Source organism: Dryobates pubescens, chromosome 12 (genome assembly GCF_014839835.1).
Source record: "Dryobates pubescens isolate bDryPub1 chromosome 12, bDryPub1.pri, whole genome shotgun sequence".
NCBI classification, from domain to species: Eukaryota; Metazoa; Chordata; class Aves; order Piciformes; family Picidae; genus Dryobates; species Dryobates pubescens.
In genome coordinates this window covers 31,879,929-32,024,107 of record NC_071623.1, presented here as the reverse complement: position 1 = coordinate 32,024,107, position 144,179 = coordinate 31,879,929, and positions in this window count along the sequence as shown.

Below are 144,179 nucleotides of genomic sequence, written 5' to 3'. Positions count from 1 at the left end.
CAGACTTTATGTCTGATTTAGACTTGAAAAAAAAAATATATATATATGTGTACCCATGGCATGTCATTATTTTGTAAAACCTTTTTTTCTGGTAGTGCTGTTGAGGAGTTTTCTTCACACAAAGGAAAAACAAGATAAGCTTTAAGTTTGATCCATCTTTTCAACAGCACATCGTAAGAGGCCATTTGCAGAGCATGTGAAAAGGTGAATCAGTCTTGTGAAGCTCAGGAATAAAGTAGTGTGCTCACAAGCACCATCTATTGACACTTTATCTATTAGATAGCTCTACCTTTACAGATATGGAGTACTTTCTGTACCAATTGTTATTGGAACTAATTTTGGTGTCAGTGGACATGTTTGGAATTCAAACTGGTTTGTGTATACACTGATATGGACTAGGGGAAATAGTATCTGGGTAGTGAGCTGTGGTATCCATGCATTTATCAGTGAGTGCTAAATGCACACAGTCACTCGGTAAGGAATACCTCTCAAGGAAACATCCAGTCAAGAAAGTCTCTGGACTTGATGATCTTCTGAGGTCTCTTCCAAGCCCTAACATTCTGTCATTCTGTGATTCTGTGGACTGTGGTCTTGATAACAAGAGGTCAGGTTAAGTGATATCACCCAATGGTTCTGGCTTCCTTCTTGGGGGCTGGGTGATTCTTAAGTAATTTGTTCCAGATGATGGCACTGCAGGGTTGATACATGTCTGGCCTAGAGCTGATTTCAAGTGAGTATTCCTGTTTCAGGACTCTGAACTTGTTCAGGGGTTAAATTACAAGGAATTGGAGGAGTGTGCCATCCTAGGCACTTACCCATACTCTTCCACACACACTACCACTCATTATTATCCAGCCTTGGGGCATATCTCCAGGTGGTATTCTTGGGAAAGATTTGTATCCCTGTGGCTGAAACCAGGCCTATCAACTGGATATTACATCCAAATTGAATGGCTAGTGGAGTGACTATATCATAACACACTGGTAATCAGCATAGCAACATCATAGCTTTGAGCCACAGAAGACAAATGGGGCACAAGTGCATTAGGTCTTATGTAATGTAACTAGAAAAGCAAACAGCTTAAATGCATTAAATTGTGGTGAATATGATAAAGCAAATATAAGGTAAACAAAATTTGCTAATACTAATCCATTCCCCTATGGTGACAAGCAGCACCAGAAAAAACTCATCAAGTTCAAGCACATAAGATTTGATGTAATGTACCCAGGGCCAGTCCCCAGCTGCCCCCAGAAATCAACAATGGGAAGAAAAAAAATGAAAATCAAAACTATTTTAACAAACATTAATTGAATCTTCTTGTTATCCCAACCCTTTTGTCTCCTGGTTGGCTTGCAAAAAGCAACTGTCTTGGTTAAGACAGGCTGCTCTTCAAGCCCCAGGGACAGCCAGTACCAGCAGCAGCACCAATCGGGAAGGAAAGACAGAGAGGATGGTAGACATGGTTGTGCTCCTTTTCAGAAACCCAAGACAGGGACACCCTTCTCAGTAAGAATTTCACCTTCAAATTGCAGCTTAACTTTTGCTGCATTTCTGTTATAGATTGAAGCTATTGCAAAGGTTTGTGTCTCTGACTGTGTCTCATGTTACCTAGGGTTAATTAATTCTGAGATCGTCTTGCAATTAGTGCATTTATCACCAGCAAGCCTGAATCTGTTGGATCTGTTGCTTTAATAAATTAAACCCTTTTGAGTGTTTTAACTTTCTGAACATGTGTCACCACAAGTACTTATTGGGGCACTGGAAAAGAGAGGCAAACATTATTTTTGTCAAACAGTTCCAGTAAGAGTCTGAGACAAGCAGATGTTGGGAATTTACCTGTAATACAACAGCTTTACTAATTATGGGCTCTCACCTTCCTGCCTTGTATTAGTGAAGGATAAGCATAATATAATGGAGCAGTGCCACACCTCACACACAACCCTTCCTCCTCAGGAGTCCTCTATACTAGACTGGCAGACAGAGTAGGCTCTATCTCTCTTGGCTTTATGCTAACAGGCAGCATCGTTTCCCCTGCTGGGTAATCAAATTGTGCCCAGGGCTGGAGAACAACACAGTATCTGGCTTTCTTCCTTACTCTCAATTCTTCACATCAACTGTCTGTGAAATAATGGAAACTATTATGGAGCAATTTGATTTCATGATTTGTTCATACTAATGGCAAAGTGTTCCCTAATTATATAATAAACATCTGTTCTGCTTGAATAAGTACCCTCAGAACAGAACCATTTCAGAGTCTTCTTTCATTTGCTTAACCAATACAAACATCTTAATTTATTTTTTTTTTAGTGGTCCCTGTAATGTGTGCTGACCTTCATTTCACAAAACTAAAATGACAGCAAGGAAAAATAAATCATTGAAATGAAAAGGTGGTTTGTAAAGCCTTTCCACTGTCCACTGAGTTGAAGCACAATAGCTCAGTAAGAAGATTTAGAGGCTACCACATAATCTTATGGAAAATTCATATGCTCTTGAAAAACTGAGATTTGATTTGTAAACTCAACTGTGATCAGTAACCATAGCTAAAATGGCAACTTTTTTTTTCTAGCTCTAAATGCAGCAGGAGGAGAAGTGGTCAATTCTGTCAGTTTTGAGCTTTCTTCTTCAAAGACTAAAATCATATAAGGAAGGAAAAAAGGCAAAAAACCCACAACAAGCAGGAGCTGTTTACAACACTGAAATTCATCACACACTCTTAGATCAATGGACTGCAGTGGTAGAAAACTTTTATAGGGGAGCCTGCAACAGCACTGCTAGGACAAGTTACTCATGCATCAGGGTTGGAGTATTTATTCTTTTATGTGCTCAACAAGGAAAATCCTAAGTGTCCTGAGAGAAAAGGGCAATCAATAACTCATCAGACATAATGTAAAATGGAACTAATTTTCAATCAATTAGGTACCTTAACCATTCCATGGAAGTACCAATTAGAAATAAAAATAGTTTAAGTAATTAAGCAATCTTTTAAAAGCACTTGAGGTTGGAAATTTTTCTGTTCTCACAAGGGGCGTATTCTAACAAGAAACTCTTGTCAATAGCTGCCAGAGATGCATAGCTTTGGATGCTAAGCTGTTAAACCTCAGTATAACAGTATACTATATGCTACAGTATAACAGCTCCAGTATAGTACATTCATTTACATAGCACAGTGAAAAGTGTGTCATCTTCCATTAAATATGCATTTCTGAGTTTCCTGAAGCTGTTTTTCACATACATACATGCTAGAGAAACAGAATGAAGACAGAACATATAGTAAGATCCCTTTCATAAAAACAAAAATTCCTGAGTTTTATCTTGGATGCTATATAGGCAATCTTAGGCTCATAGATTAGGTTCAATTTGCTCCCCAATTCACCTGTTCAAAATCTATGAGAAACAAAGCTTTTTGAACACAGCTGAGGGATGTAGTAGTTCTTCTGTTTGTTTGCTTGCTTGCTTTCTTACGTTCCTCTTTTTTGTTTTAGGGAGTAGAGTAGAATAGAAATAGAATAGAATAGAATAGAATAGAATAGAATAGAATAGAATAGAATAGAATAGAATAGAATAGAATTAACCAGGTTGGAAAAGACTTCAAAGATCATTGAGTCCAAAAAGGAAGGATCTCCCAGAATCTTTCAGGAAGGCAGAATTTAATCACTTTGTTGATTTTGTCTCTGGGACAATTTTCATAGAATCATAGAATCAATAAGGTTGGAAAAGACCTCAAAGATCATCAAGTCCAACCTGTCACCCAAGACCTCCTGACTGCTAGACCATGGCACCAAGTGCCATGTCCAATCCCCTCTTGAACACCTCCAGGCCAAATGCAATTTTCATATACCACACAAGACTTCAGTGTGGGTTTGCATTAAGTTTTGATTGCTTCTATGTAATAAGAAAAAATACTACTTTTTATCAAAAGAGTAGGATCTGGAGATGGAATGTATCATTTACTGCAAGATTATCAGAGGTGACTGAAGACATTCTGTCCAAATGTGTAGCAGATGAATTAGTGTATTTAAAATCTGAGGGCTCTGGATTCTTGTTTTGTTTGTCTAACATTAAGTGTTTGTGGATAGCTTTGATGTTTCTTTATTAAAAAAAAAACAAAAAGAGAGAAAGAGAGAGCACAACTACAAACCTGAATATTTTGCTTTTGCATTAAAATGTTTTAATTTGATTAAACTGCCACAAAGGCCCAGGTCAGCTGTGACAGGGTTGCCTTATCTCCCTCATTTCTTATGACATAAATTACTTAATGAACTTCAAGTGTTAGGAAAAATTAGCCTCCCTGTCTCAGAAATATTATGTGCTGTCCTCTGGTGTGAGTAAAAATATTGATCTAGTCAGCCTAGTATGCTGGGCAGATCATGTGAATTCCAGATGCAATGATTTGAAGACTGGGGGATTTGCTGTTTGAGATGGGAAATCACGTGGTAAAACAGATCCTTGAGTAGTGCTGTAAATATCAACTGCTAACATTACCCAAGTCCAATGTCAATAGAAAGTTTCTATTCATTAAAAAGGAAATTGCAAGACAGTGTTTAAGTTCATGATTTACTACAGCTGCATGACATGAGTTATGTTTCCATGTATAAGAACTAGTGTAAATATCCTATCTACCAGCTCATAGAAAAGTCTTGGAAAGGATTGAGGGGACACATCCCTGTTAGAGAGACACATTTGAATTCTGTAATGTTGTTAAACCATTGTGGGTATCATCCCTCTCTGAGAAAGGAAGACTGAGAATTAAACTTCAATTTAGTAATTCAGGAGCAACTGGAAGAGTTGTGTTGGACAGAGAGAGAACTGTGTCCCATCCTGTAGTTACCAGAGAAGAAATGGAAGGGCAGTAAGAATCACTTCTGGATTTTCTCTTTCTATCTGAACTGTGATCTTATCCACATAGAAGCAAGTTCAGAGCAAGCTGGGGGTGTCCTCTACCTTGGAATAACTGGTGTTGCTGGGAGATGAGTGATAGGTGTCAGTATGCCTAGAGCAATTGATGCATCAGAAGATGATCTTCAGCTTGTTTGGGGAATGTTCTAGCAGATAGAATGGAATGGAATGGAATGGAATGGAATGGAATGGAATGGAATGGAATAGAATAGAATAGAACAGGTTGGAAGAGACCCTCAAGATCATCATGTCCAACCTATCATCCAACACCATCCAATCAACTAAACCATACAACCAAGCACCCTATCAAGTCTCCTTCTGAACACCTCCAGTGATGGTGACTCTATCACCTCCCCAGGCAGCCCATTCCAATGGGCAATCACTCTCTTTGTGTAGAACTTCCTCCTAACCTCCAGCCTAAACCTCCCCTGGTGCAGCTTGAGACTGTATCCTCTTGTTTTCTAAAAGGCCTGGTGTTTCTTAGCCAGAAAATACCTTTTTATGTGTTATGCAGTAAGGAATATCAAATAATAGCAACGATCTCCAAAGGTCCTTAGAAACTTCTGTTGATGAGGGTGAAAACTTTTTCGGAGGGAACTATAAAAATAGAAGCAACCTTAGGTGTATTTATTACTGCAGAGAAAAAGGTGTCAAATATCCAGGGAATTTTGATACCTGTGTTTTATTTTTGGAATGTAGCAGAACTATTATTTCTGCTTCTATTTTTTTTTTTTCCCCCCTAATCTTAAAGATAAATTTGTTGCCCAAGGAACTTCCCTTTCCCAAGCTTTCTTTTCTTAGATATTGCATATCCAGGAATGTAGATTTGGATTATAATTATGTAAAAGGGGCAAGGTATGATGTGTGGGCATATGGCTACTGTTCCTTATAATATAGAGTATTGTCCTCAGCAGTGTTAACATTCCAGCTGCAGAGATCACTCATGCATATGCATAGTCTTTCAGGAACAGAAAAGGTAGGATTATTGTGCGTGTCTGAAAGTCTTATTTAGCAGATTTCAGCAGGGTGAATGGTAGGTAAGATTTATTACAAGCATCACTTTGTCGGTGAAGAGCTGGGTTACGCAGGAGGTGGACTGTATAATTGCAATGGCCTAATCACTTAGGAAAAGTGTTATCCAGTATTTATTGGGGAGAGATATATGACATATTATTTTTTTTGAGCAAGATGAATACAGAGTCTCACTGGACTTCAGCCTGCCTGGAAAAAGAATTTGGACTTCCTATTATTCTTCCGATCCACTTGAATGAATGGAGTCAGCAGCATGAAATGTGAGGGTTTTTTAGCAGGTGAAGGGCCAGAAGGGGTTTAATCAAATTAAAGCTCAGAAAATGTTAAAACCTATGAAAGGAAAGACTTTTATTAGGCCCCATGTAATTTATTTTCATTACCTGTTGAGTACATTCCTGGTGCAGGTGTATGACCAAGCTACTGTACCAAACTAACATACAGACATATTTTTCTTCTGTTTTGCAGTAAGGGTTCCCTCCAGTAACTGCTCAGGTGCTTGTAAAGTGCTCACTGCAAGATAACCTTGCCAAACTTGTCAGATTTCTGCAGAGTGGTATCACAGAAATTGAACATTGGCAAATCGATTCCAGCCATTATTGCAGTGGTCTCTGACACTATTCTGCTCCATTCCTTCTGATGGCAAGTTGTATTGGCCAATCCTCCTTTCCAACCATAAGAGCAGGATTAGCAGAGGCCCATGTAACTGTGATTTAATGGCAGGCAGAAAAAACTTGAGTGCTGAGTGAGCCATTGGAAGGACTAATAGAATTCAGTGCTCAGCTACCGAGGGCTGTCAGCCAAAAATGGCTAGCTGTGTCCTGGAGGCTGGTTTCTCACCATTGACAACATCAGTGATGCAGTCTTATCTGTTCAACACCCTTTTGTGCACATGGTGTGTGCATGATAGGAAGCCTGCAGCTCCGGGGACATGTTGCTTATTTCATTACATTTTTCTCCCTACAAAAATCTTGAATTCAGAGGCCTGCATTTTGGTAGTTACACATTTTCCTTTCTCTTGCTTCTCTCCTTTTCCCAACAATCAAAAGTGTGATTTTGCAAGAAAACCTTTCCAAACTTCTAAGTCTGGAGGCAGAAGCAGTTCCCCAGTATATTTCTTACACATTGGTAACATTCATCATTAAACTCCTAACTCAGAGTTATGTGCAGATAACCCAGGGCACAGGAATTTGACACAAGAGAAAGACACTGTATGTGGGATGGCCCACAGATCAATATGGGATATATATTTATAGCTTCAGGGTGTTCCAAGGTGCATATGAGTGTTCTGTTACATGCTGGAAGGTTTTCCTAACACTTTAAAGGTTTCCATTTTAAGGTAGCTCTTGAAGTTTTCCCTGCTGAAGTTCCAGCTATTACCTCCGAACGACAGTGCAAGCTCCCATGGAACTGTCTTGAAGAGCATTGGCAGGGACACTGCAATAAAATAACTTCTGAGCAAACAGCTTATGAGTCTTTTACCAGGTACTTTGGCATCTGACTGTATCATGGAATTCAGCTCCTTAGTGAAGGGGTGTACAATGTTGTCCACCTTTTAAACATTTGTCCTGTTCTTTCTCTGGTATGTTGTTAGAAATCTCTACTTAGCAATGTGCTCTCACTGTTCTGGAATGTTACTAGAAATTTCTGCTTAGTGATGTACCCTTTGCTGTTTTGTCTTATTTTAATAAGATGGTGTTTCACATATGGTACTACACAGTTGCAGGCTACGTGCTGCAGCCACTGTTCCGAGGGCAGCTGCTGGATGTGTGCAGAGTGCAGGATTCCTTAACTGAACAACTCCTTAGCACTCTGCACAGAGCAAAACAATAACATTCCATGTGTGTCAAGAACAACATCCTCATGTTGGCACTCTTGGACTGGAACATGCTGCAGAAGTCACCTTCTTGACATGTTTGCATCTCTTATTGGGGAAAAGTTTTAGCTTCTATGTATATGGTTGGATTTTACTGGTTAAGTGATTGACAATAAAGAATATAAAAACCAGCCACTCTGAGCAATAGTGATCAGGGGTTAGGAATGGCTTGGGTTAGAGCTGCTAGGGACTTCTGCTTCTGTTAGTTGGCTGCTTCTTATGGCAAGGGCTTCAGTGCAGGGATGCTGTGAGGGACACACTCAGGGCTTTTGTTAGCTAGGTCGTCTGTTAAAGGCACCCAGGACTTCCTGTATTAAGTAGCACTCTGTGACTCTGTAATGCTGGGGATTCTACAATGCAGCAATAAAGGACTTCTGAGATTCTCTACTCTCTTCATTTCTGGAATCTTGATGTTATACAGCAATAGGATTCACGCCTTCATTCGTCACCAAAGGACTGCCAGAATCAGGTAGAACAACAGCAGCTGCATTTTATCCAGGCTTCAGTTGTGGGTGCAGCTTGTAGACGCATTCAGGAGCACCAAGTATCATGTATTTATGAAAGCATTAGGTCAAGATAAATTGTTTGGAAATGCTACACAAATAATGATCCAGAAAAGTGTATTTCACTGGGTTTATCTGCGCATGTGACAACTGTGCTAAAATAATCCGAGAGTGCTCCTCCGAGTGAAGTTACTGCTCTCAACACTCCTGAGAAATAAAACAACTTCTTTCTTTAGTAGCACATACTCCTATTTTATTGTGTCTTATTCTTGGCAGCAGGAGTGGATTTTGAGGGCATGACACCTCAATGAGATCCTGTAGTGCATATGACATCGTGACAAATGGTTACATTGCAGCATAGAATATGATAGAGACTGTGGTGTTGTTCCATGGCCAGCACTGCTTTCAAACAAAAAGGCAAAAGAAGACCAAACAAATGAACAAGACCAAACAAAAAAAACAACCCACCCAAACAAACAAACAAACAAAAAAGCAGGAAAATAAAACAAACACAAAAAACCCCAAACAAACCAACCAAACAGAAAAAAAACAGCAACAAAACCAACCAACCAAACAACCAACTCAAAACAAAACCCCAAAAACTTGGAAACTGACAGTAGGTCTTTAAAGACCTAGAAATCTTCAGGGGATTCTCAATTCCTGAGCGTTATATGAAACCCTTTACACACCAGCTTGATTTTTCCCATCCCAAGAGAAAATCTTCTGTTTTCTGTAAAAAAAATTATATATTTATGTGGGTACAGTTGATTTTCAGGTTATGTATTATAATGAAGAGGAGCATCACTGATGAAGTTAGAAAACAAGAGTCTGTGCTGACAGTTGTAGAACATCATTGCCAGTAGGCATATGTAAGGATTTACTGTTTATAGCGGTGGTAAGTTATGATGCTGTGCCTCCGACTCATGGGAGCTATATATTTTGTTCTTTAATGCTCATTATTGTTGTAGGAGGCTCAGTTTTTGCAAGGGTTTGCCTAGGCAGGCTGTCAGTTGGTGATGAAGGTAATTGGTGCAGTGAATCTTTCTGACAGCTCCCAATCATAATCATTTTCAGAATATCAACAGCAGAGCTGTACTGCATGGTTTATAGCATTTAGCTGCTGCGCTTTCTTGTGCAGCTATATCTACCACACCAAAGAAGTTTTCTATTCTCTCACCTTCTGTGGCATTCTCCATCTGAAATCTGTTCATATGACATGCTCCAAAAGCTGTTAAGATTCACTAGGATTGCATGGAGGTAGCTAAAATCTACAATTTGTTGACAATGTTTTAATTATGAACTTCATCTCTACAGCATCTCTCTGTAGAAACCAGAAACTTAATTACACAAGTAATCAGGGAGTGAAATACTAGGGCATTGGATTGAATAATTCTAACAAGGAAAAGTTATTCATTGTGTTGCCTTATGTACCTCTTACTTTCATAGTCCCTGCTCCGCGTTGACTCAGGCCCAAGACTCTTGCTGGGACAGCAGCCACAGCCTCATAGCCTCACAGCCTCGTAGTGTTTATCCCTTGCACTTTTTATCTGGTATATGAGGTCATTGTTTGCTGTATTTTGTGAGCCCTGCAAACACAGCTCTGTGTGTGAAGACCTCTTTCAATATCTGGAGATCAGTGGACTTGTGGGCCAGTCTTGCATGTCCTTGAACTCAGGCAGTGCTTGGGAATAGACATCAAGCATCTGAGTCAGGCTCTGGGAGAGGCTCAGGAGGCTGGCCATGCAGGAAGCCAGAGACAAAACTGAGGAGAAGGTGGAGATACACAGCTGCCTCTGGCTATGAGTCAAGGGGAACAGAAAATTTCTCCTGAGCCAGCTTGATGCAAAACTTGCATCATAGCTATTTCAAAGGCACGGATAGAAAGGTCTGTGCCCACCGGTATTCAGGTGCAAAGATTCGGATATTTGAGGTGGAAGCTGTTGTGCCAGGCACACCTGGCCATGTGCCTGCAGAACTGGATGCCACTCTCTGGCAAACTTGTGCTGCTGGTAATGCTGGCCTCTACCTAATCAATGATCAAGAAGGCATGTGAGTCATCCAACCACAATCCAAAACTCGCCTTTATGGAAAGAGTTCTCTTGGAGGCATTTGTTAGATGGATATTTCAAGTGTAGCTGGAGGGCAGTGTTATTAGCAAGCAGTGCCATGACTGAGGCATAACCTTCCCAACTGATTTCACCAATATCTAGAACCAGCAGATGGACATGTGGGAGTCTGGGCTCCTGATTTCTCCTCAGCTCATCCTTGTGGTGGTGGAATATTCCCAGAACACTGGGAAATGCTGCTTCTTTTTGAATGACTCAGTACTGGTTGGTGCAGCTCAGGGAAGTTCTGGAGGCTCCATCCTTGAGGATATTCAAAAGCCATCTGAACATGGTCCTAGGAAGTCAGCTCTAGGTGACCCTTCCTGAGTAAAGGGTTTGGACTAGATGACTTCCAGAGATCTTTCAGTCTCAGCCACATTGTGATTCTGTGAAGTTGCCTGTGGGAGCCTTTACAGGGAAGTAATTGAAAGAAGAAAAGTAAGAAACACCCTTTAGGTTTACCACTTGTGGGTTACATGCAAAAGGTTCTCAATGCATTGCTTTTCCTCTTGTACCTCACTGAACATTTAGTCTCAGAGGTACTTGTGCTATGTATGCAGACACAGATGGCTCATGAAGCATTAAAAAAAAAAGGCAGCTATAAAGAAGAACTTTGTTGCTTTGTCTTCAGAAGTGATTTTATTCCCTGCAATTTGTTTGCTGAAACATCTAAATATTTCTAGACTGTGTGTGTTATCCCCAAAATCTACTAGAAAATGGCATTTGTTTTGTTTGGAGCTTGACACAGTTTCCTGAATACTAAAGAATCTGTTCATTCATTGCACCAGCCCTTCCTGATACAGCAGTGACACCCACAGAAATAGAAGTGCTTGTTGCCTTGAGCTTATTTTGTATTCCTAGTCTTGAAGTTGGAGACCACAGGAATGCATCCATTGGGTTTCATTCTATTTCATGTATTAATTACACATTACTAGATATTATATATTAAACCCAGTCTTTAGTTAATAGAGCACAGATCTTTAACAAAGCTTAAATCCTTCAAATGTACTCTGGTATAAGAACATCATAACACTTCTCAAGGAATTTCTAGGTAGGCTACTTTCTCAAGTTTTCTGTGAGGAAATATCAAAGTATTATTCAGAATAAAAAGAGGTCATTTCTACCCTTCTGTAAAATACAGTGTGGAGTGCATGCTGTTGCTCTCAGTTGAGTTTTGCCCTTCACCTTCAAACCACCACATTCATTTGTCTCTTGCTTTCAATTTCTCAATGCTTTTTACTGTTGTTGCTTGTATTGGATTGATGCTATTTCCCATCTAGAAATAATATGTAACATTGTCATTTATTTACATGTACTAGGAGAGAAAAATTAGAATTTATTGCTTTCATTCATCAGTGATAAAGTCAAAATCTATTTTTGGACAAATGAAGACTCCTTGGTAGCGAAACTCCCTCAAGAACAGAGGTCACAGTTTTAGGTTAACTGAACTCTTGGGGAACCACAGAATCCTCTACCTCTATCAGCCTCAGCAGGCCTGAGAGCTGGCCAAAACTGCACTCCCCACCTCCTCAGGCTTCCCAGGCTTCACCAGGCCTTATGATGCATCTCAAAATTCCCCTGCCAGCTAACAGCCATCTCCCCGACACAAGCCATGAGTTGAGAGGTGCCAACTGCTCTCAGAGAGGAGAGGAAGAGTGTGATATCAGTTAGACACTGCCTTGAAGAGCGTGATACCAGAAGTAGGAATAGAGTAACAGGTTACAATATCCTGGGATGACCGGTCCATCCCTTAGGACCCTCTATTTTGTTTAGAGGACTTTTTCTTTGTGGTCATCTTAAAGGGACCTGAGCTCCAAAGCTACCACAGACTTTTAGGACTCATCACAGCGCGATAAGAGTACACACTGCTGACTTGAAAGTCAGTTTCAGTAGGGAAGCAGGCATATGATAGCAGAGACTTAGCTGATATAATTGTGGCTCTAATGCATTTTAGCTTCACTGATTTACATCTACTGAGAATCTAGACTATGAGAATTCCTTGATGCTCAGTGATATCGCTCTGAAACCCGTCAAAATGTCAATGGGAGAATGTACCATAAAAATATCACTCCTTGAGAGAAACTAATGTAACCTGAAGATCAATCATTTGTGTTAGGCAGATTCTGTTCTCATCTTAATAGAACTTTTAAGTATCTATTTCCCCACCAGGATAAATGGCTGAGCATTAACTAGTGCAAATGAAGGTAGAATTATAAAATTTCAGTAAAGCCAGGTAATTTATTTCTTCATTTACCATTAGTATAGAACCAAACTTTTAGGGGAGAAGACTGTCTTGGCAATTGGGTACTATATATTTGACATCTAGAAGCAAAATTTCTGTTCCTGAGGATGCAGTCTTATGATGATTTTTACAGTAATTTTAAATACACAACACAGAGGAAAGTAGTTCACTGTTATCGTTATTTTATAGCTCAATTATAAGATGTTTGGAAAGGTGAAATGACTTTTCAAGAAAGTAAGTAATGGGAAATAAAACATTGTTAAAATGACAATGATATTTCATAATAAACACCATTTTATAAAACAGCATAATTCCTTTGCTTTTAGGGAAGCCAACATTTCATTTGGCTGTTAGACACAACACACAAGTCTAGTTTGGCACTTTATTCCCAAGAAGAGGCATTCTTGATCAAGCACGGAGCACTCCTTTTAATAATAATTCCCTGGGATTGGAAACAATGAATTCATTGAAAAACAGTCAGAAACTGAGTTCATCTTCCTAGCTGCAAGAATAGAAGAATTACAGACCACACAACCTCAGGGCTTCATAGTCAATCTCTGGTTCATGTTTGAGGGAGACCATGCTGAAATTAACTACTTTGCAATAGCTTAATAACCTCTGGTTTAGGTATCCTTATGGTTTTCTAAGCACTTCTTCACCTTCATTTTCAAATATATTTATTTTATTTTATTTTTCCTGGTCAAGCAGTTGTTGGCTGTGCCACATATATCATTTCAGTGTACAACTAAGAATTCAGAGTCACGTAAGGATGTAAAAATGTGCAGCAGTTGACAGTCCTATGATGTCCTCCAGCGACAAGATGAGATCTAGAAATAGCAAGACAGTGTAGTCAGTACTACTGACAATGAAAGCAATATACTATGACTGACCCCTGCAAAATATTCACAGAATGATAAAGGATCTCATGAAAAATAATGGGGAAACTTTGAAAGCATGTATTTGAAGGACTTGCCTTAAGCATTGTAGACAGCACAGGAGGGAATGCAAATGTAGCTAGTGAAACATGAGCAATCACTTCCTTAGGAAGTATTAATGTTAGCTGCCTGTTGTGGCAATAGTTCTGAATAGTTCTTTTACCTGCTACAGTGTTAGTTTACTATACAGATTAGTGCTCTCTTACTTCATGCTTTGGTTTATATCAGTAGCATCTGAATCTGTGATCTCTGCCAATGCCTTCCATAATACTGTCTGCTCAGTAAGAATTTATTCTGAGAATCTGAGTCTGGAGTTTCACAGCTTTTGGTTTTTTTCCCTCAGTAGAATTGTCAATGAGAAGGCCTCAAATGCAGTGATAAAAATGTTCACTTCTGAAACTGACTTTCTGACAAAAGTAATGATAAAATGGATATAATAAGAAATGTGCAATAGCCAGCCTCTTTGTTAAGAAACACAACAGCGTTGGGTTTACACTCTTGTTTGGGTTTGGGGTGGTTTGTTTTTTTTTGGGGGGGGGAGGGTTTGCTTGGGTGTTTTGTTGTGGTTTTTGTTGGTTTGTTTTATTGGGTTTGGGGTTTTTTTGCAAGTGATATGCCTTTTTTGAGGAGCATGGGATTGTACTCTTTGGACTCTCTTTGAACCTACCTAGAACTGATAATACTCAATGTTTATAGCTAGTACCAAGGATTAGCATGCAGGACAGTGGCACTCCTGAATCTTGGGTACCACACTGAGGCCACAGAAAGTAAAAGGACATACCTACAGGGAGGAGGAGAAGACAGGGCAGGTGACTCAGAACACACCAACAAGGTATTCCATTGCATGTATGTTATATTCAGTCTAAAGCTGAGGGGACACAAAGGTCAAACTCTCTTCTTCAAAGGGGGATGTCTGAAGAGAACTCTGTCCATTCTGTCTTCGATCCTGATCTGTGTTCCTGAATCCAGCCTCTGAATCCAGGCCTGCTCACAAAATCATTAGTGATGGCAATGGAACTGCCATCAGCGTGGTTGGGTTCAATATTGGTTTTGCATAGATTCATATATAATATATTTTATTGTGACTATTTGCATTAAAGCTGGTTTTCAGTTTTCTTTTGCAATCCATAATTCTCTCTCTCTTACTCCCTTTGTCCTCACCTTTGGCAACAGGGGTGAATAGAAAGCATCTGTCCCTCATTAGTGGCTGCCCCAGCCCTAACCCTTAACAATTATATTCCATGTGGTAGGGTAAAAGAAGAAAACCACCACACACAAAAAAACTGAAACAAAACAAGAACTGAAGTAAATATTTCTGCAAGTTACTGATGAAGGTCTACAGGAGGTGTGGTAATCACATCCACAGACGTATAAACCCATACACCTCTTTCACCGATCCATACAGAATCGTACTCTGTATTGATTACTAACTCGTTTATTGTCTCTGCTTCCTAGACTCATTTAAGAGCTTTAGATAATATAAAAGTTCCTTAATTTTTCCTGTGCCTGCACACTTTCAGTCTTTATAAGTAAGGTGTTTCTCAGCAGGAATAAGGGAGGTACACAAGAATTTCATTACATGTAAATGTTGTGTGTCTGTGTTTATACTCTTTTGGGGTTTTTAAATATATGATTATCTTCCTGTTGTTAACTGAGGAAAACTGGTACCAGATCAGCCAGACATGTATCTCACATGAGTTGCTTTTTATACTGCTATAGGTCACATTCTACTTGCATTTAGCATAGGTTATTTCTGGGTTTTGTTGGGGTGTTTTTTTCATTTAAAAAACTCACTCCTGAGTTGCAGACTTAGATATGAGAAAAGTAACGCAAAAAAATCCTCTTCCTATTGGCAGGGAATTTAGTTATACTGCAGCCAACTTACTGATTGCTTACTCTATTAAATATATTTTCTAGCAAGTTAATTCTCTATAAAATGTATTACATAGATATGGGATATTTTCACTAGAGATTGGACTCATTTTCAGCTTGTAGTGACCTGATAGTGTGTTCATTGTAGTCTAATAACATGGAGCAGGGGGGGCGAGGGGGGTGTTGTATTTAATTTGCTTGTGATCAAATTTGATTTTGTTTTAAATTATTATTTTCAAGATATTTTAATTCCTAAAGGTTGGAAATTTCTGTATTAATACATTTTCTTCCAGTGCTTTTGGAGGACTGTTTGTGGGTGCTAAATTTTCTTGATTTTCCACGGGTGGATAAAAATCTCTCCTATTTTTCCATGATTTAGAGCATTGCGTTATGTAAATCAGGATTAAAAATGAAAACCATCAATGTTTGAAACATTTTCACAAACAATCTGATTACAGTGTGGTTCCAGCTTTTTCTCACAGGACTCCTCATCAGCAATATTCATAGAATATGTAAACACTTCACCTTAAGTAGGAAGGAAGCAACAGTCCCTGGTCAATTGGTCCACAATCATTATTGTACTATAAACAGCTGGTGGTGAATAACTATCATCCTTACTGAGAATTGCAGCGTGCACAGCACACAATGCTTGCCAACTGTTGTGCATATCCCTTTGTTCAAATAGAGCCAGTTACAGCGGTGTATCTGCCTGTTTATAAACAGTTTCCTAACTTTAAAAGGAAAGAAAAACATGAAAAATGAAATGGAGGAAAGGTCACTAAATATTCTGGCAGATCAGTTTTAAAGGGAGGCATAAAATCATTATTTCATTTGAACATTTCCGTTATCAGCACGTTAAGTTCATTATTCTGTGTTTATGTCCTTTCACAGGTGTAACAGTTCCTATTTGAAAGTTTGCTCTCTTGCAGTTGGAAATCTGTGGGGTTTGTGAGTGATTCATAGCTAACAGCCAATACTGTGACTTTATTTCACCGGGATGGTGGAAGACATTTAAATGCAGTTACATTTAAATGCAGTCCATAAAATGCAGTTAAGGACAAAATTTGCTCCTGATATCAATTATCCACTCTGGATGTGCGTCACTGCCTTTATTTTACTTTTCTTTTCTTTTCTTTTTTTGCTATTGTTTTTCCTTCTAGCTTTCAGTGGTTAAGCTTTCAGTTTTGCTTGAGTTTTTTGTTTCTTTTGGTTTTCTATTTTTATTCAGAACACCTTCAAGAGTGAAATGTTAGTGCATTGGCTTAAGTCTGTCTGATTTTTTGACAGATCCAGAAAAGTGTCAGGAAGGTGTGTTTATTTTTCACCTCCATTTTATATGCTTCATGAACAATGAATTTGATAGGTAGGTCTTGGACTTTTGAGTGATTCTGTGATTCCTTTGTTTTGTTTGTTGATACAATTTCTGTAAAGTGCTGGGAAGTAATTAAGATGATCAGCTTCTCCCCATTGTTACGGTTCTTAGCCTTCTACATTCACTTAGCCTTTTTTAGCTAGGGTATTTATATCCTTCCTTTTGTAACAAATCAGAATTTTTCAAGCAAGGGCACGTGCAGTTATACAAACATTTTTATTCCTTTCCATGAACCATTAAAATACTTGGAAAGAAATCAGTATTTCCCTCTTTCTATAATTACAGTACCTTTAATGCATTGCTTTTCTTCATTGTGTGTGATGATGAAGAGACTGAAGCGCAGAAGTTTCTGTTTATTACTTACCAACATTATAATCAGCATCAGTATGTCTTCCTAGTTAAAATTCATACTCCCAAGAGGGTAAAAAAACCCCAAATAATCAAAACACAACAACTTTCAACCCACTCTGCACCCATTCTGTATTTGTGCCTGAGACTGACCCAACACAGATACAGGACTTTGCATTTTGAGTTGTTGAAGCTCATGAAGTTGTCATTGGTCCACTTCCCAAGCCTGTCAAGATCCTTCTGGATGGCATCCCGTCCTTCAAGTGAGTATTGCATGACACAGCTTGATGTTGACAGCAAACTTGCTGAGGGTGCACTTGACAGCATTGTCCATGTTTCTGACAAAGATGTTAAACATCACTGGACCCAGTACAGATCCCTGAAGAAATCCACTTGTCACTGGTCTCCACCTAGATGTTGAACCATTCATCATAACCCTGTGAGTTTGTCCATCAAGCCAGCTCCTTATCCACCGGGTGGTCCATCCATGAACTCCATGTCTCCCCATCTTAGAGACTAGGATGTTGTGTGGGACAGTGACAAATGCCCTGCAAGATCAAACATGATGGAACCCTGAGCAACCTGATCGAGCTGAAGATGTCCCTGCACACTGCAGGGGGTTGGATGAGATCACCTTCAAAGGTCTCTTCCAATCTAATGCATTCTATGAGTTTATGACTCTATGACTGAACAAACTCTTAAGAAGTCACAGAATGAGATTTGTTCACTTGTTTCAAAATTTCATGCCACACAAATGCCATGATCTGTACATCTGAAATCACAGAATCATAGAATCAGTCAGGGCTGGAAGGGACCACAAGGATCATCTAGTTCCAACCCCCCTGCCATGGGCAGGAACATCTCATGCTGGATCAGGCTGGCCAGAGCCTCATCCAGCCTGGTCTTTGTTCTCTGCTTAGAGACATCTTACAATAAACTATCAAGGACTGAACTCAGAGGAGCTATATGTAAGAACCTTGTTTGATGTCAAACTGAGAGTTACTGAAAGATTTTCTATGCATGATGTGGCTGTGCACACAACATTTCATTTCATTTTTCACCATGGTTCCACAATTTCTTTGAGAATGTCGTGTAGAGCAGTTTATCCCTTAGCCCCCTTATCCACTTAGCCTGTCAAAGAGGGAAATTCAATTGGCTTTACACAGTTTGTTTGTTGTCACTTTGTTATTCTTTCAGGGCTTCATGAAACAATTGCTTAATTTGTCCCAGCATCTTTCTGGACATTGAAATGAGGCTGACAGGACTATAATTTTCTCATACTCTTTTTTTCTTTTCTCCTTTAAAAATTAAAGACTAAGTTGTCTACTGGCCTGTGATATATTACCTGCACTCCAAGACATGGGAAAGAACCACTAATGACACAAAGATTGCTTTTACTGCTAGTTCAAACTCTTCAGGATGCCCTCATTACACAGATACTTCCATCTTATTTAAATATTGCTTAATCTCTCCATAAATAGATGAATACTGACTATAATTAGCCATTTAAATTCTATTTTCAATGCCATGTATGGCAGTGGTATATTGTGGAGGAAGCAGAGACTGAGTATTAAAAAGGTGTGGGCAGGAAATATTTAAAACTTAAGGATTTACTAGCTCAGTTAAATCCTAAATTGTTAGTGTCATAAACTAAGTTAGAGTTAAATTTTAAAGTAAAAGGAAGCAAATGCAGGTTGCAAATGCAGAAGAAAATCTTATATAAAGAAAATCTTATATAAAGCCAAGAAAAAGAACAAATAAATTTGAGGTCCCACTCAATCTGATAGATATTTTAAGCATGTGCTCATGATGATGTTCTTAAAGGTCACAGATTGGCTGAAACTGCAATTGCCTTTTAGATGGAAATGTTGATTATAATGGAAGTGATTGTATATGTGGCTTAAAATGTTCTTTCCTTTGAGAAATGCCTCTTCTTTCTTCTCTTTCTTGGTAATTATGTTGTGCTAGCATACAGTAGAAGCAGCTTCTGCTGCAGCTGGGTAATAGGTGAGATACAGTAATGCACTGTATAGACAACAGTAGTGAAACTGCCCTTATCATGGATTACATAAAATTTGGTTGGTTAAATGCTGTTGGATGATATGTTGGACACAATGATCTCAAAGGTCTCTTCCAACCTGCTTTATTCTATTCTATTCTACTCTATTCTACTCTATTCTACTCTATTCTATTCTATTCTATTCTATTCTATTCTATTCTATTCTATTCTATTCTATTCTATTCTATTCTATTCTATTCCATTCCATTCCATTCCATTCCATTCCATTCCATTCTAATTGAAGTCTTGACTCCTCATTCTTACAATGGAACTCTTACAGGCCAGACACAAGTCAGCTGTAAGCTGAACCATTCAAGGACATTTCTGAGAGAATGCTAATGTAAGGGTCTGAAAATACATTAATTGAAAAAGCAGTCACATATTTTTTAATTTACACTAGAGCTGGAATGGCTGTGTCTTAGAAAATACATCAAAGCTTCAGGGAAGCAGACTAAGCTTAGAACATGACTTGTATAACACAGATTTATTATTAAGTAATTTTAAGGTTTCTGTACTTTTCATACAAGTTATTAATCACGAGCCCCACTTCTCAGCCCAAAAGGCAAGGCACCAATTTTCATAAATGAAACATCCCAAAGTTACTTGAGATAGAGCTGAGGCTAGAATGAAAGGTTTATAATTTAACATGGACTAGTTTTAATTCTTTCTGCACAGAAAAACTGATGGACATTGGTAAGAGACTAAATCTTGTCCCTTCTGGTGTGAATCAACAACGATTAAATCACCTTTGCTCCCAGCCCACAGAAATGTGTAATGGGCAGACACCACTGGATAACGACTCTGGAATGTGCAGAGGAAAGATCATCAGCTACCCTGGAATGGGAGGATGGTGAAAAGGCTGGACTATACAATGGACCTGGCATGATAAGCCCTTGATGTGTATTGTGTGTATGGGCAGGTAAATGGTGAAGGAGGAGGTGAAGACCCCCGCACTCCACCAGTCCCCTGTAAGCACACAAGGAAGAAGAAAATAAGGGAAGAAAACCAGAGAAGAAGCCACCATGCAGCCTGGAAGCAGTCCAGGAACCTTCTCTTCACCAGCAAAGCCGTGCCCTAAGTTCTGCCTGCTGCAATGCATAGAGAAAAGACATCTTTACACCACTTGTTGGAGGCTGCTCAGAGAAGGACTTAGACTTGGACTCTCTCACTCCCCTCCTCCAGGATGGACAGTGCAAGCCAACAAAGATGCAGCAGTACCCTTCCTCCACAGACCCAAATTCCTTTCCTTCTTTCTCTCATTTTTTCCCCCTCTCTTTCTCCCTTCTTCTCTTCCATCCACTTTATTCAGTTAATAAATAGCCTCACTGTTAATATTTTGGCCTCGTTTGTGCCTCTAATGTCATAACACAGGAATGTTCAAAAAGAACTGAGTCTCTTCCCCACTCTGGATCAAGACAACATTCTGATATGGAGACTGACTTTTATTTATCTTTTTAAGCAATTGAAAAAAAAACCACCAAACAACAGCAACAAAACACCCAACCCTTCCTCAAAACCAACTAACCAAAAAAAACCCACAAACAAAACCCCACCCAAACCAAACAAAAACCCCCCATGAAACAACAAAGCTGCTGTCTGAGATAACTGGCCTGTCTGCTGCTGAAATTTGTAGCCTAGTTCCTGAACCAAAATTGTATCACTTGTTCCTCAAGTGGGTGTGTGCACTTGTCAGTGACAACTAACTGCATCACACTATTTTGTGGTCATACATTGCACACAGGTAAGAAGTATTTAGCTACTCTAACTTGCACAGAGTGGTGCAGAACTGAATTAAGTTCAAGATGTAACATTTAGGTGTATATACAGCTTCCAAATGACTTTAAACTACCATAACCTAATTAAGCAGATCCTGCTACTACTGAAATTAATAGCAAGACAGTTGTAAATACATTCAGATTTCTTTTTTTGTTGTTTATATCCTTAAAAGAATTGCATGGGAGAATGTGACATCTTCAGCAAATTTAAGATGCCAAGTGTTTGTTTCTGTTTCACATTATTTTACATTGTATTTTTGTTTAATTAAGCAATCAATGGAGGATGCAGTCAATATGGTGTTTCTATAAAAACAAAAATCTCATCTGTACAATAATTAGAATATAGATAGATGTTCCAGATGGTGCACATGCAGAAAGAAGGCTAACTGCATGCCAGATGGTATTGTGACCATACAAAAATCCAACAACTGGATAATCATTGTAATATTGAGATATGCCATATTATATGAATAAAAACTATGTTTTCCTGAGAAAGTGTAAAGTCATCACTAAATAAAAACACAGAAGTCAGATATGGCTCTTAGCCAGAAATTACAGTCCTAGACAAACAGTAGTATTACAGCAGGAACTTAGAGGCTTTATCAGTTTAATTCATTGCTCTTATGAAAAAGAGGCGATTTGTTTAAAGTGTCTTTTGCATAATTAACCTCAGCATAAGCAACTTTAAAGAATTTAGACTGCTCTGCATTGTTAAACTGGAAACAATATTTTGGGTCTCCCCAGGAGTACACTTTTATTGCTAAAGTATTTTTAGCAGTTCAATAAACTTCAAAAACTGTGCACTGAAACATCACAATTTCTGGTGAAGCATGACAATTCCTTCAGTGTGATACAAGATCAACTGGACCAGAACTTTCTGGATAATTTTTATATTAATAGCACTTTGTCATGTTATGGGTAAGATCACTACATCTGCCTGCCTCAGAACCCCAGGACTCTTACTGAAATTGTTTTAATCTTTTCCAATGCTACAATAAGAATAGAATAGAATAGAATAGAATAGAATAGAATAGAATTAACCAGGTTGGAAAAGACCTTTGAGATCATCAAGTCCAACCTATCATCCAACACCATCTAATCAACTAAACCATGGCACCAAGCACCCCATCCAGTCTCTTCCTAAACACCTCCAGTGATGGTGACACCACCACCTCCTTGGGCAGCACATTCCAATGGCTACTCTTTCTTTCTGGGAAGAATCTCTTCCTAACATCCAGCCTAAACCTCCCGTGGCACAGCTTGAGACTGTGTCCTCTTGTTCTGGTGCTGGTTGCCTGGGAGAAGAGACCAACCCCCACCTGGCTGTGACTTGTTCAGAAAGATAAAATAATACATAGCTTTAATTTATTGAAACAACAGATAAAACAATTTGAGGATTGACAGTGATAAATGCACTAACAGCAAATGATCAGTTGTAAGTTAATAAATCTAAGGTTATATCTGAGGAAGTCAGAGACAAAAACCCTTGCAGTAGCACTAGTATATAATATAAATGTCAGCAAAAGGTTAAGCCATATGTTGAATGTGCAGTCCTTACCAAGAAGGTGTCCCTGCCATGGCTAGAGAAAAGGAGCATAGCTTGTCAACCATCCCCATCTGTGCTAAACCTTCAGTCTTTTCCACCTCACTGAGGTGTTCCCTTCTTACTTTTTTTATACCCTAACACCACCTGTCTCTACCTCCTAGGTGATCCGCATAATTTAAGCACAGAATTCAGTGACACAGTCATAGGCGTTTAGCAAGTACTCTGTTTGGCCCATTATCATACTTAGCGGTAGAAACTTACCTATTGATTTTGCAGTTAATCAAGTAAAGGTCTTCTCTTGGTCATTATAGCTTTCACAATATGTTTTGAAGCTGTGTGGTTTTGCTGTTTTAATCTTGCCTCATCAATTTTCACAGAATCACAGAATGTTAGGGGCTTGAAGGGACCTTGAAAGATCATCTTATCCAAGCCCCAAAATAAAAGGCATAGGGATTAACTATATAATTACTTTAGAGGAATCACAGTACCTTAAGCAATTATCTTGAGGTCATCATTATGGCAGATGTTCAGTAGCCATCAGAATGACTGTAAGTATAGTATTTACTAAAGCAAATATAGCTGTTATTGAAGGTATTTTCTGTGTAATCCTTAGTATATTCTGTAAAGATATGTGGTTCAGAGGTCTTTCCATAGAGAACAGTGCTACAATGACAACATCTTATAAGATTTGGTAACCCTTCAGCCTGTGCCTACTAGAATTGAGGGCAAGCACCTTCTTCTTTCCTTGTGAAGCTTGTTCATATTTTTCTTTGTGAAGGAATATAGGAAACCTGTCATATTTGTTTATGATATTTTTCTCTGAATAAGTGATATTGGTGACTTTTGAGAGTTATTGTTGTAATACAAGTAGCTTAAACTCATCAATAACTGCATATGAATGGAGGGTTTGGAGATAGGTTAATTATTACAGATTGCTTAGTGACTGTCATAATTACAAACATTTGTATGTATCCTCAGGAAATGTTAATTTTCCTCCTTTTGCTCAAGTTTGTTCTGTGATTTTGTGAATGAAAAGCTTCCAGAGCAATGGTGGCAGGCACTGGTTGCTTGATAACTGCAAGCAACCAATGTGTGCTCATGCACAAAAATGCACCCACAAGCATTTAACTTTCAACATGCATTTACTGGTTGTTGCTCTACAAAAGAAAATCTGGTGAATTGTATCTAAAAGATCAAGTAATGAGTAATTTTCATGTTCTTTAACAAAATATTGCTTGCTACTTATCTGCAGCTTTAGTTCAGTGAGAGTTCAACTTCAAGCTTCTGGAGAGGTTTTTAGATGGTGTGTTAAGCCAGGAAAGTCTCTACTCTGCATCCAGCATGCAGCCTGGGAAGTGGGCTCTCTTCACTAAGGCTGTGGATGTTGGCAGGAGACAAAAAAGTAGAGATAATGAGAGGATTCAATTAAGCCTTGCTTTCTAATAGAGTTCTGTATACCTCCCACCCCCCTTTGTGTGTTTGCTGTGTTGATGTATTTGCTTTCTGGGGGTGGATGAGGCTGATATGCTGGGGTCCTGTATGTGCTCTCTCTGGTGCTGAGTGTTACCTTAGGGGAACGGCTTAGAGCAGTGCTGTTGCTGTGCTGTTTACTGGTGGGCCAGTTTGCTCTGATTTCGTCCAGAGCAATACAAGACTGTCCCAAGAATACCACTGAGACATCTACCCCAATGCTGGATAATTTGGAGTGGCAGGGTGTGGGGGAGAGTATGAGCAAGCCCTTAGACCAGTGGTCACCTCCAGTGTTTTGAAACTTCACCCCCAAACAAGTGCAAAATCCTGACAAGCTGGTGAAATGTTCAGAAAAAGTCTGTTGTCAGGCTGGGAGTTCCCAAGAGGCAGAAATCACTGTGATGTCTTGGGACATGCTTAATACCTAGCAAGCCCTTGTCATCACTATCCAGTGTTCAGGGGCAAGAGGAGGTCTGTGGACCTACAGATAGACCAACAAGTATGGCAGCTGCTCCAGAGAACAAGCCTGTGCCAGTATCAGCTGCCCCTGTATGGAAAAAGAAGCATACAAGGAAAGCTACAACTCTGGCAAAGGATGAGGATGCATAGAGATCATCATGGGAATGAGAGCAAGACCCAGGGGTACTCATTTGGTCTTTGTTTTTGGCTTTTGAAGATGGCCAAGGACAAACAGTGCATGAAATGACTAGCAGGCTCCAGCAAGGCAGGGGAAGTCTCTCTTGCTCTGTACAGGCCTCTAATTTCAGCTGTGGAAGATCTATCCCAGGAGGTCCATAAACTGAAAAAGAATATGTTCTATTCCCAACCTGTGAGTTTCCATGTTTCAGCCATGAGGAAGTAGGATGGAAAACCCACTTCACTTCTAGATACAAGAGTGTGTGATTTGCAAGGAAATTCTCCCCTGAAGGACATTGTCAGAGTTTCCAGTAGAAAGTCACCCAAATAGAGCAGAGAAGCTGATAAAGATTCTGATAGAATAGAGCAGAGTAGAGTAGAGTAGAGTAGAGTAGAGTAGAATAGAATAGAATAGAATAGAATAGAATAGAATAGAATAGAATAGAATAGAATAGAATAGAATAGAATAGAATAGAATAGAATTAACCAGGTTGGAAGAGACCTTCGAGATCATCATGTCCAACCTATCATCCAACACCACCTAATCAACTAAACCATACAACCAAGCATCCTGTCAAGCCTCACCCTGAAAACCCCCAGCGACGGCGACCCCACCACCTCCTCAGGCAGCCCATTCCAGTGGGCAATCACTCTCTGTGTAAAACTTCCTCCTAACCTCCAGCCTAAACCTCCCCTGATACAGCCTGAGACTGTGTCCTCTTGTTCTGGTACTGGTTGCCTGGGAGAAGAGACCAACCTCTGCCTGACTACAAACCCCCTTCAGGTAGTTGTAGAGAGCAATAAGGTCATCCCTGAGTCTCCTCTTCTCCAGACTAAGCAACCCCAGCTTGGACCAGGTTGGAAAAGAATTGACTGCCCCAGGGGTGGGAGCACAGCCTCACCTTTTGGACTGATCACGGAGTCACCCAGATCATACTGGAACACAGTGCAGCTCCAGAGCATCTGCAGTAAGAAGCCTGTGGTGTATCACAAGGCAATCTCATTTTGAGTGAGAATGGTCAGTGAATGATTTATGACATGTGTTGTTTGATGTTAATTGCTGCTGGGCATGATGGAAATGGTATAGAGTAATGGATGAAGAATGTCATGGCTTGAGTTGAATCTGTTGGTGATATTCAATCCCATGCTGCTGTCATGCCAGTTTCAAAATGAAAGTGCTGTCTGGGGTAAAGCATTATGGGGCTTGAAGTTAAATTGTAACATGGGAGGCTTCCTGTTCCAGTTGCTGCTTCGATTTCCAGGCTTGGGTTTTTTCCACTGGATGTGGTTAGGGAAGTGGCAGGGGAGTAGGTCACTGGATTCTGCTGAGGCTTCTGCATTTTTCTGTGCTTTTCAGCAAAGTGGGCTAAGGTAATTGTGCATTATACTATCTCATTTATAGTAAAACTCTTTTTATCTCAACTCCTTATTACAACTCTAAGAGTTTGTTGGGGACTTTTTTTTGTGTGTTACTTTCCCTCACTTCTGTGTTGAGGGAGAGAGGGCTGTGCTAACCCAGCACAGCAAGTCAGATGGATTTCATCTCTGTAAAGCCTTTAGGAAAACTGCAAAGAAATAATCAAGCAGCATGATTCTACTAAAGGTCTGTATATACATAACAGTCATAGGTCATAGTGTTCCACATCAGATGTTAATGTATGTTATAAATCACACAAAGGAGCAGAGAAAAGAGAGCAAGGAGAAGTAAGGAGAGAAAATGTATATTTGGGCGTGGATTGGGGGCTTTTTGGTGTCTTTTGATTTTGTTATATTTTTGGTGGTGGTGGTTGGGTTTGGTTGGTTGGTTGGGTTTGGTTTGGTTTGGTTTCTTAATTGCATGGAAATATTTCCCTGAAATTTTGAAAAATATCATCCTGCTTTACTGTGGTTTTCTGTGCCCCAGACATTGTGGGTTGCAATCTCTTTTGAGCTATCCTCACTATGTGTGAAGGAACAGAAAAGGAAAGGAATTTGAGAAATGCTGACATAAAGAAGAAAAAGTAAAACCTTTTCTTGTCCTTTTCAGTTTGGAAGGGAGGGGAAAAAAGTTTGTGTTTTCTTTAGACATTTCTCCTTTGTTTTGATCATATTGCATGGTGCAGCTGAAAGGCAATTCTATTTTCTTTTTCTCTATTGGATGTCTTTAGCATATGACCCCCCCAGGAAAAAAATCACTAAATTCCACCTCACTGGAACTAGTATTTGTTTAAAAAACCCAGTTTGTTACTTAATTGTATTGCACCAAAGAAATATAATGAAGTGATTTCACTGAGAATTTATTCTGAGAACACAGAATCCCTTAACAACTGCAGTCTTGGGAGCAGCAGAACAGTCACCAACATCTTTGCCTGATACTTTTGACAAAGAAAAAAATATTAAGGGTTTTGAAGGGCAACAAAAAAAGAATTCTGTAGAAGGATTTTCTTCTTTGACAAGAATCCAGCTAGTCAGAGCAAGAAAGGAGACTCTGTTTAACTGGAACGGGTCTCCAAGGCAGAGTGCAGGCAGCAATTCTATTCTCTGCCACGCACAGTGCCCTTCAGGCTAACAAACTACAGATTTTTTGGACAGTGAAGTGGAAGGCAAGTTATCAGAAAAGGTGAAGGAAGTAAATGTGCCAGTTGTATACTGAATGAAAGAGTGCTTTACAATAAGTACGTTACGACTGGATTTTTTCAAACCATGTTGCTCTACAGTTATTTTAATACTGTCATATATAGTGGCAGGGCTCAAATGGAAATCGTTCATTCCAGTCAGAGCCAAGAGTTGCAGACTGCTTCTCTCCAGCTCCATCCTTTCTGCTGAAAGCTGCACTGCAACTGCTTGCTGTGAGGGAACTTCTGTCACTCTTTGTTCATGTCCTGAAAAGAGGATCCCATTTCCTTGGAGAACAGAAGTAATACCCCTTATAGTAACTCAATGTGTACCTCTTAAGCCAGTTGTTTTAATACTGTTTTAACTGCTCACCCATGCAAAAATAGTAACTATGCTTTATGGTTAGATATGTATAAAGTCTGAAAAACAGACTGCTTATGTGTGATCACATTTTATTGAGCACTGTTTTGGTGGCTATTTCATAGTGTGGTGGTTTGGCCCTGGCTGGGGGCCAAATGCTCACCAAAGCTGCTCTGTGAATCTTCTGCTTAGATGGACAGGGGAGAGGGGAAAATATAACAAAAGTCAGTAATAAGGCAGAAGCAATTTAATAATAACAATAATAATAAGCACAAGCAAAAGGCCATGAGCAAAAGCAAAGAGAGATGTTATTTTCTACTTCCCAGCAGCAGATGGTGTTTGGTCTGGAGAAGCAGGGCTTTAACCATAGCAGTTTCTCTGAAGGACAGATGCCATCGAAGAATATCCCCAGACTTCCTTCTTTCACTTACTTCTTACATCTGAGCTGATGTCATATGGCATGAAATACCCATTTGGCCAGTTTGGGTCAGCTGGCCCAGCTGTGTCCCTTCCCAATACCTTGCTCACTCCTCAGTGTATTCTTGGGGTGGGGAAAAGTTGGAAAACCACAGCCTGGGTGCTCACTCAGCAGTAGCCAAAACACTGCTGCGTTATCAACACCCAGCTACATCACTGCTCCGAGGAGAATTCGCTCCAGCTCATCCAAACCAAATACACTTAGCATTCAAAATCCTTTTATTTGCACAGGCATGAATTCAGAGTGAATTGTCTGAGGTCCATCAAGCATATATTGCTGAGGTCAATGGCATGATCTATCTGAAAGTTTAGAATAGCAGCAGAAAGCTGCAGATATTTGATTATTTGGCCTATTGCATGCCTTGTTATTAGCTGATTGTTTCTCTTCCTTGGAGTGCAGGTAGTGCATAATGAGGTGCAGAGGGAAGACGTGGCAACTATTCTCAAGGGGTTTATGTAAGTAAGAAGTATTGACACTTCCTAGCAATATTAAGTATCTGAGCAAAATATTAAATAATTAAAACAAAAAAAAAAAGTCAAGGAAATGGTGCATGAAATGTTCATGAATCAGGTCCTAACTCGGTAATCTAACTCTTGGGGAACAATTAAGGCATTACAAAGTCTCAAGGCATTTATCTGTCATTTTTACTGGGACAAGGGGAATTATAAAAGCCCAAACCAACCTTAATGAAAATCTTAATTATACATATCTAATTATGAAAATTTCACAGAATAAAAGTGCAGAAAATTAAAGACTTCTAACAGTAATAACACTGCTTGTAAAATACAATAAACAGGGATAAGAGCTTGGGAGGAGCCCTGATGGAATCCTTCACTAAACTGCTGTAGGAAAAAGAAGGACAATACCAAGGAAAATGAAAACAAACCATAACAATTCTGTAAGCAGCATTTCAGTCAAAAGTATGTTTCTTTACCTAGAATGGAATCAAACACAGTATCTTTCATTGCAGACATGTAAGCATGTCTGTATATGAAGTATTCACATGTGCAGCCACACTACCATAACATACACACAAATATCTGTTGCTTTGCTGGAATAAACTGAGTCTTTGTCTTTGTACTCTGCTTGCCATGAGGGCAACTTTTTGTCTCTTTGGCCATCACCCATTACACAAAACACACTGTGTATGAGCTGTAAACTTTTATTTGTACAGACTGAAGAAGGTATCACAAGGTATCACAAGTAGAAAGTGGGATACAGCCTTCAGTGATATGTATGGAAAATTGTTGGGATCTGTGGTTTTTTGTGGGTATTTTTGGGCACACACATGGATGTATACATGCACATCTGCGGTTTTAAAATAGAACCGAGTAGTTATGTTTCAGGTGATAAAATAAGACAGTAAGACCAGAAAACTCAAAAAAGTTATGGAAAAACTGTCTATCTTTCTGAAAATTAAATAAATTGATTAATTAATTAAAAAAAAAATCCCAAAGGATGGAGAAGAGGAGGCTCAGAGGAGACCTTATTGCTCTCTACAGCTACCTGAAGGGAGGCTGTAGCCAGCTGGGGTTTGGTCTCTTCTCCCAGGCAACCAGCACCAGAACAAGAGGACACAGTCTCAAGCTGCACCAGGGGAGGTTTAGGCTGGATGTTAGGAAGAAGTTCTTCACAGAAAGAGAGATTGGCCTTTGGAATGGGCTGCCCAGGGAGGTGGTGGAGTCACCATCACTGGAGGTGTTCAAGTGGGGATTGGACGTGGCACTTGGTGCCATGGTTTAGTCATGAGGTGTTGGGTGATAGGTTGGACTCGATGATCTGTGAGGTATTTTCCAACCTTATTGATTCTATTCTATTCTATTCTATTCTATTCTATTCTATTCTATCCTATCCTATTCTATTCTATTCTATTCTATTCTATTCTATTCTATTCTATTCTATTCTATTCTATTCTATTCTATTCTTTCTATTCCATTCCATTCCATTCTATTCTATTCTATCCCATTCCATTCCATTCTATTCCATTCCATTCCATTCCATTCCATTTACTTAGAACAGCAAAAAGACCAGCAGGCAGACCTGTGTAGCACGTGTACATATGCAAATATTATGGGAAAGTAGAGGATAGACTAGATTGTATTTCCAAGAGGCTTTTCTTGTTTCTTCCAAGTTGCATACAGTGTTTAGTAAATTTTGACTGGATGGCTTCCCTCTGACTCTGTTTCCCATTTGCAGAATATAAAGGGTGCCATAAACAGAATAAAAGAAAGTTGCATAATCCATTTTTGTACCTTGATGGTTTTTGTTACAATATCTTATCAAATACTTCAGAATTTTGAAGTTTGTCAGATGTGTGAGAAAAAGACTAACCAGAGATATTCTTTTGAGCTTACAGAAAGCACCTGCATCATTTTAGAACAAAGTATTTTGTAGAAAACTGTTTATTTTCATCTTCACTTGTAATTAACCTTTCTTTGGTCTCCTTTGGATGCATTTGTGTATTCCTGTGTACTGTAATCAAATCATAACCCAGAAAATGATACTGTTTTCATGCCTGTGGATCCTGTTGAACAGTTCCCAGATGATTTGAGGGTAAGAGAAACTACATATAGAAGCCTGGAAAAGTTTCTAACTATTAGCTGGGCAATTTGTCTTCTAAATTTTGTTTGCCACCATTTCTGACTCTTGGGTTGCAGAGACTTTTGCAAAAAGCTAACATAAAATCTGAGATAAACAAAGAGCTTGTCATTAGCTTCAGGATTTGACCCAGATGATCTTTTGCCATATCATTTATTTTAACAAAATGATAACTAACTTCATATTCATCCCTTTGCTGAAGAAGCCCTAAAAGAATAGTTGCTGCCTTTTTTGCTCTCAATGTGGTGTTTGTGTGTTATCCATTAAAAAAGCAAAGCTTGCTTTGTGAGAGTGCACAGGAGTTTTAAAGAAATGCATTGCAGTGTGCTGGCCCTGCCTGGCTGTCAGACTTGCCCACTTGTGGCTCCCTCACTCACTCCCTCCTCAACAGGATATGGGAAAAGAGTAAGATGAGTGATCTCATGAGTTGAGATGAATGCATTTTAATGAAAAAGGGTCAGGTCACATGTGGAAGAAAAGCAAACCAAGATTTATTCTCTACTTCCAGCAACGTCCAGCCGCTGTGAATTAGGGCCTCTGCACATGTAGTGCCTGCTTGGGGAGACAAATATTCTGATAATGAGAGTCTTCACATTCACAGTCACATCCCTCTCCCCCCATCCCTGCCCTGCATCTTTCCCCTGGATTTCATTACTGTGAATAGTGTCATCTGGTATGGAATATCTCTGCAATCAATTAAAGTTAACTGTCCCCTTCCCAATTCACCTTGGCCTTCCAGTGAGGGAGCAGGGAAATGGTGGAATTGGGGGAAGTTGGGTGGAATGGAATGGAATGGAATGGAATGGAATGGAATGGAATGGAATGGAATGGAATGGAATAGAATAGAATAGAATAGAATAGAATAGAATAGAATAGAATAGAATAGAATAGAATAGAATAGAATAGAATAGAATTAACCAGGTTGGAAAAGACCTTTGAGATCATCAAGTCCAACCTATCACCCAACACCATCTAATCAACTAAAACATGGCACCGAGTGCCTCATCCAGTCTCTTCTAACACACTTCCAGTGATGGTGACTCCACCACCTGCCTGGGCAGCACATTCCAATGGCCAATCTTTCTTTCTATGAAGAACTTCTTCCTAACCTCCAGCCTAAACCTCCCCTGGCACAGCTTGAGACTGTGTCCTCTTGTTCTGGTGCTGGTTGCCTGGGAAAGCCTGAATGCTGTGTTAGTGCTGTTCAGCAATAACAAAAACATTGGCACATTATCAACATCATTCTAGCCACAAATGCAAAGCACACCACTCTGTGGGCTGCAGCAAGGAAAGTTAGCTCCAGCCCAGCCAGACTCAGCTGAGCTGTCATCCAAAATAATTGTTGTAATACAGAGCCCTTCTCCTACAAGAATTTCTTTGTGAAGTACACCATACACCATTTGTTAAGTACAGCATAACAAAGATGTTTCATTGATTGCAGTTATCATTAGTATTTTTAGGAGGCTATTAAAACAACAATCCAAAAACTTCTGGGGCTTGTAGGATCTATGTATGTCAGTGTTGAAGTGAGTCATGCCATCAGTCAGTATAGTTACTGGCATTTTACTCTAAACCAAATGAAAAGTTTGGTTTCTTTGAACTCTTTCCTTTTCTACACTTTGGTAGCATCTCATCTCCATCATAGGAGGTATTGTGAGTGTTAGTGCATGCAAACTTCCACAAAACAGAACTCCTGCCTTTATCAAGCAGTATATTTCATTGCAAAATTGGTTCTGCCTTGAACTCTGGAACTGTAGAACTCTTGCACTGCAGAAACAAGGTTTTGGTAATCACATATCACATTGTATTTGGTAAATTAAATAGCAAACCATTTCCTGAAGATGTATTTTGGACCACATGTATCAGAAACCATTTAGTCAGTTCCACTATGTAATAATGCCTGTGGCTTTACTGTATAGGTGAAATTAAAAAACCCCAATAATATGTTGTTCTCATAGAATGCCAGCTGTTTTGGCATGTGGTTGCACCCACTCCTTTTGAGAAAGCAAGGCTTATGCCTCCTTTAAAGCTCCTTATACTGCCAGGATGAGTTATGTGCTGCCATTGCCTGGTTTAGCAGCTATCCAGCTTGTCACCATTCATATTTTCTTTACTTACATCGCTTACTAGCATTTTGAATGTTGTCAATACTCCCTTGCCCATGGCAGGGAGGTTGGAATAGATGATATATAAAGTCTCTTCCAACCTAAGCCATTCTATTTTTTATGATCCTATGGTTCTACTGATATTGATGGTACAGCACATTTACTAACCCAGGCCTCTGGACTGAACCTTGTTAGGCTTTGCCTGCACTTGTAATTATCTACCTATAGTTCTCTTCATTTTTGTGAAGATGGTAGTAACAAATGAGGTTTTTTCTGAGTAGAAGAACATTTGTGGTCTTCACGTAATGAAATAGTAGTGAAGAGTATTGGCTTGTATGTTAACAGAGGCTTGAAAGCAGGGACCTTGTGAGTGCAGAGCAATATGGGCATGATATGGTAAGGAAAGTGGCACATGATGACAGTGGAAATACCAGTGATCATTTACTGAGAGTTAACAGCCACAGGAGATGCACAACACAGGTTTTAGTGTATCTAAACCCAAGTATTGTTATATGTAAGACACTCCCTATACAGTACATTTAGATGAAAAGGAGAATATCAGAGCTATGAAGAAAGAAGCAGCTTGTAAAAAGTGCTAAGATACAAAGCTATAAAAATAGCTCCAAATGGACTGTAAAAAAAAAAAGAAGAAACCATCCTTCTATCACCAAGAGAAGAAAGAACCCCCTGCATCATATATTTCTCTTTGAAGGGTTTGGGATATTGACAACTTGCTGTCAGATTCCTCCTGCCACCAAAGTTTAGCCAATAACCTGAAGTCCCAGAAGGGTGGTGGAAGGGTAAAGCCATAACAGTGAGGAATCACTAGATACAAGGAATTGTCTATACAGCAGTTTGTTCTTCTGGTTTTGTTTTGGTGTTTTGTTTTGTTCTTGTTTGGGTTTTTTTATCTGTAGTGATTAGGTTTCAGATTCTTTGATTAGATGGCTAGGATTTCAATTGCAATACCAACACATTTTTTACTTTGCTCATTAGGAGTGTTTTGTTTGGCTGAAAGAATTTTCTGAGCATATAAACACCTCCCCAGCTCCTACATTGTTATAGCTCATCACTATGAAAGATGATGTTCAATACATCATACCAAACAAAAATAGCTTTGAATTATTTTTAACATGTAATGACACAGTCAAGAAGGAAGTGAATTTCTCTGTCTTTCCAATAGCATCTGCAGCACTGACATCTTCAAAACAAAAGTTCAAATAGATGAATTCCAGGTGATGTTGGTTGTTTGCAAATGTGTCTCCATGTGAGCAAAATTTAAAGCCCAGTGCTTGTAACTGAAATCTCTGAATCTTCTTCAGTAGAATTTTAGGCTGGATGTTAGGAAGCAGTTCTTCATAGAAAGAGAAACTGGCCATTGGAATGTGCTGCGCAGGGAGGTGGTGGAGTCACCATCACTGGAAGTGTTTAGGCAGAGACTGGATGAGGCACTTAGTGCCATGGTTTAGGTGATTAGACAGTGTTGGGTGATAGGTTGGACTTGATGATCTCAAAGGTCTTTTCCAACCTGGTTAATTCCATTTCATTCCATTCCATCCTATCCTATCCTATCCTATCCTATCCTATCCTATCCTATCCTATCCTATCCTATCCTATCCTATCCTATCCTATCCTATCCTATCCTATCCTATCTTATCTTCTCCTATTCTACATATGCATGTGTCTTTCTTTTATGTATTCAAATGTTTCTCTGGGAACTTACTGTACCAAAGCTACATCTTAAGGGATGCAGGAACAGAACCAGCAGTGGCATTTAATGGATTCATGGGTACAGGAAGCAGAATATAGCTGTATTACACAGGACTAACACAGCTTAACATATCCTTTTCATTAATGTACTGTGAGCATTAGCTATGGTAGACAATAATAAATTGAGCTCCATATCTAGCTTCCTTTTACTGTAGGGGGTAAAGATATTCTCAAACTTTGAATCACAGTTTAGGAGGGGTCACAGCAAAGGAAGGGAAGTAATGCACCAACTGAAAATATTGCTATTTAATCCTACACATACAAAGTGTTTTCAGCCTAAAGCTTTAGCAAGTAGGCTTTAGTGAGCAGCCTGATTAGGAAGGTAACCCTGCCCTCAGGAAAACACACCAAATTCTTCAGGCTTATTTGGTCAAGAACTAGAGCAACATGGATCAATCCTTACAATTCCAGACATCAAACCCTGAACCTGATCCTTCTAATACATCCAGACCAAAATATATTTTGTTTTTAAGGGGTCCATCTATTGTATGATGCAATAAAGGCAAGCATAATTAAAGCCACTTCGTTTAACTTACCAGTGGGCCAGTCTGGTTTCATCCCTAGCAATGCACATGTCATAACATATATATTATATTCTTTATTTGGCTGTGCTGGTTTTCTCCAGAATTATCAGTGAACCAATTAGGTATTTTTTATGGAACTGCTGCAACAGAAGGTACATTATTAAACTCTAATACAAAGCTGGCTCTTTACAAGTTCAGCATGTTTGTGGAATGAAAGCTAGTTGCAAAAGTAGGGGTAAAGAAAACTACTGAGTTATGGTCCATACACCAGTTAAGAAACTGTAGGTGATTTGTATCGATATACCAACAAGAAAACAGGCTCTAGCTGTGGAATTTCATACTGATTGTTATTTCACACATAAAGTAGTTTTTCAAAGAATAACTTTTACTTTACAAAATGTTGTAAATGAAACGTGGAAGTCACAGGCTTGTATTTGTGGTCCAATTATATCTCTTTGCTCATTTTACTTCAGTTGCTGAGAAGCTGCTGTTGATCTTACAGAGCTAGGAAGTTATGCAGTGTCTGTATAATGGTCTAGTGGAGGCTATCATTTTCCTCCTGACTGTTTAAGCAGTCTAGCTTCTGACTGTTTGAGGAGTCTTGTTCACTAACAGGCAACATGCCTAGCTGTTGAACACAAACTGTTGCCTTTCTGCTGTGCAGTTGGCAGACTCTCGGGAGGCACTGCAGAACCCACAGCAGTACATCCTAGACAACTATTACAGGGCATGCTGCTACAGGCTCTTCTGATACACTGCAAGGTAATTTGTGTTAATGAATGTCAGAACTGTAGATGTTCTGCTGCTGAGCATTTTAGACCACATGTAGAGAATTTCAACAATTGGCATGCATTTCTCTCCCTTGTCAACCAACAGTGGTGCATTCTAACCCATACTTAATCCTTTTTCCAAACTGCTTCATAGGTGCTAACCACATGGGGCATTTAATCAGAAATACAGCTCACAGAGACAGTACCAAATTCTAGTCTATGTACCTGTCCATAACACATCTGATAGAATTAATTAGCTAAGGATTTTAAGGTTTAGACTGGATGTTAGGAAGAAGTTCTTCACCGAAAGAGAGATTGGCCATTGGAATGTGCTGCCCAGGGAGGTGATGGAGTCACCATCACTGGAGGTGTTTAAGAAGAGACTGGATGAGGCACTTGGTGCCATGGTTTAGTTGATTAGATGGTGTTGGGTGATAGGTTGGACTTGGTGATCTTGAAGGACTTTTCCAACCTGGTTAATTCTAGTCTAGTCTAGTCTAGTCTAGTCTATACTAGAAAATATTTTCTGCTCTGAAGAACTAATGTCCTCCTTACTCATGCAGTATAGGTTCATGTTGCTCTTTCCAATTGGTTCTACACAGTCTACCAATATCTGTATATTTCAAGAGTAAAGACTAATTTCAGACTGAATTAAAGTTGTAATTTATTATTTCAGTTTTACAGAGAGGGACCAGACAGTGGATGATCAAGTGAATTACCAAAATTTCACATTATAGAGCAGAAAAGAAAAGTGAAATTAAATTGTATGTTCTTTAAATGGTAACTTCATCAAACATGCTGTGATTGTCCATCAACAAGTGCACCTGGAAAGCCTGAGCATTCGATTTTTTTTACCTCATATTTTCAGGGATATGCCATAAATTCAAAGTCTATGAAATGGAACATTCTCTGATTTATGAACTTATTTAATTCTTGGAAAATATAATCCTAAGTCAATCAAAATAATCCTCTTCCATGTAACAATGTTTAAGATTAATTTTAGTGCACATTTTCTGTCAAAAGAAATATTAATGAATTAAATTTTTATTAAAAGAACTCTTAAAGAGTCACAATGATACCAAAAAGGCAAGTATGGTTTTGTCACCATCCCTGGAGGTGTTCAAGAGGGGATTGGACGTGGCACTTGGTGCCATGGTTTAGTGGTCATTAGGTAACAGGTTGGACTTGCTGATCTTTGAGGTCTTTTCCAACCTTATTGATTCTATGATCCTATGAAATCTGTCAGAATCAGTACATTCTTGCAGAATGGTTTTATTTTGGTGAAATAATCTCTTCTGACAAGAGAGTATTCTGCTGGACAGCTTTTAACCATATCAGGCTGCTTGTGAGTGTGCCTACTGTAAAGCCAAGAGTCCGAGGGGTACTTCTCTTAGCATTTGACATAGCCAGTACAAGAGAAGTTACTAAATGTTAAGGCAACCTAGAGCTTGTGCTGCAGAGGCATTGCCCGATTAATATAATGATTGTGTTTCCACTGCTGCTAGTTGTGATAGCTTTGCAGACTGCAAATCAGCCTCTCTTCTTGCTGTCATGCATATCACTAGCAGATGCAGTGTTAGTGCCATAGGCACAGGCCAGATAATCCCGAATTTGGAAAGCAAAGAATGTCATGTAATTATTTTGCAGCCTAACATAATGTGACCTGTTGGGGAGCCAGAAATATGCAACTACATCTTTTCTCTTGATGTTTTACAATGAAGTTGTCAGCCAGATAGCAGTAGGGTGAGGGAGGCAGATTGCCGTGCAGAATGTATGTGTGTTATAGTGACAACCCACAACACAACCTACAGATACAACACAAAGGAGAATAAAATAGCTTTCCAAAGTAGATGTGTTAGGTCAATGGCTTTGATGCATAATAGAAAAATGAACAATACCTTCATCCACCCTGTCAATCTTCCAGCAGTATAAAGAAGGCAAAGAACTGCCTGAAGACAGAATGAAGGAATCTTGTTCCTCTTAGAGGAATTCCATGCTGGTATCAGTGAATCTGCATATAAAATTTGAAGGGTGGCCCCAGATACCAGGTTATAGATTTTCAGGCTAAGATTATTCTGCCATCGAGCCTTGCCACCTTCTTCTTAGTCTTTATCAGGACCCTTTTGTCCTTTGTCTTCCATATACAACATATTGTTACCTTCATGTTTCTCAGCCTTCTCTTCTAGCCACTTCTTGCATTTCATTTGTGAGTTTTCTCTCACAGCCCAATGTCAGTTCATGTTGGCACAAAGTGTAGAATAGAATAGAATTAACCAGGTTGGAAAAGACCTTCAAAATCATCAAGTCCAACCTATCACTCAACACCATCTAAGCAACCAAACCATGGCATCAAGCACACCCATCCAGTCTCTTCCTAAACACCTCCAGTGATGGTGACTCCACCACCTCCCTGGGCAGCACATTCCAATGGCCAATCTCTCTTTCTGGGAAGAACTTCTTCCTATCATCCAGCCTAAACCTGCCCTGGAGCAGCTTGAGACTGTGTCCTCTTGTTCTGGTGCTGGTTGCCTGGGAGAAGAGACCAACCCCCAGCTGGCTACAACCTCCCTTCAGGTAGTTGTAGAGAGCAACAAGGTCTGCCCTCAGCCTTCTCTTCTCCAGGCTAAGCAACCCCAGCTCCCTCAGCCTCTCCTCATAGGGCTTGTGCTCCAAACCCCTCCCCAGCTTTGTTGCCCTTCTCTCCACTGCTATCAAATTTTACTTTCTATCTCTGGTTCAGGAAAGAATAGGTTTTAAAACTTGTACTTTTTTTTAAACTCTAAACTTTTCTAAAAAATTTCATTTGTTCTTGCTTGTATGAATCCCAGTGAGGGAAGTGGTAGCTTGCACATGACAAATTGGTACTGGGGTCCAGGTGTAATTACAGAACCTGTGAAGCTAGGCTCCTTTGGTTAATGATACCATCTGAACTCCGCAATGATTAAGAACATACTAATACATTCTTCCTCATTCATTACCTTACAGATAATAACTACACATTTGATTACATTTGATTACATTATAAGCAGTATGCCAACTTATCCACATGCAAAAAAGAAAAGATTTTGAATGTAATTAAGGGTTAAAAGGAAGTTCTGTTTAAGAAAAAACATGTTTTATTCATAAGTTCTGGCATTTCCTGTAAAGAGGAAAGAAAACCAACCTCCCTCCAAGAAAATGAAGGGGGGGAAAAAAGGGGGACAATATCTGATACAGAAAAATGATGCAGAAACCGATATTCAAGGAGATTGATGGGGTGCTTGGTGCCATGGGTTAGTTGTTTAGGTGGGTTGGATTGGTTGATAGGTTGGACGCAATGATCTTGAAGGTCTCTTCCAACCTGATTTAGTCTCCATTCCATTCTATTCTATTCTCTTCTATTCTATGCTATTCCATTCCATTCTCTTCTCTTCTCTTCTCTTCTCTTCTCTTCTCTTCTCTTCTCTTCTCTTCTCTTCTCTTCTCTTCTCTTCTCTTCTCTTCTCTTCTCTTCTCTTCTCTTCTCTTCTCTTCTCTTCTCTTCTCTTCTCTTCTTCACTACTTATAATACTTTCTTCTTCATTGTTAGGCATCACAGAAATTTACCGCACTCTAGAAAATTTTATCTTAGCTAGCCATATATAGCAGACCTGACCCACCAGCACTACTCTGGTTTTATATCCCAGGGTTTGTCTCCACCACAGAGGAGAGACGAAGTCCTGAAAGCTACACCTTGCCGTAGCTTCTTGATAAACACATCTGAGACACTTGTCTTGCTTTGTCTGCAGTCTTCAGGGTGGCAACATCACCGTGTGGTGTTGAGAGAGAAAACCAAAATGTGGGACTGTAAACAACAACCAAGAAAATCCCAACATAAAAATTGTTGGTGAACAGTTGAAACTCCTTAGGTGGTGTTAGCATTTAAAAGTGTGTTCAGTTGCCTTCTAGACTCTCCTGCTGTTTTGTGCCTACATGTAACAGCAACAGTGGTTTTATTACCTGCTCTCTGCATCTGTCACTTTCCAAGGCATTGTTTAAGGTACAAACTGCTAGATTTCCTTAGAATCGAGAAAGATTGTCTCAGAAAGGTTCTCTGAAAGGGAGTAGTGCTGCATTAGCTGGGATTTCTGTCTGCTGAGTGGGTGGTGGGAAGGTAGTCATTGATAGGACTGAAGATAGACTGAAGTTTTCTGTGGGGTGTATGAGAAGCAATGCTAAGATCTATTAATTCAAGACTTTTCTGATTCTGCTCTTAAAAAATTGATTTGACAAGGGCTTAATGGCTATAGTGGTATTTTAACTGGAAAGGAACACCATAACATGCCTTTCACAGAAACTAATGCTGCAGAATTTACAAATCCCATACATTAATATGGCAATATGAATATGAATATAAATATGAATAATGGGATAGTTCAAAAAACTTATCAAATAGGTTCAGTGTATGGCTGAAATATTTATACAATGGGAATCTACAATACTCAGGCAATATAACAATGTTAACAATTTTAAGTAAACCAGGAGGAATAATGGAAATGGCCTAAGGAACTACGCTGCAAACAAAGTGTCTTACTTGCAAAACTTTACACATGTATATTGAAGTAAAAGTTGTGATAGCATTGAACCCTGAAAGATCTTGTTTGTCATTGGGATGACATGCTTAGGGAGCAAAAGTGGCCTATCATTAATTTTTGGGACTATTTCAAAAGGAATGATTGATGGCAAGCTCAGTGTTATCCAGAACACATTATGTATGCCACATTCAGCAATATCCTACATGGATGTCTGGGTTTTTTGCTTCAAGGTCACACTGGTAGCCAGTATGCTTCAGCTGATGGACAGAGTTAAGCTAACAAACCATAACAGTGTTATACAAAAACTCTGAAGTCAGTCTGGGAAGGATAAAGAACTTCTCTAGAAACCACATATTGTTGGTAAGAAGCCCATATCATCCAATGAATCCATGCAATGAAAAGTTTATCGTTAGGTGAATTGAGAGCAGGATAATGTTTAGGTGAATTGAGAGCAGGATAATGTTTTTCATTTCTTAAGAATGTCAGTATGTCTCCATGGGCATTTGAGTTTGAGGTTTTTGAAACAAATCTCCTGTGTACTGAAAAGAGTTCACATCGTGGCGCAGTCTCCAAGAGCATGAAGGCATGAATCAGGTTTCCTTCAGATTAAGTCATGGCAGCAGATGCACTCTAGGAGTGTGCTGCAGCTGCTAATAGGCACAGAGTTCACAAAACTGGAATAGAGCTGAAATAAAGCCTCTTGAAGCACAAATAGTTTTTATGTGTCATTGTCAGTACAGTCAGTTGCTTCCTTAGATCTATTTCATTTGGGCAGCGCTCCTCACCAATACAAACACATCCAGTGGCTGTTTCTACATGTATAAGAGTAGGCAATTTATTTCTGTATATGTTCACTACAGGTATGTTTAATAGCTGGCAGAGCCAATTGCTACAGGTAATCAAAAATCTGCCAGTATTACCTGCAGAGACACCTGTTCTTTCCTAAGGGCTTTCAGAATTTTCTAGTATTGGGACTGCTAGATAGTTTTCTTGTAAGCACTCAGTGCTTCAGTGATCTGGCAGTAACAGGTTCCAAGACTGCCCATAGATTTACCTGCATCTTTTCTCAGACAGGACTCTCTCCAATTTCACTTCTAGGTGACACTTCACTAGATTCTGAGAAAGTAACTTCAGAGTCCTGAGAAAACCTTTCCTTTTTCAAGATAAAAAAACTTGGCTTTCAGAAAGCCCCTTATCTGCTAATGTATGCACAATACCCATGTGCTAAGTACTAGTTTTCACTGGGCCTGCCTTGAGTGCAGCTAAGAGAATGATCTAGCAGTTGTCACAGCAGTTTCCAGGCTTTGTCTTCAGGGAATTTCTTCCATATGCTGCTTCTGCAGGGATCGTCTTTGAGGGAACTTCTGGCAGCTGGTTTCTTCAGATGAGAGTTGGCTTCTGGAGGCTCTTGTGTCTATCAGCTCTGACAGACAGCTTTTGTTGGCAGTTCTTTGATTTGAGGGTGCCTACATTTCTTGTTTCCAACTCTCTGTCTGTCTTCTACAGCTGTTACTGCAAAAGAGTCTAGAAATCGTGCTAAAAACTCCTCGAGCCTGCTCCTCTATGACATCGGCTTGCCACAGAACACGATCTCCAGCATCAGCTGTTTTGAGTACATCTGAAGCCTTGACACGGAGCTCTCAGAGCAGCAGGAGGCTTTCAGATGAAGCTAGTGCCTGATGCCTCTCCCCAGGGTTGGGCTGAGTGTGTTCATAACTTTGGAAATGGGCAGTCATCGAGATAGCAAATCACTAAGTGAAGGAGCTGTGAGGGGTGACGAGCAGAATGCATAGTACCAGGGCAAATGAACAGAATATTGATGGAGTCTTCAGGAAAGCATCACAGAAATGGGAGCTCAAGCATCATGATCCATGGAAGGAAGGACAGGCAGTGCCTGTGCTCAGAGGAGGAGTAGATGGACTACCATAATCAGGATAGCTGGAAATATACAGCTTCTGTCGACAGGAGCAAAGCTCCTTCTCTGCCCACAGAGCTGCAGTTATAGAACAGTAACAGTGCTCTGGCAACAGGCAAGGAAAGACAAGAACAGTTTTTGGGCCAGGCATCATAGCATGCAGAGGCTGAAACAGGAGGTCTACATGAAGAGAAAAAAAGTGAGTGACAGCAATCCAGCAAGCTTCAAGAGTGTATTGATGACAGTTTATTTGAGTAGGTGATCAAAGAGCCAAGAAGAACCAGATAGTCTTCTGGCTGTGTTAATCACAAACAAGGCAAAACTAGTCAAAGATACAAGGATCAAAGGTAGCCTTGGCAGCAGTGACTGTGAAACAAACAGTAGAATTACAGCCCTAGACATCAGTGGAACAGAATTCAACATTTTGAGGGCTCTGTTGCTGGGGTTCTGAAGGGTAGAGGGGAAGAGAAAATGCAGGCAATCTTCCAGAACAAGCTCCACAAACCAAGGGTGATTCCAGTGTGCATGTATTGCACAGGACTTGCACAGATGAACAGGCAACTCCTGACTGAGCTCCTCCACGGAAAGGAAGTCCGTAGGAAGTGTAAGAGGGGACAGACTACCCAGGAGAATTGTGGGCACTTTGAGTGTGTATAGAGAAGGTTAAGAATGTCATGGCTCAGGTGGAGTTTAAACATGAAAGGCACAAGAGCACTTCTGTAAGCAGCAAACAAAGGTGAGCAAGAGCAACAAAAATAACAAGCAGTGCTTAATATAGCAGTTGATCACTTCTGGGGGCCCTGAGTGCACCAATAAGCCTTCTTTGCTCTGACCACCTCACCTGTGACACCCTACCCATACTCACAGGCCCAGGAACCCAGCCTTTCTCTGAGCTATGCCACTAGTAGGTTGCATAGTAGTAGTTGTCTGTCTCTCTTCAGTGACAGGAGGAATGGGCACTTACTACCTGTCCCCAGAAATCTCGCACCTTGGAAGGCAATTTCGTGCCTTTGTCTTTCCCCATTCAAACCTTTGCTGATGGAGATGGGGGAAGGGGGTTTAGAATTGAATACATAGAATAAACCAGGTTGGAAGAGACCTTCAAGATCATCGTGTCCAACCCATCAACCAATCCAACACCACCTAAACAAGTAACCCACGGCACCAAGTTTGGAGCACACTGTAACAACAATCCCTTGACATAACTCCTTAGCTTGATTCTCCTGTCTGTTGGCAGAACTTGTCACTGCCACCAACTTGGTCATACTCAGGTACAAAGAGATTTGATGGGTGCAGGCTGGGAAATTGTGAGTGCCAGATTTATTGAGCTTTTGGGATGAGCTGATGGGCTGTAGAGGCAGGGGGAGAGAAAGAGAGGATGTTTACCTTGGTTTCAGTTCATTAAAGAGTTATTTTACTACTGATGTTTTCTGTGGCAAAATTCCTGTTTCACTTGCTCTTCTTTTTCTGTGGCTGTGAACAATGTGTTAAAAGCAGATAGTGATGAAAAATGATTGGTTAATGTCAGTACTTGAAGGAATCTCTGTTAATTAAACATTAATATAATTGGATTACGGTAATGAGCCTGAGTGGTGACTGCGGTAGATATATCAAGAGTATGCCTTCCCTTTCTAAAGGAAAGTCTTCTAGTAGCAATTTAGTGGACAGATTTATTCTGTTCTTTTTGGTGGTGGTGGTGGTGTTTGTCAGGAAAAGGGATTTTTGTACTAAGGACATTAGAGTGTAAGGAAGGCTGCAGTAAAAAAAAAAGGCTGAAATTATTAGCAATACCCTTAACACCCTACTTGCACACTGCACTATGGAGAAGGACCTTGAGGTGTTGCCAGGGACAGCAATGCAACAAATAATATGATGGCCAGACTTATCTGCACTGTAATTTCTGACATAGTTTTAGACAGCTGTACTGAGGCACACTGAAAATGTGAACAGTGCATTTTGCATTTGTCAGCACTGAAATGTAAGCCAACATGTTCTCTGGAGACAATAAACAACCTTAACCATTTCTGTTTGTTTAGGACCTTATAAGGAAAAGGCAGGTATCACAAAATTACTCCTCTGTGCCTTAAGGTTTGTTTCCTTTGGTGTTCTTTATTTTTAGAATAGAATAGAATAGAATAGAATAGAATAGAATAGAATAGAATAACCAGACCAGGTTGGAAGAGACCTTCAAGATCATCATGTCCAACCCATCAACTAATCCAACCCACCTAAACAACTAACCCATGGCACCAAGCACCCCATCAAGTCTCCTCCTGAACACTTTCAATGATGGTGACTCCACCACCTCACTGGGCAGCCCATTCCAATGAGTACTCACTCTCTCTGTATAGAACTTTTTCCTGACATCCAGCCTAAACCTCCCCTGGCACAGCCTGAGACTGTGTCCTCTTGTTCTGGTACTGGCTGCTTGGTTTTTAAACCTTTCATGAAACTCTTGATCTTCCAGATATTGCTATGGATATGGATTATCATCTTGAACCATTTGATATGTTCCCTAAACAAAATGTAAACGTAAGTGTAACCCAGTACATTAAAAATACGTACATTTAACTCTTGGCTATCTGTGTTGTGGCCATGAATAATAAGTGCCAACATCCTGCTGTTTAGGTGTTACTACCACATTCTGGTGGTATTTCTTGTCAAGTTGTGTGCTTACCTAATTTTAACTTATATCTCAAGCTATTATATAGGGAAGACAAACTCTGCAGTGGATGCATCAAATACTTCATTGCAGAGGAACAACTCTGCATTACTAGCCTGCCTTTTTCTCATGAGTCTCATGATTGTGCCATGAAGCTTAAAGGAAATTTTATAAAGAAATGCTGAAAGGAAGTCTCACATAATTCTAGAGATGATGGCTTCTACCTGGACTTCAGCAAGGCCTTTGATACCATCCCCCGCAGCAAACTCCTGGACAAGCTGTCACCCCGTGGCTTGGACAGCAGCACTCTGTGCTGGGTTAGGAACTGGCTGGAGGCTGAGCCCAGAGAGTGGTGGTGAATGGTGCCACATCCAGCTGGCAGCCGGGCACTAGAGGTGTTCCTCAGGGATCAGTTCTGGGCCCCATGCTCTTTATTATCTTTATTGATGATCTGGATGGGGGATTGAGTCCATCATCAATAAGTTTGCAGATGACACCAAGCTGAGGGCAGATGTTGATCTGTTAGATGGTAGGAGAACTACTTGATGATCTCAAAGGTCTTTTCCAACCTGGTTAATTCTATTATATTCTACATTTTACATTCTACATTCTACATTTTACATTCTATATTCTATATTCTATTCTACTCTATTCTATGCTATGCTATTCTATGCTATGCTATGCTATGCTATGCTATTCTATATGTAAGCAGATTTTTTTGACGTGATCCCTTCTTCCTTTATTTCCTGTGAGGAGATATTTATCCATGGTTTTGAGATTGCTGGTTTTTCATTTGTTTGATTTGTTTCTTATTCACTGTCCAGATATGGGCAGATACAGAAAAACAAACAAAAAATCTCAGTGGGTTCAGCTTTTCTAGTGTAGTTTGCATGATTTCCATCTTAGATGTAGAAGTGCTTATTTGCATTTTTTAACTTCTGAAACCATCACCTGCTGAATGATTACCAAGATATATACCATAGGCAACAAAAAGGGAAGGGAAAACAGGAAACTTGTTATTAATAAGACTTTTTTATAAATCATTAAAAAATCTGGTGTTTGTTCTATGCCTTTACTACTCTCCCAGAGGTCTCACTTTAATTTTAAAACAACTACCTTCTAAACAGATTTATTTCAAAACCAAACATACAGTAGGGAGAAAAAACCCAATTATTTACTTCTTAAGTCTTATACAATAGAGAGACAAACTTCTCTTTTTTTCATTCCTTAGTCTATGATGCCTTGAAACAATCATTCTGGGACCTATTCTATGGAAATAGAAAGTGTGCATTGGTATCTCAGGACTGGAATTCTCTGACTGCCACATAGACAGGAGAAAGGTCTGGAATTTGTCACTAACACTGTTTGAAGTACCTGGTTTCTCTAATGTCTACTGTAAAGTTCTGAGATACTGGACTCTTCAACAGCTTTCATAGTCAGTGGTGGAGACTCCCATCGTGACTCATAAGAGCTCTTTTTCCTCATCTAAAAAACTAAGTCTGCTGTAAGAAAATGAAGGTGGTTGTAAGAATTTCTAACATACACCTTGGCATCCTTCCTCCTAAGGCTGTCCCTGGTACTTGCATGAGTCAGCAGTTGTATGGGAATCTGTTGAACTTCTAGTTAACAAAAATCAAATTCCACAGACATAGACTTTAAATGTGTCCTTTTGGATACAAATCACCCTGTTGAAATACCCTGAATACAAGGAAAAGAGGGGAGGGTTGCTGCTAGAGAAAACTACTCACACTGGCTGATCTCAGGCAAATCAATCTTTTGCACTGTTTTTCTCATCTCCTATTCCTATGGAGCCTTCTTTTTACCCCAAAGAATGGAGACAGAGTGTGTTGTGTTGGGGTTTTTTTGGCTTGGTTTGGTTTTAAATTCTCCAGTATTGATGTTATTTTTTCACACTGTTGTGTAGTTTGGGGGTTTTGTGTGTTGTGGGTTGGTTGGGGGTTGGTTGGGGTTTTTTTGGATGGGGTGGGTGTTTGGTTTTTGTTTATTTGGGGGTTTTATTTAATGTTTTTGTTCATTGACACAGGCTGAGAACTGTTACTTTGCTTTTAGTGCTAAATCTAACGAAGGACACGTGTTTGAAAGAGCATGGAATCAACTGTGTCTCAGTCTATCTATATTCATTCCAGTACTACAGGTTACATCTAGCATATCCTAATATTGCTTGAGAAAGCCTCACATTTCTATTAACTCACTCTGGTTCAGTCACTACTCACTGCACTGTGAAGAAGTACAAATTGAGGATGATAAAACTGTGGAGATAGCACCATACCCAAACCTGAATTATAGTGGGAAAATCCTCTTGCAAGGTCCATGGTAGTTTTTGTTATCGTTCCTGAAGATGTGTCTTTTATGCATTTCCCTGTTATTACACTTTTGCAAGTGACAGCTTTCCTTTCCTCATTGCAGAGTACTTTTACCTTGTGGCTCATAGAGAACAGTGAAAAATACTGTGTTAAATTAACTAGCATATTTATTGACTCAGTTTGATATCAGGTTTGGGGTTGTCCATGTGATTCATCAAAACTCTGTCTGAATAGTAATAGCAGAAGATTTAGTCTCTCTAGGTACTGGTGGTCCATGCTTTCCCGTCCACTTGCTTTGTGTTTTTTCTCCTCTCTTTACTCATAGCAATCTAATAGCTGATACATTATTATGCATAAAAAAGGAATTATTAGTTGCATTAAAACTTGCAGTATAAATAGCAGGATATAAAAGGAAGATAACCCCCCATGAGATTCATATCCCCAAGCTTCCTAATTATTCTAACTATGAAGATATCTCCTTCAGCAGCTTCTACTGACTCAAAGAGGTCATGGGGGAATTAGCCAGTGCTATTTTTAAAAGTCAGCAATTACAACCTCCATCTGCATAATCATGAATTACATCATCAGCATTCTGCCCACTGCGAACACAAGAACGTTTTCCAACCTGGGTGATATAATAGCTGGTAGTAAAAGAAACTTCAAATCAAAAAGGGTCACAGGCATTTGAAGCTGTGGCTACTTCTAACACATTAAAATCTGACTCTATTGGAGGCTTGCTGCATCTGGAATTACAATTTGATGTTTTAAATTATTTTTAGCACTACAGTTTCATAGGAATTAATGCCATGAGAAATCTCTGTGGAAGATGTCACCACTTGTAATTCCAGGGAGTCAGTAATAGAAGATTTGAAGGATTCTTCAGAAATATCTGAAAGGTGGCTGTCAGGAGAATGGAGCCTGTTGCAGCCACTGTTCTGGGGGCAGCTGCTGGACATGTGCAGAGTGCAGGATTCCTTAGCTGACCAATTCCTTAGCACGCTGTGCAGAGCAAAATAGCATTCCATGAGTGCCATAAACGACATGCTCACGTTGGCACCCTTTGATTGGATCATACTGCAGAAGTCACCTCCTTGACATGCTGGCACCTCTTACTGGGAAAAGGTTTTAGCTTATATATATGTTTGCATTTTACTGGTTAAGGGATTGATAAAAAAGAATATAAAAACCACTCACTTTCAGGGGTGAAATTCCAAAATACCTGAGGGGATCAGCAGCCTAAGCACTTGCTCATATCCTCCCATACACCCTGCCACTGATAATTACCCAGCCTTGGGCAGATGTCCAAGTGGTATTCTCAACAAAGATTTGTATTACTCTGAGCAAAACTACAGTCCCTCCAGATTGTGCCTGTGAAAGCAAACTGTCTTAAAACCAGGACAAGTCTTTACTTCTAAGACCAGATACAGTCTCCAAAATACAAGAAATAGAATCAAGTTTATTGCATTACAATCAAAGACATGATTTCTAGCTGGGAAAATTCCTTTGATGATTTTGGTTTGCATACACACACACTGACTTCCTTCTTTCTGAATAGGTTTGGAAACTTTTAATGCAACTGGATGTGTCTACTCTGAGTGATTTAACACATGCTTTTGTGAATACATTTTAGCTTCTAAGTTTCTGTGAGTGATTCTTGATATGATTCTTGTAATTTACCTTCCCATGTACTATCAACGAGCATGTAGCACGTAACAGTCTACTGGCTGGTTGCATTATATCTTACAAAAACAGGTCTCTCATGAGCACACTCCTAATTTGGCATTTGAAATGTATGCCTTGCAAATTTCCCTTTTTATTTTCAATATTCAGGCAACTTTGCTTTGTAGAATATCTATCAGTAATTTTGGTACTTTATTTACTAGAATGCAATGAATGTACACATGCACACATTGGTATATCAACATTCTCACCACGCTGGAGTGACTAGAAAAACTAAGAAAATAACATGGAATTTCTAAATGAATGGATTCCTGGTTTATCAAGATTGCAAGTTGCCTTCTTGGCCTTCCCTTTCTGTTACTTACTTCTTTTGATTGAACTTCAAGATTGGAGGACATACCATAACTAACAAATGCTACACTAAGTCCCTATTTTTTATGTGGCAGACACAGATGTTTTTTGCAATTCATTTGCAGATGGCTCCATGACTTTGTCTGTTATTATTCAGTGTAGCACAGGCACTCTTACTGCGCCCCACCACAGTGGGAAATGGCACAGATGATGCACACTCAATGCTGTAGGAAGAAACCTACTAGCTTTCCCATGAATGAGGACAAACATTCCTCATTTTCTTCACCTCTCACACTATGAGCAGACAGCTTCTTTAGATTGTACACCCTAGGTGTGTGGCAGAAGGAAGCAGGACCTTAAGACAAAATTTAAACTTTAGGAAAAGTCACATTCCCTTGATTTATTTCCCTTAGAGAATGACCTCGAGTGCCATTCAAAGAGGAACATGGGTTAGTTGCTCACTCCTACTACAAAAATAAAGAAACTGTAGAAACTAGACATTTTGTTTGAGGCTCAACAGACAGCCATGCTTGATGCAATAAAGAATTCTCAGACAGGAATATGAGAGTCTGCCACATACAGCTGGACCATGTGTCTGCTTATGCCAGATCCTGAACTGTAATTCTGTCTATAACGGATGCAGTTGAATGTTATCCAAGAACTTATACTTGATCAGTTTTGCAATAAATAACCTAACTACCTATGCAGTAATATAAAGATATCCTCAAAGACGTGGTTAAAAATGAAGGGGGTTGTTAAGAAATCAATGGCAGTTAGGGAGCAGAAGGTGTGAATGGATCCTTCTTAGTCAGTAGGTAAATAAAGATCTATCTAAAGAGGAGCGTGGGATTTTTGGTAGAATAGCATAGAATTAACCAGGTTGGAAAAGACCTTCAAGATCATCAAGCCCAACCTATTACTCAGCACTATCTAATCAACTAAACCATGGCACCAAGCGCCTCATCCAGTCTCTTCTTAACACCTCCAGTGATGGTGACTCCACCACCTCCCTAGGCAGCCCATTCCAATGGCCAATCTCTCTTTCTGTGAAGAATTTCTTCCTAACATCCAGCCTAAACCTGCCCTGGTGCAGCTTGAGACTGTGTCCTCTTGTTCTGGTGCTGGTTGCCTGGGAGAAGAGACCAACCCCCACCTGGCTACAACCTCCCTTCAGATAGTTGCAGAGAGCAATAAGGTTTTCCCTGAGCCTCCTCTTCTCCAGGCTAAGCAACCCCAGCTCCCTCAGCCTCTCCTCACAGGGCTTGTGCTCCAAACCCCTCCCCAGCTTTGTTGCCCTTCTCTGGATTAAAAAGTTATCATGTTTCTAGTCAAACGATTCGAGTCTTTCCATTATTCAAGACGGTAAGTTATACCAATTATGACAGGTAAGAATCTGCATGTGTTCTCCTCATCCTCCTCCTCCATTCCATCTTTTAAAAAGGAAACATTACCTCAGCTGGAGCAGAAACATTTGTTGGTTTGAGAAGTTCATGCCATTGAGATCTTGCTCAAGCTTTCATAATTTTCAGTCCTATGTATGCATTCTAAGATGCACTTATATGTATGGCTACATAATTACAGAAGGAAACAAACTGACCATATAAAAGTGGGGTTTTTTTGATTTCCTTTTCTGGGGTGAGGTATTGGAAGCATGTTGGATTAGGCACAATGAGAATGTGCTCTGTGTTCACTCAGTCAGGGAAACCTGCCACAAGTGCATTTTGGAACAATGGGATTTTTCCAGAAAGCTGTTGATGAATGTGGCAGAAACCTCCTCACAGACAAACATAGCTATAATTTGAAATAATTCCTCTTTTTTTTTCCTTTTTTAAATGTGTTGTCAATGACTTTTTTTTTTTTTTTAAGGAAAACAGCTCATAAAGCAAATAGAAACAAAAAGAATCTATATTTAAATATTCATTCAGATGTTCAGATATTTCAATATTCATTAGTAAACTATACTAATTAAAGGAATACAACTACCTGAAGGGAGGTTATAGCCAGGAGGAGGTTGGTCTCTTCTCCCAGGCAATCAGCACCAGAACAAGAGGACACAGTCTCAAGCTGTGCCAGGGGAAGTTTAGGCTTGAAGTGAGGAGAAAGTTCTTCACAGAGAGAGTTGTTAGCTCTTGGAATGAGCTGCCCAGGGAGGTGGTGGAGTCGCCGTCCCTGGAGGTGTTCAAGAGGGCATTGGTTTAGTAGTCATGAGGTGTTGGGTGACAGATTGGACTTGATGACCTTTGAGGTCTTTTCCAAGCTTATAGATTCTATAATTCTATGATTCTATGAATATAGCTTACATGTTTTAAAATAAAACTTGTTGCTGTTTCTGGAGAAGTTGAACATGATTAGGAAACAAATCATGGGAATATATACTTGCTAAGTCACTATGCAGAGTTGGAGTTTGGGGAGCTTTAAAAGATCAGTTCTTATGTGGTTCAAAAACCAAGGACTCTGTATTCTCAGAGTTATTCTGTCACTGTTTAATATGCAAGACACATGAGCTCATTAGTAGAGCTCAAAACTCTATCAAATTACCTTTAGTAAACAACCTCAGAAAGACTCTTTGTCTCTCATACTTTGACAACACATCAGAGGAGGGGGTGGAAAGAGCGCAAAGGTCTCAAAAGCTTTAGTTTTAATTAGTCCAAAGAGCAACCTTCCTGTTGAAATGTTATTGGCTATCATGGCAATCTTATTAAATAAATTACTTTTGGTTATTTCCCATGACAAGCCTCTGATAAAGCAGCATGTTAAATATTTGTTGCCCACTGCAACTAGTTCTGTTGTGGCTAAATGGTAGAGGGATTACAGTAAGTCACACTTGAACTCCAAACAGTCAGATAGATATAAGAGTTTTTACAAAGATCTGAAGGCACAGTGGTTCACAGCAGGCAAGTTTATCATGTGTTGGGCTTCACTTGCTTCATTGTTTCTTACAGACAAACCTAGGTGTTTTAGAACGTTGCTCAAATGATTGACTCAGAGATTTCTTTCTTGTTTATTTGGGTCCATAAGACTTTGTCTAATTCATACATTTAAGAACTTTTCAACATGATTTGTTTAGAATTTCTGTTTTCCAGCTGAAATGATGACATGTTTGCACAGTGAAAGTGTGGAAAACTCAGCTTCCTTACCCAAGTAAGTACATTTTTACATATATAACCAAGATACTATGGTGCATTGCAGGCTTACCAGGCTGGACCTGTATTTCTTAGAGCACTTTTATTCCCCTTCAACACCCCCATTCAATTATAACAATTTGCAATTACAAAAACCAACAGCAACAAAACCCAACAGATGAACAAGGCCAAAACCAACCAAGCATCCAACAAACCCACAACAAACCAAAAAAAGACAGCAACAAACAAAATAAATAAATGAACAAACAAATGAAAGAATGCACTGGTACCTGGCACTTCTTTTTTTTGGTAATCCTACAGCTTTTGAAGTTCTAGAATGTAAAGAAACACAAGATCTTCTAAAGGCTCATCTCAAGTTAGATTCCCCAACATAGGATCACTGCAAAATGGTTACTTCATCTCTCTATACCTTTCTTTTTGTCAGTACAGCAGTATGTTGAGAACTAGAGATGCTTTGTCTGAGCAAAATATCAGCAAAGTCTTGTAGCTTAACCCTCCATGCAGTCCCTACCAGAAGTTCCAGGGAATGAAGATGATGGCAACTTGACCCCTACTGTCCTTCTGACAGCTTGTGGTGTGCTGCATGGCTTTCCCCACAATAGCGTAGAGTAGAGTAGAGTAGAGTAGAATACAATAGAATACAATAGAATAGAATTAACCAGGTTGGAAAAGACCTTTGAGATCATCAAGTCCAACTATCACCCATCACCATCTAATCAACTAAACCATGGCACCAAATGCCTCATCCAGTGTCTTCTTAAACACCTCCAGTGATGGTGACTCCACCACCTCCCTGGGCAGCCCATTCCATGGGCCAATCTCTTTCTGTGAAGAACTTCTTCCTAACATCCAGCCTGAACCTCCCCTGGTCCTCTTGTGTGTCCTCTTGTTTTGTTGGTAGTTGCCTGGGAGAAGAGGCCAACCCCCACAGTAATAACCTTAGACAGAAAGGTTTGAGCACTTTTGTCTTTCTTCTTTCATTGTTCTATTTCTTCTCTCCCCTCAATTCTTGTAACCCTGGAGTTTCATTTAATGAAGCTGAGATTTGTTTTTATCAAGCAATAAACTTTTTATACTCTTCTAATAATTTAAATGCAATATCTGAGATGTAGTTGGAACACTGAGATAATTATCCATGTACATGTGTCTCTTTAGGGAGAGAGATTAGAGTGGCAGCAGGAACATGGAGTGATAATTTGAGGATTTGTAGTCCTTTTCTGCAATTATCTGCTAACCCTGGTAAATATAAACATTTTACCAAATTAAGCTAGTAAAATTATAATAGACATGGTTCATATTACTGGGTTTGTGCTTATGATGTAGGTTTGTCTCAGTCTCTGTTCTCTAATCTGTACCATTTCTTGAAGCTCAAAAAGGCTGCTGAAAGGTTTCCAAATGCTTCTGTACTATTTTAAGATCACCTTCTTGTTGTCCTTATTCATTCATTCAAATAGTATTCCACTATCTCACATTTTCCTTGCTCCTCCTCCTTCTCTGTCTTCTCTTTACATGTAAAGATAATGATCATCCCTTTCTAAATCTTTATTACCTTCCAACTTTTTGTTTTTAATGCTTTCATTAAAATGTAGCAACTATTCTAAACAGGACCAGGTTGAACTGCAAATACAACCTGAGAATTTGCCACTGATTAAAGTTAAATAGCTGGGCAGATATCTTCATTTTAAGAAAATAATTTGTCTGAGAACTTGAGAGGAGAGAGCTGAAAATGGGCATGGATACCACAGGCTCAAGGAAACATATTGAAGAGTATCAAATACAAAGGGATATGCTACTAAGCAGCTACTGACATGGATTGATTACCACTGGGGAAGGAAGAGGGGAATTGCAGAGGTCAGAAGAAGTTTGAAACCAGCTAGTTATGCTTATATATATGCTTATATGTATGTATATATGCTTAGGTATTCACAGAATCATAGAATTAGAATCATAGAATTGTTAGGATTTAAGGGACCTCAAGGATCATCTACTTCCAACCCCCCTGACATGGGCAGGGACACCTCACAGTTGCTCACAGCAACATCCAGCCTGGCCTTAAAACCTTCCAGGCATGAGGCTTCCACCACCTCCCTGGGCAACCTGTGCCAGTGTCTCACCACCTCCATGGTGAAGAATATCTTCTTAACATCCAATCTGAATCTACTCATTTCTGGGTTTGCTCCATTCCTCCTAGTCCTATCACTGTAAAAACTGCCTCCACAGCTTTCTTGTAGGCCCCCTTAAGATACTGGAAGGCCACAAATAAGGTCTCCTCAGAGCCTTCTCCAGACTGAATAGCCCCAACACTCTCTATTCCTAGATCATTTGAGAGTCTGCACTCTGTTTTAGTAAAGTAGCCCTCCCCTTCCCCCCCACCCCCCCTTTCTTTTTGTGGGGGGGGATTGGGGGGAGAGGCAGGAGGAAGGAAAAAGGAGCAGACTGAAAATTCTTTTAATCCAGAACTTCTTTTTAGAAATTTGTTGATAATCTTTTGGTGACTTCACATAGCAAAACATTTCAGAATCTAGTGCAAAGGGGAAAAAAACACCAACCAACCACAAAGCCAAACTAACTGAAATAATATTGCTAGTTCCTTCTTTTTTCTGTCATCTCCCTTGTTCTGCAAGTCCATAATCATATCAAGAAAAACTTTAGAGTGCTGAAGATGTCAAATTTTATTATATAATAATGTTTTACATATCAGGTTTCCATCCAAGCTAGCACATTAGAAACTTTTGGTAAAAGGAAGGCTTTCAAAGACATCACAAGGCTAGCAAGTGCAGGCTTTTTTTTAGGCAACAGAAGGAGGATGAACAAAGAACAGCAGACCAAACCCCTGATTCTTTCAGATTCAGCTCTAAAATGTCTTTTTAGGAGATCAAAGCCTCACAGTTGGATTAAACATTCAACTCCTCCACTCTAGTTTCCCTTAGATCTTAGAGATCACAAGTTGTTGATTGCATAACAACAGATACCTTCACTATACTTCTTCCATACAGACCCATGATGCTTAATAATATCAAAGCTACCTCAACACTGCTGCATTTTCACATACAAATTGTTTTTGGGGGAAAAGTCTGGTATTCAGCTTTCTAGGAGACAGGCAGTTACTGGTACAGACTTTTAGCATTCATTAATTGGTGTTTTCCCAATCAACTTGCCATGTTTTTTAAACTCTTAACTTTAAAAGAAGGCTTATGGCTCTCAAGAATTTGCATGTGTACTATTGGGCTGTCAACCGGTTGAGGGAATTCAACCTCCTACTCTGCGGCGTGTTACTACTCTTGGGAGAATATTGATGTCTCCTGGCTATGTAGTCAGATGTGTCATATGGCTTGTTTTTTAAGCCTCTTAAAGGCAAATATATGTAAGCAACTACACCCCCACCTCCCATGGATTGATTGGTAGTTCTCTCATCCTTGTCTCATTTCTATTAACCTATCTGTGTGCAAATTGATAAGGACTGGAAGGAAAGCTCTTCTATAGACAAATGTGAGTGTTTTGCAACTGCTTGATCTGTTGAATGGCATGTATTCAGTAATTAACTGCTTTGTAGTAAAATTGGATTGCTGTATTGGGGGATCATTGCCATTCTGGTAAGGAAGTTTTCAATAATTTGAGTGTCAGATCATTTTTGTCTTTTCTGCTCACTCTGTCAATCATCTTTTTGATGATAAAGCAACTGGAAAAGCTTCAGCTTGGAATTAAATTGGATAAATGTTCTAGCTTTCTTCCTTCTCCTATCTTTAACCCAAATCTTTCTGCCTTTCCTCCCCAGCAGCTCAGAGATTCAGTTAGGTCATATATGTGACATATGAATGAGTGCTTAGAAATGCTTTAGCAAAATGAGAAACAAAGGTGGAACTTTGAGGCTGTACTTCAGTAGCCCTTTAACCTGCTAGAAAGGAAGGATGTGTTGGGTGCCCGCAACAGGTTGTTAGACCAGCTGTGAAGAGCTGGGAAATAAAGACAGCTCTTGGAACAACAATTAAAGAATGACAATTTATACAGAATAAGTTACTGATAGCATTTCCCCAGTGAGTTAAGTTAATAGAGTATCAGCCTAATTAAAACATTTGCTTTTATTCCTGTGTGTTTGGGACATGTCTTCTGGGAACAACGTACGAGAAACTTGTTTGGAAATGCTTCCTTCTGTGATTCTGTGGTGATTTGATTGTAATGACATTCTTTAAACACTGGTTCATGAAAAGGCTCAATTCTGACTTGAATGCCTTCCAGTTCTGCACTTTTGGAACATTTTGAGTATATTGAAATCCTGTTTCTCTCTCTCTCTTTCCCCCTCCCCCTACTCTTTCTTCTTTTAGATGAATTATTCTGTTCTTAACCACCCTCCTGATTTGTGTAGAGTTTCAAAACGGTAGTTAATGAGACATTTCTTGCAGAACTTCTAAATGAGACAAAACTTTAATATAAAGATAAATAAATGAAAGTTGGAAGAAAAAATTTGAATGGTTAGGACTGTGGCAATTAGGATGTAGATGCAAGTAAAGGAACCTCCCATTTCCTCTGGAAATGTCACATTTAGTTGCTCTTATCATGTGCACAGAGACTGAGGTAATCTGACAAATATCTTTTGGGTCTTACACTTACTCATCAAGTTTTAAATTCCTGAAGTAAGGCTGGAATTTTACTTTCAGTCTCTTCTTAATTGTAGACTTTTATAATAGGATGAACCTACTCCTGCTTTCTCATTCTTCTGAAATATTACAGCCTTCCTTTCATTAAAAAGAAAGAGAGGAGAGGCTGCTCCGATTCAGAGATGAGGAGACTGATCCCTTACTTCCGTGCCTTTCCTCTAGGTCACATAACCTACCCTGACATGCTTATCTTCCTCTGGATCTGCTGGTCCTTCTGTAGCTTAGTCATCTTCTCTGACATTTTCATTGCTGTAAGACAGAAAGAAAATACACACCAATGTAACTTCTGTGCTGTTCTGTTCCTTAGATTTTGCCTTGAAACTTTTCTAAGCCTTACTTAAATTCTCTAAATTTTCACCTGTGTCAAGTTTTCAAAAGCTGTGAAGAAAAATGTGATAGCACAGAATTTGACTGGATCCTAGGCTTTTCTTCTTTTAAAAGGGAGAGTCACCTTATTAGGTGCAGTAATAGAAATGAACCTTAGTGAGGTGACTAGTCTGTTTCCCTTTTCTTTCCTTTCCTTTCCCTGAGTTTGTCTTCCTTTTCATAGAAAAGAAAACAATTTGTAACCACAGGAAAAAATAATGCTATGAACATAAAATCTGCCACCTTCAGAGAAATATTTAATCTTTAACAATTTCTAGAAACAATTAGATTTGTTTCCTCTCACATTCTAGCAGTTTTGCTGAGAGCTTTTACATTTCCCTGGCATTTGATTTTCAGAATTCACCATGTCCTGTGGTCAGCCTCTTAGTCTCTAGGAGAGGAAATGCAGAGCAGTGAGTTATCCTGTGTTGTACAGTAAATTCTTGTGCTTCCCTCTGATACAAGTGGGAAGCAGAATATTAGGAAAACAGACTGAATGGATGTTTCCTTAACCATTTTTATGTAGTGCCACACTGCTGTTTTTCTGTCATTTTCTTAGGGCTTAGGGTTTTCTAGGTAGATCTGATAACTTCAAGAAAAGTGTACGGATTTGTAGGTGCTGGGTGGAGGGCAGTAGGGGGAGCAGTACAGACGCACAAGCAGACAAGCGGGCAATTATCTTCATTGCAATATTCTCTGAAGAACTCCAAGGTGCAGGTGGTTGGTAGCTGACACATGTTCAGTAGCTACTCTTCCCATATCAAGAACACTCTCATGGGGAAGAAAACATGAAAACAAGGTATTTTTTCAGTTGAACTTCTGCTAGCAAAGAATATTAGTCGTGTGTAATGTAGGGCATCTCTGTTCCGCTCCCTTGTTGCTGCTTCTTTCATTTGTGTTCAGTAAATGAGAACAAGCTGTATCAAAGATGTCTTACATTTTGAAGGTAACCTCTTTGGAAATAAAGGAATGAGACACGCTTTCTTGGGAGACACAATTGTAAAAGCCTTTCTTTTTTTTTTCCTGTCTTATTTTCAAACACAATATATCCTTCAGAGTAAGTTCAACATTTTATCTTTCACCATTTGACAAATACTGAGCTTCATCTTTTGTCCTCTGATTTTTTGGCTGCTGTCAAGGTGAGTAACTCATTTTTGTGCGTGAGCACACTCAGACATGATGCATTCTGTATAGTTCTGAAGCAGACATTGTCATTTTTATTAGAGGTGGGGTTGAAAAACTCCTCAGTTAATGATATGTTATGACTGCAGAAGGAAAAGCCATGGCTTTGCCATTGCTAGCTGGCCCGGGTAGATAACAGCTTTAGCAGTGTGCAGGACATCTATTTGTAACAACTTAATCTTTGTAACTAGTGCTAGGGTGCATGACTGTGTCTACTTATCCTTCAGTTGCTCTGGTGAAGATGCATGTATGTTTCAACCAGGATCAAAATACATAGAATACATAGAATAAACCAGGTTGGAAGAGACCTTCAAGATCATCGCGGCCTGAGACTGTGTCCTCTTGTTCTGGTACTGGCTGCCTGGGAGAAGAGACCAACCTCCGCCTGTCTACAACCTCCCTTCAGGTAGTTGTAGAGAGTAATAAGGTCACCCCTGAGTCTCCTCTTCTCCAGGCTAAGCAACCCCAGCTCCCTCAGTCTCTCCTCATAGGGCTTGTGTTCCAAACCCCTCACCAACTTCATTATAAAATCAAATGTTCACAGCAATTTCACCTCAAAGTGGTACATTTTTCCCCTCCCCAAAACCATCTTTGTAAAGAAATCTCTCCTCTCCAACTTTCACTCCAAAACCCAGAATGCCTCATAACAGAGATGCTGTAATTCAAATTCTCACTCTGGTAATACAAATAACTTCTAATCTGAGAATCTATATCATGTTCTGGCTTCTGTCTCTCCTCTATGATGCTCCAGGCAGGGATCGGAGTGGCTGGAGAGCAGCCAGGCAGAAAGGGACCTGGGGGTACTGGTTGACAGCAGGTGAACATGAGCCAGCAGTGTGCCCAGGTGGCCAAGAAGGTCAATGGCATCCTGACCTGCATCAGAAATAGTGTGGCCAGGAGGAGCAGGGAAGTCATTCTACCTCTGTACTCAGCACTGGTTAGGCCACACCTTGAGTCCTGTGTCCAGTTCTGGGCCCCTCAATTTAAGAAGGGCATTGAGACACTTGAACATGTCCAGAGAAGTTTGGCAATGAGGCTGGGGAGAGGTCTTGAGCACCAGCCTTTGAGGAGAGGCTAAGAGAGCTGGGGATGTTTAGCCTGGAGAACTACCTGAAGGCAGACTGTAGCTGGGTGGGCGTTGGTCTCTTCTCCCAGGCAACCACCAAAAGAACAAGAGGACACAGTCTCAAGCTGCACCAGGGCAGGTTTAGGCTGGATGCCAGGAAGAAGTTCTTCATAGAAAGAGAGATTGGTCATTGGAATGTGCTGCCCAGGGAGGTGGTGGAGTCACCATCACTGGAGGTGTTTAAGAAGAGACTGGATGGGTCACTTGGTGCCATGGTTTAGTTGATTAGATGGTGTTGGGATTGGACTTGATGATCTCAAAGGTCTCTTCCAACCTGCTCTATTCTATTCTATTCTATTCTATTCTATTCTATTCTATTCTATCAAATACTTTGTGGTCCCACATATATGACCTCTTCAAACAGAATTTCACAATCTTCCTGAGAGGCCAGGGAGTGGTCTTGGCTGAAGAGATTACAAGAATTTCAGCAAACTGTGATGTGATTCATGCTGAAGAAGGCTGCAGCAAGATTTCTGTTAAAAAAAAATACTTTAGGAAGTTTTCCATGGTGTTTTCATCAAATATCTGGCAAATGGAGTATAAAATTATTGGTTCAGTTCGAGATATGAGTAAGTAGCTCCTTAGAAGTTACAAGTTCCTCAGAAATCATCCATTATAACATGGAGCTCAGATCTGGTATTTGTACTCTTGTCCAGAACTATGGAAATACAGCAAATTTTCCTGTGTTCTTTCACATTTCTAACGTCTAGAAGTCTTCAAAGGTCTTCCAGACCTGATACCATAAATGAGCTGATTCTATTAACTGTAGCTGTATTCCTGAGGGGTAAGATGCCTGAGAGTTCCAGCATGCAGTCTTGAACATCTCACTCCATGGCTCCTTCCTTTTTTAGCAGTTTCAGGAATCTCAGCACAGACAGCATGCACACCAACTTCATCTGCTTAAACAATTTCCTGAAAATTGTGATCTCTGGAGGTCCCTCCCAACTTCTAACCTTCTGTGAATCATTAAGCAGCAGTTCTAGTTTGTCTCTAAGGTAATTGGCATTGAATTTATTGAAGGAATTTTGATTTGCAATGTAATGCTGTTAGATGCTTCAGCATTTCATAACAGCAGCAACTTTTGTACAAATCAGGCACAGCACTTTCTTCCCTTCTGGCTCTATTAAGTAATTCTATTTGTTGTGGAATTCTTTCTTTTCATCATTGTCTGTTTCTTTTTAAGCTAAAATTCCATACTTGAATAACATCCCTGGTGTAACAACAGGTTTAGTGAATGCTGGAAAGGCAGGCAGAGACCTTTCCTGCTTGTTCCTTTTTCCTGTGGAAGAGAGCTGGAGAAAACTTTTCCTAAGCATTCTCAGCTCTAAATTGCACGACAGAGCAATGAAACTCCAACACTGTTGTTCAGGCCTAAAAGAAATAACTGGATAGGCAGGTATTGAACATATCACAGACCTAAGTCAATGTTTTTAGACTGATCTTGCAAGCTGGCAAAGCTGTCTTTTTTTTGGGGGGTGGGGTTGTCCTTTATTTTTCCTTCTTTTTTTTTCTTTTTTTTTAGCTCCCAAGCCCTGAAGTTCCCATTCCTTTCTTGCCTTATGCTAGTGAGAGACATTGCAGCCAGACAGCTACTCTGGCTATGAGGAAGAACATAATGGTGTAATTTAGTCTGTGAAAGGTTTAAAAATCTCTCTCCTAGGCCTTAGTAGGAGCAGAAGGATAGTTCATGGTCACAGTCTGGGGCCAGGTATCTCACCATTGTTTTGTCCCTACCCTGTGACAACAACACTTGCCTTTCCCAACACCTTGGCTGGCTGACACAGAACCTTTTCCTACTGGTCTGGAATGATATGTGAAGAAGCCTTCATTTGATTTTTGTAGTGGAGCAGCAGGATGTGTGCAAAGGGAGTGTGGACACCACTTAGAAGTACTTGTTCCTAGAATGAGACATGGGAAATAAAGGGCCTTTAAAGAGCTTACACAAAAGTAAACCCACTGTAGGCAGAGTTGCTCTATATGCATGGCTGAGCTGTCGTTCTGGGTTTCCTGTTGTGTGAAAACAATGCATGCCACATTTTATCAGAGATGTCTGTCATTCAGTAGTGGTTGAATGTATTTCTACATTTCTTCTCTCTTTTTGGTGGTGCCTTTGTCTCTCTCCTTCAGCTGACTTTTACTTGATGGGTTTTGTATTAGCTGGAAAGAAATCCTGACCAATCTGTTGCCTACCTTCTGTTTTTTGGCCTAGAGGATGTTTGGCACAGGTGTTGTGCATCTATATTTGTATTGGGTCTGGCTGAGACAGAGTTAATATTCACCATTACAGTCCTCACAGTGCTGTGCTTTGTCCTGGTAGCTGCAAAAGTGTTGATAACACTCCAGTATTGTGGCTACTTCTGAGCACACAGCTTCAAGGTTATCAATCCAACATTACACACACACACAACAGAAGGCTGGGGATGGACAAGATCTTGGAATGGGACCTAACCAAGACAGCTGACTTAAACTGACCAAAGCAATAGTCCATACAATATGACATCTGCTCAGCAATAAAGCAAAGAGAAAGGAGGAGGAGAGGGTGTGTTTATTGTTACATTTGTCTTCTGTAGCAACTGCTATGTGTACTGAAGCTCTGCTTCCCATAAAATGTCTGGACATCAACTGCTGTTGGGAAATACAGAATAATCTTTTGTTTTCTTTTGCCTCCATGAGGGGCCTTTGCTTTTGCGTTATTAAACTGCCCTGATCTTGACCCACAAGGATTTTTTTCCATCTTTTTTTCTCCTTGTCCTGGCTTGGTGGACACCTGGCATCAAGTTAAGTTCAACTCACCACAATATTGTACGTCAAAATAAGAGACTCAGAGTAGCAGAAAACCTTGAACAGTCATTGTTGCTATGGTGACCAAACCAAGGAAAATAACTAAAATCCTTTTTTCTCAGTCTGGGAAGTCCAAGTGTACAGCCTCTCTTGGTTTTAGTAAGGCTTGGAGATGTTTTATAGGTTTTCACCTTATCTTTCTATGAATAGGACATCTGTTCTTAATTTTGAGATGCTCAGGTGATGGATGTCTCAGGTGGGACTACATGTTCAGTAAAGCCTTGCATTTAGGGCTGTTCATGTATCTGCTTTAGGGGACAGCTAAATAAATGCTAATTAACTTTCTCACTCTTTCAGTTTGAAGGTGTTACATCAAAATAGCTAAGAAACAAAGAAGGAAGCGTTGGCTCAAAATGACAATGGAAGAGTGGACAAGATCTGCAGAGACTGTCACCCTCTACACTCAGCAGTGCGCTGCCAAATGCACACATAGCAAGCAGGAAACAAAACACAATGCTTCAAAGTAACTTCTATATTTAAACATGCTGATGTTAGATGCTTTCATATATGAAGCCATTTCAATGAAGAGAGCACAAACATGGGATATATTGTTGGTGGGAGTGGGAGGAAAGGGATTAACCTGAAGAGAGAATTTCTGACAAATGCCACCACACTGGGGTCTCCAACCTGCTCTAACACAGAGTTGGAAGACATTTGGATTACATAGAATTAACCAGGTTAGAAAAGACCTTCAAAATCATCGAGGCCAACCTATGTGTTTGGAAGGAGCCACTCCATGTGGCTGCCTTTGGTGGCAAAGATCCTCTGGCTCATCATCAAAAGGGTGAAATGAATTCCTTTTCATGGCTTCATGACATATGACATCAGTCTGTCAGCAGTATGTTTTCATGGTAGCAATTTAAATAACCGTTCTACTTGTATGAAGCTCTTAAACTGGAATCTTAGACCGCCACTGAGTGACAAGCTTTCAAAGGCCGTTAGTTGCACATTTTCCTTTGAGAAGTCTCAGGTTAGCATGGTATTTCTGCAGGTGTTGAGTGAGATTTCTAGGAGAGTGACTGCTGGTCATTCCCAAGTTGTCACTGCTCTCTTTACAATTCAGTAGTGCTTTACAGACCTAACAGAGACCACATTAAAGCAAAGCTACTCCTGGAGACTAAAAGAAAGATTAAGCCACCTCTGGTCTTACTGGTCATTTGGGCATTAGACATAGTTGCAACACTGAAATGGCAGTGACACTAGTATCTCAGCCATAGATTCTTCTGGTAACCTCACAACCACATCTTAAAAGTCTCTGAGCCTAGCCTAGAGCTCAATGGATACTTTCAAGGGTGATGAAAAGATGGCTGATGATACTGTAAGGCTACTCACTGTTATTTTTCAAAGGTGATGGCAAGCAAAAGGTTCCTTGCTGCTGACAGCAGTTAAAACTCACATTCATCTTCAGGAAAGTATAGTACAAGAGTCATGTCCAAACACACAAAGGACAAGATGGCTAGGAACACTCAGCACGAATTTACCAACAAGTGGTAGCTGAATGTACCAATTGCTTTCTGTGATGAGATGATCTGTTGTATGGGCATTGTTCACACTGATGTCAGTATAGCTCTTGACATGCTTTCACCTTGCATCCTTACAGGCCAATTACTAAGATGTTAAGATCAGTAGGCTCAAGGAATAATAACCAACGAGATGAACTCCATCTGGCAATTGGTTTCCAGTGGTGTCTCTCAGACACATCCTAATGACCAGCTCCATTTCACATTTTCATTAACAGCTTAGATAATTATGAAAAAAAACAACCACCCAGTCAGTAAGTTTACAGATAACCCCAAAACACAGGCAGCATTCAGTGTGCTAGAGGACAAGTCTACCTCCTCATCATAGAGCCAAGTTTCTGGTTATATCCATCACTGTTATGAGAGAAGAATCAGAAAACATGACCATGGGACACTGCATCCAGGTCTGTCTGTACAGGAAAAATAGGGCAGTGGCAAGTTAGACACACAGGTGGTTTTCTTTTGTGTTTTCAGAAGACTCAGAATGAGGACTAGAAGTCTTTCTTGACTCTGTAAAGACTTCAAATTAGGAATATTTATTTTAAGTTAATAAGAATGCTAGGAATAACTAAGCATAAGATAGTTAGGAGCAGGTTAATCAGTATAGGCAGGGAATGAAAGCATGGCATAGAAGAGCAAATAATAAGAACTGTAAATGACCTTATCTAAGAGTTTATCCTAACTCCAGACCATCCTGTATATTTTAAATACATATAGTTGGGGTTTTGTTTGTTTATTTTCCTTTCTGCACATCTTTGTAGGGCAGGAAGGTGTAATTTTTTTATCTGTGCCCTGATTCAGTTAGAGAGATTGTCTGCACACCCCAGGTGTGAAGGGCAATCCTTTGAGGCTGCAGAAGAAACATTTCTTCTCTTGCTTTCTTTCTCACTTAGTAGCATTTTCCGCCTATTTTCCTACCTGCCACTCTGTCAAGATACCTTTTAGAGTATCACTGTCAATGTGCCACTAAAAGAGAAATGATATTTTTGATAGAAGTATAGAATATTTTAAGGCAAAATCTACCTTCTGTTTGATGTTCCTGGAGAATAATTTGCTGAAACATCATTGAGCAAAGACATTTTTAACTCACTATAATTAGTCTAAAAGCAACGTGCTCGAGAGGGGCCCCAGGGAAAGCTGAAAGTTGTACAGTACATGGGTATGTCACATATCACAAGAAAAATGTAGTTCTGGCTATCAATTAATGCAGACTAATTGATTATGTTTTAGTTGACCTTGATTACCCATTAGAGAGTGTCAAAAGGAAAGTCAATATGAATGACAAAATGTAAAAGTACACGTTACTGTAAACCAGGTACGTTAGTGACATCTGTCGAGAGTTCACAATGCTGCTCTAGCAGCAACATTATCCCTCCCTGAAAACCCTTTTATGCTGTAACCTAGCCTCATGATGACAGAGTGTCTCAGGCAGGGATATAGCCCACATCTTTAAAGGCAGTTATAACCAATAGGCATTTTTTGGTGTAAATAATTCTTTTGAAGATATGGGCGTGATTTTGGGGTAGAATATGTCCTCCAAAAGGCACAACAGTATTGTGGTGGTATGGGAAAAGTTCTGGTTGTCAACACTTCACAGGTATGTCTGTTACTATCAAACCAAATGCGAGCTAATCTTTTCAGCTTAGCTTAGTAAAGAAGTTTTGTTGACCATGTGTGAGTTCTTGCACTACCAAATGGTCTAGCCATCGATATCCACCAGTAGGAGAATTTTGGAACTTAATAAAGTAACCTCTATGCAGAAATGTAATTTACATTAGCAATGTTGTTTCTCCCAGGTTTACACCTCTGGAAACAGGAAGGAATTTCTTGATGTAATTGTTAGACCAAAGTATGTTAGGTAACACAACAGGAATATGAAAGAATAGAATAGAATTAACCAAGTTGGAAAAGACCTTTGAGATCATCAAGTCCCATCCCATCACCCAACACCATCTAATCAACTAAACCATGGTGCAAAGTGCCTCATCCAGGCTCTTCTTAAACACCTCCAGTGATGGTGACTCCACCACCTCCCTCAGCAGCACATTCCAATGGCCAATCTCTCTTGCTGGGAAGAATTTCTTCCTAGCACCGAGCCTGAACCTCCTCTGGTACAGCTTGAGACTGTGTCCTCTTTTTCTGGTGCTGGTTGCCTGGGAGAAGAGACCAACCCCCACCTGGCTACAAACTCAAAATTTGCACTGTTTACTCCTGAAAGACCTATAGAATCAACAGAAAGGAAGACAACCCCCCTAAAATTTACTATCTTATCTTTTGCCATGCTCTGTGATACTGAAACCATGTTACAAAGCTGAGTACAGCAGTATAACTAAATTGTGAATCTCTTGAACAGTTATAAATGAAGTGTGCCTCTCTATTTCATATCTGCACAAAGCTGCTATTATTTAAATGCATAATTATGTCCACATAAGTAGTTTCAGATAGAAGTTAGCTGATGGATTGAATTGCTTGAGAAATTTTGTCCAACCAAATTGATTCTGTGATTTCACCCCAAGTGAACTGGGAGCTAAAGTGACAGAGACCTTCTTATACAATAGCACAATATTCAGACTGCAAAACCTACATAAATATCTGTCCCTATCATGAAGGTTCTTGTTTGTAAGAAGGACTTGGGGTAGGGGGTTCATCATAAATATTAAAAACCATCCACCATGCACCAAACATTAAGGTGAATTTTTGCCTCTCTCAATTACTCCATTTTCCTGCCTTAAAAAATTAAAATTCAAATATTTGATAACATCTGCTCATCTTAGACAGAAATTTCAGCAGGGGCTTTAAATTCTTAATATCTTCCTTGCCTGTGGCCTAGTGAGATGCTAGTTTATACTGATACTAAACTTATGCTTTGTATAAAACCACTTCCACAGTATACTCAGTTACTCAGGCCTTGTAATGGTCTAGTCAAGCATAACACTGAACTGTTGGTCAGTTGTTTCATGCCTATGAAACATGGGATTAGTAGAGTAGCAGCTAAAGTTATGTATTTAAAACAGTTGATAGTTAATTGCATTGTAAGCTTGCATTACAACCTGCATTATAAGTAGTTTCAATAGTTTAGCATAATGCTGACATGGAAATGCCATTTCAGATCATTCTAGCATTCACAAACAAATTACATGAGGCTATGATAAATATTTTCATATCTGTTTTGTTCAAGATGTTTAAGATTTGTTTATGAGGAATGAAATGAAGAGCAGGAAGCTGATTAAGCAGTCATATTATCTAACACTGGTCAAGGGGACACAGTCTCAAGCTGTGCCAGGGGAGGTTTAGGCTCAAAGTGAGGACAAAGTTCTTCACTGAGTGAGTCGTTTGTCATTGGGATGTGCTGCCCAGGGAGGTGGTGGAGTCGCCGTCCCTGGAGGTGTTCAAGGGGAGATTGGACGTGGCACTTGATGCCATGGTCTAGTCGTGAGGTCTGTTGGGACAGGTTGGACTTGATGATCCTTGGGGTCTCTTCCAACCTTAGTTATACTGTGATACTGTGATAATACATAGATATTCTTCTGCCTGTATCCCAAAGACAATGTCTAACACAGCTAGCCAGGAAAAATCCAGCAAGCTTTGCATAGGAAACCTGTATCTACTTTGCTAGTACAGCAAAATTACACTTCAGTTACAGCCCATCTTAAAAATATCATGGAGAGCTGACCACAATGGATTCCTAGCACACAATGCCCATTCAACAAATTACTTAACCTTCCCTCTAGAATTTTTCTGTTTATTATGAAAAATGATAAACAGAGAAATGAAAAAGCCTGATCAGAAAGTGCTTCAGCAAAATGAATGCACGCTCCACAAACACACACACACACACAAGTTCTAATGGTAAATCTCACTACTCCTTTATCAAAATTTATAAGAGAGATTGAAAAGAGTATTCCTGTCCTAAAATGTAACTTTAATCTCTCTTCCATTTGGTAGTTAAACAATGAATAATCTGCAATATCTCCATCAATATGTTAGGTGAATTCCTCCAGTATCACCATTAGCAGGTTTGTGTTGTGATTAAATGTTTTGGGTTGGGTTTTTTTGGTGGGGGGGTTGTGGCTAGAAATATTAATAGAAATGACTGCTGTTCAAAGAGGCTCAGATGATAAATATTTGTTTTGTAAGGGTTTATTATTAGAATAGCTGTTGGTGGCAGCGATGTTAAAAAGGTAATTTGCCTTTTTTCCCCCCCTAATAACACAAAAATAACATAATCCTTATAGCTACATTATGCTGTTCTACTTATGCACAGACTATAAATGCATTGGAGGTAATGTTGGCCTGGTGAAATAAGAGTGACTATTTGTCTCTTAGAAAAACTCAATTAGGAAGCAAATAATAATTTTCTTAGTCCAAAACTGTTTTTATTCTCATTCATGCAATGTGTGCATTACTTTAAATGTGTTTTAATGCCAAGAGATAAAAACATCCTAAGTGATGAAATGCTTCTGTATGTGTCTAGCTTCTTTTTAGAAAGCACAACAAATCTGCTTATAAAATGGTAAATACTGGGAAACATTGCATTGCAATCACTACTTTGATGTGCAGCAATGCTACTGTAGAAGCAAGGAAGATACCTGTGATACAGGGTACTATATTGAAACCTATATTTGCTTTCCTTTATGTTTGAATGTTGACACAAAGTATTTTTCTACCTGTTCTACATGTGATTTAGTTTCTGTGATTTTACTCCTTGTATTACACAGCCACTTAACTTGGAAAACAAAAATATCATGACTGCTGTTAGTATTCTCTTTTGTGTGCCTACATGTGATCCTGAATTTGTTCAGAGGAGCTTGGGTGCTGTTTTTAGATTAAGGATTAGCTGTTAACTCTTCCTGTGTTTGTCCTTTCTGCATGCTGCTAATATGCTGGGCCAAGCCTGCCATTCCCACGGGGCTGAGCTGAAAAACAAACTGATAGACTGAGTTTGTGGGGAGGTGGTCCTTACCACATGCAGCCAAATGGCCCTGATCTGCTGAACAAGCACCTATTTATTGCGAGATGCTTACATGCTTCACTTTCCTGCCCACAGCCTACCAACCTTTGGATTCACTGTTTGTAAAACACAGTCCTTCTCTCACTCTAGCAGGTGATTTTGCAGCATGCTTATCATACATTCAGCAATACAGATTTCCAGTATCACTTCATTTGCTCACCCTTTCCTATATGAATTTGAAAGGCAGCAAAACATCTCATTATCTTCCAACCCCAGGTTCCAACCCCTTCCAGCTGTTCTGGTACAAATTGTTTGTGGAAAAAGGCTTTCATTCTATCTTCTGTAACCAGGATGCCCTTTTTCTACTGCAATCCATTTAATTTATTGTACAGAAAGCAAAATGATAACTTGATTGTGTTCTACAAGGACCTGCATAGGAAGAATGTTTTTGATGGTAGAGGGAGGGCTCTTCACTAAAACACTTGTTTCTGCTAGGCTAATTTCCAGTGCCAAAGCTAGACAAATTGAAATGGAAAATAAGGTGCAATTTGTTCCTTTCAGGAGATTTTAAGCAAATAACATCAAGGGCAATTAATAGTTGGGGTAATTTATCAGGTGAGGTCTTGCACTCTTCATATTGTATAAACTGGGCTGCCTAGGGAGGTGGTGGAGTCACCATCACTGAAGGTGTTTAAGAAGAGACTGGATGAGGCACTTGGTGCCATGGTTTAGTTGATTAGATGGTATTTGGTGATAGGTTGGCCTTGATGATCTTAAAGGTCTTTTCCAACTTGGTTAATTCTATTCTATTCTATTCTATTCTATTCTATTCTATTCTATTCTATTCTATTCTATTCTATTCTATTCTATTCTAATTAACTTCACAAGATGGTTGGATAGCTTCCAAGAAGTGTGCTGTAATTTTAAGCACAAGGTTATAGGTCTGAAGCACACATGTCTGAGTGTGAAGATAAGTAGAATGAGGTCAAACTACTGGTTCTCAATTGTTGCTTCTAGCCTACAAATATTAATCTTCCTTTCAAATTACTCTTGACAGATACTGTCATGAGCTTTTCCATGCACTTAAGTCCTGAGGCAAAAGTCACAGAGGACTTTCTGACATCAAGGGGCTTTGGATCTAATTCATAGACAGCTGGCTTCTTTTGCAAAATATTGAGTGAAATGTAAGTGCAAAGTTTTATACAAGCATTGCTGCTGGAGCCAAGGTTTATTTATAGTAGTGGCATTTTGAAAATCAGAGGATTGAAGGGACAAAATACCCTTTGTAAGAAATGAATAGTCATCTTTAACCTATTTTGTAATCTCTCAAATTCACCATGCAAGGTAGTTGGTATTTCTAAATACTCAAAAGAATCTCTTCAATATGCTGTAAAGGAACAAATACATTTATGTGTCTTCACTACTGGACTGATTCTGGCACACTGCCTGACCAAGTCATGTGGAAGATTTTGAATACCAAACTGGTGAAATCTGCCAGTGAAGATCAATATGATTGTCATATCCAAATTAGGACTTATTTTATAGACTAGAATCATAGAATCAATAAGCTTGGAAAAGACCTCAGAGATCATCAAGTCCAACCTGTCACCCAACACCTCCTGACTAACTAAACCATGGCTCCAAGTGCCACGTCCAATCCTTTTTTGAACACCTCCAAGGATGGTGACTCCACCACCTCCCTGGGCAGCACATTCCAATGGCCAATTACTCTTTCTGTGAAGAACTTTTTCCTCACCTCAAGCCTAAAGTCAAGAAAGAGATTTACACAGATGTTTTAGGAAGGATGACCTTAATTTTGATAAAAAAAAAAAGAAAAAAGAAAAGCAAAAGTGGCATGTCATCAAAGATTTCCCTTGACAAGACTACAGCTCTTTTTTCTGGTGCTGTCTTCTGATGTAGGTGATATATTTTATCAAATATTTAATTTTAGAAAACTAATCAAGAAAAATAATCTTAATATCTTGAAAAGAATAATTTGCCCTTGATTGACTCTTCCAATAGCAGCTATTTTTCCTGCAGCAGCAGGAAGTAACTTAAGATTCTCTATAGAATATAAAGTCCAGAGAAAATCTCCCTCCCCACGTTTGAGGACAGAAACCCATATAACCAGATCACCCAGTTCCATTGTAAAGTGATGTTAGCTTGTCCACTTGAGGCTTTTCCACTGATTTTGCAGCTGTCTTCTTTGTATGTCCTCCCTGCAAGATACCTTATGTCTACTTCAGTTTATCTATTAGATTTTATGCACAGGCTAAGTTCCAACTCTTTGAGAGAAAGCATCTAATTTACCAGGACACCCCACAGAAATATTAGCTATTACACTGGTGTACAAAAGGGTTTTATCCAAGCAAATAGTTTGTTTTTCCATAAAGAGTACAAGATCTCACCTCTGGAAAGGGATTTTTTTTGTTGTTCTTATTGTTCCTCTCACAACTGTGAATGACCTGTGAGACTCATCTGGTCTTTCCACAAATGAGAAAAAGAAAACTCTTGAAGGGTAAGATATTATTTGTTCTGTGAAACAAAACCAACACCAAAACCCACAACAAAAATGTTTGACTTTATAACACTGTGTGTCTGATTTGAATCACTCACAGCTTGCGCTAATATAGCCTCTTAAAATGTTATATTGCATAATATCTATGTGGAAAGTATAAAACCTTTCTCACCAGTAAGCTGTTGCATATGCTCTGAAAATTAATCCCTCACTACCAGAACACTGAAATAGTATTTCAGTATGTTAGTAGGCTCCAGCTGTTTTGTGCTTCTCAGACAGTGCAAAATAACTATAGATCCAGCTTAAATGTTCAGCTAAAGTGGGTTTATGGCTGTATTCCATTACCAAAGCAGCAGAAAGCAACAGGAGGGGGCTTGTGAATCTGCTCTATTCTGCAACTTGACACAACAACTCTGTGTTGTACAACAATACTAATAGTCGAGCTAGGACAATGACGCTTCAGTACTTTCCAGTTGCTAATTGCTAGGATACCTTGATGAGCTGAGAACCTATGAGTACACAGATGTCAAGTGGAAGAATAAAGAGGACAAGCTTCACAGTATTAAGTATCTAAAACATCTACAACTTTCCAGATAACAGAAGTATGCACTCTAGGGGAAACTGCATGAATACCAGTGTTCCGGGATGTTCCTGGAATGCACAGATGACAACTTCCTCCTCCAAATGGTAGAGGAGTCAACGAGAAAAGCTGCTATGCTGGACCTTCTTCTCACCAATAGGGAAAGGCTGGTGACCAATGTGAGGCTCAGGGATAACCTTGGCTGCAGTGAACATAAAGCAATAGAATTTAAGATCCTCAGGGCAACTAGGAGGACATATCCCAAGCTTACAACCCTGGACTTTGGGTATGCAGACTTGGATCACTTCAGGGATCTCCTGGCCAAAGTATTGTGGTACAAAGCCCTAGAGGGAGAGGGGCACAGGACAGCTGGTCAGTGTTCAAGGATCACCTAGCATGAATATACACAACTGTATTGGATTCTGCGAGTTGGGAAGCTTTGTTCCTGTTTTGTCAGTGTTGACTTATCCTGATCTATCTGTTTTGAAATGGACACAGAATTTGCAAGTTCAGTTGGTAGCTGAACTAGTAACACATTAAAATTTGTTCAGTTTTTATGTCATATTATATATGGCTGGCACTTGTAACTCCAAGACCAAAAGTGGTCTGTTTCTGCTGTCTATATTTCTGCAATCTCAATATTCAGTTGGAACTTCAAAAGAAGGAAAGAAATCCTGGTTGTCCATGTGAACCATCTACAAATAACTGCAGAAGAAATCTTGACAGATGGAGCATTATTTTTTCTTAGCAGGCAGAAATTACTTTTGGATTCATTTCCAAACTCTCCACAGTAAACAACTGATGCAGAGATTATGTAGAGGTAGAGAACATCACCTACAGCAATGTGTAATTTGCATAAGAATCAGGGATATTTAGGCCAAAGGCATTCCAAGCTGTGATGCTGATGTGCTGGCAATCAGGAAACATTCCATGTCAACTGCCCAGCTAACAAGTTGAATGCAGTCTGGTGGGGATGATTTTTATCAATGTCTTGAGCATCCAGATCTGCATCTTCTCCCTACTCTTATGGATTAGGCTGCCTGTAGTCAAGATCAGCTATCCTATGATGTCACATAAGCTTGGATCAGACTTTCATGAAAAGCAACTAATTTGTGACAGTTGTTAGAAGCCTTTTTTGGGGAGCCCACATTGTTTCCTTGCAAACTACATTAATAGACCACTGGCAAGAGCCTGAGCTATGGTCAGGCTCACCTCTGTGCCCAGCAAGATTATGGAGCAGATCCTTCTGGAAACTTTGCTAAAGCACATGAAAAATGAAAGGCAGATAAAAAGACTTCACCAAGGGAAAATTTTGCCCAACTAACTTGGTGCTCTACTGTGATAGGGTAAAAACATTGATGGACAAGGGAAGAACAACTGATGTCCTCCACCTGGACTTTTGCAAAGCATTTGACACTGTTCCCAATGACATCCTGTTCTGTACATTGGAAAGACACAGGTTTAATGGATGGATCACTCGGTGGATATGGAATTGTCTTGATGATAACACTCAAAGAATGACAGTCAATGGCTTGATGTCTAAGTGGAGACAAGTGATGAGTGGTGCTTCGTAAGTGTTGGTAATGGGACCAGTGCTGGTTAACATCTTTGGTGGACAATGCAATTGAGTTTACCCTTATGAAAGCTGATGACACCAAGCTGTGTGGTGTGGTTGACATGCTGGAGAGAAGGCCAGCCCTGTTTACTAACCCTATCCAGTCTGGTTTGCCTTGCTGAGGATTGCAGTATGGGGTCTGGTCAGAGTGAGGGCGCCATCAGCTGCGCTTCACTCGTACTGATGTCCAAGGCTTCAAGAACACAGCTCCTGCCCCTGCTGCTCACTGATGTCAGCAAAGATACAGAAGGAGTTGACATTATTAAAAGTGTTTTGTTAGTTGGACTATCCACTTGAAGTCAAAGGAGGCAGAATTCAAAAATAAAAATGGTCAAGACACAGTAGTTGGAGAAGCCAACAGCTATAGAGCTGCAGCATGTCCCTGTTGTGCACATAGGTTTACAGCATCCTTATTCTGGTTTTGACAGCCTGTGTAACATGGCATAGACTAACAGACTACAATGATGTGGTTTTGTTTTTCACCAAGTTAAAGATATGTGTGGTAAACTGATATAGTTGAGACAAACTGGGGGGTTGCATATTTTACCCAAATGGCCTATTATATTTAATGAATAACTATTGATGATCTAATGGATATTTCTGCATCAATTGGTACAGCTTGTGAGGAGTGAGGTATAAGCTAAGATGCAGTACCTTGTGCTTGCCTCAGTCTGAGACATCATATTCAGTTTCCAAAGTTCAGCTGACATGGGGAACCTTGACAATCTGCTATGAGATACATCAAGGCCTTTAGGAAACAAAGATATCTGTAATTAGTGGTAAAGGCAATTTGTGCCTAAACATTCATAATCACACTTTAATGACTATTTAAAGCTCTTGTAAGAGAGTTTAATTTATTAAATGTAGTCATGTAGTCTTTTTCATCAGTGGATCTTTCTATTTTATTGTAGATCCCAAGGTCAGTCATTGGTTAGAGAGCCTGTAACTCAGGTAACTATTTGTCAGCCAGGACAGCAAGATACCTGGACTGTTTAGACTGCCCTTTTTCACCTATTAAATCTCTGAGTAGGTACATGTTAAATTCTTCAGTATAGCATTAACTAATAGGAGTAATTGGTGTAATTCTAGGGCCTGCAACATCCAGACTCATGGTCTTTTTGTTCTTAAATTCTGCAAAAGGTAAAAATCACCTTTTACAAGCAGAACTGTTTGTTAACTGTTCAGATCCACAATAGCAAGGCTAGAACCAGAAAAGCCTTGATAGTGTTTTCTTTTGTTTTGTGTTCTTTTTATCCATGCCAATGCTTGGTGATGCTTCCACTTATGACAACTTCATCTTTTATGCATTTCTTGACCAGCTCTTTGGCTGGCTTCTGCTTCAAAAGCAGCCTACCAGGATGAAAAATTCATGCCTAAATCATCATTTTGCTCAGGCTAAGCATTGTAAAGAATTAAAAACTTCACCATTTCTCTCGTACTATTCAACTTAATCTTGTCAATATTTTAAGTTATTGGAGAAAATATGAAATTCCCCTTTAGGGAAAAATGCTTATTTTCACTCATCCCCTTTGAAATATGTATTTTGTAACTCACCAGGCCTTTTAAGATGTGTTCTCTTTCTTTTTTCTTTCCCTGGGGTCTAGATTCTGGAATCCTTTCCATCACCTTTAAACTAAAGCACATTTAGCAAAATGTTATTTCACGAGTAAATCAGAGTGCCATGAAAGACTGAATCAGTCTGTATTTCATACTTAGTGCTCAGGCTTCACATTTCTTTCATTAGCACTCCCCTTGCCTTTTCTAGAGAGACCTGGTTTTGATTTACAGTAGTAACCTCCTGTCCTGCACTGTGGGTTAGCCTTTGAGCTATTACTTTTTCATTTTTAGCCTTGGGCCAGCTGTTTGCAACCTTTTTTGTCTTGCATCAGTGGTATTCAGCCTCTTGTAGTTCACACCAATCATGTAACAATGACCTTATAAACTTTCTGTACCTTTCTCCGTCTTGAGTGTTCAAATTCACATCTAGCAGGGTGGCATATTGTTCACATATGTGATTGCTTCTCTGTTTTCAACAAGCAAAATTACTACTTCAGTATTTTCTGGCCTCTTTTACTTTGCTTTCTAAAATGTGGTGGGGAGCTATTGGTTAAGAGTCCGTTGGAGGGCCACAAGGATGATATGTCTTACAACAAGACACTTAGAGACCTGGGGCTCTTTAGCCTAAAGAAGAGAAGACTGAGAGGGGGTCTTGTAAATGCATGTAAATATATAAAGGATGGGGATCATGAGGATAGGTCTGGGCTCTCCTCAATGGTGACCACTGATAGGATACTTATCAGGACAATTACAATGTCACACTTTTAATACCTGTAGGATTCTTGGGAATGAACTGACTAATGCTCTTTCATGTCCTTATCCTACCCTATCCATGCTCCTTTTGTATCTTAAAGACTTTTTTACTAGTCTCCCTCAAAATAAATGGGAAAGGATTATGGTAAACCATCATCATCCTAACTCATTCACTAGGAGGACTATGATTTTGTGGAAGAAAGTTAGTTACTACTAATTCTAGGGTCTGCTGGAAGATATTTTGTGTTTTTCTGGATCTGTGTGCTTTGTTTTTCTTTTGTTGCTCTGCAATACCACAGATACATAAATGCTGCCTTGCATTCTGTATTTTATATATGGCATGTATGTTCTTTAACCTAAGGCAAGTTTTGCCCAACTCCCAAGGCAGCTTTCCTTTCGCAACCTGCTATCCGGCTGTTTTCTGGTTTCAGCATGTGTTATCACTTACAGTGCCTTTACAATTATCTAGTGCTGCACTTCTCTGTTCTGCATTTTTATGCTAGGATCATAGTTCACTCTGCACAGGAAAGCTACTTATTATTACTATCTGTTAATTGCAGATAACTATCAAAATTACTATAACAGTAGGTTTTATACAACACAATTGCTCAAAGCTAAGATAAAAGTCAAACTAATTAGCTAATATTCACCTGGACATTAATAAAATGCCATTATAGCTAGCAAAAAAACCCAAACCAAACCAAAACAAGTAAATCCTAACAAGTCCCAAGTATGAAACTTTGCAAGGTCCCTTCAGCCTATTTGTGTGAGCCACCGCAGGCAGGACACAGGTACAAACATAAACCAATGGACGAAATGCAAAGAGGATGCTCATGCTCCTGCCAAGTAGGGATCTTCACGCTTTCTATAAGCTAAAGCTGTCTGTTGACAAGCTTGTCAAGCAGTCGCGCCCCGACCTGGAGCCGCTCTCACCGGGCCTGCCACCTATAGTGCAGGCTGGCCCTGGTTGGCTCACCGCGCGAGTGCCAACCCGGGCCCCACCTGCCGCAGCGCATCTGAGCCTACAGGAGCACAGTCACCCTGCCCCGCAAGACCGCTCCTCCGTCAGCCAGCCCTGCGAGCCCCGTGCCTCCCGCTGGCACCTCGCCCCCCGGCAACCTCAGCCGCGCTGTGGGACCTCCCGAGCCCTGCCAGGAAACCTGACGACCAGCAAAAGTCGACATTCATCCCCTCCTGCCACCATCCGGAGAGAAGCGCTCTACACGATCCTGCCAGCATCCTCAGCCCCGGGAGCCGCCCCCACCCCGCCCCGCCACCCGGAATGGACCAGCGCAGGAGCCAGCCGCAGCGCTAGCCGGGCGGGCAGGCAGGCAGCAGTCAGCTAGCGTAGCCTAGCAACTTACTTCGCTGAAACAAAAGTCACAGTGTATCTTTCACGCGCAGCACCCACTAACGCTCAGTTCAAAGCCTCCCGCGCCTTGCCGCATGACAGCTTCTAGGTTGAGCCTCTGGCTTTGTACCTTCCCCTGCATATAGTCAAAGCCGCAAAGCGTCTGGTCGGGTCGCCATCTGGTGGACAAGTGGCGGAATTGCAGCTTCATGTCTTTTATCAAAATCCTGCAAATATTCTCATTGGGTTCAAATTGTACATACAAGACATACAAGGTTATGGGATATATTTCACAATTGTGCACTAAAATATATATCTATAAAATAATTATTGATAATTTATTGATAAATTTAATATTAATTAAAATTTAATCTTCATATTCATAAATTGATAGACTCTTCAAGACACTTACCTGAGCATAGATGTTCTACTTGTAAAATACGCAAGGATAGGCAATAATTAAAACCATACATGCATTTTTCTGCACCCCAGCTGCAAGTGACTGCTTATAATCCTCTTTGCCATTTTTTGTTATTTTAGAATCATAGAATCAACAAGGTTGGAAAAGACCTCAAAGATCATCAAGTCCAACCTGTCACCCAAGACCTCATGACTACTAAACTATGGCACCAAGTGCCACATCCAATCCCCTCTTGAACACCTCCAGGGATGGTGACTCCACCACCTCCCACACACTGCTACTAACAGCAATAACACTGTATTGAACAGACTTGAGGCTACAATGAAGTGTGATAAGAAATAGGTGTGCTTCTGGTAATAAGAAAATTCAGAGCTTGAATCTTACATAGAGTCTTGTTTACAGCTCTTTGGCTGCAAGGAAGGTGCACTGCATCATGCATCAACACGATAAGGAATTATACATTCTAAACTATTCAATATAGATCTTGATCTTGCAATAGGAATGCTTTTCTCCTGGAAGAAAATACATAGGATGCGCCCAAAAAAATCTAGTAAGCAGGGTATCACAGTCAAAGAAAACATTTTGGTGTACTGATTTGTTTAGATTTATTTGGACTCCAGAACCTGTTTTTTCCCTTTCTTTCTTTCTGTCATTTTGTTACAATTGATCTTAGAATTTACTGTCGTTTACTTTAGGAAAAGCATCACTTCTATATTGAGAAAATCAGTTGTTTGAATATCTTGTGACTGCATTTCTTCAACAGAATTTTTTTTCCTGAATATTCAGAAAATATCAGATAATTGGATTGCTGCAGAAAGAACATTCATATGGCAGTAAAGCTGCTATATGACATTGCCTTCACGCTTGGGGTAGATGTTTTTCAGACTCAAGTCTGTTTAAAGGCTGTTTTCCCATTTTCCTAGGTCCAGTTGCTAAAGAATTTAAACTCCAAAGTTTTGGTTGTTCCTGCAGCAGTTACCTCCCACAGTCTTTAATTATATAAGAGTGATTCCTGTATAATATAATCTGATAGATAAATATTTGATTATATTCCTGCACATGGCATAAGTACAGCACTAGCTATCAAACATGCTACACTATTGATCATAGAAAACAGAATATATATGATATTCAATGGAATAAGTGAGATCCTTTCCTATTCTTAAGAAGTGTCATCATGCTACAGACACTTCTCTAACTGCTTAAAACTTGTGTGAAATACATAAAACCTATTGTAGAAGAAATATTCAATGCTAGTAAGTTCCAAATTAATTTCCTTGGATCAAGAGTATCTAATGGTATAAAGCAAAACCAGCCAGTTAACCCTACACCCCCTCGTCCTGCTGCCAATCCTGTGCAGAGAAGACAACAGCCAAAATGTGGAATCCAGAAGCAGCAACAGGAACAGGAAGCCTCCCATGTTACAATCTGAACTTCAAACCCCATGATACTTTGCTCCAGACAGCACTTTTGTTTTGAAACTGGCATGAGGCAGGATGGTAAGAAGAGGAGGGGACTATGGTAAGAGCAGACTAAAATTCAGCCTATGGCACAGTCCTATGTCCTGTAGTAGTCACTTCTCCCTTTGTGAAAAGCTTTAAGCTTTGTTATTGAGCTGGCAGTCATTTGAAACAATAAAAAGAGAGTTCTACAAGAACATTTTGGGGGAATGAAGAATTTTCCTGCCTCATTATGTTGCCCTAGGTGGGAGAAATTTAAATGCAGATCTCATTACAGACTTTATCATCATGATGCTGGATCAAAGGAAATTAATCTGTTACATAAGAATCACCAGAAATCATTTGATCAAAGGACCAGTGCTCAGGCATCACCTAGTCAAGTCTTGGAAATCTCCAGAGGTAGCAATTCTGTCAACTCCCTGTGTACCTGCTCCAGCATCTGGCCCTCTTCCTTGTGAAAAACATTCACCAAACAGCTCATTGGACTTCCCCTGCCTGTGCCCTGGATAGGAGAACGTGACACAAGTTTGAAAACAAGCTTTAAAGTGAACAACTTTCGTTTTTGTGGTATTTGGGACAGCTTTGATTTAAAAACTACTTTTCTAAAGTAGAACAATGGAGACAATAAACTATCCATGGAGAGATCTCAATTGACAGGATTGGACTGTATTAATTTGATAACCCATTAGCACTTACGTGGTTTTATCCATCAGAACAACTTTCTTCTTTCTGGGGGTCTTTGGTTATGTTTATCACACTTGGTATCAAATTTCACATGCTATTCTTGAATACAATTTAACATAGGTTTTAAACTATGTAAATGCTCAATTTTCTGCCTTTCCTCTTTCAGTTAAAAATCTCCATCTGGGGGAAAACATATGCATTTACTTCCTCTTTCACTACACACTCAAGCATTTTGCTTATCTGGAATAACTCAGGTGGTTGTTTGGTTGGCTTTAGGGGGTTTTGTTTGGCCTGGGGTTTTGTTGTTGTTGTTTGGTCACTGTTTGCATACTGTAAAACAGGACATTCCGGCTTTTCTGAAGTTTAAGCAACAATTAATCTGCTCCTAAAAACATTTCTCTCTTGCATGCTTTGCTGAGTCAGTTTTTGCAGCAACCATAGCTAAGAATCTGATAAACCTTTCAGGCTGGAAAAATTACTTTTCCCCTCAAATGAGTATTTAACATATGAAAGTTGCTTGAGGCACATCCTGAAGCAGTTGCTCAAATGGAGCTGCTGTATGTCAGTACTGTATTAGCATATCTTTGCTGCTATCTTCTGACACATTTTCTAATGTACAAGTAGGGCAGGAATGTGACATTGACCAAAATCCCAATCTGTTTGGTAAAAAATATTAAATGCCATGCCCAAAGATATGTAGCCCCCAGCGGTCTCACATACAAATGAGGGGGGAAAAAAGTATTTCCTGCCTTTTTTTCTTCAGTGACATAATATTAATTTGATATTGTTGCAATTTATTCTGTTTTAATTTGCTCCCTCGGCTTCACCAGTCTGGAAATATTAGTTTCACGATGGAATTTCTTACCTTCTGCTTTTTAAAGAAATGCCATAAAAAGAGAATTATGCAACAGTGTCAAATTCAGGGGAGCTCTTCAATCTTTCAGCCTGCTCTTCTTATAGATTGAAAATTATCTCCGGGGCATGTGTTAGAATAGCACTGCTCAAATTTAGAACATTTTCTGGACCACACATCATTCACTTCTGTCTAGCTTTTCTAGGGGCTATCCTTGTATTCCCTATTGTTTCTCTTTAAAAGCATTACAGATATTTACTGCATTAGGACCTTGACAACAAACAAAACATAAAACCCAAAGGGCTTGCAGGTTTTTTCTTTTTTATTCTTTTTCTTTCTATTTTTTGGTTCATTTTATTTATTTGTTGTTTATTTGTTATAATTTATTTATTACCCTCAAAACTGAATGGAGATGTTTTCTTTCTCACTCACTCTGTTTAGCCTATTCATTAATTCCAGTCATAAGCAGAAGTTAAATAATCATCTATTTCCCTTCTGACATTTTTCTCTTTCTTGTTATAGAATCATAAAGTCAGAGAATACTAGGGGTTGGTAGTGACCTCTGGAGACCATTTGGTCCAAAGGCACTGCTCATGCAGGTACACCTAAACCAGATTGCACAGGAATGTGTCCAGGTGGGTTTTGAAAGTCTCCAGAGAAGGAGAATCCACAACCTCCCTCAACAGCCTGTTCCAGTGCTCTGCCAATCTCAATGTGACGAAGTTTCTCCTTAAGTTCAACTGAAACCTCCTGTGTTCTAGTTTGTACCTGTCACTATCCTAAGGAAAAAAAAAATGAACAAGTTTTTAAATAGAACACAAAAATGAAGGAACAAAATGTGTGAATTATTAATCTCCAGAATAATTCAACAGTTGCAAGTAACATGAAAATGCTTGGACACAGCAAGTTGTTGCATAATATAGGAAAAGCTATGCTGTGGATGATGAATTGCTGATCTAGACTGGAGGTAATGACATGGAAATTATTTTTTTCTGAGCAAAAAGGAAACCAGAATGAATTTCTCTTACAGACATAATTTTAGTTCTGCTGTTGGCAAGCTGAAACTGCTTTGCTGAAGGGCTGCAGTGTCAGTGGGGTTGTGATCTCAGTGGCTGTGATGTTGTCACAAAATCACAGACTGGTTGAGGTTGTCAGCGACCTCTGGAGGGTGTCTCATCCAACCTGCCCTGTTCAAGCTTTTGAATATCTCTAACAATAGAGAGTTCACAACTTCTCAAGGCAGCCTGTGGCTCAGTCACTCTCCAGTAAAAAAGTATTTTGTGATGCTCAGACAAAGCTTCTTGTTTGTGCCCAAAGCCTCTTGTCTTATTACAGGACGCCACTGACAAGAGCCTCGCTCCATTCTCTTTCCTTTCATCATTTATACGCATGAATGAGATTCCCAAGACTTCTATTCCTTAGGATTAACAGCCCCAGCTCTCTCAGACTCATACAAGAGAGGCTCCAGTTCCTTCTTTATCTTCTGTTTGTTTTACTGTCTCTGGTGTGTCCATCTCTTGGCTACACTAAAGAGCCCCAAACTGGACTCAGTACTCTAGATGTAGCCTTACCACTGCTGAGTAGAGAGTAAAGATCTTCTCTTTCAACCTGCTGGCAACAGACCAGGATGTTGCTGGCTTTCTTTGTGACAAGTGCACAAGGGCACATTGTTGACTCATGTTCAATCTGGTACCCACTAGGACTCCAGGTCCTTTTCTGGCAGGCTGAGTCATCCCAGGCATCTATTGGTGCTCATTTTGCTGCTCTGAGGGATCCTTTTTTTCTGTATACAACACAATATCCAGAATTATTTTTAAGCAAGAAAATTCATGTGAAATTTGACAAGCTTTTGGATTGCATGGCACACCATCATCTTCATGTGATAGTATGTGTGCTATGAAGAAAAAGATTTTCTGAAGGAAAGCTGTCAACTACCAACATCAGAACCCATTGAAAAGTAGACTGAATATCCAAATAACACACCAAAATTACTTTGAAATACTTTTAGAACATTCAGCTTAGTGTGATTTTCATTGATGTCCAAAAGACAATCAGCATAGGAAAATGCATTGATCTTATCACTGAATTCATTCCATGTAATATTTCCATTTTGATGTATCTGTAGCTCTCATCTCAAATGTTCTAGGGGAGAGGAATATTAGAGGCCAGCACAGTTGGAAATGAACTTAAACAGATAACTTGAGCCCAACAGTGATGTACCAACCGCTTTAAGTGCATGATGACCGCTTGGTTGCCTAATAACTGCAGCAGATATTCTGGGATTGAAAGAGGCCATGATGATGTGCTGCCACTATTAAAAAGACAGTAAAGAAAGTGGTTTCTCAGGTGAATGCTATTCTTAATTTCTATCTTAGTCATTATCTGAATAAAATTGATAACATTGGTGTTACAACAGTGACCAATCACACAGTTAAAGGGAGGGTCCTTTTTCAATTAGTGAACACAACAGACTATTTTCTTCAGTATTTCAGAGCTTAAATAGGACTGCTAAAACAGACCAAGGGCAAAGAGAACTAATGCAATGTACTCAAGGTCAAACAAAAATTCTTCAGAGAACAGGGAATTTAGCTTAAATCTTTCAAACCTTTGCCTTTACCATAAACACATCCAGTAAGTGACTTACCTCTAAAAGGTGACTAAATTAAAGGAGCATTGTCAAGTTTGCTAGGTTCTCATTTGAATTATTTTTTTTTCTTCTATCCATCTATAACCTCAGTGTAATCCTTTATTAAAAATACTTCATCTTCCCCCAGGTCATTATATGAATCTTTATCAGCATAGGAAGTCTTAAAAGATTACTAGCAATAAGAAAGCCAAACATGTGGGTTATGAAAGAAAAGACTCCAGAGCTCAAGCAGATTCTCTTTCAAGCTTCTCAGGAGGCATTAGAAACAATGGAAAAAAATATTATAAAAGCCTTAGTTTCAGAGGTGTTGAACTGCCAGCACTGTTGAAGTTTAGTGGGAGTTACAGATGCTGCTTTCCTCAGTACAGAGACAGTGATTTTAAATATAGTTCAGTCATTGTCATCTTTAAGAGCATAGCACTAGAGTTAATTGTATACTCCTTCCACTAACCATTCCACTAACCCAAGAATTACTTATGACAAGAGTATGAATTTAAAGGAGAGGGCAACCCTCAAATTCCTACTGTGATACAGAAGGTCAAATGCCAAGAGCTCCAGGGAGAAACTTAAGGCATGTGACAATAGATAAGAAAAATTATATTTAGAACATTGATCTTCGAAAGAAACAGCAATGAAACTGAAAGAGTCCACCTGAACAATATGTGCTGATATTGAAGAATGAGTAAATATCATGCCTGGCACGTTGAGTCACATACCACCATGGCAGGCAGAGCTGCTTTGGGGCTGGGGGCTACAGTAGATTTTCTCTGAAAAGTTCTTGAAACCCATTGCACTTCCTTTGGAATCTCTTTACCTTTTGGCAGAACCATACAATGGCTACATCTTTGAAATCTCTCTGTTGAAAGGAGGTGATGACTTTTCTACTGTATCAGTTCTGAAGGAATTCACTTTGAAGTCTTTTGTAGTTACTCTACAGTATTTGCTTTGCATGATTTTCTTTTTTCTTTCCCCAGTATGAAAACATCAGCATATTCAAACACTGAGGGATTTGATTTGAAGAGTTTAGAAAGGCAGGATGTATTTGTCACCTCTTTCTCACCTTTCCTAGTAGACATCTGTGTGCATGTTCTACAACTCTGTCAGTATATTCTCTGGGAGAATGTATTTCTATGTCGATGTATCGGTTTTCCTTCTTCCTCTTCCCTCTCATCCTTGTGCTATTTTTATAAGCATCAGCAAACTATTAAATAGCTGGATCATCAGCTAACATGAAGAATAAATTGTAATATATAGCTTTTTTACCTTAGATCCACAACCAATCAATTAATTCACTGTCTTATGGACCTTCATCAGGGTTCCCACCATCACTACCACAAACTTTTTGTTCTTGCTACCAGTAGCTTTTTCAGAGCAACTGAAACAGATCATTTTCTCCTGTCTAGAAGGACCATCAAGCTTTCTTCTTACAACAGACTGTCTGGTTTTGCATTTAATGAACAGATAAGTCCATGAGAAAAAGAGTGACTTGAAGTACAAGGCCCAAGGAATCTGATTGTAAAGGGGACCAAAGAGAAAGGTTATGAAAAACTGAATTCTGTATAAATATTCTTTCCTGTGTCCCTTACCTATCCTTTCTTTACTCTTGGAATTTAATTATTCATCTTAAATATCTGGGGGGAAAAAAGGATGTTGTAAAACATTTTTGCAAGTTAAACAGATATTTTTTTTCCCTGCTCTTGAGTTAAGAATCTTCAGCAGCAAAAGGCACTTGTCACAGAATCAAGGTTAAGACCTTAGAAACACAGTCAGTAGGAGAGTTTAAAATCAGATGGCTGCTTGAAAGAGAAAAAGCTTTAAGAAAGCACTCTGCTCTACGAGTGCCTCTCCAAGGTTTAGCCATTATCTCCAATTAATGTTTCCTTCTGGGGTGAACATTTTAGTCCCTGATTTATTGAAATAGAAAATACACATTTTAAATGTTTATTTTCTATTTTTTTTTTGATGGTTGGTTGGGTTTTTGCTTGTCAAACAGGTCCACAAGAACCACGGAGCTTGATGCTGAGAAATGGACCTGGTTTCGCAGCAGAGGGTTTCCATTCTGTACATTTTTTGAGGCTAAAATTCTTTACACTAAAACTACTTGAAAAATCTTATAAGGGAAAGTTGCCATGGAGACCAACAAAAAATATCATTTTTATTCATGAGTTATTGTATGGAATGGATAGGCCTAATCAAAGCTGTTTCAGCCTTGTTGATCCACAAACATCTATATGAAGGGATCTTCCTTCCAGTGAAGTCCATTCCTCAAAAGCATATTCTGTTCCCACGCACTCCAGAGATGAAATCTGTAGCATTCCACAACAGCAATGGATACTAAATATTCATGAATACTAAATATTCTAAATTAATGAGCTTATCCTTGCTGTGTATTTGGAGGAAGGGAGGTGGAAGAGAACCACTGGTGCCCTGTGTTGCGGAAAGCACTACAGAGATTATATTCCACACAGGAGATACTAAAATACTTCATGTAAATGAAAAGAACAAGACCAAAGTGTGCTTTGGGTATTTTGGGGTTTGGTTGGGTTGGGTTTGTTTGTTTGTTTAGGGGTTTTGTTTGGTTTGTTTGTTTGTTTGGGGGTTTTGTTTGGTTTGTTTGTTTTGGTTGGTGGGTTGGTTGGTTTGGTTTGTGTACATGTACAATATATTACCCTAGGATTAATGTGACTTGTGTTTCAAATTACTGAATAATTGATGCTTCTATCATCTAGATTTATCTAGAGCTTGCTTAGAGCTCTGCTGTTTCTACCTGTGTAAACAGATCTTAGTTCCAGATATTCTCTTTATCTAGTCTGTTTCTAACATCTTTTATCTTCACCCTTTCTAATCATAAAGCCAAAGCATGACTATGTCAGCTCATTTTACGTTGAGCAAATGATATGCCTGTGTTTTAGCCACTGCATTGCGCTATCAGACATTTAATTAAAGATATGTGTTGTCCTGCTGCCACCTGAAGTTTGCATTGAGGGCTTATTTCCCTCAGCTTAATGATATATTTTCAGGGACGGTAGTAGTGTGTATGTGGCCTTATTCTACCACTTGGACATGTGTTAGCTATGCTGTATTCCTCAGATAACTCTACAGCTCAGCTGAGCCTGACTAATAGTACAGAATCTACTTTCCCTACACTTCTCTCCCTTTATTTACCAAGGTGGGCTGCCATTTCTCATTTTTTAATTAGTTTCTTCTTAATATGTTCAGCCATTACAGTTGTAGTTCACAGTGGGATTCCAATGGGCTACAACTTCAGTTTAAGACCTGAAACTGTAATGGGAATTAATGGATTGCATTCAGTTATTATTGTGAGCCAGATAACATAGGAGTTTTCCCTGCAACATCACTTGATGCTTGCTCAGCCTGTTTTCTGTTGTCTTTTCTCTCAGAGCTAATCAGAATGAGATGGTATAAATTAGCCTGTTGTTTAATTTTTAAATTAAGCCAACTTTATTTGAGGTTTCCTTCAAATTATACTAAATGGAAAAGCCAAGCCAGTTGTTTCCTGACTATTGAGAGCTTTGGAGTGACAAAACTGAATATGGCAGCAAGATCTGTCATCTTCCTTCCAAAGAGAAACAGACAAAAATGAAACTATTGTTCCTTATACTTAAAACTGTTTAAAGTTAATAAGTTTTTAAAACAGGGGTAGGGGGTAAGTCTGTGGATTAGTAAAATTTTTATTGTGAGGTCTCACTTTTCTCCTTCAATAGCTTCTAATGTCTGAACCCAGGGCTTAGGCTACATGTTATCTCTGATGAGCTGACCTTCAGATTGATCTAAGACATTGATGTCTTAAGTGACCTTATATTCCCTGTATGAGCTTTTCTATATGCAACGTAGTAACATAGTTGAATTTAAACTCTCATGTTAATTTTCAAGGGAATTGACTCCAGACTGCCTATTAAGTTCTGCTGGTCGAGCTGTTGATTGTGGCCAGATAGAGTCCAGCATCTGTGTGCAGTGCCTCTTTTCCAAAGTACTGTGCAAACTCCTGTAAACTGGGCAAGCTATTTGAAAAGTCTATGATAACAATATTGAATCTTGAGTTATTTTTATGTGTACATTGTGAGTTAAGCAAGCACTTCTTTGATCCAAGCTTGCTGTAATATTTTTTTTTCTGCAAAATTCCTTATAAATAATTAAAAAGCAGCATAGGGTTTCTGCTTCTCTGCTAGAAATAGAGCTTCACCATTCTGACAAAACAAAGGATCTGGAGTGCAGTTAGCTGAAATCACAATAGTTTTCAGGCATACCTTTTAAGACTGTGTAATCTTTGTAACACAAACTGCATGGATTATAATGTCTGAGTTTTGTACATTTACATAAGCCTATTTTTCTATAGCTTTATGTTTCTGCATTAATTCTGTTAAATTGCTATGATATTTGGCAGAAAAACCACTATGTGCGTTTTGACTTTGATTCACAAATTGTTATTATTATGGTGATTGCTGTTGAGAGGAATGTAACTATTCCACAGGTGAATAACTGAGAGGAAAGAAACAAACCCTCTTCAAGAATCTGCATGTGTTTTGAAGAACCATTAACAATGCTCACTATTCTTTACAAGCCTCTGTATAAGTTGTACTCCAGTCATGTTCTATTACAAATAGGCTGCTTGCATATTTATCTTTTGGGGTTTTTTTGCTCTCCTACTGTTTTGCAGGCTATATAAGCAAGATAAATGCTGCTGGAGTTCAGCAGCTAAAAAAATATTAAATAGCAACAAGTACTTCTGGATCTTTACCTGAGCAGGTACGTACAAAATACGCTTGGTTAGATGTGGTGCAGTTACTGCATGATGTGCATTTGGATGTCAGATACATTACTTGAGAGGGCAGCTGTGGTACTGGAACACTAGGAATGCCTCGTGGCTCTCAGTAACTTTAGTGCCTCTGTGCATACACCAGATTATATCATGGTGTACTGTGGCAACTGATTGATTACCACAGGGGCACTAACACCAGAGAAATAGTTGAACCCTTAATTCCAATATCGGACTAAAATTTATAAGCCAATAAACCAATAGCTGTGATAACAGGGGAAAAAACAAACAACAACAAACCAAACAAAATAAAAACCACCACAATTTAGGCAACAGAAACCATTCCCCCAAACACACACATCTCACACAGGGCATGTTAATTACCTAAACCTCATATTATAGCTACACCTGAGAAGTCACACTTGCAGTTGGATGATGCACCTACCTGAAAGGTAACTGAGCAGGACTCACACCACTCATAATGATGACACTGTGTTAACCACAATACAAATGAGTGTAGAGCATGTAGCTGTTCTTATCCTAAAGACCAGCAATAAGAACGATACTCTAGTGCTTTCTCCCACATGACTGTAATTCTTTCTGCACAGCAGTTGAGCCTACTTCCAGTTGCTCCTCTGGGATCCTCTGAGAATCCTTCTACTGAACAGTTAAGTTCTGTTTTTCATGCTACCTTTCTGTTACAAGTTCCCAAGTTTGAGCAAAATGTTATTTTCAGTGATTTAATCCCATCATCATTGCATTCATGTACTGTTGCTGGTTATTTCCTACTATTCCTTTTAGGCACTACCTTTGTCTTACTTTTGGGGCATTAGCACTATTAATCTCCAGACAAATCCTTTCCTTCTATCATCATGCTCATATCAGTCTTGGTTCCTATTTCTTATAGCAGGTAGCTACATGTGACCATGCATGTGTCTGGCAAGAACATGTCAGCAACAAAAGTTTATGCATATTCCTCCTGACATGACCTTCTTGTTGAAGGTACTCCTTAAAGTTCATTTTAAATTTCCCTTATTTATTATCTTTCACTTAGTATTTGAGGTTCTGTGCCTTATCTTCAGCCTACTTTGTCAGTTTTGCACACATTTTTCTTAGGTTTTCAAGATCCAAGAGAACTGATTAAATTCATGGAGTGATATCTTCATTCCTGCTTGTTGATGCCTGGGTGGCTCTTTCTGTCATTATAGAGCTTGCCTGCACAGAAAAGAGAAATGGACCAAGCATTAGTTTTAAGGATTCTTCTTGCTAATGTAAGGCCGTTTGGAGCATGTTTTGTTGTAGGGTTGTTTTTTTTTTTTACTTTGTTTTTTTCTAGAAGCTTGCAAGACTTCATTAGATTCATGGAATCAGTCTCTCTTCTGAGTGTAGCTGAGAGTTCTGGTCGTCGGGTCTTTTTTTTTCCCCCCTCAGTTTGCTATTGGTGATCCTAAAATACTAGGCCTGCAAAATGAAATGTCAACATTTCTTTGAAATCATGCTTTACCCTTGTTATTATTTCATTCAAGTCACAGCAGTGTTAGGAAGATTTCATGCTTCTCCTGAACATTACCTTTCACATTCAGCATTTAGCAGAGTGGAGTCAAAAGGAGTAAGAGCATTGCTGCATTAGCTATCTGAGCTCATGCACTCTTCTGTTTCTGCAAGCCCCCTTTGTTCCCATTTCTGAATCCGGATTCTGGTTCGGGCAGCTTCAAGAAGTTTCTTTGTTTTTAATAACTCTCTAATTTATTTTACCTCAGTCTCTTATAACATGAAAACTTGCTAGCTTCAAATGCTTCAAATTTCTCAATCAACATTGCCCTGCAGAAAAATAAAATAAACCAAAAAAGACAAAGGATCTGTTTGCTAGGGGTCTTGGGCAGAGGAGGAAGAGAGTATTTCCATTATCTTCCCATTGTTACACTTGAACTGTTGCACAGAATTTAAATAGGATGAGCAATTATTGATTTCCAAAGTGCTTTTAAAGATACAGGACTTAAATTTTGTTTTCAAAAGTAACAAAAGCTTCCAACAGTACCTTGCTGAAATCCACCAAGGCTTAACTGAAGCTGTTTATCAAGTCTGAGCTTTGAGTGAAATGCAAGCCATCCAAGTCACGTAGGTGGCCACTTTTTGGGCTCTCAAGCATTTCTCAAATCCAAGCAAATACTTTTAAGAAGCACTCCAAATATACTTAACATGAAATAACACACTTGTTTCACTTTACATTGTTATGGGTTTAAGAACCATAGCTTCTGGTCCTCCCAGAGGACCAGGAGGTAGACACCAGAAAAAATGTAATCTTTGTTTTTCCATTCCTGTAATTCCTCATCCACTCCCATATAGAACCAGGCATAACTGTAGTTTCTGCCCTTTCTTCTCTCTGTACCCTTCCTGGTGAGGACTCCCTTATCTTTGCTTTGAGGGGGAGTAGGGCCTCAAGCTGGCAAGCTAAATTTTACTGATAATTTGGTCCTGGGTAGGGAGGAATGGGGTGGGGGGGGAGCTTTGAGGATGTAGTGCCTGTGGCGTTGATGGGGGGGAGGTTTTGGATGATGTTGGCATAGTGGTTTTGTGTATGGTCTATGTTTTTGTATTGGGGTATGTAGATGTGAATAGTACATCCATTAAAATTTCCAGTTCCTTCCAATCCTGTGTGGAGCATTTCTTTTACCCCTTTTGGGAGGCATAAAAGAGCATCAGTCCACTCCCTAAACTACGACATGCATCTGTCATGCTTCCATCATAATGTTTTAGAACAGTACAAATTGTGTTACATTTTAGGAACTGTGGAAAGGTTCTCAAACTCCACATAGGGATTTGGAAGGAACTTTCTATTTATTAACATTTTTAAATAACTACTTTCTTCATAAGATGAAAGGGTTGAGAAGAGTTAATTAGTAAACACTTCACAATTATTTATTGATACTTTATTTGTGCATACAGCGAAAGGAAGAATTGTGATGTGCTAATTTGACTGAAAATGCATGGATAGTAAGAGGGAATGGCTTTGAAAATCTTTCCTTTCTTCAGTCTCCTTCTGCAGATTCTCTTTCCAACTACAACTTGATTTGTAAAATAAACACTACTGGCTAGGAAGAAAAAGAACAAACCAGTATAAATAAGGTTACAGTTTTACCAGTTAGGTTTCTTGTCTGATGGTAATCTACCTGCATGGCCCAAAGCCACTAACAACAGGGAAAGAGTCCCTGATTTTCTAGTTTCTTTCCTAAAGGAGAAAAAAAAATCAACTTACTTTAACTGCAGTGTCTGTCAAAAAAATTAGAACTTGTGTTTGCAGTATATTAAGCAGAAATCAGAAGATACATGGAAAATGAAAAAAAAAAGAGAGCATTTTTTAAAGCTTGCTGTGATAGCATCTCTTTCTAGTAGCACTCTATGAATGGCACTGTGATTTCTTTTTATCTTAACAGGAAATGGTTTTTGGGTTGTGTCAGGTGAGAAAGCATAAAGGCAAAACTAATCTTTTATTCAGTGCATTTTTAGTACCTTTCTATCCTCATGAGGAGAGGATTCTGTGGGGGGGGGAAATATTAAAAAGCAGCACATTTTCAACAATATGGCTATTAATTAAAGAACAGGAGGACAATAGCAGAGTACCTATTCTGTAAATGTAAACCCAATAGGTAATATGAAAAGATGTATTAATAAGATGTATTGATATATTCATAGACCACACCTAGTGTATAAAGGGCCTGAATCTATAGGCTTCTTCTCACTTAGAGGGGAGGGGGAAATTAAACAATTTAGCTTCATTTTACTCAGTATTTTTGGTGGAGGGAGTTTAACAAGAGCGGAAAAGGAATATAAAAAGGAATACAAAAAGTCAGGTGAAACTGAAAAGAAACTGCTATTGAAGAGTGTGTGGATCTGAAGCCTCTGTGTCTTGGCCATATGTTCTGATATAAATCCAACTGTAGACAGAAATATTGCCTTTTTTTCCTGTTCTTTTTTTCCCCCTTCTATCCTACTGGAATATCAGGCCTGTAAAATCTTTGGCCCTTTTTAATTAGATTGTATCTTTTAAGGTCTTCTTTATAGATTTAGATTTTAGAGTAAGTGGTTTAAACATTTTGTTCAGACAATCTTGGAATCAAACATGAATATAAGTCTTAAAAGCAAGAGTGAAAACCAGTGGAGTAACTCCCTCTCTGAAATGCTTACATACCAACACACGGAGCGTGGGGAATTAGCAGGAGGAGTTGGAGATCTGTGTTAGACTGCAAGATTGTGATATAATTGGCATCACTGAAACATGGTGGGACAGCTCTCACGACCGGAGTGCTGTCATGGAGGGCCATGTACTGTTCAGGAAAGATAGACCAACAAGCCGAGGTGGTGGTGTTGCTTTATACGTGTAAGGGCAACTGGAATGTGTTGAGTTCCACCCGGGGTGGGAGGTAGAACAGGTGGAAAGCTTGTGGGTAAGAATTAAGGGATGTGGAAAGGGAGGTGAAACTGTTGTGGGATCTACTATAGACCAAAAAATCAAGCAGAAGATGCTGATGATGCCTTCTAGAGCCAACTGGAAGGCAGCCTCTAGCACACACTCCTTGGTCAGGCCACACCTTGAGTCCTGTGTCCAGTTCTGGGCTCCTCAGTTTAGGAAAGATGTTGAGTTGCTGAAAGGTGTCCAGAGAAGGGAAACAAAGCTAGGGAGGGATTTGGAGCACAAGCCCTGTGAGAAGAGGCTGAGGGAGCTGGAGTCGCTTAGCCTGGAGGAGAGGAGGCTCAGGGGAGACCTTCTTGCTCTCTACAACTACCTGAAGGGAGGTTGTAGCCAGGTGTGGGTTGGTCTCTTCTCCCAGGCAAGCAGCACCAGAACAAGAGGACACAGTCTCAAGCTGCATGAGTAGAGGTTTAGGCTGGATGTTAGGAAGAAGTTCTTCACCGAAAGAGTGATTGGCCATAGGAATGGGCTGCCCAGGGAGGTGGTAGAGTCACCATCATTGGAAGGGTTTAAGAAGAGACTGGATGAGGCACTTGGTGCCATGGTTTAGTTGATTAGATGGTGTTGGATGATAGGTTGGACTTGATGATCTTGAAGGTCTTTTCCAACCTGGTTAATTCCATTCCATTCCATTCCATTCCAAGAACCAAAAAGACATATGGGTCAAAATATTTTAATCCCGTAGCACAACCTCCTGTTGCAGCAGAGGTCACTTGCTAAATCATGAGTAGCAGTGTAAACACTATAGGGATAAACCAATTCACAAATTACAAAATCAAGTAGAACAAATTATACAACAGGTAAAACCATAATTATTGTTCACAGAACCTTTTGTCAGGCAGATTAGTGAAGACAACCAGAGCAGAAGTAAAAGTATCTGTTTGCTTTCATATACTGCCAGTTCATCCCTATTTACTTGCAGACATTCACACTGTGAATCAAAGGCGAATCTTTGTACTCATGTGAATTGGATGTATTTCAGCTGCTGGTTTTAAAATAGTTATGTTCCCATTTGAAGTAGTTTGGCTTTTATGACCACCACTGCATCTCCTTTTGTAGTGCCTTCTCATCCTACTTTATGCCTTCTTTTTCTTTTTTTCACCTCTCTTTACTTTATGCTGCCAGTTATAATTTGAAATTGCAGCAGAAACAAAAACATTCCAAGTAATAATATACACTGCATGCATTATTTCACTTTTCTTTGGGAGACAGTACATATCTTCAGATGATGATCCAGCTCCATTTTGAAGTAATACAACAATCTCCTAGTTTGGTTTTCATGATATAACTTGGAGGCATTTTTAGGTTTGGAGCTTGTTGCCCTTCAATTTTCTCCTCTTGCAACTGTGGATTTATTAGGAGGAGCTATTTTCTTCTCCCTTATCTGATTCTTTGATCTGTAGAAAATTAGGATAATTAATTATCTGACTTTTTCTTTCCAAGTCTAAGGCTTCCAGTTTCTTATTAAGGATTCTGTCTCAGGAGTGGCCCATATTTCTTCACAGGACTCAGACTGAATCCCAGATGACAAACTGTTAACCTCACTGTTTGGGGCTCTGCTCCAACTTGTTTCCCTCATTGCAGTATTTCCTATTCTTGGTAATGCTCAGCAGGGTTTCTATCCTAAAGTGATTTCTAAAACATCTAACAAGATTTTTATCTGCCCTTTAACATCTTGTACACCCTTAACTTGGCAAAATGGATTCCTGAACATGACAAAGAAGGTTAGGGTTTCTTGTCTTACAAAACAGACAAAAAACCCCAACCCAAACCAAACCAAAGAAAAAAACCCCAAACAAAATAAAACAAACAAACAACAACCTCCCACACACAAACAAACAAACAGACAAACAAACAAGCAAAGATTATTTTTTCCAAACAGTTTTATTTTGTGTTTTCCCTGGCTTTGTGATAAGAGACTATTTATTGTCTGTTTATGACCACACACCTGTAGGCAAGAAGTAAAACACTGATGCACTTGCCTTACCTCACTAACTGATCTCCTGTATTTAGATTAAGCTTTGCAGTTTAGTGGGAAAAGTGGAATTAGTTTAGCTTCCTACATGAACAGTACAGCAGGGGAAAAGGAAGAGGTTGAGGATTGTGGGTAGTTTATACTAATATACCTAAGAGAAAAAAATCTATTATTTCTCAGTACAGTAATCACCCTGAGGAACAGAAAACATAGTGGTAAGGTTCCCTACTCTGCCTTTTTTTTAGAATAAATTCTATCATCTCCTGGATTTATATGAATCTCTGTTTTTCCCTGAAGTGTCCTGAGATATTGTGTGGGGTAGAGCACTTTTTTAAACACGTAAGCCAATAGTAGTGTGCAACACAGAATTTCTTAATAATTCTTGGTCTATTTACAAATTAATGTACAGAGGTTTGGGGTTTGAAATATTCTTTTAACATTCTTTTTTCTTTTTATTGCCCAGCTTCTCTTATCATTCTGGGGACCATCACTTCTTTTGGCAGGATGATTCCAACATCATTCTTCTTATTTAAAAAGATTTCACAACCCCCCTTCCAGTTTTGGTTTGTTGCACTTCGTTCAGTATGCTTTTCAGTTTAAGACCTTGGTTTAGAAAGATCTTCTCTTGAGATGTCAGTGCATTTCAAAAAAATCACCCTGAAATATCTTCTCAGGTGGAAGCAGCACATGTAATAGAAGCACACAGTCACGATATCTGGTACTGAAGGTTTCAAGTTAGAAACAAAACAAAAACAATCAGAATGACTACTTGGAGTCCAAATCATGAGAGAATACTCTTACCTTTGGTGCTCTGATGTCTCCACTTCTATGCCAGCAGAAACCTGAAAATACATAGGCAGAAAATCACTGAGACATTACTCAAGAGCTTTCAGGGGACTTCTATGGGAGAGGAAGCTGGTTGATTTTTTGGGATTGTTTTTTTTCGGTAGGGAAGGAGGGTGCTTAATTTAGATATTAGATATCATATATTCCTATCAGTAAAAAAATTTAATCATGCACTAAATAGAGATCTTCAGTTATGTATAAATTATGCATGTGCAATTGCTCAAATTCATGGAATCATGGAATCACCTGGATGGAACAGACCTTAAGATCATTGAGTCCAACCATAGCCTGACATCGCCATCTCCCTGTACACCGTTGTTAGATACTCATCCAAATATCTTTTCAACACTTCCAAGCATGGTGACTCCACCATTTTCCTGGGAAGCCTGTTCCAGTGTCCAATGACTCTTTCTGTAAAGAAATTTTTCCTAATATCCAATCTAAACTTCCCTTGGCACAACCTGAGGCCATTTTCTCTCATCCTGTCACTTGTTACCTGGGAGAAGAGTCAAGTCCCCACCTTGCTACAACCTCTGTTCAGGTAGCTGTAGAGAGCAATGAGGTCTCACTTCAGCCTTTGCTTCTCCAGGCTGAACAACCCAAGCTCCCTCACACTCTCCTCACAGAACTTGTGTTCAAGACCTCTTAGCAGCCTCATTGCCCTTCTCTGGATAGACTCCGGCACCTCAATGTCCTTCTTGTAGCAAATGGTCCAAAAATGAACACAGTGTTCAAGGTGCAGCCTCAAAAGCCTGGGTACAAGGGTAAGATCACTTTCCCTGGTCCTGCAGGCCACACTGCTCCTGATACATGCCAGGATGTTGTTGGCCTTCTTGGCCACCTGAGCATACTGCTGGCTCATGTTCAGTTGCCAGTTGACCAGTACCCCCAAATTCCTCTCTGCCAAGCTACTTTCCAGCCACTCTTCCCCAAGCCCTTAGCACTGCATTGATTTTTTTTGTGATCAACATGCAATACCCGCCACTTGGCCTTGTTGAAAACCATAAAATTGGCCCATCATTCCATTAACCAGGTTGGAAGAGACCCCTCAGCAGAGCCTTCCACTTTTCCAGCAGATCAACACACTCTCCTAATTTAGTGCCATCTGCACGCTTACTGAGGGTATACTTAATCACCTCTTCAAGAAGTTAAAAAGAACTGGCCCCAATACTGAGCACTTGTGACCAACCACCAGCTTGGTTTAACTCCATTCACCACCACGCTTTGGGCCCAGCCATCCAGCCAGATTTTGACCCAGCATGCCAGTCCAGACTATGGGCAGCCAGTTTTTCCAAGAGGATGCAGTGGGGAACTGCCTTGAAAGCCTTGCTAAAGTGGAGGCATGCAACATCCACAATCTTTGCCTCATCTACCATGCAGGTCATCTTGTCATAGGAGGAGATGAGGTTTGTCAAGCAGGACCTGCATCTCATAAACCCATGCTGACTGGGCCTGATCACCTGAATGTCCTGAGTGATGGCCTTCAACATGAACTACTCTGTGATCCTTGCTGGCACTGAAGCCAGACTGAGAGGTCTATAATTTTCTGGATCCTCCCTACAGCCTTTCTTATAAATGAACATCACATTCACCAGCCTCCAGTCGAGTGGAACTTCCCCAGTCAGCTAGGACTACAGATAGATGATGGACAGGGACTTGGAGATCACCTCTACCAGCTTGCATTTTTCTCTCACTGTGAGACTATGAGGGTGACATCAGACTTTTTGGCATAGAGAGCAAGGCCACCAGCATCAAGATGGATATGAAATATCTGCAAAGCTTATTTTTGAGACTTTGTTTTAGATAAAAATACATAAACATTTACAACCAAACTTTCTTTCCCATACCCCAGCAGATTACTGAGAACATTGATTTTTCAAGTGAGAGCACTAAAAGTCTTTTCCTTTTATAGAATCTGAGAAGATCATAGAATCAGTCAGGGTTGGAAGGGACCACAAGGATCATCCATAATGTATTATATCAAATGTTCTTATTTATATTCTGAACTTGTGTTGACTTGTGGTTCTGACAGAACTTGTACCTGTGCAGAATCCCACTGGTGGTTTCATTCTGAAAGGGTGGATATGAATGGAGAATGGCACTCTGCCTGAAACATCCGCCTGCCTTTTGCACCGATAGCCTGTAGACAGCCTGCGGGCAGCGTGCATGTGGTTTGTCTATGAGTACCTCATGCCATACCAACCTGCCTTGTGGCACAGAGTTCTGTTGGGGTATACAGGACACCACATGCTCTGTAAAACACTCCTCAGTTGCACCTGAGATTGCATTTGCAGGTGCCAATCCTTCAAGCGTAGTGAGTCTTCTTTTAAAAGCAGCCTCAGAAGACTGCATCAACTCTGCCTGAGTGCAGAAAGTTGCTTATAGATCAGTGCAGAATTTAGGATGTGACTGTGAAAGTATTATCAAATTAAGGCTATCAAATAAAACATTTACTGGTGAAGAACTGCAAAAGTCATTCGGTGTGCAGTGATACATGGGGTGGGGTTATTTTATGCTTGCTCTTTATCTAACAGTGCTGAAGGAGATGCTAGTAACTGGGAGTATCTTTCTAAGCTTGTGTATGTAGTTACAAGAACTGGATTTGGACGCTCTAAAATCATCGATCTACATTTGCTGATTGGCCAGTTATCAAGTTCCTGAGGTAACTGTTTTTGAAAGAGCAATAGTTTGCCTGCAGACTGGTGTGCTCTAGAGCTATGCAAAAGCAAGCACGAGAGGGTTTTAAGGCTCGCTTTGAATTTTCTCAAACTTCTGATTTCATCTGTTTTCTAATTTCTGTTTTGTACCTGCTGAGTGGTTTGCAGCTTCTTTAGTCAAATGTATGGATTCCTTCCTGTCTCTGGTAGTAGAAGGAGTCCACATGTTTTGAATATTTATATAGAGAAAGGGGTGGGGGTGTGTTTGAAATATTTTTAAATCTTTTAATTATTGTTTTGCCGTGGGTTAGTTGTTTGGGCGGTGTTGGATTGGTTGATGGGTTGGACGCGATGATCTTGAAGGTCTCTTCCAACCTGGTTTATTCTATGTATTCTATGTATTCTATGTTTTGTTTTAATGTCAGGATTAGCAGAGTATAAAATCCTTAGATTGAATTTAATGATCAAACTAACAAACACTTTGTGAAATTCATCTGAAAGCAGTGATTCCATTTACACAGACAGGTATTACACCCTTGGTAGCAAGAGAATTTGCTTTACACTTACTATTGAGAGCATCAGGAGCACACAAGAACCACTGTCAAGAAGGGAAACATAAGATATATACATCACACAAGGTTCATCTTTTATCAGTCCACATTATCAGAACACAAGAACACTGAATATTCAATATTCTCCACAAGATACTTTGTCTTATGTTATTGATTTGGAGAATGAATTCCATAGCAGGTGTTCAACACCAGAGATGTCCAGAACTAGCACTGAATAAGGCTGATATGGATCTTCTTGTTGACCATGATGAATTTTAGTTGAGACCAGCAGAGTACTCTGATCTATGGTCCTATGGATGCACATCCTATGGTTGGAGAAAAATTTGAAGTGGACTTACTCACTGAGAGTGTTTGAGATGTAAAGGATCATAAAGAACATCTCAGTTTGGATGTTGGTGTTGTCCTTGGTAAAAATAAATGTGAACAGAAAAACAATTTCAGAAGAAATTGGGTGAGGGTGTTTGGTTGTTTTTTTCTGATGAGAAGACTGAAATTCTTGCAGTAAATACACAGCAAACCAGGCCACAGAATAGCAAAGGAAATAAAAAACAGAAGAGAACTGCACACACAACTTTCTGCAGAACAAATTATGTCTCAAATATAGATTAAATCAATTTCATGCACAATTTGTTACTGCTTTCACGGATGGCCTGCTCTAAGTTAGAGCCTAGGTGAATTGAGTTGTTCACCCAAAGAAGTACCTAGTGGTCCTTCATGGTAGAAATGAATTATTACCACAAAAATGGATATGTTGTGTAGAGAATGGGTGTTAGAAATAAAGGCAATTTGATAGTGGCATTTGTACTTTGTGAACTGCTGATTAACTGTCTATCATTAAGCAGATCACAAGTAATTAGTGAGTAGTGAAGATTTACATTAACCACAGGTTTCAAATGTGGCTGGTATACCAAGCCTGTTTTCTAAAAGGACTAATTGCTGTATTCTGAAACCTTCCAAGTTTTTTGCTTTTTTTTTTTTTTTAAATTATGTCTAATTAATTTCTAATATAAAATATAAATTTAATTCCACAGATAGCAGAGTTGAAAAATGCTATAAAAGTGAAACACAGAGCTTCGAGCTGCCCTGAAGCACTAACGAATATAGGTTGTTTTTTGGTATAGCGTCATAACTTTACCAGGAAGGAACCTATTCTTTGAAGGGAATGTATAGAACTGGGTTTGGATCTGGTTTATGTCATGAATAAAGTGAATCTTGTTGGGGTCCCTCCACTCCCTAATTCATACTTAGCCACAGCCCCCCTCCAAGCACAGAACCAGACGTAAGTGGTAGCCTCACCACTCTAGTGAGTCGCAGCACTGACATAGCGTAGGTATCGTAGCATGTCAGTCCTGAAATATATCTGGCACAGATGCTAGGGTAAACTTAAAAGTAACTGCTATACTGGTAGCCACATGCTGGAAAAATTATAAACTTACTCTCATCTCAAAGCCCTAACAACTATGGCACACACAGAGCCATGAGAGAGTCTCTTTGATTTCAGATTCTTAATCTCCTCTTTAACAGGCCAGCAATGCAGCAATTCACCCACTCAGCAATAATTTTGTACCCCAGGGTGCATGCATAAACGACTTCAGTTTTCTAGATTGTCTCATTGCACTTTCCTGAGCGCTTAAATCTATCAAGAAAGGGTTTATTGAAGGTAAACAAAGAAAACAATTGACTGTAAATATAAACTGAAATCAAACTCTGTCTTTATTCTCCCTTCATTCTTTGGGGATGCCATTTCCTCAGTGTGTTGGCAGGTTTGTTTGATTTTTTTCCTGACTGCTGCCCTAGTTTACCTATTGTATTTTATGGTTAGAAGCTATTGAGGCAGCCCCCAGGACCAGCTGTCATTAGGCAGTATTCTAGAACCCACTCAAACTGGAGCACAATATTGAACCAAAACTCGTTGCTTTGATGAATTACTTTCTTCTGTCCTTAGGCAGGAGAGTCAATCACATCCATACTTCTTTAGATAGATCTCTCTGCTGTGTTTAATGCTATTGAATCCTATTGTTTTGGTCTTCACTTTGCCCAGTTTCCTCCCAAATCAAAATGCAGTTAGCCATATTGTATTGTGAACTGTGGTCCTGACCATGACTGACTGTCAACACAGATGATGACAAATCCCCCTCAATGTGGTTTAAGTCTTGGTCTTGCGACATCACCTTTGAGTCCTTCTTTGTATGTTCAAAATTTGACTTTCAATCAAGGAAAGGAATGAAGGCAGACAGGACTCCACTTCTTCATCCCTACATTTGCTGGCTTTATTAATACATTAAATTTCTCTAAGTCATCAAATTTTGTTTGATAGTAGCAATACTGACACAGACATCTAGCAAAAAGCATCCATTTTCCCCTGAAAACTCCTCAAATACAGAAAGAAAGTGTAAAAACCCTCTGACTCTCCATTTCAAAGTACATCTGACGAGAGAAAGTCCAGGAAGATTCATAGGACCATAGAATCAACCAGGTTGGAAAAGACCTCAGAGATCATCAAGTCCAACCTGTCACCCAAGACCTCATGACTACTAAACCATGGCACCAAGTGCAACGTGCAATCCCTTTTTGAACATCTCCAGGGACGGTGACTCCACCACCTCCCTGGGCAGCACATTCCAATGGCTAACAACTTTCTCTGTGAAGAACTTTCTCCTCACCTTAAGCCTAAACCTCCCCTGGTGCAGCTTGAGACTGTGTCCTCTTGTTCTGGTGCTGGGTGCCTGGGAGAAGAGACCAACCCCCACCTGGCTATAACCTCCCTTCAGGTAGTTGTAGAGAGTAATAATGTCTCCCCTAAGCCTTCTCTGCTCAGAGTGATCCAGATATCCAACTGCAATCTAAATGTCAAAAATAAATCAGAAGGTTAAAAAAAAATCCATTCTCTGTTGCCAAATAAAGTTTCAGTATTTAGAAGTGTTTAGAGACTGGAGACAACTACTTGTGAAAACTGGCAGACCTACAAGGACTCGAAGCTATACGAAAATTTTCAGCTTTGGGCTGCTTTAAAGTTTCTGGATTAAATTTGTGAATTCAGCAAAGACTGAGCTTTGCACATTTACAGACAGAATCTTAATGCTTCAGGCCTGTTTCTCAAACCCTTGAGAGCAAGAGGAAGTCTAAACATGCCAATCTTAACTTGCCTGGCTCTGCTTTTCATGCTTCTCTTTCACAGTGATATATTTCAAGTTACAGTTAGAAGACCAGCTTGGATATTTAATACAATGCCAACCCAAAGAGAGTATAAGAAACTTAAAGTGCTTCTATAAACATACTCTCAAACTTTGAAGGAGTGCTTGCTCTTACTCAAATCAAAGTCCACGACAATGGAGTTAAAAGCACAAATTAAGAATACCATTTCTTCTTTGGTTTTGGGGTTTTTTTAATGTCCACTTCCCATTCTGAAAATGGAACTGCTGTAGTTAACAGATAATTCTGCTGTATGTGTATGTACATACGTGCACAGGTACATGCACTCAGATATGTGTGCAGATGGGTGTTTATGTGTATATGTATAGCCAGAGAGTAAGTCCACAAAGTGCACTTTAGAATTAGTGACACAGCTGCAGTGCTTTAAGGGAAGTTGGAAAACAAAGTAAGTTTGCAGGTGTTGTTTTATTTTTGTGCAGAGTAAAACAACTAATTTTGATAAGATTAATTAACTTTCTGACAAGTGTAAAAAGGGAAAAATATCAAGGAACACTGTCAGACTCAACTTCTGGGGGTTTTTTCAGCCCCGATTCTAACTATCTGCCACATCTATTTTTCCCCATTTAGCTATCATGCATTGTATTGTTTCTATTTGCCATTGTTTTCTGTTGTTTTAACAGAGTCCCCTTCCTCTGCTTCTTTATCACAGCACAAAACGTACAATGGTGACTACTCTTCTCTATCAGTCTCTTTTTTCTGCTTCTTTTTATGACAAAATTATCATTCCCTTTCTTGGCTTGTCTTAGAATCCAGAGTAATGTCACTTGGGCCTCAGGGGCTGTTGAGCAGCATCAGGTATGAGCTGAGGAAGTCAAGGCAGCATTAGCAGTCGTGACTGGCTTTATAATAGTAGTTTCCTCCTTCAGGATTTGTCAATTTTGATTTTGCAGTTCAGTCAGCAATGCTATGTGCTATTTGCCTCCTGTCTCTTTGGCAAAATAAAGGGAATCACTTTTTCTTCCAGGTGACAAGAATGAAAAGCAAACCTCAGCATTGCTTTCATGGCCTGATGTGCAAGCAGCATTTTTTTCATCCTACAACTGTGATGGTTTTCTGTGTTTAGGAATATATAAGTTCTCTGGATAATTTAATAATGTGCAAATCCTACTCCAACCTATTTTCCTTTTCAAAAGTTGTATCCTCACTAAACTTTTCTGCTTTATTTTTACGATCTTTGAAGGCAAGTGAGAAGGAAAGAAAAGTGAGGGGAAAATAGGAGGGACAAAGCTCATTTCTGACTGGAGGGGAAAGTCAGTAAAAAAGAATGGGTTGAAGGACAAAGGTGATTTTCTTGAGAGCTCTGCTCCCATTGAAGGACACTTTTGCCATAAAAGGGAAGAGAATGATGAAAAAAACCCACAGCAACAAAGAATAGCATAAATCCCCAACCAGCCAGGAAAAAACACCACCACCCCACAAAAAAACCCCAAAAAGCAAACATAAAACCCCCACGGCAACCAATCAACCAACCAAACCAAACCAAACCAAACCAAACCAAACCAAACCAAGAAAATCAAAAGAAAGCAAAACCACCCCAAACCACCAAAAAACCCAAACCACTAAAGGTATTGCAGTGCCAGAATGTGAAGAAAGGGGCTGATTCCTGAACCAACTCTTGTGAAAAAAATAGAACCTAGTAACAAATCTCTGTTGCCCAGCTATGAATCTCAGAAATGCTCAAGAATTTTTGCCTTTTTGGTGACTGCAGTGACATACCAGCACAGCTTTGCTATTACTCACTGACCATTATTCAGAGGGCTTGCAACAAATGAACTCAGTTACTTAGCTCTTGGATCTCAGTCAGAGCTAGTTTAGAATTCTTCCTGTGCATACAGGCTGCAAATGTGCCAAATACTTTTGGCTGATTGGAAGGTTTTTCAAAGATGTGAATAGAGTTTACATGAGCTATAAGGACTTTGGCAGGGTTGTTTTTTTTCCTTTCAGTACCCACAATACGATTTAGCTGCAAATCATTTGCCCCTGAGAATGCAGATTGTAATTTTAGTTCTGGGAATGTTTTCACATTTGCCAGTTCACACATTGTGCAGTGACTCATCAAAATGGATTGTGCTAGTCATTTGATGCTTCAGCTAACAAATGTGGGAAAACATGTATTATTTTAACGCTGGCTAAATATATAAGCTTTTCTGTAGGGAAAAAAAAAAAGAAAAAGGGTTTTAAATCATTTTTATTTTCCTTTTGAAAAGACAGGGTAAGACACTGTATCTGTGTCAACAGAAACAGCCTTAATTATGTAGAAGTAATGAACATTTTTTACACCCCCTCCAAAATTTATTCTATACTTACAATATAATCCATTTATTCTTTATGCCTTTTTTTTTTCCCTTTATGCCCTTTTTCCCCCCCCTTTTTTTTTTCCTCAAAACTTGTTGTAATTTACTGTTTAGATGTAATTAGTTAGAGTTGAATACAGTACTTGACTCTTTGTGGAATATTGGCAAATATATCACTGTAAAGGTTGGATATTTCTTGTAGTTAGTAGTAAATTTTTTGCCTCGTCTTTGGCTGTCTCTTCACATAATTAGCAGAATTTTACATAAACTTGCAAATATCTGAAGAATACATTTTCTATTCTATGTATATTTTCATTCCTGAGGGGGAAAAAAATAAAAGATGAAAATATAAGGTCATTTACAAGATTAAAATTCATGGAGGAAAAAGTTCAATCCTGAGGAAAAGCCATAGCTGAGTTCCAGGGTAACCTGGGTGGCACGATGTTTTTAGCAAGGCCAAAAGGAATTTGAATCAAATCAGCTCCTGCAAGGTTTTGTTCTTATTGAAAAAGTTTGTATGTTATTTTTCACCAGCAGATTGATTTCAGTGGAGCACCCACATTTTATTCTGAGAGGTGTTTGGAAGATGTACGATAATATAATCGAATTTTACCCTAATATGCATCTGTGTTAAGTCCAGATAATTCTGCAATAAAGTCTTTCACTTTGTAATGACTGAAAGCATAATGTGGCTGTTGAACTGTAGGAATGAAACAAACCTTCTTGATAAACTAATCCCTCTCCAGAACATCTCTGAATTATTCCACAGTAGAGTATGGATTCCTGTGTTGTGAAATAGATAATCCTTGCCTAGCTGTGGTAGTTTCAGGCTATGCCTTTAAAATTTTTCACAGATCTTGAACAGAAAGTGGTTAAATGCAAATAAATCACTATTGGGTGTAATCTCTTTGGAGAGTCATCTACCATAAGATTTAGTTTGCAAAACAATGTCTCTCTCTTCTCACTTGCTCAGGATGGGAGATAACAACTTTGTGCTTCAGCTGGCTTCTGCTTGACCTTGGCTGCATTGTTTTGGCTGAGTTCTAACTTCTCTGCTCTGTCTCTTGTCCCTTTTATGTACAAGGGTGTAAGAGGGAGGCAAGGAAGGAGAAGCTATTAGCTTCCTCTGGTCTTTGACCAGGGGAGTCCTTGTTCATTAATTGTAAATAACTGTGTAAATCCTGTAGATTTTGTATGTATTAATTGCATTCCATTGTAGATTGTAGTTTTGCTTGTAAATACAGTTTTCATTTGCTTCCAACTGAGCTGGTCTGGCCAGTTAAATGTTGGGGGAGAATTTTCAGCCCACCACTTTACACTGGCTCTAATATAGAAACCAGTATAGGAGTTATTCAACAGGTACTAGCATAGATGCATATATGCATCTAGAAAGCACTTGTGTTTTCTAACTAAAGAATGGCAAGTATGTTAAGGAGGTGGCCAAGGTGCTGGGAAATAATAAACAACTATGTTTATGAAGACCCAGGGATTACTGTAAGTTTTATTCTTAAGACAACTGTGTTCATCTACAAGTATATGTCTAGGAAGCAAAATCTATACTGTTACAGCACACACTATAAAAATGTAAATGCAGCTTGAAGCATGCTTTATTCATGAACTTTTCAAACTACTGAGGCCTTGAAAGAACTAAGCTAAAACAGTTCTCTGCTTGAAAAGCTAAGAAATAAAATATGTATTTAAAATAATAAATTATACATAGGTGTGATTTATAATGTATTGGCTATAAAAATTTTATCACAGAAACAAGGAGAATAGGATATATGTACACACAAAAATACAAATAAACACTTCATAAGCTGGCTGCATGGAAGAGAGAGAACTTGGATTTTATTTGTTTGAAAAATAGCTGTAAACTCAGAAACATGCTAATAGGAGTGTCTAATGAAAATGCTAGAACTCAGAGCATTCTTTCCTTTAGAAACATAATCTTTTTCTGCTTTGGTAGCAAACTGTGATATCTCTGGTATGAGTGGTGGTGCTTATCCATTGAGTAGCATTCTGTAAGGCAGACTAACATCTACAACAGCTAGAACAGTCAGCTCCCACATTTGCTGCGTTCAGGTAGTCAAGAAGTCCTGATTTCTCCCTGTCACTTTTATAACATGTCTGTCTGAGTTACACATCACAGGCTTGACAAAGCTGCATATTTAATGAAAAAGGATGTGAGAAGCTGGGGCCATGAAAGAAGCAGCACTTGGCTGTCTAAACCAACCATACTCATCTGTAAGCAGGGCTCACATGCAGTCTGAGTGTCTCCCAGCACTCAGCATCTTCTCCCACTTGAATACACTGAAAATATGGGCTACATCTCGCTCTATTTAAATATATGTACACGTGTACAATTAGGAATTTAATGGGCTGTGTTGTTTTGATTCATTCAGGATTAGTTGATAACCATAAGAAACTGGTTACAGTCATGGCTCTACTACAGATAGATTTGGCAGTGGATACACAAAACACACCCAGTAAGCTTGTTACTAATTCTAGCAAGCATAATATTCTGATTGCCTTGCTTTATGAAACATTCCTAAGCTATGCAGCTACCAAAGCCACAAGGAATGAAAGCAAAGAGAAGTTTCTAGATGGAAATGTTATTGTTGAGCTCAAGGCTCAAACAGATTGTCAGGGTTTGTGTTCTTCAATATTCCAAGAATTTATTTTGAAAATGCAGTGGGTGTTTTGACATGAATAATATGAGTCACTGAGCAATTATTGATGTCCAGACTTCCAAGAAAAAAGAAAACAGTCTGATACCTGATTTTTTTTAATGTATTTAGTATTTTTATGTGTGATTTGGATCCGGTTTATCTGTGCGTCGTGATCCTGTTGCGTTGTACACAGCAAGGGGACCTACTTTAACAAAAGTGACTTGCTCAAACAATAGTTTGAAAGAGCAATTGTATTTTAATAGCCTTAAACTTATATTGAGAAGTGAATTTAATGAAGAGAAAAGGAGAAAAGTAATAAAGCAGCTGTCCTGGTTTTGCTGGGAGAGAATCACAGGCCAGCTGCAGGCCAGTAGCAGTTCTAAGTCAGCCAAGACGGCTGGCTTGAGTTGGCTCACAAGCGTATCCCATAACATGGTCATCACACTCCGCATAAAGGAGGAAGTTTGGTGCAGAAAGAATGGCTTTTTGTGATGTTGCAGTAGTGTATAGCAGTATATACAGCTGAAACTTCAGCCTGCAGAAATACTGGTTTGGTCTTGGTTGGTTGGTTGTTTTTTGAGGTAGAAGGAGGCTCACATAGGTTATTGTGGCTGCTAAGCAGGAGGATCTTCAGAAATCTTCAGTGATGCATCCCTGAGAACTAGCTTGCAGCCCTTCCCTTCAGAGAGTGGTTTTTATGCAGTGAGGAGGACTCAGTGACTCTGTGAGGGTTCCTGCTTTCTGTTAACCCCATTGAAATGCTGTTTCTCTGGGTTTATTTTATTTTTAATTTTTAATGTATTTTTGTTTCTGTTACTGACCCAGAGGGAAAGCTTTTAATTTATTTAAGGTGGGACAGCTGGATTAATGCTAAGCTATCAGTAACTCAGTAAGCACTTGAAATATTTTTGTCACTTTTGCTTCACAATGGAAAAGAAAAAGAAAATCACTTAGCAACACCTAACAATGTGAAGCTAGCCCCTGAACATTAGTTAGAATGTCTGCTGTGGTTTTGTAGCTTAGCCAGCTCTTTAGACAGTCCAGTCTTTTTTTTAACCACTTAATGCTTTCCCCATTAGTGTTGCCAAACAGCCTCTTTCTTTGATGCACTTTTCAGATGCCTCTCTCAGGCTGCATTTAATTTCATTCTTCCTTTGAAAGGCTGTAATCTTGTTTCTCTTTACTCTGTTACAGCTCTGTAAATTTAAATGAATTTACTTTCTTCATAGATTTATACAGCCAAGAATAGAATTTCATGACCCCAAGATACTCACTGTCAGATATCTGAGTATGGCAGCCAGAAGATGATGAATACTGGCTAATTCTGAGCATCTGACTCTTTCAATTATCCTTGCAAATATGAGTTGAACTCCTTGTAAAATTTGGGGATTGCAGCTAGGACTGCTAGCCCTGCCAAAGGATAAGGTCACTTATCCTTGCAACTCTTCTACCTTAATTGTTACAGATAAATCTCTTTGGACAGCCTGGTCCTTGAAGAAGGACCTATAGCTTCAGTTAAATTGTTAGTAGTATGTTTTCCACTAAAATTTAGTTGCATTAAGGCTGAAGTTTCTCAGAATACTTCAGTGTCTTTTCCTCAGCTTATGATGCATGCCATTATGGAAGACTGGTGGGGAAAAAACTTTTCCTTTCCCCAAGTTATTCCAAAACTTCTCACTTCCCACCAATTCTCTGCTTACCTTTCTCATGAGAAAATACAGGAGGTGGCTTTAAAATTCAGTCCTCTTTCCCAGAATTAAACTGAGAATTACTGGGTCTTGACAGTTCTTTGTTGTACAATAAATAATCTCATTCCTGTAGGAAAAAGTCTGTTTCTCCTCTCTGTTGACAGTGTGTTCCTGGCTGTTCTTATTGCCATTTAACAATGCAATAACTCTCTAGTCTCTTGGTTGAAAGGCTTTGAGCCTTCAAATTGCTGCAAGACAGAGGGGAAGGAGATAAGTTTTTCCTTTTTAGAATTTTACCCTTTTTAATCTGATTTATCTTCTTGGGAAGTTCATATGTTCAGAATTATATGAAATCCAAAGCTGGAAGGTCATATGATCCTAACTCATGTTTGAAGCAGTACATTTGTTGTGTGTCATAGCTTTGGCTGCATGTATACCATAGATTGTTGACATTAAGGGTATGTTATGTACAACATTTTCACCAGGTGTTGAGTCTGATTCTATTTAATACTGTACACAAATTCCACATGAAATATTTTGATTGTTCTTGTCACTTCTCTAACCATCTTTACAAAATATGATTGTACCTGCACCTCTGAGCTACCCAGGAAAACAATCACACAGATTGCCTAAGGATCTGCCTACTACTTGGGGCACCTAGAACTGTAATTGCAAAGCCCTGTGAGATTTGCATGCTGAAAGCAGCCTTCTCTTTGGTTCCTACCTTTTGCTGATTGCATCAAGGTGCCCCAAAACAGCTACCCAAGCACAAAATTTGTGGAATTTTTGGTTTGATTTTAATTGATTGCACCAGAATTGCAGAAACATTGTGGCTTTCAACTCCTTTCTGTGGATAACATTTCTGTCTTCCTGATTGTCTTCTCCAATGGTTTTTGTCATTCCTGTCACATCTTCTTTTCACAGACTGAACACCAATATTTCCTCAGACTGATGTACTGAGGACTACGTGAAAAATGCAAGGAAGGATTTTAACTGAACTAAGATTTAATAAAATTGGTGTTTAAAACAAAAGGCTTTTCTTTTGCCCCTTTATAAGCTGTAAAATAAACATTTGTATTGAAAGCAGGTTATTGATGTCTCCCAGGGCTCTCCAATGATATCTTTTTTCATTTAAACATTCCTCCTACCCTATTATAATAGTTCTACTGATTTTGGTTTATCAATTTAAGACATGACTGGAGAATGTAACCAATCTAAGTTATTTCCAAGCTTGCTAATGCAATTCTATATCTAGTTTACTCATAATTAAAGCTACTGTATAATATTACACTCTTTAGAGTTGCCTGCAAGCCTCTATCTAAAAAGGTAATCATTTGGACTTAGTTCGAATAAAAGATTAGCTTCTGATCACAAATGTGCCCCACAGGAATCTTGTTACCTGTGGTTTAAGAACATACACTTAAATGTACACCTATTAAGGCTCATTCTTGCTTCATTTACACTGGTGTAAATCACCTTGAAATTACCAGAACTGTGTTGCATTCATGGCATTGTACTGAGGGCAGAAGGCAGCTGCTTAAATTTATGCTAATTGACACTAATTGGCAGTAAAGACTTGAAGAGGATAAAGTTTTTAATAAAGTGTTAAATGGATGATCTGTCTGTATTGACCAGTGGCATTTTCTACTTCTCAAAATGCTGCTGCCATATGTCCTAAAGCCAATTTGCAAGCTAAAAGCTGTTTGCCAGTCTTGAACTACATGGAGTCACACAGAACCGCAGAATATTAGGGGTGGCAAGGGACCTCCAGAGATCAAGTCCAAATCTCCTGCCAAAGCAGGATCATCTTTGACGATCTCCAGAGGTCCCTTCCAACCCCTAACATCCTGTAATCTAGGGCAGGCCACACAGGAAAGCATCCAGGCTGGTTTTGAAAGTCTCTAAAGAAGGAGATCCCACCACCTTTCTGGGAAGCCTGTTCCAATGCTCTGTCCCCCCCACCATAAAGTGTCTCCTCATGTTGAGGTGGAACCTCCTGTGTTCTAGCTTTTACCCATTCTTCTTTGTCCTATCTCTGGGCACCACCAAAAAGAGCACCTTTGTCTTGGTGCCCACCCCTCAGATATTTATAGAAGCTGATAAGGTCCCCTCTCAGCCGCCTTCTCTCAAGACTAAACAGCTCCAGGTCTCTCTTCGCAGGGAAGATGTTCAAGTCCCACAATGGTCCTCATAGCTCTGTGTTCAGCAGATCCATGTCTCCCTTGAACTGGGGAGCCCAAAACAGGATACAGTATTCCAGGAATGGTCTCATCAGGGCAGAATAGGGGGGAGGAGTTATCTCATGGATAACTTACTGTCCACTAGGACTCCAAAGACTCTCTCCAGGGAGCTGCTTTCCAGCAGGATGCCCCCTAATCTGTATGGGTGCCTGATGTTATTCCTCCCCAGATCCTAGGGCATCATTGTAGTTAATGCTAGTTTTGCTCTGTCCAACTCAAATAGCTTCCATGTTGGTGATCTGCATCTCCAGAATCATGATTACTTCAGTATAAAACCCTCAGGAACATTTCCTTCCCAGTTCTGTAGCTGCACTCCATGGCTTATAGAATAGAATAGAATAGAATAGAATAGAATAGAATAGAATAGAATAGAATAGAATAGAATAGAATAGAATAGAATAGAATAGAATAGAATAGAATAGAATAGAACTGACCAGGTTGGAAAAGACCTTCAAGATCATCAAGTCCAACCTATCATCCAACACTATCTAATCAACTAAACCATGGCACCATGGGTTCTTCAGCTGAGAAGAAATTGCTAGAATAAGCCAATGTTACCTGCTCAGTCCTTTGTATTGCATATTTAAAAATCCCATGGAAGATCTGAATAAAACCTTACCAAGAAGGTAATTCTTGCCTACTATTCATTTAAGTCTCAAAGAATATATTTAGTACGGGAAAGCATTACTTCACAGTGTCTACCTACTGTGTGTCAAAAAACTCACACAGGATTATTATTATTCAGGTTTTGTAGGTATTATGTTTTGGAGGTCACACTATAAAACAGAGCCTATGATGTTCAAAGTGAATTAGAAAAGTAAATTACACTATGTTATGACAGGTCAGGAGGGGCATTTTTGTCATACCTGTGTGTTTGAAGACCAAATGATCATAAGAGCTTATGAATCCATATTATTTCTGCTTTCATGACGGGAGTTTAAAATGTCGAGCACGAACCTTATTCTATTGTGACAAGTGCAGGCTTAGAGTAGCATACATTTAAAGCCCCATAACAACAACAAAAGCCAGAGAGTATATAAACCCAATCATTTGCTAAAGACATAAGAGGAATGATGAGTTAAAAGGTATTGACTGAGTGTTTTACTTCTAGAATAATTCCTTCAATATTGCTGCTGTTGTTCTTGTGTTTCCTTCTGCTACTATAATAGTATTTTTCTCAAAACAGATATGTCAGTTAAGGGAGATTTAGTCACCACTGGGCAAAAAAAATCACACAGCTATTTCTACTATTGTCATAACATATTGATTTGCAAAGTAAGTACTTAGTGTAGGGATGGCAAACAGAATTAATGCAGGATCTCATGTAAGGGATATTACTGAAGTTCTAGGGGAAGTTTGAAGGGAGGTTGTAGCCAGGTGGGGATTGGTCTCTTCTCCCAGGCAACCAGCACCAGAACAAGAGGACAAAGTCTCAAGCTGTGCCAGGGGAGGTTTAGGCTGGTTGCTAGGAAGAAGTTCTTCACAGAAAGAGAGATTGGCCATTGGAATGTGCTGCCCAGGGAGGTGGTGGAGTCAGCATCCCTGGAGGTGTTTAAGAAGACTATCTGGGATTTTTTTTGGTGGTGGTATTTTGCTTTTCTTTATTGCTTTTTTTCCTTTGATGGTGGTTGTGTTTTTTTGAGAGGTGCAGTTGCTAAAGGATGAGACCCACACTGTTGGTGTGGCAACCTAAGATCTGTTTACACAGCAAATAAAACGAATGAACTCTGAATATACATAGAGGATTGGCAGAGAAAATGAAAGCTTTGTATCTATGGAGTTCTATTCTATTGTATTCTAAAGAGAGGAGGACAGAACAGTTCAAACATATGTGAGAAAGCTTACATATAAACCTATGTTTCCTGAAGAGTTTACAAGGACAATAAACAGCCATACCTGTATGTTGTAGCATCCATGATTTTTTCTTGATGCTCTATTGATTTTGTAAGTCACATGACTTAAGGTAATTATATCTGGCCACATATCTTGATTTTTCTGATCTTCAGAAATGTTCAAGATGAAAGAGAAAGATAAAATCAGCAAGGCAAACCAATGTGTAGCTCCTTCAAAATGGTGACCTGAAAATTCCTTTTAAATGGCAAAAATGTCTTTTAGTGTCAGAATAACTATTTTTATATTACACGGTATTTGAAGCATTTGAGTCATATTTTAATATGTCATACTATAATGAAAAAAATATTAAATAAGACTGAGTAGTGCTTTTTAAATGTTAAAAAAATATTTCAGCTTTCCTAGCCACACCTGTACTGTGAATAGAACATTTCATAGACAATAATTTCATCATTGAAAACTGTTTTCCTCAGATCTGCACAGCATTGTGCCTGACACCTCCATTTTTGCATTGCTTTGACCATTTATTTTTTGATATTTTGAAACCTGCAGGTTAATTTATTTTATTATTTTATTTATACATTCTGAAAATAAACTCATCAGGCCTTAGCTCCCTGAATACGGCTTGAGGGAGCAGGTAGAGGTGATCTTCAAGACCCTTTTCATCATCTATCCTCAGTCCTGGCTAACTGAGGAAGTTCTATTTAGAATAGAATAGAATAGAATAGAATAGAATAGAATAGAATAGAATAGAATTAACCAGGTTGGAAGAGAACTTGGAGATCATCAAGTCCAACCTATCACCCAGCATCATCTAATCAACTAAACCACGGCACCAAGTGCCCCACCCAGTCTCTTCCTAAACACCTCCAGTGATGGTGACTCCACCACCTCCCTAAGCAGCACATTCCAATGGCCAATAAGCAGCACATTCCAATGGCCAATCACTCTTCCTATGAAGAACTTCTTCCTAACATCCAGCCTAAACCTCTCCTGGTGCAGCTTGAGACTGTGTCCTCTTGTTATGGTGCTGGTTGCCTGGGAAAAGAGACCAACCCCCACCTGGTTGCATCCTCCCTTCAGGTAGTTGTAGAGAGCAATAAGGTTTGCCCTGAGCATGTATGCATCTACACTTGCCAATAAAATGTGCAGTGTAAAAGTCTGTATGGATTTTACTCTTATTTTCAAAGTAATCACCAGAGCTTTACCTGCAGAAGGCAAATTTCAGAAGTTGATGATAAGGATAAAAAGTATTAATAAACCACTACCAAATACAGAATACGAGTTGCACCATACCACATGGATCCTTCTGATCTACACATTATTCAAGGTAATGGGAAAAAGACCTAAGGAAAATAATAGGAGAGAAAAACAAATTTCAAAGCCAGCTTGCGGCTGATGGTGGAGGTAGGTGTGGATGGCAGGAGTATGCTTCCTTTACTAGTGTCATTGAAGGAAATGAAACTTTAGTGGAGAGGTACTTGTCAAGGAAGAGGAGAAATTCCCATTAATGAGGAGCTGAAAATCTAGCCCCAGTCTCTGAAACTGCTCTTTAATAAAAGTGAGTTAAATATGCATGGAAGTCTCATTGAAATAATTTTCAGGCTCTTGTTCTGAAAACTTTCCTCTCCCCTTCCCTCTGTAATTGGGACTACAGATAGACTGCATGTTTTGAACTGCAGCCTCCCCAAGAGTCTGGTGACTTCTGCTTCCAAAAGCAAGGGCAAACTATAAAGAATATCCTCAGATCAAATGGATATCTTCCCTACTGCATCTTTAGATAATGGCTAGGGGCTTCAGTGGTCCTATGAGTTTGTCCCAGACTGATAAGTAAAAAAGTAGGTTCTTCATTAATATTCTTCACTCTGAATATTATTTTTTTTTCTTGTCCTTGGGCCTCATAAAGGTAAAAAATAAAAAACAAAATTAAAAATAATCTTTTACATCTTTTCCTGGCCTTTTTTATGTTGCTAATTTCTGCTGTGATGTGCACATCAAGATGAGAGAATTCTCTTATCAGCTAGGCAATGTTAAACGTGATCCTTGTTGTCACAAACCGTTTACACTAGTGCAACTCCAGACTGCTTCTCCTCCAAGTTCCTCGGATGATCACTGTCAATTGTGTAACTTACCCTGTTTCTGATCAGTTACATTGCAAAGTAGAAGTAAGATTTTTCCTGTGAATGCTGCTTCTGTATTGTATGTACTTTACATCAGATTCAGCACTGGGCAGCTTTATTCTATATTCCAGCTCAGACTGTAAATGTGTATAGAATTTATCTAATTGAAAATGAAGTTAATGGTAGGGCACTAAATTCGATCATATTTCCCTGAATGCTGAAATCATTTACTATTGCTAGTATAGCCCATAAAGCTAAATTCCCCCCTAATCATCAGTTCTAGCTAGAAATTTATTCAGGGCATCATCTTCATCTGTTCACTGGTTGATTAACATGCACTGCTCTGGTGTGTTTAAAGAATGGTAAATGGCTGAGTTGTTTGAGTCATATGAGGCCTTTGCCTTTTTAATTTCTTCAGTCTCTTTCCAATTCCAGACTATTCACATGCCACATGACTTTTGTTTGTTGAGATATCATCCCTTGAACAAAAATTTCTGCACAATCACTCAAAGTATAATGCAGAGACTAAAAGTCATAAAAACCTTCTTCAATTCTTGTTTGCCAAGCACAGAAAAATGGATGTGAACTCAAACTGCTCAGTATTTCTTTCCTCTTCTTTCCTCTTTGACTTCCCATGCTTAGACTCTGTGGTAGTTGTGAAGAAGCAATGTGCTCTAAGAGCATACAAGAGGCTGATGTGTAAATAGACAGCAGAAGGTCTGCAAGTTAATTCCTAAGATATTCATTATGCTTTTCTACTGTTTTATAGAAAAGATGGTCTAAGCCTTGAAAAATGAAAAGTAAAACTTGTGCATATTGATATGGAATATGGATTTTAACCACTGCTAATAACTTCAAGAAAGCAAAGCAAATTCTGAGAGAAGTACAACAACAACAACAAAAATCAGCCAACCTGCTGAAGCTTATGATTTGCAGTCTCAGGATCACATTCATGCCTGTCATCATCAAAGATTACAGTTCACACTATGCATTGGTTTACTCTTTGCAAGAATAAAGCTTTCCACAGCAGGCACTGTGGTGGATTATCTGGTGGGGTCTTTGTCATATTCACAGATCTTCAAGCATGTGCAGGTATCTCTAGGTTCACAGAGAATGTAAATTTTTCTCTCTAATGAGCTGTTGACACTTTCTGTTCCTGTAATAAATATTTGGGTGCTCATCTTTGCAGCTAATCCCAAGGTACAGCTCAGCCAACGAATACGTTCTCAAGGTTCTAGAGCAGATGCATTGCTCACTGGTTCACAGTGGTACTAGTAGCAGATCAATTAACAAGTGATCATGTGTGGTACATGGTTATTTTTTGGATCATTAATTTTTGGGGAAAGAAATATCTCTTTCCATTTGATATTACAAAACCAGTCAATTAGCATGTAAATCATTAGAACTAATTTGATGTTATCTGTCTGGGATTTTATTAGAGCTGCTAGTTGCTTTCTTTCACTCTTGCTACTTGATCTCTGTGTAGTTCTAAATCGACAGTGCTGAGTGTGACTTATTGTGAATAGCAGAGATTGCTTGAAGATGTGCAATCCTGCACTGAAATGATACACTTTAATGAATGTTTTCATATACATTAAATAGCCTTTATACAGTGAGAAAGGAAAACGTTACAAATTGAGGTTAACAAATGGAATCTCAATATGTATGGGTGAGTTGCAGTAAATCCCTAGATTTCAGAATATGTGTAGACACACCCTGGCCCTGTAGTCTCCTTGTTTACATAAGGTTCATCTGCATGTATTAACACCCTTATTTCTCTTTTTTAGTTGTTGTTATGTGAATTTGTTTCCCTTCATTATGAAGTCAAGACAGTGACTGATTGCATTTTGAATAGGTGACTTGATTTCATACTGACTCCTGTAGAAGCTTGGGCTCCCAAAACCAACAGTTTAGAACTAAAGAGCCATCAAACTCCTGCCTTCCTATCATGATGTAAAATCTCATACTCAGACATACCAGGCACATTCACAGCCCAACACTTTCTTTTAAAATGCAGAATATTTATTAGCCTGCTATCTCTCTCCAGCAATATAACTTCTCTTGTAGTTAGAATAGTTCTGCTAATATTTGATCTACATTGTACTCACTTCAAACTAATCTGATTCTTCTTGCCCTATACGGGATACACCTAGTGAACAGTACCTTGGTCTCCTCTGTGCACATGTGTTTCCTTTTCAAAGGTTGATCATGTTAGCTTTCATTTTCAACCTTAAATTCCATTAGTTCAAAAATTCCTTATAGATTACACCTTGTATAATTCTATCTCATTGCTTCTCCCTGAATTATCTTCAGGACAGCTACTGGTTTCTAGTTATTATATAAATGCTACCATGCTTTGGACTAGAATGAAAATCAATGAATCTGGAAGACACTCACAATCAGGATCTCCTACTCCTGTGGTGCTGAAAAGGGTCATGCATCAGGGAATAATTTATAAGTAACCATCTACCACAGAACTGCAGTAAATTTTGGAATTCAGAGATAGTAGTAGCTCCTATAGATACTGAGAGTGTGATATATTGCAGCATAGGCATCTAGTTTGAAACAGTTATTGATGGGGTACAAACTAATCCTCTCTCAGAAACTCACCATTTTGTGTGATTTTACCATAAATTGCTCATGACCCAAAGGGACATTTTGTTCTTGTAGGTTTTGCTATGTCTATTGCCTACTAAGCCAGAATTTCAATTAGAATGAGATGCCATCTACAGAAAGAAAAAGGCCCACTAAGTGAAGCTTTAAAGTGCAGTCAAAGACTGATGAATAACTGTTTCTGCCTCTTGAAACCCAAGAATATAAATAAAATTAAAAAAAAAAAAAAAAATAAAAACCCCAAACTTTTAATTAAAAATTTGGCAAAGAAAAATCCAAGGACTTGATTCTCTCTCCTTTTGTGAAACCATGTGTCCATTTATTCCCAAGTCTCTTGGTTTGGATAAATGGTTATTTTTAACACACCTAACACATGCAGATTTAAACCTTTCCACTAGAGGCAAAAACTAATTAAATTTATTTTTATTATTGGCTTTGCAATTAGCAGTATGGCAAAATCAATCACTGCTTTTACTGTTCTTAAGTTCAGATCCAAGGAAAATGAAGCAAGTTTCCAGGCTCTGCAATATTGCTTGCACTTTAAGAAATTATATGCTGTGAAAATTGAGTGAAGAGCAAAAACATATAAACACTTTGCAAACCTTATTTAGATTTCTGCCTTTAGATAATCACTTAGTAAAATGTCAAGGAAAACACATCACCGTCGAGTGAAAATTGTTCTCTGGGAACTGTATCTTAAATGATGTGCCACTCTTAAAAACATACCTTGAGCAAAACTTCCAAAATGCTTTGTCTTGCTGTGTGGTATGGTACCTGAAATTCCTGGTAGTGACATTCCAAGGTAGAAAACCATCACTTTAAAACACAAAATATCAGCAAACTCTTAAGCAGGATAGCGAGGCTGTAACATTACACAGAGAGAGTGATTGCCCATTGGAATGGGCTGCCCGAGGAGGTGGTGGAGTCACCATCACTGGAGGTGTTCAGGAGGAGACTTGATGGGGGGCTTGGTTGCATGGTTTAGTTGATGAGGTGGTGTTGGATGATAGGTTGGACACAATGATCTTGAAGGTCTCTTCCAACCTGGTTTATTCTATTCTATTCTGTTCAATTTAGGAATACAGCAATATGAATATCCCATTAAAATTATTGCAAGTTAAACCTGTTTTGTGAAGTGCAAAGATTTCCATCAGCTCCTGTAGGACCGAGATTTAATTAAATTCTTCTTGCAAGAGGTGAGGTTGCTGTGCATTATGTATGCCATTTTCAGATTTGCAGATTAAATGTCCACTTTGTTATAATGAGAGATAATCTTATATAGAGTTGTAAACTGCAAATTAAATATGTACCAAATTAGGTAATGTCATAATTGTGTATTAGGTAGTATTGAGGACAGACATTAATTATTTCTCTCTGAAATATAACCTCCTTGGAAATGCTATATCCCTATTTCAAGAGCAATGAGTCTTTATTAGTTTTCTTTTGATTATGGAACAGGTCACCTTGCATTCTTAACTTCTTACTATACATCTGTGGAGAGCGAAATATTTAAAGTATCAATGAAAGCACTGCAATAAACCCCAGTAGTTTAAACAAGGGCTTGAAAGACATCTGGAGAGGTAAAAAAAGGAACATCTGTTAGGGACAAAAAGAAATTGGGTAAGGGGGTGGGGGAGAGAATTGCAATAGAGGAGCTCTCTGGTTTCTAACCATTGCAAAGTTTCCTATGCGTTCATATAAATCACGGAGAAAGGAAGAAAGGAAAACTACAATCCCCATTATATCACACATACATCTTCACTTGTTTCCCTTTTCAAAGTAGGCTTAGAAAGAACAAAGGCTTAGAACTCTTCAATGATATTATGCCAGGGAAGTACTGTGCTTGGGGTTCCATTTTGCCACCTCAAAGAGGATTTAATTCAGCTGTCAGAGAATGCTTTTTAGTCTGTGGACAGAATACTAACAGGGAGAATTCTGTTTGTTCTTTAAAAAATAGTCTAAAACATTCCATTCTTTGTGAAAAAAATCTTGAAGCTTAAATAGGAAATAAATTCAAAGTCAAATTCCCTATTAAGTTAACCACGATGCTTGTTTCTTCCTCCTCAGAGAGCAGTACATCACTGTTCTACTTAGGCTAAAAATAAGCTTAGTCTGACAATGCATTCTCACTGTACAGAAGTTTTTTGAATTTACCTTAAAGTCAAACAGGCCTTAAAATTATACAAGGTTACTTATTCTTCTAATTATTTCTTTTACTGGTGCCATTATGTTTTGATCCAATTTAGACTGATGTTACTTACCTGGGCTGTGAAAGACAGGTGCAATATGAATGAGATTGCCCTGGTAGTGCCTACTTATTTTCTTTAAAAGTGAGGTCATTATTTAAAACCTAATGAGGTATTTTGTCTCTCAGTTAATACAGAGGAATTAGAGTTGCACACAAGAAGCAGGAGCACTGCTCTTTCAAAAAGGCAATTGTTATGTTTTTTAATCTCATTAATCTTTAGCAAGTCAAGAACTGTTTATGCTTCACTCCATAAATACATTTTGTTCTTACAGAATCACAGAATCACCAAGGTTGGAAGAGACCTCAAAGATCATCATGAATATTCTATGACAAAGCATATAGGGCTGGGGAAGGACTCATCAGCATGCACCTATTTACTGATCTTGTGATGAAAAAAATAAAGTCTAATTTTTGCTGAGATGATCTTATTACCATTAATGGTTGGGACCTTCTCACAAATAAGCACAGCCTTTAAAAAACACAGCTCTTCGGGTGTACATTGAACACTGAGATGTCTGAATGAGTTGTGACCAATCCCACTGAGAAGTGAGGAGGATCCTTACTTCTCAGTGTCTGTCTCCTGTACTGATGGAACCACCTCTCTGGAGGAAATGCAGCTGCCAGCACCAAGTCTATGTGTCATCCTTACTTTGGGCTCCTAGGAAATGACCCTCTGCTGGGATGTAACCCAAAGCCTGCTGAGCAAATCATAATGCTTTGGAATCTCATCTTTCTATTCCTCATCTGTTCACATACATTTTGCCAGGCAAGATCTGAATTTATAGACCTCAGTTGTAAGAACATGAGGTCATTTAAGACTGCCCTGTTTTAGGCTGGGATAGAGCTAATTTCTTCCCAGTAGCTGTTACAGTGCTGTTTGGGTTATGATGATGATGATGATGATGATGATGTGTAAGAATAATGTTGATAACACACTTATGTTTTCAGTTGTTACTAAGTAGTGTTTACACTAAGTGAAGAATTTTTCAGCTGATCATGCCCTGCCAGTGAGAATACATAGAATACATAGAATACATAGAATAAACCAGGTTGGAAGAGACCTTCAAGATCACCGCGTCCAACCCATCAACCAATCCAACACCACCCAAACAACTAACCCATGGCACCAAGCACCCCATCAAGTCTTCTCCTGAAAACCTCCAGTGATGGCGACTCCACCACCTCCCCAGGCAGCCCATTCCAATGGGCAATCACTCTTTCTGTATAGAACTTTTTCCCAACATCTAGCCTGAACCTCCCCTGGCACAGCCTGAGACTGTGTCCTCTTGTTCTGGTACTGGCTGCCTGGGAGAAGAGACCAACATCCGTCTGAGAAGGCTGGAGAGGCACAGGAAGTTGGGAACTAGGGCAGCTGATTCTAACTGGGCAAAGGAATATTCTATACCATATGGTTTAATGTCCAGTATATAAACTGCAGGGAGCTGGCTGGGAGGGGCCAGTCACTGCTCAGAGTCTGGATGGGTGCTAGCCAGTGGGTGGTGAGAAATGTCTCTGTGCATCACTTGCCATTCTTGGCTTTTCCCTCTCTTATTTTGTCATTTTACTTTTCACTACTATTATTATTATTGTAACTTTATTCCATTTCAGTTAGTAAACTGTTTTAATCTCAACCTATGAGTTTTACTATTTTTTTCCTGTCCTATTCTTCTTCATTTATTCTAATATGTCCACCCTGGAAATGGTCAGGAAATAATTTGTTGTACAATCCTGCTGAGAGTTGTTGTCACAAGATCTGCGCAGGTACAGTGTATTTTTGTTGGCAAATAAAGGCTAGATTTTAACCTGTGCCTTCCCTCTCTTTGTGTTTTTCATTTTGCTTAGGAAAAAAAAAATAAAATTGAAAACCAAACCAAAGCAAATCAAACCACACCAACAAAATTTTCAAGGAAAAAAAAATATTGTAGGTGTTTGATTTACAGCACTTCAGCATCAGTAATGGCAAAGTCAACTGCGTTCTCACTATGAAAATGATTGCTGGAAAGCATACTTTTACTGATGAAAATGATATCTGTGGAATTGAGATTAGTGACATGCAAACAATGTATTTTCTATGCACAGATTTCTGCTTTCACTTAAGATAAAGCCTGAGAAACTATTGACTTGCCACATTACCAAGAATATCCAATATTTAACCATGAGTGGTAGTAAACTGCTACAGTCTAAGTTTTACCTGGGGTTCAGGGCATTAATTATTTTCCTCCTTTGTTCTGCCTCTGTGATTTTTTTGAGTCTGTTTCAACTGAAAAATTGTCACACAAAATACAGACCTTCTCTTTCCTATATAGGAGCCAGAAGCAGGTACTGCGATCATCAGTGGTGACAAGGGAGATGCCCGTGTGGTAAGCAGCAGTGCATTTATATCTTGGACTCAGTTGAACAAACATAACTAAACTAGATTTTTTTCACCAGTGTAAATGGAGTGCAGTTCCCACTGATGCTGAATGAAACTCCACCACCTGAGGACACCGCATCAGAATTACCTGAAATCTTGTAGGGAAAAATATAGGATGTGAGCCAGCACTTTCTTTGTAATGTAAGCATAACTCTAGTTCTAGGAATTCTCACAGTGCTATGCCAGATTAACATACCTTGCTGTTGTGTTTATGTGCGGGGGGGTGGGGGGAGGGGGAAAGAAAGACGATAAAAAGGTCATTTATTCTTCCTATTAGGTGGCACACATACATATAAATACATATGCACATACTATTTTAAGTTCAGCTGCAATTATGTGTTTGAAATAACACTGAAGTAAGACTTCTGTTCTCTATTCTATTCTATTCTATTTAATTACATTCAAAGTTAATATATTATTTCATTAAGTTTACACTAATCTAACTGAGAAAACTAGGCCTTAGTCTGCTCATGTTGATGTGAACCAGAATAGTTCTTCTGATTTACGCTCAATAAGACCCTGGTTCTATATCTCATTGTTGAATTTATGGAGGGCCTTTGTTTCCCTCCCAAAAGACACAATTCTTGTTTGCTTGGAAGGGGTTTTTAACCTCTTGGCTGGGTGATACATTCCTGTTTATCAGCCACCTGCATCCCCTCAATGCATTCCGAGGCAAAAACCGAGGAATAAGAAAGTCCAATTTTAAATTCAATCAGTTCCCAAGTTGTTTGATGCAATGGTTTCTATTTCAACAGCTGCCTCTGTCTACTTCACCCACACGAAGGAACCAGCTTCCTCTGGAGATCTGAAAATGTACAGTTGGCAGCTAAATTTCAATTTAAATCTGGCCAGGTACAAGTTTATTGGCACCGGTCCCAGGTCTTGCAACTGACTTTTAACCCCCTCAGAGCTTTCCTTGTGCCTAATAGAGCTGTGCACCGCGTGACAGCTCCAGCGAAGTCCAGCTGCTGCCTTTTGTTGCTCTGTGCTGCAAAATATTTTCAGCTAATAAACCACCAGCTTCACATTTGAGTGGCATTTCTAAGAAGTCTTCACATTAGTTATCCTCACAAAAAAAGATAAAAAGAAAAAAAAGAAAAGAAGAAAAAAAGAAGTGATATCTGTTGTTCAAACACCTATCAACTGCTTTCTGAGAGCTACACTGCAGAATACTGACCTTTTTATTTCATTTTTTTCTTTTATCTCTCTGTTTCATGATCCCTAATGTTCAACTTTTTGACTTTAAAAATGCTTTCCTTACTTTATAGAATAGAATAGAATAGAATAGAATAGACCAGGTTGGAAAAGACCTTCAAGATCATCGTGTCTAACATATCATCCAACACCATCTAATCAACTAAACCATGGCACCAAGCACCATATCAAGTCTCTTCCTAAGCACCTTCAATGATGGTGACTCCACCACCTCCTTAAGCAGCCCGTTCCAATGGGCAATCACTCTCTCTATGAAGAATTTCTTCCTAACATCCAGCCTAAACCTCCCCTGGCGCAGCATGAGACTGTGTCCTCCTGCTCTGGTGCTGGTTGCCTGGGAGAAGAGACCAGCCCCCACCTGTCTACAACCTCCCTTCAGGTAGTTGTAGAGAGCAAGAAGGTCTCCCCTGAGCCTCCTCTTCTCCAGGCTAAGCAACCCCAGCTCCCTCAGCCTCTCCTCATAGGGCTGTGCTCCAGACCCCTCCCCAGCTTTGTTCCCCTTTGCAACATTTCATTCTGATAATTGCTTACATAAATGAGAATTCAAAGTGATGCATGGGAAAAAGAGGTTAAATAGTTTTATCCTTAAGGAAAAAGAAAAAAAAAAAAAGGAGCAAAGAGATTCCTTCTGTCCTTTGAGTTTGATGATCTGACAGGTAAAAAGATCGTTTGATATTTGTGGGCATGTGAAGTATTAGAAAAAATACTTTTACCACAAGGTTCCTCCTTGTGTTAGGGCTCAGTTTAATTACTTTGGTTTTTTTCATGCCATTCAGCAAAATAAACAGAAAATCAAATCAGGCTACAAGCAAAACACTGACCTTCAAAAATTCAAACTGAAAACACCCCAGTGGAAGCAGAATTTTTATATCTTCATTTCTTTGTGCTCCATCCTGCTCAGAATAGTCCGGAATAACCATGTTATTGTGGCTCAGGGTACTGGGAAGCAATCAGTTGTCGGCTGTGGCATATGTGAACTTGATTAGTAAGCAAAGGGGTTGGTCTGTGCATCATCTGTGACAGTAACCTTCCAGATTAAAGAGGGGGGGAAATTGACATACTGGAAATCTTTAATGCTAACACATGGTGTTTAGTTTATCCTTTCGCAGTAGGCTGTCTTAGCTACAGGTAATGGAAGCAATGTACGCTCACAAAGCTGCTCAAGCTGCCCAGATTCATCTCTGTCTAGAGATCTACTGCCTACATCCACCAATACTCTGCAACGTGGAACACGAGAGGAATGAAGCAACAGGAGAAAGTTACTACTCATAATTATTCATCTAAGCCCTTCCTCATCTCTCATCTGTAACCTACAATTTGAGAAGTGGAAGTTTTAAAGATGGGAGAGAGGGGAAGTCTGCTTTCCTAGGTGATGTTCACTGGTCTATGCCTCCTTACTACCTACAGCATGATACTATTACCCTGGTGATCCAATGTATTTCATCAGATGAAAGAAAAGAGAGAGCTTTGAGTAGCTGGATTCCAGACCCCTTGTTTTTCAAGAAAACAGTGGGCACAAATTTACAAACCAGGAGTATCTGGGAGCAAGTGAAATTAAAGACCTTTTGCAGATTATTTTTCACTGTGAAACCACTGTGATCTACTTAATTTAAATAACAAGTTGTTTCACCGAGATACCAGCAAAAAACTCTGAGGAATGTTGTTTGGAGGTATAAAATGAGATATTGCACATTCTAGGTAGAAACATCACTGAAGAAATGAGCATAATGTTGTGTATTTCACAGGATGTCTGAAAGGCAAGCAGGTATCTTCATAGATCAGTGCTTTTAACTTCTAGAAGTTGTATCACAGTCATCTCCAAAGACACAGACAAGACACAAATGTGCAAGGAGAAAGAGTTGAGGAAACATTCCCAAGGCAGAACAGCAGGGACAAAGGATAGGGTTAGCATTGCCCATTTTTCCACAGACTATTTGTTCTACCTTGGTTTCACTTATGACAAGTTTCTGTGAAGCTATATTGTTGTGTGTAATGAGTGCACGTGTGTGTTTATTGCCAAGAGAGAAACTTGAGTATATGGTCTACCACATGCTGAGACTTTCTCTGACTACTTTCTGCTCAGATAAAAATTATGAAATGCTTTAGTTAGAACAATTTCTAATAGCATTGATAATTTCATTGTTCACAGGCTCTTAACTATGGCACTGCACAGCGCAGCACGGTGAAATTTATTCATAAAATTGCCTTCACTTTCCCTGTGATTCTCATTGTCTTCAAAAGCAAAGACTTCAAGTTGTTCAAAAACATCAGTAGTAAATATTATACTATTGAACATAACTCATTGTAATTAAAGAGATTGCTGTTATAGAATAGAATAGCCAGCTCTCTTAAACTTTGAGTTTCACCAGAATAATGAGAAGCCCTTGATCTCTTCTGCCCACTGATACACGCTGTGGGAGTAAACAGATACTACACTGTATATTGAGAATAGGAAATAAAGGCTGAAATTAATCTAGGGTTTGTCACTGGAAAGCTTTATAAAATTTAAATATAACTAATTGAACACTGCCTGTAAATTTCATTAAAATCCTGTGGTCTTAACCTTATCTCCTGAGGTGATGCATCTGGCAGTTTGCCTGAGCTGCCTGCAGAACACCAAAAGAGAAGTACGATGTGCAAGAGATTACAGAGGCTGCAACCCAAGCGATCACAGGTAGCGTCTTCTATGCCACCTGAAGGTTTTTTAGTTGTGTAAAATCTTACCTGAAATAACATTTTTTGCTGCACTGAATTCCCAGAGAACTTTCTTTATTACTAAGGCTAAACTTATTTGCACCTAGTGGCGTGTAATGGCTTGCAATTTTTCTTTGTTTAGCACGTCAACAAAGTATCCTGCCTCACTGAATCCTGTGGAAGCTTACCAACCAACACGTGCCCCTTCAGAAGATCACCTGCAGGAATATTTCAGGAAGCTACTCTGTAGAGATCCATCACATTATATCTGTTTTAAAAATTCTTTTGTAAGTAAGCCTATGGGCCCAAGAGGAAGGAAAAAAAGCAGGTTCAATTACCTCCTAGAATGCACTTTCACTAAATGACAAGGTGAAGGAAATGATGGTCAAGAACAGACAAGACTCTCTTATTATAAACTGGTCTCAGTAGAATTTCATATGATTTTTAGCAGGTTAAGTGTTTATGCTTGCATTCTGCATTGGAGTATTTCAATTTCTCTGCAGTCCATCTTCTTTCTATACATATTTCCTTCCCTTTCTAATGGTGATGCAAACTACAGTGTCAGGGTTTGGACTTTTGTGGTTGGTTTGGTTTTTTTTTTCTCCCCCTAAAATGTTGTTCTGACAGTTCTGGTGCACAGTGATTCACAAAGTTTTCTTATCCAATTCTCAGCTATCCATAAATAGAGCACATTTAGTTTTCTCCATCATTCTTTGCTTAGTCCCATTGAAGCTGCTGTCACTGCAATATTTTACTTTCTTCTATCAAGGCAGGCATGAAACTTCCAGTGGAGCGAATACGAATGCTAAGGCAGCTGCATGGGTCAGTAGGCAGATGGAGGGGGGGAGGATTTGGGAAAGCTAAACAGTTTGCATCCTTCTGTAAAAGACAGCAAACCACAGGGCAGGGATCTGCAATCTGATGATTTGACAGTGCAATGCCCTTTAGTTGTTTGACTGGATTTACAAGTTCTGTTTAGCTGACAGATATTTTGGCTAATGCCTTTCTCTAGTTGTTTTCCTTTTGACCATTAGAAGTTCTGTTTAAAAATCTAAGCAAGCTCTTGTTGCATTGCAAAATAAACAGATTTCTCTTACAGATAAGAAACACTCTGGCTTTGGTGATTTGGTTTTTTCTGTGAATAACTCAATAAATACAAAATATTGACCTAAACAAATATAGTTTACTGAGTGTGCAACTAAAACTGCAAAGTAAATCAGAGGATGTAGCTTTATTTTGTGTGGAAATTTCTCTTCCAAGTTTAGAGCACAGTCTAATATGTCTTTCTTTTAATTTTTTTTCCTCTGTGTGTTTTTTTACAATTAGTCATTCTCCCAACTGAAAATCCAAATCATTAGCTTTTAAAGAAACCAAATGAAATAATGCCATAGCTAAGTAAGAAAAATGTGAGAATAGAATAGAATAGAATAGAATAGAATAGAATAGAATAGAATAGAATAGAATAGAATAGAATAGAATAGAATAGAATTAACCAGGTTGGAAAAGACCTTCAAGATCATCAAGTCCAACCTATCACCCAACACTATCTAATCAAATAAACCATGGCACCAAGTGCCTCATCCAGTCTCCTCTTAGACACCTCCAGTGATGGTAACTCCACCACCTCCCTGGGCAGCACATTCCAGTGGCCAATCTCTCTGGGAAGAACTTCTTCCTAACATCCAGCCTAAACCTCCCCTGGTGCAGCTTGAGACTGTGTCCTCTTGTTCTGGTGCTGCTTGCCTGGGAGAAGAGACCAACACACAGCTGGCTGCAACCTCCCTTCAGGTAGTTGTGCAATACATTTTAGTGATGTAAATGATGTAAATTTTCGTGATGAAATAGTTTTGAGCTTCTGAGTTAATATGGATTTCAGCATATTGCTTCTAAAAGCTGTGAGAATTAACAGGTAACTGTTTTTAATGCACAGAAAGAATTGTCTTGAAACTGAGCTGGATGGTTGGTTGTAATCCTAATGAAAATATCAATCAAGAGAAATAAAAAGAAGGCTTGCTGTGGTCAAAGACTGACTACTCACTGAATTATACCTTGAAATCATGTGCAAAATTAATTATATTCCACTGGCCCAAGGTGTCCACTTGAAGGTTTTGGGAACAGAGAAGCAGTAGGATATGTATTGCCAGAAGTGGCCGAGGCTGAAGCACTGAAAATACAGTCTGATTGATTGATTTATTTTTCTATTTCTCATGGACATTTGAAGTGTACATTCTAGTGCACATACCTGGAGTTATCTGGGGAAGTATGGCTGTGAATATCTGAAGTTTCAAAACACTGAACAGCAAGAAGTGTGTGGGATGAACCACAGGTGGAGTAGATGAAACCAAGTAAAGAATATGTTGGACTGGTTGTTAGGAAGAAAAGCAAGCATTACATTTTGAATGTAGCTACATTCAGCATCAGCCATCAAAAGGTTCCACCAGATATGCCTGTGTTAGCATGGCTGAGATTCTGACATCCATTTCCTTACTGTGCCTTGGTTTTCACTAGAGAGCAGCCTCATAGGATGCAAATGAAATTCCTTCCAGGGTCAAGTAAACCAGAAACTGTCCTCCAGGAATACACCTATTTGGTCCAGCAGAATGTCCACTAGGCTACAAACTAAAATACTCTGAAGTAAAACTCCCCTATACATGTTATGAATGTATTTCAGATCCTTAACAGCAGCTATTTTTGCTGAACACATCCATTCCTATTTGTCCAGACACTGTCAATGAGCATTTGGCTATATTTCAGTAGCATAGGAAGGACAGGATGACTTAGTCATTGTCATGTCTAATGCCTGTGATTATGTGAAGTGTTCTCTGAAATCATATAAAGCATAGTGTAGTAGAGAGGTTTCAATGATTTAAGCTTTTGACAGGCATTAGTTAGGTTAAAGATAAGGGAGGGAGACACTAGGGGAACTTGATTGCCAAAACATTCTAGATATCCTCTTTTTTATTAGCCCTACAGAGCAAAAGACTAAGAAAATGTGCTAAATATGCACAATGCAAACCACTGCTTTTGCTAGACTTGTCTGGTTTGTATGACGTGGTTGTGCAGTGCAACTATGCACAACAGAATGTACTAATAACTAATGCCTCAAGTCCCTCTTAGTCATGCTGCTGCCCTAGGAACTCTAAAGCAAGTACATACGCACTTTCAGAAGCTGAACACACAGTCCTCTACTGTCCACAGGGAGAGCAAAACCAGAATTAATAGCACTAGGAGCTGCTCAGATTACTCAGCTGCCAGACCTCCTACAATAGCATTTGAATGGTAGCTACTGATCGCTTTCCAGAGTAGCAGCTGTAGATGCTGCAGTATCAGAAGTGCATTTCAGGATTGTGTGTGTGTGCACTGTTGCACAACAAAGACATTTCACTGGTTAATAGGTGAATTGATAAGCCCAGATCAATCTGTATACGGAAAAAAGATGTATATATGTTACTATTTATAGGAACAGAGAGACAGCAGTGCAGATGAGCAAGGCTCAAGTACAGCTGGATAAAAGGCAAATTGTGTGTGTGTCTAGATTTCAGTCACAGGAGCACAGCACTGATGTCTTGAACCAAGAGAGAGTTAGCAGACTTACTAAGCCTGATTAATGAAACCTGGTACACATGCTGATAAGCCTAAATAAAAATAACTTTAACCTTTTGCATTTTTATATTGTGGTCTTTACCAGTCATAAAAGAAGCTGAATCATGTCTCAGCAGCTGTCACTCCGCAGCACAGGCACACAATGACTAATAAAAGGTAAGGTATTAAGGCTTAGTGATAACAGTATTGGTTACCTGTGTCTAAAATGTGTCCACATCTGTATCTATAATCCCTGCCAATGCATATCTGTCTATAATCCAGTCATCCTTTTTTTTCCCTTTTCTCTAATAACAGCATGCTGAACAAAGTTCAGTTTCAGCTGTGAATGAATAATAACATTGATTTGAAGTAGCGAAGTTCCCTGTGCCTTTTAGAGGAGAGGTCTGATCAAATGATAGGTTAACACTAAAATCAAACCCTAATTTCCAGCCCTTCCCTTTCCATTAAATATATACTGTTGGTTGTAGGTGTCCCATTTAGAAAATAAGTCAAGGACATAAGCTGGGTCCTTTGTCTGTGTAATTGCTGTTCTGTATATAAGCTCTTGAACAGAGTTAGTCACAAGAAAGCCTCCAAGTAATGAAACTTTATCATACGGCAATTCTAATTACAATGTTTTCAAAGTGCATATACTTTGAAGTCCTCTCATCAATGGCATTGTTAAGGGGGTAGAAATTAAATGCCTTAACCTGTTACATTCCTCAGTTGTGTGCAGCATCACATAGGAGAAATAAATAAAAAGCAAAGCAAAGCAGGTCTGGTGAAAAAAAAACTTCTGTGTAATATGTGTCTGTTAAAAACATACTCTGTTATTAATTAGTAGGCATGTGAATCTGTGAATATAAGTGCTCATCATGTCCATTACATTGAAAAGTAATAAAGAATATAAAGGAATAAAGAATATAAACAGCTTGGTCATGATAATAAAATGCAATTCACCTATTTAGATAAGGAGGGGTGGAGTGGGGGAGGGGCTGAAGCAAAGATTTCTGGCCCCTTAATTGTGATCCAGTTATTGTCAGATACTATTGCACACAAAAAGCAGTACAGCAGAGTTGTAATTCTGTAAATAAATTTAAACTGTGGTCAGACTACCCAAGCTGCCACATACGACATAAAGTACATATAAGTATGTGCATTTGATATGTAATAGTTTATATCATTGATTATACGAATTAGCTGTTCAGTCTTCCAACAGAAAGGATAGAATGGATGTGAGGAATGTTGACAAATCACTTGAGTACTTAATAATTGATATGTTGTTAATTATTCTGACTCGTATTTGCATGTTAAAACAACACATAAGTAAACCATCTGCTAATGGTGAAAAGAAAGAACTTGAAACTGTATTAATTAAACAGATTCTGATTATGTCAGCTCTTTATCTGTGTGTTCATGCATACTCTCAGCAAGGATCAGTCTTTAGCTATGTCCTTGCTCAGGACCACTTGAATGCCCCTCTTCATAGGAGAGGGAAATGACTAGAAGATATCACTTCAATGCACAAAAACAGTGAAGAGAAATAAAAGGTATTGCACTGATTCTGGTTTATGGATTATTCTAGCTTGCTAGATGAGTAGGCTATATATTAACAGAGTTCATGTATTAAGTTTTGAATTAAGTACCAGTACTGACAAGCACATGCATCTGGCTTTGACGGAGTCAAGGAGATTTTATGTACTCTGCAGCTGATGTTCTCTGGTCACTCGTGGGCTTCTTTGTAGCACTTTGGTCTGTGTTTAGGTGGTTTATTCCTGCATTTTAAGCAATTGATGACTTCAAATTTATCCTGGGCAGTAGAAACAGTCTCCTCCTCACTGGAACTTTTTTTCTTAGTGACTTTAAAAAAACTGTCAAAAGAGGACTTAGTGACAAATGCATCTTCAAATAGATCTGAGTGGAAGCATAAATCCTTCTGCAGAAAGTTTCTTCCTCACAGAGACTGAAAAGAATGATGAGGTGCTAAAAGAGTGTGTGGATGGGACCACGGGGTCTGGGATTTACATTCTCCTCCCTGATTACTGTTTAAGTCGATAGGAGTATTTGCATTTAATATAGAAGTCTGAGAATATATGCTTCTATGCTATAAAGAACCCTTGTTTAGTGAGACAACAAGTGCTCTTGCTGGCAAAGACAAACAAAAACTATGTTTTAGTATCAAAAGTAAAGCTAAGGAAGTTAACCCCAAGCTGCAGCTACAAGAGCAGAGATGTTCTTTTATGTCTCAGGATGCATAACACAAGCCTTCTAGCCCAGTGTCCAGTGGAGTGTCACTGGGAGACCCAAATTTTGCAACTCTTCAGTCATTTCATAGAATCATACAATCAATAAGGTTGGAAAATACCTCAGAGATCATCAAGTCCAGCCTGTCACCCAACACCTCATGACTACTAAACCATGGCACCAAGTGCCACGTCCAATCCCCTCTTGAACACCTCCAGGGATGATGACTCCAGCACCTCACTGGGCAGCACATTCCAATGGCTAACAACTCTCTCTGTGAAGAATCTGTGAATAAATAAATATTCTGTGTCAAAACATTTTTGTTGGGGTGTTTTGGTTTTGTTTGTTTTAGGAAAAGCTTGTAAGAATCATATGAACTTAAAAATAACTATTCAGGTTTCTGCATATCTGTTCAGAGGGTTCAAATCATGCAGGCAGAATAACACTCCTCTAGCAGCTATTATCACCTAGCTAGTTTTGAAACAGGCTTGTCATTTTATATTGCTATGTACCTTTAATTCCTTACATGAGCCAGTGCTTTGCTAGAGGAATCTAGGCACAGTTTGTATTTCTGTGACGGGATGACCCTGTTGTTTTCTTTTGTTGTCATTATGCCAGATGATTTCCATTCTGACAAAGTAAGATGTTCCTGTTGCCAAATAATGTAGATGCATGTAATGTGTGTGAATGCAGTTTGTGACTCGAATGTGTTCAGTTCTCATCTCCATCGAAAATGGAAAGAACAAATAACATACAAGCGGTTCTTTTCCTGACAGGTCCTGAGCATTTATGTCCTTTTACCCTATGCATAGGGATGAAGCCTCTCTCTGCCTTTGGTGCAAGCCCATATCCATGTACACATTCTTCTGAAAAGTGTTGACATGTAAATCTGTGTTACTAATGTTGCTTCAAGCCTGAAACAAAGTGTATCCTTCCTCTCTTCTCAATCATGAGGTTTGAAGGCCTTATTTACTGTACAACTAGCTAAAACTGAACACATCAGTGAGACTGGCCACTCAGCAGAGAAACTACATTTCAACTCCATAAAACCTCATGCACCTAGTCTGTGTTGAAATGCTGGTTATGACAAAAATCTCTGTAGTTTCAATGCATATTAAATAACAACAGCAAAACTACGTTGTCTTGACTAACACCCAAATTAAAACTCAAACTCTCTTATCTTCACTGGAGTTGCACCATAAGATAAATTAATGCAGGGGTTTTTTCCCTTGTTTTACAGGGCACCATTTGTATGTTGATGAGAAGAGAGTGTGTTACCTTGTTTTGAAAGAGCAAGTTCAGTTGAGAACAAGCAGGGTTTTCACATATAATCAAGGCGTTAGCCTAGGACCAATTAATTGGTTGATGGAGCCGAACTGGTGCTTGTAGTAAAACTAAATGATTAAGGTGTGTTCAATGTATCTTTTCCAGTGCTTTGAGTGTATTTTTATTTTTCAGTACATTTAGAAAAGAGAAACACCTTCCTATGTGTTTGAATGATTAATTAAAATGTTGCTGTAATGGTTTAACTCAGAACAAACCAGGTCAAACTGAACCAGCAGGTTAGCCTCTCTATTTTCCCAACACAGAAGCGAGGGAAAAGTAACACACAAAAACTCAGGGTTGAGAAGAGACCCGGAAAAAAGTGAGATAAGATCTTTTCCAACCATATTGATTCTATGAGTCTATAAGAATATATTTACTGAGCGAAATCAGACAAACATAGTCTAAAATGTATGAGTACTTTAGCCTATTTGCAGAAAAAGCACAGCACAAGGCAGCAGCAAGAAGCAGCAAGTGAGCCAGAGGCCCAAGCCAGAAAATTACTCCCCCATCCTTCCTCGTCCCACTGCTGCCCTAGCGGGAATACACAACACCCAAAAACCCCAGAACCCAGAAGGAGCAACCAGAACAAGGAGCTTCCCGTGCTACAATCTAAACTTCAAGCCCTATAATGCTTTGCTCCAGCCAGTACTTCCATTTTTGAAGCTGGCATGACTGGAACATGGTATGAATAACAGCAGCACATTCAACTCCAATATGTCCAAAGGTTTGGAAGAAAATATACATTTTCTTTTCTTTCCCATTCTATTCTTCTTCCATTTTACATACCAGTTTGTTTATTTTTCAAAAAAATTAAGGGTAGTTTGACTAACTTGTGCAGAATTAGTGGAATTGTATATGTGTGTGTGTGTGTGTATGAGTGTGGTTTTAAATTTCATGGTCCTTAAAGGATTTATCAAAAAAAAAAACCCAGAGCTCTTCATTCCTCTGGAAGTTTCAAAAAACAAACACTTGATATGTTGGTTGCTTTCCTAATTCATTTTGGACAAGAGATCTCAGAGTTATAAAATGCAATAGCATTGTTACGTGGTTTGTTCAGCTAGCTCCATTTCAGGATACAAATAAAAATGTCTCTGCATGTAAGGTAAACCTATTAGGAAAGGGTTACTTCACTGAATTCTCAACAAAAGCTGAAAATAATGTAAGTATGCCCAGGGAGATAGCTTTCTGTGTAATTTCTTGTCTCTGGGTGCAACCAGCACCAGACCAAGAGGACACAGTCTCAAGCTGTGCCAGAGGAGGTTTAGGCTGGATGTTAGGAAGAAGTTCTTCCCAGAAAGAGAGATTGGCCATTGGAATGTGCTGCCCAGGGAGGTGGTGGAGTAACCATCACTGGAGGTGTTTAGGAAGAGACTGGATGGGGTGCTTGGTGCCATGGTTTAGTTGATTAGATGATGTTGGGTGATAGGTTGGACTTGATGATCTCAAAGGTCTTTTCCAACCTGGTTAATTCTATTCCATTCTATTCCAAGCAAATAAGCTTCTACAGAATATAAACAATTTTGGTGGTTCTGGATACATGTTACCTGGCTTGCTTTTCCAGCTTGGGAACAAATAAATCAAGTTTTCTTGATGGGAAGTTCGAGTGTTTCAGATAGGAAGGATATTTTCCATTCAAAATTCATGTCCACAGAAAATCCCTCTCTGGACATTCTACAATCTGACCTGGCACTTGCCCATTGTCATCAAAAAACTACAATATTTTGTAGATTCCTCCCTCAGGAAACTATCTCACAAGACAACCAACACTATAACAGAGAAATTGCTGAGAGACTTGCCAGAAAAGATTTCAAAAGAAAAGGTCTGGAACAGAGAAGAGTCCTTGAGATTTAAAACCTACCCACTGGAAAGGCTTTTCCTAGTCATGCTACCTTTCAGATTTCTAAAGAGGATTAACCCATGATTATGAATGAAGTTCAACGGGTTGAAACAGAAGGAGAAACTGCATTGTAACATTTAACAATGAACCTGTGTTGTTTATCTAACTCAGGCGCTGACAGAGAGTATATCCCTCTGCTCTCAACAGTGGGAAGATGGCTCTGTGTGTTCTTTTCCCATCTTGCTTCTAATATTCAGTTTCAACAGTGCAGGCCTCTACTTGAAGAAAATATAGCTAAATTAGTATTTCTGTCAGCTGCATGTCTTATACATTCATGTATACATATATCATTGCTATGTTTAACTGAAAAGTGACAGTAGCAATTTTCTCCTACTCTTATGACTTTTTAAAATAGAATTAAAAACTTGTGATTTGTAGTCAAAAGTTTAAAACTTCTATCTGTGTCACTTTTGAAATGATGTATTCTGCCTACAGACTGGCTGTCATTTACAGGGGAAGATTAAGAACAAAGCTTAAATGTTCCTTGCATATTTTCCTCCATAAAACTAAAAAACAAAAATAAAAGAAAAGGGAAAAAAACCAACCACTAAACAAAAATCAACAGCATAAGTATTTTAAATGAGTTTGCCCAGAGTGGTAGCTGGAAGGCTAAAAAGGCTGAAGACAGTATATTCTTACAGATGCTAATAGAATTAGGAATCTAAAGAGAGAGAGGATAGCCAAGAGAACTCAGAAGTGAGTTATCAAAATGCATGGGACCGCTTTAGAACTCTTAGCAGAAATCAATGATGCTAAAAAAAAGACATCTGAGTAGTGTTGATATACTGCAGCATTTTCACATGAAGCATGCATCCCCATAAACTCAATTTTCATTATGTGAAAATTGGAGAGGCTGTAGAACTTCATTTGAAGGGAAGGTTTTTTGTGGCGGTATGGCTGTATACTTGAAGTATATAAGTAGGAGCATTCCAGCCTTTCAATGTATGGAGTGGACTTAGAAAAAACACAGAGAGAGACTTTTTTACCGAGATCTATCATGACAGGACAAAAAGCAATGGTTTTAAGCTGAAAGAGAGTAGGTTTAGATTGGACACATGGAAGAAATTTTTGTCCAATGCGGTTGGTGAGACATTGGCACACGTTGTTCACAGTTCTGGATGTCCCAGCATTGGAAGTGCTCAAGGTGGACAGGACTTTGAGCAAAATTATCTAGTGGAAGGTGTTCTGCCCAAGACAGGAGGGTTGGGTTAGATGATCTTTGGAGGTCCTTTCCAACCCAAGCCATTCTGTGTTTTTTCTGATTTGTGGATAATTGCTTAGATTTAAGATGCAGGGTTCAATCAATATGATCTCAAATCAGCACAGATGTGAAAAGACCATGGGGACAATTACTGCACTTTTTGCTGAATAACATTTCCTAGCATTGCTGGGTTTATTCTCCTGTCTTGTTAAGGGGACCTGCCCTTTTTCTCCATCGTTTATCAATTCACCTTGCTACACCATGGCCTAGCATGACTTAAAATATCTTTGTAATTTTAGTAGCTGTGAGTGCTGCAACCAAAAGCCATGTCTACTTAAACTTGCACAGTCTTGTTTATTATTATTAGCTAGGTCTGGATCTTTATCTATGTAATTAAACAGCAGATGAGATTCCTGGGTCTCAGCAACACCCCAAAGCTCTATGGAAACATGGGATTAACATGGTGATAAGCCCTTCTGACTTTGCTACTGTGGTAGTTCTACCAGACCTTAGGTGTAATATAATAGCCTAAGGGTGGAAGTACAGCACAGTTACTTATTACAGATACTGCCTGTATGATGTAGCCGGTGAATCTGCTTCTAGAATCCTTCCTAGATTAACATTCCTGGGTAGCTGTTTTATCTCTGCTTTTCTACCAGAGGAGATTTCATATGCGTGAGGAGTTTGCATATATTCTTCATGGTTCATTATTTCTGAAACATTGTATGGACCTATTGCTATTAATGTTCGAAGGATTGGGGTGCAGCAATGGATAAATTATACACACTGAGATATATAGAAATGTATCAACTATATTATAATAACAAAAGCAGTCTACTACCTAGCACAGCTAAAGCATAATATTTACAAGCATGCCATCAACCCCACTAGATAGAATAGTATGCAGTGGAGCATAGTCCTGACTTTGAGACAGCAAGCTGCCAACTCTTAGCAGGCTGTGTCCCTGCAAGGACAACGGTGGTCGAATGGTTGCCACACCATATCACAGCTCTGGATCTGTTGTATACTGAGATGCATCCTGCCAGGTAGGGTAGAGATCCATTTCGCTACTTGCTTCCTCTAAGCTCTTCCCTTTAACTTTCAGTTATTGCATTGCATATAGTAGCTGGACAGGAAGGGGGAGTGGAATAGACTACCTTTGACCCAGGGGGACCCTTCCTCCTGGGAGGGGGGAAACCAAGTCTTTCTCTGCCCACCTGGATCAAGTTTCTTTTGTCCACCTGGGGTCTGGGTTCTTTTCAGTCCCCATCAAGGATGGGTGTAACCCAGCACACCATCATTACGTTCATGGAGTTTTCCCATCACTATCACATGCAATTTTTCCATCACTACCACAGGACCACAGCACTGCTAAGGGTTTTGTTCAGTGCATGTGAATCTTTGAATCAGATTTTTCAGGTCAGTGATTTGAAGTGATCAGTTTTAGTGTTTTAGTAAATATCTTCAGCATGTTGTAAGCTACATGAACACATCAAGCATCACTGTCACCCCGTTATAGTTAGCAAATAACCTCAAGAGTTAGTGGAATGAAGAGAATGTAAGGGAAATATATAAGTGGAAGAAGATATGAAGATGGGAGCTGCTTTTTGCTCTTGCACAGAAAGGCAGTATTTCTTCTACACTTCATCATTGCAATCATTTTGAGCAGTAACAGATTGTCATTTCCTTTATTCCCATGGCTAGGGTCAGAAAGATACTTTTGTCTCCCTGGGATAAGATTCCTTCCATGGGCTTATGAAATAATGCCAAACTGCCAGAATGATTGAATATTTTCTTCTGTGCTGTCAGTGGTGGTATTAACCAGTTCTTACCCTTCTGGCTAGATATTGCCCCAAACCAACCTCCTCTTCCAACATTTTCCACACAAGGTGTTTTTGATACAGATCAGGATGGTTCAGAGATGCAAAATAAAAGCTATCCAACAAATACAGCTATTTCTTTTTCCCAGGCTTTACACTCTATTTGTTCCCTTTGTTTTTCCTCACTTAAAGTGAACACAGTACTTTCTTGTCAGGCACAAAAGCAACAACCACAAAAAAAATGATTTAAGTTATTCCATGAAATGCAAATTCTATTCCTTTTGTTTTCCCACTTTATTTTTTCTGCCTAGTTTGATATCACCTCTCCCTTTACCAATTCACATATTTCTGTCTTCACATCATCTTTCTAAGTAATTTTCTTCATGCACTTCCTCCCCTTCGGGAGGCAATTTCTTGGTACCATCAGTTCTTAATTTTTCAGATTGTGTTTGCCTTTTTTTCCCCCCCTACTTTTTAATTGTTTTCAATTAAGCACAATGTGGATTGAATCTGTTTATTTAATCTTTTTTAAAACTCAGAACTTTTAATTGCAGTATTAATTCCCTCTTGTGTCATGTAATTTCGTACCACATGCTATAGCTGTGCTTTGATAGAAGCAAATGTTGCTATTACTAGGAAGCAATAACTTGCATGTTTTCAGTGAGGGTTGGTAAAAACATTTTACAGCTAGGAACAAACCTTTGACTTCAAACTTCAGCTAACCTAATTAAACCATTAAAGTTTACACAAAACATCTTGCTCTTCCCAGACATCTCATGAGAACAGGTTTCTCTCAGGAGGTTCCCAACACTTTCAGATGTGTGACATATACACTTCTCATCTCTCAGCTAGCTGCTGCACAAAGAGCACTTCTGAAAGCTAACAAGAGGGGGGGAAAAAAGAACCACAAAGTGTCTTGAGACAGCGTCAGCTTGAATTTTGACTAAAAAGCAGCTTGCTTCCATATAATCATCATTGTTGCCTGGTAATAATCCATGGCTACAAAGCTGTTATTTAAATGTTGCACCCACATATTTGGTGTTTTCCTGTAAGACTGGAGGTGATTTTTCTTCTTGGAAGAGCAGGGTTTTTTACCTTCTTTGTTTAAGAAAGAGCAAAATCCAAGAAACGTTGGTAAAGTTTGCAGTCATCTTCTTCACCATATTGCTTTACAGTGATCTGTAACAGCAGCTATGCTTTTATTGTTATTATTTGTAATTATTATTAGCTACAGCAATGAAAGGGGTTGGGTATTTTTGTCATTGTTTGTTTACTAGTTACTTTGTTTCTGATTTTATTTTTTTTTTAGTTCCAGGGGAAATGACCAAATTGCTTTTTTTTTTTTTTCAAGTGTTTCTCTAAAAGGTCATCTTCTACAACACACAGCTTACTCTGCAAGCAATTCCAGGCAGCCAGGAGGGCCAATGGCATCCTGGCCTGCATCAGGAACAGTGTGGCCAGCAGGAGCAGGGAGGTCATTCTGCCCCTGTACACTGCACTGGTTAGGCTGCACCTCGAGTACTGTGTCCAGTTCTGGGCCCCTCAGTTTAGGAAGGAGGTTGACTTGCTGGAATGAGTCCAGAGAAGAGCAACAAAGTTGGTGAGGGGTTTGGAACATAAGCCCTACGAGGAGAGGCTGAGGGAGCTGGGGTTGCTTAGCCTGGAGAAGAGGAGACTCAGGGGTGACCTTATTACTCTCTACAACTACCTGAAGGGAGGTTGTAGACAGACGGATGTTGGTCTCTTCTCCCAGGCAAGCAGTACCAGAACAAGAGGACACAGTCTCAGGCTGTGCCAGGGGAGGTTCAGGCTGGATGTTAGAAAAAAGTTCTATACAGAAAGAGTGATTGCACATTGGAATGGGCTGCCTGGGGAGGTGGTGGAGTCGCCATCACTGGAGGTTTTTAGGAGAAGACTTGATGGGGTACTTGGTGCCGTGGGTTAGTTGCTTGGGCGGTGTTGGATTGGTTGATGGGTTGGACGCGATGATCTTGAAGGTCTCTTCCAACCTGGTTTATTCTATGTATTCTATGTATTCTATGTAACAAGAGGACACAGTCTCAGGCTGCACCAGGGGAGGTTTAAGCTGGCAGTTAGGAGGAAGTTTTACACGGAGGGAGTGATTGCCCATTGGAATGGGCTGCCCAAGGAGGTGTGGAGTCACCATCACTGGAGGTGTTGAGGAGGAGACTTGATAGGGTGCTTGGTTGCATGGTTTAGTTGATGTGGTGGTGTTGGATGATAGGTTGGACACGATGATCTTGAAGGGCTCTTCCAACCTGGTTTATTCTATTCTATACCTGGTTGCTTTCCAGAGTGATTAAGGAAGTTGGCTAAATATACAACAAATCTAGACAATTCCACTGGCATCAGCTGAGATTTTTATGAATGTTACCACTAACTGAACTGATTTCTTATGTAACTGATTTCATAAGTATGCCTTTGTGTGATCATGGCATAGGAGATACTCAAAATCAATTGCTTTGCTATAGTTTAGTGTTATGATTGCAGCAGTTATCAGACTGCAAACAAACAATTGACCATTAAATTATTTCTTAATGTGTGCTCAGAATGCCGTGTTGTTTCAGAATGTGGAATTGGGGATGGGTTTTAGTGAATCCCCTGCGCAGTTTCGCTGAAAAAGAGGCTAATCTGTTCCACTAGTAAACTGATAAACAATGCACTTCTGCTAGCAGACAAAATAACTCTTGGGTTTATAGCTACTTATTTAACACAGCATTTTGTGTCTGATATTGCCTTGCAGTTATGTGATCTCTCTAGCAAATGTTCATTTTACAAGTATCTGATGGGTTGACTCTGCTGCTGATATTCAATACCATGCTGCCACAATGTTGGCTTCAAAATGGAAGTGCTGGCTGGAGCAAAGTACCATGGGGCATAGAATAGAATAGAATAGAATAGGATAGCACAGGATAGGATAGGATAGGATAGGATAGGATAGGATAGGATAGGATAGGATAGGATAGAACAGAATTGAATTGAATTGAATTAACCAGGTTGGAAGAGACCTTTTAGATCATAGTGTCCAACCTATTATCCAACACTATCTAATCAACTAAACCATGGCACAAAGCACCCCATCCAGTCTCCTCTTAAACAACTCCAGGGATGGTGACTCCACCACCTCCCTGGGCAGCACATTCCAATGGCCAATCTCTCTTTCTGGGAAGAACTTCTTCCTAACATCCAGCCTAAACCTCCCCTGGTGCAGCTTGAGACTGTGTCCTCTTGTTCTTGAGGTTCTGATTGTAACATGTGAGGCTTCCTGTTCCCACTGCTGCTTCTGGTTTCAGGTTTGGGGTGTTATTTTTAATTGAGGGCTGGCTTCTGCATGCTTGGTTTGGGGGAGCCATTTTATCACTGGCTTCCACTGCTGCTTCTGCATTTTTGCTGTGCTTTTCTGCAAATAGGCTAAGGTTATTGTGCACTGGATTTGTTGGTGTTCTTCACCTGGTTTGGGCCTCACTGGGTGAGAACCCAAGGCAAGAAACCCTTTGCTATATAGCAACAAGATTCCAGAAATGCAGAGAGCAGAGTATCTCAGAAGTTCTCCCCAGAAGTCCTTTACTGTTGTGTTGTGGAACTGCCAGCATTCCAGAGTCTCAGAGTCCCACTTACAGAACTAGTCCAGGATCCCTTAACAGATGAAGCAGCTAACAGAAGTCCCAAGCATATCCCTCACAGCATCCCTGCACCAAAGCCCTTGCTAGATGAAGTAGCAAACTACGAGTAGCAGAAGTCCCTAGCAGCCCTAACACCACAACCTCCCTTACAGCTCAGAGTGGCTCTTTTTATACTTTGTTATCAGTCCTTAAACAGTAAAACCCAACCACATATATAAGCTGGAATCTTTTCCCAGTGAGAGGCACCAGCATGTCGAGGAGGTGGCCTCTGCAGCATGTTCCAATCAAATGTTGCCAATGTGAGGATTTTGTTCTTGGCACACATGGGATGTTATTGTTTTGCTCTATGCAGAGTGCTAAGGAATTGGTCAGCTAAGGAATCATGCACGCTGCATGTGTCCAAGCAGCTGCCTCCAGAACAGTGGCTGCAACAGTATTATCTCAGTAAATTTGTTATATCAACACAGAGGTCTGTTTGTGTTCCTTTCCCTCCTGTCGGTGTCTGGCACATGGGGCTTGTTTGTGAGAGTGGGCTACATTAACCCAGGACAGTCTGTATTTGGCATCCCAACATGAAGCTTAAAAAAGCTGGCTGTCTTAACTAAGACAATTCTGACAGGAGACAAAAGGGTTGAGACAATGAGAAGCAAGATAAGGAGAGGATTCAATTAAGTCTTGAGGTTTATTAAGAGAGTTTTATATACCTCCATGTTTTGGGGTTTGTGGGGGTTTTTGTTTGGTTGGTTTTTCGTTTTCCCATGATATATTTGCTCTATTGGTGTATTTGATTTCTGGGAACGGCTGGGACTGGTGTGCTGGTTTCCTGTGTGTGTTGGCATCCTATGTATACTCACCCTGGTGCTGAGTGTCACCTTAGGGGAATGGCTTTGATCTGTGCTGCTGCTGCACTGGTTACTGGTGGGCCAGATTTTGTCCAGAACAATACAGGTGTCTCCCAAGAATGCCACATTGAGATCTGCCCCAATGCAGGATAATTATGAGTGGCAGCATGTGTGGGAGGGTGTGGGCAAGTACCTAGGCCAGTGCTCACATCCAGTGCTTCGGAATTTCACTGCTGAGCAAATGCAAAATCCTGACAAGATGGTGCAATGTTTGGAAAAAGTCCATTGTCAGCCCAGAAGTTCCTGAGAGGAAGAAGTTGCTGCAACGTGTTGGGGCCTGTCCCATACCTACCAAACACTTCTCATCGTTGTTCAGAGTGCTCAGGGGCAAGGGGAGGTCTCTGGACCTACAGGTAGACTGGCAGGCACCATGGCAACTGCAGCACAGAACCAGCCTGTGCTAGCATCAGCTGCCCCTGTATGGAAAATGAAACCAAGTGCCACTGGAAGGTCAAGCAAATCCAAGAGAACGTGTTCAATTCCCTACCTGTGTGGTCCCCTCTTTCAACTGGAAAGCAGGAGCTTTCCAGTCCAAGGGAGAGAATCTGGGAGGCACATACCATGGCCCACCCTCTAGTTTTATTTACATAACCATGGGGAGGACATGAGGCAGTGAGATGGAAAACTCACTTGAATCTTAGCTGCATGAGTTGATGACTGCAAAGACATTTTCCCTGGAAGAATGCTGCCCCAGTTTCCAGTGGAAAATTGCCCCAAACCAGCAGAAGAACTACTTCTGATCCTCCTAAAGGGACTCCCAAAGCATCTTCACAAGATGCAAGTGATTCCAGTCGGAATTAGAGGGGCCTTGACTCCAACCACATGGAGGAAAAGGACAACTGGTGGTTACTGGAGTGTGTGGAGCTGATGACTTGGCAAGTTGAACCCACAAGAAAGCTTTAGCAGATACAGGTGCACAGTGTAATCAGATGCCATCAAACTACAAGGAGTGGATCCTATCTGTGTTTCTGGTGTGACAAGGGAACCTCAACAACTTGATGTGTGGGAAGCAGAGCACCAGACTAGAAGCCACAGTTTGCTTTCACTTGGAGGGGTGGAAGAAGTCACTGGAATTGACTCCCTTAGGGATGGGAACACAGCCCCACCTTTTGGACTGACCATGGACTGATCCAGACTGTACTGGAACAGGGCAGAGCTCCAGAGCACCTGCAGTGAGAAGTCTTCAGTGCGCTGCAAAATTATCTCACTTTGAGTGAGAATGGAAAGTGAATTATGTATGATGTATAGTTTGATGTTAATTGCTGCTAGACATGATGTAGATGGTATAGGATAAGAGGTGAAGAACGTCCTGGGTTGAGTTGAATCTGCTGCTGGTGTTCAATACCATACTGCCATCATGCTGGCTTCAAAATTAATGTGCTGGCTGGGTCCTCTGCTATCGTGGGACTTGAGGATCAGATTGTAACATGAGAAG